We start from the raw sequence: 144,179 nt of genomic DNA on the forward strand, positions 1-144,179 counted from the left end.
CCTGTTACCAAAATCTCACGACAAGGTCATCATGAAAATAAATTGTATCACATCGTTAGTTAAATTTCAAAGTTGTAACAAGTATATTAAACTGAACAGGAGTATGTACTATCTTGCCTGTTAGGTTATGATACATATGACAATTCATAAATCATGCGGAAAAACCATTTAGCCAGGAATACATATTATTTACACATAATCATATAGCATAGTTTAGATGCATACTCTTTGTTGCGTGCCTTCCCTAGCTGCGCCCGAACCGAACAAGAACAAGTCTTTAGGACTCCAAGTGTCGTCCCTCCGTAGATAGTCCACAGCACGTCCGGATCCGCCTTAAGATTGACCAACTAGAATCGCCCTTAAGGTACTAAAGATTTTCGGCACTCTTAGATAAGAAATGTGTCTGAATTTTCTCTCAAAAACTCACTTTGAATACTTGAATAATCTATTAAAATATGTGACCCTAGGCACGTATTTATAGAGTTATGGAAAGGGTTTTGGAATCCTATTAGGATACTAATTTATTTAATTATAACCCTACTAGGACTCTAATTAAATAATCATTATCTAATAGTTTTAGGATTTAATCACACTTTGAATCCTGATTGCTTCAGGATTCCCGCACAAGCAATGCACGAGCACCGTACACCCGCGTAAGCCTTGCGGCCCACGCTAGGCGCACAGCGCTCGGCCCATTGCTGCGCTTTGCGCGCGCGCCCAAGGCCTTGGCTGGGCCTGGCCTTGCGCTGGGCCTGGTCGAGGCTTGGCGTGCGCTGGTGTGCGTTGGCTCGCTGGGCGACGACCTGGCTTCGTGCTGGGCCTTCGTCTAGCGGGCCTCGTCCGATGCTAATTCGTACGATACGCTTCCGATTAAATTCCCGATTCCGGAATTCATTTCCGATACGAACAATATTTAATATTTCCGATTCCGGAATCAATTTCCGTTTCGAACAAATATTTAATATTTCCGTTTCCGGAATTATTTTCCGATTCCGATAATATTTCCGATTCTGACAATATTTCCGTTTCCGGCAATATTTCCGATTCTGGCAATATTTCCATTTTCCGATAATATTTTCCGATACGTACCATGTTTCCGTTTCCGGCAACATCTACGACTTGGATAATATTTATATTTCCGATACGATCCATATTTCCGTTTCCGGCAATATCATCGTTTCCGGAGTATTCATTTCTTGCCTGTGACGATCTCAGCTCCCACTGAAACCAAGATCCGTCGATTCCGAATATCCATAGATGGAGTATCTAATGCCATTAAATACTTGATCCGTTTACGTACTATTTGTGTGACCCTACGGGTTCAGTCAAGAGTAAGCTGTGGATTAATATCATTAATTCCACTTGAACTGAAGCGGCCTCTAGCTAGGCATTCAGCTCACTTGATCTCACTGAATTATTAACTTGTTAATTAATACTGAACCGCATTTATTAGACTTAACATAGAATGCATACTTGGACCAAGGGCATTATTTCCTTCAGTCTCCCACTTGTCCTTAGGGACAAGTGTGCATTTCCTAATTCCTTTGTCGCTCGATGCTTGCTCTTGAACATAAGGTAAGAGTTGTCATCCTTATTATGTCCAGAGGTGTTTCTCGGTTTCAGAGTTCAACTGATCAAATAAACAGATAATCATAGCCTATGATTCATCCGAGCACGGCCATGCATTTCACAGTTTCTAGCTCTCCGAGTGGCCTTGTACAACTTTTAAGCATCTCATCCCGATTTATGGGAGGACAATCCCAATCTTGCGATCTTGAGATTAGACTTCGTTTGATAGGTGATTACCTGAGCGTTGCCTTTATAGCCTCCTTTTACGGTGCGACGGTTGGTCAACGTCAAAGCAACCAGTTCTCAAACAAGTAATCTCAAATCACTCAGGTATTGAGGATTTAGTGTCTAATAATTTTAATGAAATTTACTTATGACAGATTTTCATCTCTTACAGTAAAGTTTCATAGGTCTTGTCCGATACTAGTCTTCCCAAAGTAAGTATCTATGCAAATGATTATGACATTGCCATGTCCACATAGTTCAAGAAACAGAACTACTGGTCATCTTGCATTCTAATCGTCTAACGTTTTCTATGCGTCCAATTTTATAGAAAACTCCGACTAGGGACCATTTGCAACCTTTGACATTCAAGTTCACTTGATAGACATTTCTTAGTCACAGGACTGGTCCTGACAGTCTATCTTGAATATATCGTCAAATTGAAGGGACTCATCATTTAATAAACCACAAATTAAATGGAAAAATGAATTCTTTTCATTTATTGTGAATGATTAACCAATAATGTTTTACAAAGATTTAAACTCTAAAACTTTAAAACATTAAACAGAGACATCAAAGCCATTCTCCAATATGCTTGATTCCCATAGCTGCAGTGTGCGAGTTGTGCTTCGCCTGCGGCAGAGGTTTAGTCAATGGATCTGATATGTTGTCATCAGTTCCAATTTTGCTTATCTCGACTTCTTTTCTTTCAACGAACTCTCGTAGAAGGTGAAATCTACGAAGTACATGCTTGACTCTCTGGTGGTGTCTAGGCTCCTTTGCCTGTGCAATAGCTCCGTTATTGTCACAATACAGGGCTATTGGTCCTTTAATGGAGGGGACTACACCAAGTTCACCTATGAACTTCCTTAGCCATATAGCTTCCTTTGCTGCTTCATGTGCAGCAATGTACTCCGCTTCAGTTGTAGAATCCGCAATGGTGCTTTGCTTAGCACTTTTCCAGCTTACTGCTCCTCCGTTGAGGCAGAAGACAAACCCAGACTGTGATCTGAAATCATCTTTGTCGGTTTGGAAACTTGCGTCCGTATAGCCTTTAACAATTAATTCATCATCTCCACCATAGACCAGGAAGTCATCTTTGTGCCTTTTCAGGTACTTCAGAATGTTCTTGGCAGCAGTCCAATGCGCCTCTCCTGGGTCTGACTGGTATCTGCTCGTAGCACTGAGTGCATACGCAACATCCGGGCGTGTACATATCATAGCATACATTATTGAACCAATCAATGATGCATATGGAATCCCATTCATTCGTCTACGCTCATCAAGTGTTTTTGGGCACTGAGTCTTGCTTAGAGTCATTCCATGAGACATGGGTAGGTAGCCTCGCTTGGAGTCTGCCATCTTGAACCTATCAAGCACCTTATTGATATAAGTGCTTTGACTAAGTCCAATCATCCTTTTAGATCTATCTCTGTAAATCTTGATGCCCAATATGTACTGTGCTTCTCCTAGATCTTTCATCGAAAAACATTTCCCAAGCCCAATCTTGACAGAGTTCAACATAGGAATGTCATTTCCGATAAGTAATATGTCGTCGACATATAATACTAGGAAAGAAATTTTGCTCCCACTGACTTTCTTGTATACACAAGATTCGTCTGCGTTCTTGATGAAACCAAAGTCACTGACTGCTTCATCAAAACGTATATTCCAGCTCCTGGATGCCTGCTTCAATCCGTAGATTGACTTCTTTAGCTTGCATACTTTTTTAGCATTCTTTGGATCCTCAAAACCTTCAGGCTGTGTCATAAACACAGTTTCTGTTAAAACGCCGTTTAAGAAAGCAGTTTTGACATCCATCTGCCATATTTCGTAATCGTAATATGCAGCGATTGCTAACATTATCCGAATAGACTTTAGCATTGCAACTGGTGAAAAGGTTTCATCATAATCCACACCGTGGACTTGCCTGTAACCTTTTGCAACCAATCTAGCTTTGAAAACTTCAAGTTTCCCATCCTTGTCCTTTTTCAGTTTGAAAACCCATTTGCTTCCAATGGCTTGGTAGCCATCTGGCAAATCGACCAAATCCCATACTTGGTTTTCAGACATGGAGTCTAATTCAGATTGCATGGCTTCTTGCCATTGCTTGGAGCTAGGGCTCGTCATAGCTTGTTTGTAAGTCGCAGGTTCATCACTTTCAAGTAATAGAACGTCATAGCTCTCGTTCGTCAAAATACCTAAGTACCTTTCCGGTTGAGATCTATATCTTTGCGATCTACGCGGGGTAACATTTCTAGTTTGACCATGATTCTCACCAGATTCTTCTAAAGATCTCTGAGTTTCATCCTGAATGTCATCTTGAGCATTCTCTAGAGTTTGTTGTTCGACTCGAATTTCTTCGAGGTCTACTTTTCTCCCACTTGTCATTTTGGAAATGTGATCTTTCTCCAAAAAGACACCATCTCGAGCAACAAACACCTTGTTCTCAGATGTATTGTAGAAGTAATACCCCTTTGTTTCCTTTGGATAGCCCACAAGGATACATTTGTCAGATTTTGGATGAAGTTTGTCTGAAATTAATCGTTTGACGTATACTTCACATCCCCAAATCTTAAGAAAAGACACATTTGGAGGCTTTCCAAACCATAATTCGTATGGAGTCTTTTCGACAGCTTTAGACGGAGCTCTATTTATAGTGAGTGCAGCTGTATTTAGTGCATGTCCCCAAAATTCTAATGGAAGTTCGTCCTGACCCATCATTGACCTGACCATGTCTAGCAAGGTTCTGTTCCTCCGTTCTGACACACCGTTCCCTTGTGGTGTTCCAGGAGGAGTCAATTCTAATAGAATTCCACATTCTTTCAGATGGTCATCAAATTCATAGCTCAGATATTCACCGCCTCTATCAGACCGCAGTGCCTTAATCTTCTTGCCTAATTGATTCTCTACTTCACTCTGAAATTCCTTGAATTTGTCAAAGGATTCAGACTTATGCTTCATTAGGTAGACATAACCATACCTACTGAAGTCATCAGTAAAAGTGATAAAGTAGCTGAAACCACCTCTAGCATTTGTACTCATTGGTCCACATACATCTGTATGGATTAAACCCAATAGTTCATTTGCTCTTTCTCCAACTTTAGAGAAAGGTTGCTTTGTCATTTTGCCAAGTAAACATGATTCGCATTTACCATAATCCTCTAAGTCAAATGGTTCTAGAATTCCTTCCTTTTGAAGTCTTTCTAAGCGTTTCAAGTTTATATGGCCTAATCGACAATGCCACAGATAGGTGAGATCTGAATCATCCTTTTTGGCCTTTTTGGTATTTATGTTATATACTTGTTTGTCGTGATCTAATAAATAAAGTCCATTGACTAATCTAGCAGATCCATAAAACATCTCTTTAAAATAAAACGAACAACTATTGTCTTTTATTAAAAAGGAAAATCCCTTAGCATCTAAGCAAGAAACTGAAATGATGTTTTTAGTAAGACTTGGAACATGGAAACATTCTTCCAGTTCCAAAACTAGCCCCGAGGGCAACGACAAATAGTAAGTTCCTACAGCTAATGCAGCAATCCGTTCTCCATTTCCCACTCGTAGGTCGACTTCACCCTTGCTTAACTTTCTAATTCTTTTTAGTCCCTGTGGATTGGAACATAAGTGTGAGCCACAACCTGTATCTAATACCCAAGAAGTTGAATTAGCAAGTATACAGTCTATAACGAAAATACCTGAAGATGGAACGACTGTTCCGTTCTTCTGATCTTCCTTTAGCTTTGGACATTCTCTTTTGTAATGGCCTATTCCATCACAATAAAGACAGCTTGATGTGGACTTGTCCTGCTTTGATTTAGCATTGCCCTTGGACTTTCCACCTTTCTTGAACGGTCTCCTTCTAGCCTTGAGTAAATCTTTGGCTTCACAGTCCAGTATTATTTCAGCCTTTCTGACAAGGTGAACAAATTCTGCAACTGTTTCTTCTCTTGGTTCACTTAGGTATAGTTGCTTGAAGCGACCAAACCCATTGTGTAGTGAATTGAGCAAGATAGAGACTGCCATCCTTTCGCTTATTGGTGTTCCTAGTAGACTTAGGCGATCAAAGTATGAACGCATAAGATCCACATGGAACCTCAGTGGGACGCCTACCCTCTGTTTAGTGCGAAGGAGCTGAACATGTGTTTCTTGGACCTCCATCCTATAACATCTGTTGGGAGAACTAACCTTTATACCAGACATTGATTCAATCAACTCATGGACGTTCAGGTCCCTGTCCTCCGTGCTTCCACGACAGATATCCCTCATATTCTTGATGAGCGTAAAAGGTTCATAGGCTACAAACCTTCTAGCCCAATCATCAGGGATATTGTTCAGCATGAGACTCATAACCTTTTTGAGATCCGCATCCCAGGCGTAAAATCTCTCAGGGGTCATGTCTCTGGCATAGTAGCTTGGCATGGGATGTGATAGTACATACTCAAGTCCATTGAGTTTGACTATTTCAACTAGCTTAGCTTCCCATTCAAGAAAATTTGCCAGGTTCAGCTTGACCATAAGCTCAGAACCCATGATGATGTTTTGATTGTTGTTTGCCATATTAAAAACTACAATTGAAAAGAATAAACAAATAAATAACCATTCACAGTTTCTCTTAATAAACTTAAATCCTAGCATACATGCATAATTCAATGTTTATTAAGCATTTTATTCAAGTTATTTGTTCCGGCAGGTGTGAATAAAATGATTCCAAGATCCTAAAATCATTGAAGAACTAAGCACAGTTTGTCGACTTAATCCTAGAACATCTTAGGTAAGCAAAAGCCTTTTGCTAATAGTCTAGAAACTATTCTTGGTTGATAGGTACGTCTAAGAACTTATTAGGTAAACCTATCGATTTTGCCACGACATAAAAGGACTCCTTACTTATATCGTTGAGTTTCACCAAAACTAACATGTACTCACAATTATTTGTGTACCTTGCCCCTTTAGGACCAATAAGTAACACCTCGCTGAGCGAAAACTATTACTAGATTGATGTAAAGGATATCCAAGCAAGTGTATATTTTGGCATGGCTCCTTTTAACTCAATTTTTAAGTTTGGAACTTAAGGCTCTTACTATGTTGGTTAGATTTTAAGTGAACTAAAATCCTTAATCATGCAACATAATCAAGCCATAATCTTATGCATAATTAAGACATATTTAAAGCAATAAATAACTTAAAGCATGCATAAGATAAAGGTGATCTAGTATGGCCCGACTTCATCTTGAAGCTTTGACTTCAAAGTCCGTCTTGAAAATCTCCGTGGGAGGCACCATTTTCTTCAAATAGGATAAGCTATAATTAAAACTAATTACAACTATTTGATGGTACGCAGACCATATTTGAATTGAAAAACAACTTTGGCACTTTAGACCAATTACATTCAAATTAATGGTACGCAGACCATATTTTCTATCCTATTTGGGCCATACTAGTCACTTCATAACCTGCAAAACAGTACATATACAATATATACCATTCACCCATTCATTATCATGAATGGCCCACATAGCTGGTTAGTAAAACACATTATGCATCACGTAAACATTTGCAGCAATTAATCAAGGGCACCAATAATCTACCAATTATTCAGTCCTTATTAATTCTAATCAAGTTGTTTTAACCTTAAGGATTCGTAGACCTAATCAAGAGTTTATGACTAAAAAGCGCTCCCACTTAAACCAATAAATTTATATGCTTTACTAATTTTAAACATAAAAATGTATTTCTAGTCTAACCGGAAACATACAAATTTAATTAAAATTTAAAGCTCATATGAATTTATAATTGAATCCAAAAAGTTTAATTTAATTTCAGTCGTATTTAAATTAATTCATGATTTTAATTTTAGTAAAATAATTAGAATAAATAAAATTTATTATAATTACAATATTCAAAATTAAAATCCAAGAAAATAATTTAAATTATTAATTTTAAAATTAATTAAAATTACGTAAACTGAAAAATTTCAAATTAAACATTCAAAACGATCTAATCGCAACGCAAACACCCTACGCATCGCACGCCCATGGGCCACACGCACACAGCCATCGCTGGCCATGTGCGCGCAGCCCATGCGCTCGTCGCATAGCTGCTGCATCTTCCATCGCAAGCCATCGCACAAGTGGTGCTCGCTGCGCGCGCGCCAGCGCTCGATGCACGCGAGCCATCGCTCGCTGTGCGCGCTCGCCAGCGCTCGCTGCGCGCACTCCAGCGCTCGATGCACGCGAGCCATCGCTCGCTGTGCGCGAGCCATCGCTCGCTGTGCGCGAGCCATCACTCGCTGTGCGCGAGCAATTGCTCGCTGCGCGCGATCGACGCTGGGCGCAGCGCTCGTGGCACGCGAGCTTGCGCTCGCTGCGCGCGAGGCTGGCGCGCTTGCGCGAGGCAGTGCGCGTTGTGGCGCAGCTCGCTTGCTGCCCACACGCGACTGTCGTGCCTTGCCTTCGCCCATGCCCATTCGTCCATAGCTCGTGGCCCACGACACAAGGCAGGGCTACTGCCTTGTGCTCGTGCACCATGCCCCTGCTCATTGCATTCGTGCCGCACGGGCGACGAGCTCCCTTGCTCGTCGTCGCATGCCCGCACTATACAACACCCCTTAAGGGTAACACGAAGCGTCCATTGCTTTGTGCGTGCAAGTTATATGAACGAATCGCATAAAAAATTTAAAATTTATATTTAAAATTAATGACAAATTAATAAATAATATTAATTTCATAATTTTAGGGCGAAAAATCGAAAATTTATTATTCAATTGATTTCCGATTATTATGGATTCAAGCCTAGGTCATAAAAATTTAAAATTTATCATAAATTTACAATTTTTATGGTGGTTTTTAATCATAGGTTTCTAATTAAATTATAATTAATTATGAAAATCAAATTAATTCTAAATTATTCTAATTTTCAACAAATTAATCATAATTACAAATTAGATTTCATAATTAACAAGGCTAGGCATTCAAACTTGTTAAACATATACAGTAGGTCAATCAAAAATTCAAGATTTATCAACAAGAATCGCAAATATTTAATTTAACATCTTAAATTTACGAAATTTTGCATTCGAAAAACTAAAACCTTCGAAAAGTCATAGTTAGGCTTCGAATTTGAGAATTCTGGGTTCGGCAAAAAATTACTATTTTTGTCAAAATTTTAGAATGCCTTTTACATGCGGAATTGACACAAAAATCACTCCATTTGGATGAGTAACGAAGAAACTGCCGAAAAACTGCGTACGTATAATTAAATAAACGCAATTTGCAATTAATTAACAATTACGAAAATTAATCACCCCTTTTAATTCATGCAAATTTGTAATATTTAACCATGTTCATGCAATTTAGATTATGAAAATAATAAGGGGCTCGTGATACCACTGTTAGGTTATGATACATATGACAATTCATAAATCATGCGGAAAAACCATTTAGCCAGGAATACATATTATTTACACATAATCATATAGCATAGTTTAGATGCATACTCTTTGTTGCGTGCCTTCCCTAGCTGCGCCCGAACCGAACAAGAACAAGTCTTTAGGACTCCACGTGTCGTCCCTCCGTAGATAGTCCACAGCACGTCCGGATCCGCCTTAAGATTGACCAACTAGAATCGCCCTTAAGGTACTAAAGATTTTCGGCACTCTTAGATAAGAAATGTGTCTGAATTTTCTCTCAAAAACTCACTTTGAATACTTGAATAATCTATTAAAATATGTGACCCTAGGCACGTATTTATAGAGTTATGGAAAGGGTTTTGGAATCCTATTAGGATACTAATTTATTTAATTATAACCCTACTAGGACTCTAATTAAATAATCATTATCTAATAGTTTTAGGATTTAATCACACTTCGAATCCTGATTGCTTCAGGATTCCCGCACAAGCAATGCACGAGCACCGTACACCCGCGCAAGCCTTGCGGCCCACGCTAGGCGCACAGCGCTCGGCCCATTGCTGCGCTCCGCGCGCGCGCGCCCAAGGCCTTGGCTGGGCCTGGCCTTGCGCTGGGCCTGGTCGAGGCTTGGCGTGCGCTGGTGTGCGTTGGCTCGCTGGGCGACGACCTGGCTTCGTGCTGGGCCTTCGTCTAGCGGGCCTCGTCCGATGCTAATTCGTACGATACGCTTCCGATTAAATTCCCGATTCCGGAATTCATTTCCGATACGAACAATATTTAATATTTCCGATTTCGGAATCAATTTCCGTTTCGAACAAATATTTAATATTTCCGTTTCCGGAATTATTTTCCGATTCCGATAATATTTCCGATTCTGACAATATTTCCGTTTCCGGCAATATTTCCGATTCTGGCAATATTTCCATTTTCCGATAATATTTTCCGATACGTACCATGTTTCCGTTTCCGGCAACATCTACGACTTGGATAATATTTATATTTCCGATACGATCCATATTTCCGTTTCCGGTAATATCATCGTTTCCGGAGTATTCATTTCTTGCCTGTGACGATCTCAGCTCCCACTGAAACCAAGATCCGTCGATTCCGAATATCCATAGATGGAGTATCTAATGCCATTAAATACTTGATCCGTTTACGTACTATTTGTGTGACCCTACGGGTTCAGTCAAGAGTAAGCTGTGGATTAATATCATTAATTCCACTTGAACTGAAGCGGCCTCTAGCTAGGCATTCAGCTCACTTGATCTCACTGAATTATTAACTTGTTAATTAATACTGAACCGCATTTATTAGACTTAACATAGAATGCATACTTGGACCAAGGGCATTATTTCCTTCATTGCCCCCCCTGTGGCGGCTTTAGGAAGATATCATGACTGAAGTCGGCCACAGATATGATGACGTTCGTTTATATTTGACGCCGTACATGCGTGCCAGTATGATGCAACCTCTAAACGTCTCATGTGTCATCATGGTCATTGATGATGATTATTCGACATTCCGATTTCCTTAGCTTTCTCGGTAGTCTGGTGGCGTCGTGTCATCGGTCATTGCCATCTCGTGGCGTCGGGGCATACCCTCATGATCAAGGTAATCTGTTGTCATTAATATACATACTAACGCGTATATTTGTGGCATGTCGTTAGTAAATGAAAAATAGTTATCACGGATGATATATGAGAAAATTTCAATAGGGTATGTGGTGTTAGTTTATAAAATTTTGACGTCAGTAATAAATGAATTGAGTCACTCATACCATTCGATTGTGTTGATGACCCTCACGATCTGCGATGTACGTGGCAGTGACAATACGTGTATATTATAAATAAAAGATAACTTACTTCGAAAGTATGTTCATACCTTTAGCCCCCATTGATATTCATCTATCAATCAACGATCTGTTGGCGAACTTACGAAGAAATATATTGTTAAAATAAAGATGTTCGATAATTACTTCACCGTACCATGTTTAACGCCAAGAAACTTCTTGTCGTCATAGGGGTATCCAGAATGGTCGCGTCCTGCTGTCGTGACTTGTTGTCGTGGTGTCATGTTGTGTCGTCGTGACCTCATGTCGTGTCGTGACCTCGTGTAACACTATCACAAAATAAATTAAAAAATGTTAGATATTTATTTCTATGTGTCATACTTGACGCCAAAGGATTTCTTATCTTCTTATGTGGCTGATCGCGTCCTGCTGTCGCGACATGTTGTCGTAACAACGCGTTATGATGTGCTGGTGAAGAACTTGGTGACGAGGACATGGGAAAAGGACACGACGTTGGGTTTATGATGTCAAGTGGTTTGATGTTGGTGGGGGGGTGAAAATATGATGACATGGAAAGTGTGATGGCGAAAGGTTAATTTTTTGAGAGGTGATTGTGTTGTAGGCTTGGCAATGTTGATGTGGGAAGTCACTTTGAGGCGTTACGTTTTTTGGGTCCGGTTGTGTGAATAGTCATTTGATGTCGAGCCCCCGATGTTACGTACCTGGCTAACATCTTGTCTACAACCACATTCTCATATGAAAAGTTTACTTTTAACTAAACTTGAAATCATAACAAGTGACATGCATCAACATGGTAATAATAATTCAGATACTTTCGAAAATTAAATCGCATCAAAAATATCGTATAAAATTTAAATCAAATAAAGTATATATACTATATGCTCACGGCCTTCTAACGTTGGTCGCCTGCTTTACTCACGACCTTGCCAAGCGACACGTCAGTACTTGTAGACAAGACAATACCTTGTCACCTGCCTTCTAACGTCGGTCGTCTGATGTACTTATGACCTAGCCAAGCGACACGTCAATACCCTTAGACAAGACAATACTTGGCGACACGACATGATTAAACGACAAGTGGTGACGACGTTAGTACAAAAAGTGAGATAACAACGTATAACATATATTTCAAAGTGCTTTTGTAAATTAAAACAAGCAAAGCATACTATATAAAAAGCAAATCAAGTAAAGTATACTATGTGAAAATTAAATGAGATAGAGTATACTATATGCTCCCTTGCTCCCCTGTGGAGACTTCAGGACAACTACAAATTCTCCTATTTGATACTTGGACTGAAGTTAGCCACAAAATCTAGTATTGCCGACAATTTGTTGTTGAATCTCCATTTGTCGTCTTCGTTTTTGGAGACGTCGTCGACTGATGTGGAGGTGGCGTCGGACGAAACTACGTTGACGTCATGTCATTGGTGGATGACGTCACGTGTTCGCATCTGTTTTAGTGACAACAAGGACTAGAAACAATATTAGTTTAAATTAAAATCACCGGGGTTGAGTTTTATACCATACTTCTTGCGACGTCAAGTGATCAAATCGTCTCGAGATCTTATCAAGGTACGAGACAACTCATATTGTATCTTGTTTGTGGTGACATCTGCATGATGGTCCGTGACGTCTAGAACGAAACCTATTTTCGATTTCATCAAGCGTTAGTGTCGTTGTTGTCACGATATGCATCATCTAGGTTGAATTCGACCACTGAGACGCGTCACTTCTAGCGATGACACCTGCTGATATCGACACCTGATCTGACGACGACATGTACCCTGACGTCATTCCACATTCCATCGACCAACGAGCCTGGCGACGACACCTGACCCGTCGACGACACCTGACCCGTCGACGCCTGACCGTCGACGATGCCTGATCGTCGACGACACCTGACCCGTCGATGACACCTGACCGGTCGACAACACCTGACCCGTCGACGACACCTGACCGTCGACGACACCTGACCGTCGACGACACCTGACCGTCGACGACACTTGACCCGTCGACGACACCTGTCATGTTGACGACATGTGCCCTGACGTAGCTCCATCTCATGGTGGCGACAAAGTATGACAACAATCCATAGCCTGGCGACAACTTTATTGGTGAACCCAAGTGGGTCGGATATTGTGTTTGAGAGGATATTTGTGGATATGTGTTTGAATATAAATCTAACCATCTCCCCACAGACGGCGCCAAACTGTTTATGCCAAATTTCGTATGGACGACCTTTGGTTGGGACATAGACGACTAGATAAAATAAAGTATGCAAATGACAGGAAATAAATGACCGAAAATAAAGAGAGACGAGACAAGAGATGGTGACGCGGAAAACCCGAAAGGGATAAAAACTGCGGGTGGCATTGAGTCCACCAATCCACTATGTTGTCGGCGTAAATAGCCTAGATTAGTACATGTACAATGTGTATAATGTAAATATAGCTAATTGATAAAGCATGAGTAAAAGGGAACACACGAGTGGATTGGGATAGTCGAGGAAGGTGCTTGCGAATGAGTAACTATACGATATTGGGCTTTGCTGTAATGACCCGAAGGTATTGGGAAAAGGATGCATGTGTCTCTGGGATCCCCTCTTCATTATAAGGAAATGGAGTATTTATAGTGAAATATACGTAGGTCTCATGGAGTATAGCAAAGTAATGGTTAAACAATAGTAGTGGGGAGAATGGATATTAGTGGGGTAAGTGGAGGAATGTAGTGGCTAGGTATGGGGAGTATTTAGTAGAGGTTGATAGTTGGGCCCCTTCTTTACCGTAGGTATTGGCCGTCTTTATATAACACTGGGTCTAGCCTTGTTGAGGGAATAATGTTGTTAGCTCCTTGATATCCTCAACTGTTTGCTTAATAATCTCCAATCGATTTGACCTTGCCCTCCAAGTATTCCTCGATTCAGCCACAACGACTCCCTAAATGTAGGAGTTAACCGATACGATCTTATTCACGTTGACCCGTTCAAACGTTGACCTCACGTCGTACAAAACGACCCATAACAGTCTGTATGCCATTTTGTTTATTTTGTGAGGGGGTGCAATTTTATAGGGGAGTGTGTAAAATTATTTAGCGTAAACTAAATTAAATGTGGTTATAAACTAATATATCAATCCTACATATTGTTGTTGTATTTTGTAATTACAATAAAGTTATAACATACAATAAAGTTAATTTTGTTATATGTCATACAATCGTGCATCGCACGGATTTAAATGTAGTCTAATATATAAAATATAGCAATTAATATATATAACAGTTTTATTTTAACTTAGTATTAGCTATTTCACACATTTTCATTTATAAATAAGTTTATTTCCGATAAAATAAATTTAAATTAATTTAGACAAAATAAATCAAATCAAACGAAACGTTAATCAGAAATGATGTGAAACTTTTTAAAATGGACCCACCACATAACTCCGATTTCCTCCCGACAGAAGAAGAAGTTTGAAAAGGAGGGAAAAACTGAAAACCTCCCCGCAGTTTGCGACACAAAACCCAGGAGGTGTCCATTTTCATTCCATAAACCCTAAAAACCAGTAAAAACACACAGTATCCCTCTTTCTTCCTCTTTCAAATTCCCCAATTTCTTGCAGAAAATGCTCTAACATTTTTCTCTCTCCTATTTTTTTTAAAGCCTTTTCAACTTCTCAAGCACAAACTTATCTCCCATGGCGAGGCTTCTTCGCCACGCTTCTTCTTTGCGACGCTCTCTGTTTCAACCGGAGGTCTGTTACTCTCACTCTGACGCTTTTTTTTATTTTTAATTTTGTGTATTTTTTTTGCCTGATTATTCATGCTTATTGTATTTCTTGACAAAGAAGAGTATTTGCAATTTATTTGGGTTTATTTTTTGATTTTAAAAATAAAATAAAATTGACTAGTAGTTTACAGTGCTGCAGAAAATGAGAAAATAAATGCATGTTTATGGGTATTGATAAATACTTAAATGTTGAAGAAAGAAGGAAAATGATTTACTCTCTTTGTCCGCAACTAATTGTCTACCCTTTGTTTCAACTGAAATGATTTTCCATGGAAAACAATTTTCAAGGTAATGGATAAACGGAAAATAGTCTTCCTTTGTTTGTTTTGGAAAGAACATAGAAGTGGAAATAAGATGAGAGAAAAGGAAGTGTAATTGATTAGAATGGAAAATCTTCTTTTTGAAAGTTGGTTTTCCCCAGAGGAAGTTGTTTTCCACATGTGTGGAAATTGTTTTCGTGCCTTAACAAAACAAACAAAGGAAAATGGGAAAATCATTTTCCGGAAAAGGGTTTTCTGTCAAAACAAACGGAGCCTTAATATAACTAAGTTCGGACCGAGGTAGCACCTCAATTTTTGTTAGAAAAGCGAAGATAATTTCAAATTGTATGTGGAAGGTAGATTTTTTTTCTTCTTTTGTTATTGTTTCTGCGCAGTTTGTTGAGTGAGTGGGCATTGTTGGTACTATTTTAAGTTGAATGCTGTGAAGGTTTCTCATTTACTGACTGTTTTACTGCTTGCAGAGTTTCCAGAGAGAGATATTGGGAATCTCTTCTTTTCAGTGTAGAGATTTCTCTTCAAAAGGTGCTAAGTTATTTCAAGTTTTTGTTTATTGAAGTATTGCCTATAGGTGAGATTGTTACAAAGTTGATAGGATGTTTGTTTCTTTATCTATGTTGTGTGGTTGAATTGATTAAAAATGCTGAAAGTGTTGTTGGAGGAGGTTTGATTATATATCGCTGTTTGTTTATTGTGTCATGTTAGATTGGGTGTTGATCATTGTGTTTCTTTATCATGTAAAGCTTGGTTTGAGATGTATTGTTCCTTTTGATTATAAGTAGTGGTGATGCTTTCCGATAAGCATTTTATCCTTTACCATATAAATGAGGCTTTAGTGCATTGTTCACGGTACTAATATCTAAATTTGGCGGGCAACATCCAACTTCCGTTTGCTTTTGAGCCTCCACTTTCTTCCCCGATACACACTACCTGTTATGGGCTTGTGGATTTCCGAGTTCATTTGACTCTTCATACAGGTTAAGGTCTCAAAGGTCTTTTTTGTTTTGTTTGGATAAAGTCAGCTAAAACACCCTACCCTAGTACTTCATTTTGATAAAGACAGCCATAACACCTGGAAACGTTGTCAGCTAGGCTATACAGAACCTTCTTTTTGTTGAAGAGAAGCAGTTTTGATATGCATAAATAATTTAGTAGTGATGATGCTTTTTGGCTTTTCCATTCAATTGCTAAGTGTCAACTTTTATGGGTTTGTTGGTGAAGGTCGGAAGAAATCTAAATCAGAGGCAAGTGACTCTAACGAGGAAGGCTTGTCACAGAAAGAGTTAGCTCTTCAACAAGCCTTAGACCAGATAACGGCTTCATTTGGAAAGGGATCTATAATGTGGCTTGGTCGATCTGTAACACCTAGAAATGTCCCAGTGGTGTCTACTGGCTCATTTTCTCTGGACATAGCATTAGGAATTGGAGGATTTCCTAAGGTACTTCCTATTATGGACTTGTTCCCGTTAGATATTCCTTGTATTTGTAGATGTATATGCGGGAAATGTAAACATCTTATGGTCATGCTAAGATAGTGTAGACATGTTATAGATTTTCATTTAATTTATAGCCTCGTAGGTATTTGGAATAGCTGTATTTATCCTTCTTCATGTCCGTATATTTTGAGGTTGTATTCTGGAAAATTTACCTATAGCAGGTAACATAATAGTGCAAGTCCAGCATATTTCACCTTTCTTTTATGCTGATGATCATGATATTTGTTTTGAATTTTTGTAGGGGCGTGTGGTCGAGGTTTTTGGGCCAGAGGCGTCTGGGAAGACTACCCTAGCGCTACATGTAATTGCTGAAGCACAGAAGCATGGAGGTTATGATACTTAATAGCCTTTCACCTATCTACTTATATTTTGTTATGGAGTAGCTAATTAGCTATAATTTAATTTGCCTATTCTCTATCATAGTCTGATTTATGCCGAGTAGATGGTAAGTTTGTCTAACATGTGTTATTTTATAGATGGTCCTATGGTAGTCCTTCCCTTCAACATTTCTACACACCTCTAATTGTCTGTGTCAATATACTTTTCCATTTTTTGATTGGACAGTACTTTGACTTCTTTTTTGTCATGCCTTCTCATAAGTTCTTCCACCTTTAACTCTTTAAGTATTCTTTCTGCACTTCAAAGCTTATGTGATGATAATATTATGTAGGATATTAGGCCTTAGTTTGAAAACATTTAGATAATTCAGTATCATGATCATCCGTCGTCTCTTACCGTAAGTTATATGCTTTGCATCTTATGGTCGTCATATCCTCCAATTTGTTATTTCTCCATTGTTTATTTGAGAGGAGAGGATGAATAACAACTTCTATGATGAAACCTTTTCTTCGTTCACCACTGTCTGCATAGGTATTTTACTAGTCATTACCATTTTACTTTTTAGGGTTGAGTTTGATTTAACATTTCCTTACTGATGTCTCATCCCATTTTTTTTTCTTTTTTTCTTTTCTATTTGTTGACTTGCATGCTCTCGTTTATTTATGTAGGCTACTGCGCTTTCATTGATGCTGAGCATGCTCTTGATCCATCTCTGGCTGAAGCTATTGGTGTAAATACTCAAAATTTGCTTCTTTCACAGCCAGATTGTGGTGAACAAGCTCTTAGCCTTGTGGATACCCTCATCCGAAGTGGTTCAGTTGATGTTGTGGTGGTTGATAGTGTAAGCAAGGATCCCTTCTCCCTTAAAGTTTTTGTTTCCTCTCTCTCTACTACTTCGCAGTCCTTTAAAAGTGTATTTGTTTGTATATGTAATCATGTATACAGTTACATACACTTGCTTAGTTGCTTTTTCCCTTTGTTTTGGGTTGTGTAGTTTGTTAATGCACTTATATTACCTATTGTTGCTCAGTGTATTTTATTCATTTTAATAAACTATGTTAATGTGGCCTGCACGATGCTCTTTTATCCACGTGGTTTTCGTGTTCAATCATATTTGATTATGTATAGCATGACCTCTACGATCTCTTTATACACTCGGATATTTATTCTTGGCTGCAGGTTGCTGCCCTTGTGCCGAAAGGAGAACTTGATGGTGAAATGGGTGATGCACACGTGGCTATGCAAGCAAGATTAATGAGCCAAGCACTTCGAAAATTAAGCCATTCACTGTCTCAATCAAATTGTATATTGCTATTTTTGAATCAGGTAGATATCTATCTAATATTTTTAGAATTGTTCTATCTAATATTTTTAGAATTGTACTCCTCAGTCCTCTTTATGGTTATGAAAAATATCTTCTATTTGATAGAAACTGTATCCCATTTTAGAATGCCAAGCCCAGTTATGAACTGGAACAGTTATATTCTGTTTTTGAGGATTGTTTATGAACTATTTGAGAAGTCAGTAAAATCACTTGTAAGAGTATTTGCTATCAACAATCTTTTCATGTTGATGTTCTTTCTTAAGCATTTGTATGTTCATTGTTTCTTGGCTCTTTCGCTGTAAATCTTTCTGTACTCTTTGGATGAAAAAAAATGTCAGTCTTAAATTCCTGACAGGATGACATTTTGTTCAGGTGAGAGCAAAGATTTCAACTTTTGGATTTGGCGGTCCTACCGAAGTTACTTGTGGCGGTAATGCTTTGAAGTTCTATGCGTCAGTGCGTTTGAACATCAGGAGAATTGGATTTGTCAAGATAGGAGAAGAGGTATATTCCAGTAGCAACTTATAGAGTATTCCAATATCAATGTTAGCTTTATGGTTTTGTGTGACCATGTATTCTGGTGACTTCCCCAATTGGATCAATGGTTCTGTTATCTCTTATCTGTACCAGTTGACAAGTATCTGATATTTGCATGTTTCTACTGCCTGGGACATAAATTGGGTCATTTTCCAAATTCTTTCAAGTCAAATTCTTTGAAATCTCTGTCATTTTCCGAAAGTTTCATTTGCTATAGCATGGCAGTTACTAAGTTCTTGGCCATGTAAAATCAGTGTAGATATTAAATCTGGCTAGGTATTATTTTCCAACTCTATTATGACCAAGAACAAGTACTCCCTCCGTTCCATAATACTTGTCCTGTATTGGGCGTTCCAAAATACTTGTCCTGTTTCTATTTTTGGACATGCAAACATCCTTCACTTTTCCATAAATTATGATTGTTTTTTCTTACCCATTCTCCACTTTTCCATCCCCACATCCACTTTTATTTGTACTTTATCAATAAACAATCATCTGCTTTATCCCCTTCTCCGTAAAAACACTCACAATCATTGTTTTTCTTACACACTTTTCACGTTTCTTAATATACCCGTGTTTTTCACCAAATGAGACAACTAATATGGAGCGGAGGGAGTATATCACATTAAACATTACTTTATATATCTAAGAAAAAAAATGTGATCTGATGCAGGTTTCCATCTATATCCCTTAACCTTCTGTAATGTTTCGTTTCGCAGACTATCGGGAGTCAAGTCCTTGTGAAGGTCATAAAGAATAAGCATGCACCTCCTTTTAGAACTGCTGAGTTCGAACTCGAATTTGGCAAGGGCATATGCCGGGTCGCAGAGCTCATAACCTTGGGTGTCAAGCACAAACTAATTAAAAAGGCAGGCAGTCATTATAACTTCAATGGCCACAATCTCCACGGGAAAGAAGCACTTAAAAGGTATCTCAATGAGAATGCAAGTGAAAGAGAAGAGCTGGCAACGACGCTTAGGGAAAAGCTACTAAGTTCAACGACGGAGGAGGCTGCAGAGGGAGGAGAGGTTGCAGAACCGTTGGAAGAAACAGTTTTGGCTGATGAAACTGAAGATACAACAGCCGCAGAAGCGTAGGATCCTTTGAGGAAATTCTTTTCAGGTTTGGTTTTTGCATTTAGATCTGTCAAACGGGCCGGGCCGGTTTGGTTGGGTTATAAAAAGTTACTTTCGGGTTCGGGTTTATAAGGCCTGATCAAGACCCATAACACAAAATTTCATACACAAGTTTATATTTAGTCAAATACAGCCATGTCTGTAATGGCGTACTCCGTATTATTCAAATCAAAATCAAATTACACCCAACAATATTAAATTAGTAACGTTTTTATTGTGCTTAAAATTCCTCAAAAACTCATGTATTACTATAAATACAACGATTTTCAATCGGCCAGGTTCAAATGGGTTTGGTCGGGTATTGACCCATTACTTTCTGGGTTGTTCGGGTTCGGATGAAACCGGATTACAGGTGAAAAAATCTTGTTCAAGACCCAATATGTTTGGGTCGGGTTTTAGGCTATGTTGATTTTTGAGGAGTCTAGTTTTGATGTTAGAAAATTCAAGCAGAGCTTCTACTAGTTATTGTGATCAAATATGTGCAGGGGTTAATGTGTGAGTCTTTGAATTTGCAGATGATCTTCTACCTGTCAAGAAAATTCAAGCAGCTTGTACTAGTTGCGATCAAACATGTGCAGGAGTTTGAATATGCAGATGATGATCTTTACATGTGAAGGAATGAATATTAGTGCTCAAAACTGGGATGGGAGAGTAGAGTTTTGGCGGATCTCTGATAAGGAAAGAGATTCTAAGCTACGCCCCAACCACATCATGTATTATAGGAAGAGTAAAGATCGCTGCAGTTTTGAATTGTGTATATTTCACTAGTTTAAGTAAAGCTTGATTTTGCTGGTTTACAAGATCTGTGGAAATCATTCACATTGTGGTCGTAGAAAAGTTCTTTCATGTCTCATGATATTGAAGAACTTTTAGGATGGGAATGATCAATCAATTTGGTGTACTTGTGAATGGCGGATATTTCATGAGATACCCTCGAGGTTTAAGTTTATTCACCAGGTACCCTAGTTGTTTCAGTAATTCACCAGGTACCCCTCAGGTTTCATTTTTTCGCATGAAATACCCTTAGTGACCCTTAATGACTTACGGTGTTAAGTCTCAGTTAGTGTGCTTTTACTATTCTATCCCTCCTTCAACTTCTACCCCCTGACCTTTCTTCTTCCTTCTTCCTTCTTCCTATGTTCTTCCCTCAAAAAACACCCACTCTCTCACTTCCCCACTCTCTCCGCCGCCCTACGGCGTCGATTTATTCCTCAACCACCACCCCCTTTCTCTTTCCTCCGCCACATCTCCTCTTATTCTACGCCGTCAAACATGGCGAATCCTGCCGAAGACGTTGCCAAGTCCATCGCCAATTCGTCAATGGATTCCAATCCTAATCCTGAATCCGAAACTCTCAGCAAGAAGTAAGAGGTTTTGCAAATTAAATTTAGAAAGGAGTACAGAAAATGGAGGAAGATCGGAAAAGCGAAGCATCGACAACCCCATCTTGAATCGTTGAACCCCATTTCTCAAATTCCCAATTCCAAATAATCAAAAACCCCATTCTCAAATTCCCAATTCCATATAATCAAAAACCCATTTCTCAAATTCCCAATAATCAAAAACCCCATTTCTCAAAAAATTCAGGCAATCGAAAAACCCCATCTTGAATCGTTCACTAGTAGAAAAACATCAAGTGCTTGGGGGAAAAAGCCCTCAAGTGCTGGTGATTATGCCCCCATCACTTGGAGGTGAAGCACTTTATAAAATTTCAAGTGCTTGGGGTTGACCCCAAGCACTTGACAAATAAAGGGCTTGGGGTTTATTAAACCCCAAGCACTTGATATGTCAAGTGCTTGGGGTTTACGAAAAACCCCAACCACTTAACATGTCAAGTACTTGGTGTATAAGGAAAACCCCAAGCACTTGTAAAGAAAAAAATAAACAATAACATATAGATAAATGTATGTTTCTTATTAACATATAAACAATAACATACGCTCATAATAAAAATGAGACAAAAATTATATATCAACTCAAAAAGTATTACAATGTGCAATCAACAAAAAGCAATAGTTTAACCACTCTTCTATTCACATATATCAATGTAAAACTAAATTGAGCCGTTGACATTTGAGTTCCATGGAGATAGATCAGGTAGCAACAACTACATCAGATGGACAAGCAGCGGTGCTTGATTCACATGTCGCATTTACGACCTTCACCAATGAGCCCTCACTCGAAGAAACAGGCTCCTCAAACTGTTCAATATTGAAAGCATAACAGACTTCTTATAGATAGAGCAAAGAAAACGAATAAGCATACAAAAGCTTGAATTGATCGGTTACAACGCAATCCCTTAGCATATTACAGAGTGCAACAGAATTCCAACTTTAATGAAATAATTAAAGGAGACCTGTAAATATTCAAGAAAACACAAGAGAGTTACCTCCAAGTGGGTCAGCATGTCAACTGTAACACTTTGTAACACCTTAGCTTCAAAATGTTGATATATTAGCTAAGTAAAACCTTAGCTTCTAGATACCACTTTGTAACACCCCGACAATTCTCTTTTTCTAAAACAACCCTTTTATAAATATAACTATAGAGAATTGTCAAAGTATTATCGCCCGTGTGAAAACGTAACGGCTTATTCAGAATTTTGCAGCGGAAAACATAAAACTAACTTTTAGGTTCATAAATAATCGATTACATATTAAGTCCAAAACCAATTAACGGAAATAAGGAAATACGAATAGTACGACAACTTTCAAATCCAAGTTAACAACCCAAATCACTTAATAAAACAAATATAACTACAAGCTCTCTAATCCCGATCCCAATGATGCATCATCTTCAAACCTGTAGATGGACAACGCTTATTGATCCTTAGAGACTGCTCACCAAAGATGGGTAATCACAGGATCAATAAGGCATAGCCATGATCAACACACACAAACAAAGTACGTAATCAGCAAAGCTGAGTACTACATACTAAAAGCAATAATAATCCTAACATGATACTATCAAACGAACCATCCTAACATGATACTAATGAACATAAATAAGGGCAGACAAACATGATAGTTTGACGACCATACTTGACTAGACTAGGCTAGACTTATAACAATAATATTATTTTAGTTGAAATAGACAATGGACCGAGTTTTCTAGCTAGAGGCTTCACTAAGGAAGACGAGGTACGTGCGCGACTCCGTAACCTCAGTGACCTGCGATATCGAGGAACGTTTGAATAAAAATAGGACACGGTGATCAATCCGGTCCGAATTAAAGGCCATGGGCTACCACCATGAACCCCAACTCATGTTTGTCCGTCACTTTAGACGTGCACAGTCTAAAGCTATTGCTACTCAGTTTCACTTTACATGATTTACAAATTGACACCCTGTTATGACTCAACAATCACATAAGGCATACAATCCACATTTATTTACAACTGTTTTTATCTTGGAATTAAGTAAGTGATCACAAAGGCATCAAACAAGACTCATTCCAATTAACTCCAATCTTTCCTTTAATACTGATCAACCCTGTATATGGGTATAAGGTTTCAACTTACTAAATGAGGTCCTCGCCCTCATAAAGTAGTGAAAAGCTAAAAGGGAACAACAATCCACTGATCTGAATTATATACAAAGTAATCTAGTGTTCCCAATCAAACATGTTTGTATCAATCATCCATACTAACATGCTATAATCCTCAAAATGCAATATAGGTTCAATATGTCTAACCAACAGTATTAAACATGCAATATTCAACCTGACTAAATTCATCAACGATATCAACATAACCAAGTTCATCAACAATTCAACATGGTTTCAGGTATGTACGTACCTTGTGTAAACAAACTGATAGACCACTTTAACACTTTCAAAAGTCGCCTAAAGAGAATTCTCCGCCTAAACAACCAACAAGTAATCCCAATCAATTTCTAATCATTGGCAACCATAATAAAGCATTCTAAATGCATCCTAAACATATTTAGAACTTTCCCCAATATCAAAACTTAAACATTTGCTTTCCTTGCATCATAATTATTGAACTAGTGATTGAAATTCGTTGAAAACTTTTTGCAAACATCGTACTTTAAATTTTCAGCAATATAAATTCATTTAAAAGCTTCACCAAGGTCAATCTACGTTCCTAGTATCTCAAAACAACCAATTCAATAATTCATACTCAACCTATCATGATTAATAATCATAAAAACCTTGAATTTCATACTTTAATCAATCAAAACCAATATTTCAATGTAATTAGATAATCTGAAAATTAATAACTTTATTATAAAATTCATATAATCTTAAATTTATAATTTAAATCACAAAACCCATAACTTTAATTCAAGAAAACATAATTCAAATTAATAAATCATGATTAAGCCCTAACTTAATTTTAATTAATCAAAACTGAAAATTAATTCGTTTTTAATCTCAACCCAAATCTGAAAATCATGTTCAAACCATAAAAATCATAAATTTAATATGAAGAACATAATCTAAATTAACAAACTTTAATTTAAAATAATTAGTTACTTAGGGTTTAAGAAAGTAACCAATTCGAGAAGGAGGAGAGAGAGAGCCGGCGGACAGAGGTGGCTCGCGGCAGGGGCTGGGCACGGCGGCACACGGTGGCGCGACTTGGCGGTGGCTGCGCGAATCAGGTTGCTGCAACATGCGAAGGGTTAAGGGAAGCACGAAAAACAGAGGGGAAGAGAAAGAACGAAAACAGAGGAAAAAAAAAGGAACGACGGAGAAGAGGATGAGAGTTACCGGCGTCGACAAGATTCCGGTGACGTGCAGGAGGGTCCGGCGGTGTGAGCGGCGGCAGCAAGGAGGGGATTGTTGAGGAGGAGCAGTTACGTGAATAGGGGAAAGAGTTCTCTCTTTTTTTTCTTTCCTCTAGTTTCACGTGAATTAGGAAAAAGGGGAAGGGAGTATTGTGTTGGGTTTATTGGTTTGGGCTTTGCCCAATTGGGCTAGGAGTAGGATTTAGGTTGATGAATCCAAAATGGTTGGGATTGTTTTCCAATTTTAATCGAACGTGATTTCAAAATTCGAATTCCGTTTTAGCGTAAAATTCAAAATTAAATTTTGATTTCATAAATCATTAAAATATTCAAAATGTAATAAAATAATTATATTTTAATTAGATATTCATTTCTAAAATCCGCAAATTGTATTTAAATATATTAAATATGCGTAAAAAAATATATAAACAATGTATAGAATTACGGGGGATTACATCTGCATAATGAAGATACGAAGCAATTATTCTGCATAATGAAGATGAGAAACAATTATTATGAAAAGCATGATGTGTGAGCAGGAATAAGTAAAGTTAGGCTTTCACTTTGCTCGCCCACAGCCAGATTGCAGTGCTTTATGGACATTTAGTCTCATATAGCAAGCTGTCAAATCAAATTATCCTAGACATAATGAACATCAGAACCACTAACGTTATAAAACAAACATTGCCTTAGTCTGAAAGAGAAGGGATGACTGACGATAATCCCCAATTAATGACTGCTTCAAACATTCCACTTAATATCATTATCTTATGACTGCTTCAAATAAAACTACAGTATTCACGAATAAGAATGCTACATTTCTTCAATTTTATAATTCGTAGTATGATAATTTTGGAAATAAAAAAACAAACCAAATTATTAATAAATCATACCAATAGTTAGTAACTTCATTACAGATTCTTAAGATCAACTAAACAAGTAACTTCACACTAATTTTCAACAATATCATGTTCTCACATATGAAGAATACACGACCGGCTGATGACAAGAAACTCTATATATGAAGGATTCAAAGTTAAAGAGTTCTCATTGGATTCAAGAAAAAAAATAGTTTGTTGAGCAAATTATATCCCAAAGAACAATATATTGACCCTATTGAGCACATCTCAATTGGTCTGTCACTTAACTTCAAAAGCAAATAAGATATCTGAAGGACAAACCTAATCATACACTTTTTTTCATTTAACAATTGAGACACCTGTATAGTTCTAAGTGAAAGCTATAAATCTTTGGGCAGGCATACAAAAACTTGTTTCAGTCACATTTAATCACTACACATGACCCATGAAGCATAACTCCCCTATTTCAGAATTAATTTAACAAAAAAAAAAATGAATTCTCTCAAACTTGTTAGCATCAACCATCATTTTCTATCACTATGTCATAGTAAAAACATAATTGATCGGGGGGAAAAATAGGTCGTTACTAGTCTCTCCTAATCAAACAAATTACCTAAACTAATCACTAAACACAAGTAAAGTAGTAAGCAAGGGTCGGAATCCACAAGGACTAAGGCGCACTAATCTATGTTAATCGAACAATAAGCTAGGTCGAAACGAGTTGGAAAGTCAACTAACCAACTAAAACTAAGTCAACTAAACTAAGAAATCAAAAGTAAACGAGATTAGGGAATGGGTCAAACAACAACAAATCATGGATTGAACCTAAGAGAATTGAAAACGGGGAAGATTCACAAGCACTACATGATAAGCGTTGAATTCACAAATAGCTCCAACCATCTCCCGACATGCGAGCAATTTCCCTAAGCATCAAGGATGAACTCTCGTTCTACCCTATCATACCCGTGGCGAATCAAAGTCCTAATTCAACTACATAATCAAGTTTAGGTCTTTAATCCCTTTTCAACCCAACTAGACTACTCCAAGCAATCATGGAACACTTAATTGATCAAGTTAAATGCAACATGTATTGGAAATGCCTAAACATGTAATAATTTAATCATGAAAATCCCTAATTTTCAATCACAAACACCCAAACCAATCAATGTTGAGTTTTCACCAAACCCTAATCAATAAACTACTCCATAATCATAAAAATATGAAATTTATAGAATTAACAACTAATAACATGATTCTAAGCAAAACAACAACTAATTTAAAGATTTAATTATAAAACTAAACAAGAAACTAATCTAATCAAAGAAACATATAAAACAATAAATAAGACAATAAATGAAGAGAGAAGAGTAAAGAAAATCTCATTGATCAAATGGTGGAAATCTCCAAATCATCAATTTCCCCATCTTTGATTTTTCAAAATCCAATTTCAACCCATTTAATTTTCTCACTTTTCTCTCCCTAAAACTAAAACCCTAGAAAATGAGACTAATTATGTACATTCCCCCCATAGATCTAAAAAAAATGGTATTTATACCACTTGCTAATTAGATGAATGAAAAAAATGGAAAAGAAAAAAATAGAAAAGGAAAAGAGAGTAAAAAAAAGGATAAAGAAATAAAGAAAGAAGAAAATAAAAAGTGAAAAAAAACAAAAAGGACAAGAACTCCCCCAAATGAATACGGGAGGTTTTAGAAAAGGACAAAAGGAGAAAAGGAAAGAAAAAGAAAAAAAAAAGGGAAAGAAAATAAATCCTAACACTTTAAAACATGTAAACTTGGAGTTACTATTGCAGCAATAGTGTTCTGCCGTTTTTGCCCCCACTCATATGTCTTTATTACTCATTGCCCTTCTGTCCAGCTTATGCCACGTCGCTTCTTCATCCACCGTTGATCTTGTGCCATCTCTCCCTCTTCAGTCTTCACCTCCACTGCTTCCCTTCCTCTTTGTTCTTGTGCGGGTTTCCCAGAACTCCTGATGAGTTGCTCCCTCTTTCTTCACCCTTTCTCTTTCCTCTGTGAATATGCCGGTGCTCTCTCCTCTTAATTTTCTTCGATCTCTCCTCTTCATTTTCTTCCATTTTTTTTTATCTCCACGTACTTTCCAGATTATTCTGTCTTCTACGGATGTGAAGATCAGAAATTGAAGAAAAGAATGTGCTATGGATTGCGATTGCCGGAGTTTTCTCTCCTCCTCCAGCTTGCAATCAACACTCTCACTTCGTCTTCTTCCTCCCTGGTATAATTCTATCTTCTCTGGTTTTGTTACATTAGGGTTCTATTTTCGGTTGTAATTGCTGAATTAGGGTTTTTAATTGAATTGGCAAATTGATTTAGCGTTTTTGTTGCATGAATATGTTAATTTTATGATTAAATCGGATCATTTTGATTTCAATTGATTCAACTTTTGTTCAATTTTCTTCATTTTTGATTTTCAGTTGCCTTTTTTCTATTTTTGATTGTAGCTGTTAATTTATGTGGATGCGTAGGAGATGAACAATCTTGCGATTCCAGAACCAAGGGCTTTTCCATGTATTGCTTTAGGTACTACTCAATTTTTTTTTTTCGATCGTAAAGTTTGTTGTGACAATATTTCGAATTCTAGAATTGGTAATCTAAGAATTTTTTTTGATTATCGTTTTAATTATGATTAATTCAGTTTTTTGTTTTTGTTATTTTGTTTCTTTGAATGTATACTGTCTTGAAGGGAAAGGCCATTGGATGTTACCCATGCTCATGCTTTTGTTCAGGTATTATAGGTTTTGCTATCGTCTCTTTGTTTATGTTTACATCTTTCTGATATGGGGTTTGTTTTTGAGGTCTTGATGGTTTGGGTTTTATTTGACAAATCGTAAAAACCACAAGATATGTCTGGGGTTCTGATCTGCACTTTATAATGATATGCTATGAAAATCTGATCTTTGTATAGTGATATGCTTTGTAATATGGGATCAATAAAGGAGGTTAGGTTATTTTAGAGGAATTTTAGGTGTGGTATGCAAGATATGCGTGTTAGGCGGGGTTGCATATCATTCCAGTAAGAAGGCAATCCAATTCATGGTGTATAGGAAGTTAGGTAATGCTTATTCAACATTCGACGTGTTAGTGCTTACTGCAATATTTAGGGTAAAGACACAAGTAAATAGTTGCTTATCTAAATATCAGTGCAGTAGGGTAAAGACACCAAAATCTTGTCCAGTTGCCATTCCAGTTTCTTATTCTCAGGTTCTCTCTTTTTCGTCTAACACTTACTATTTTTGACCAAAATTTTGCATTATTCTTTGTCAAGGTTTGGTTGAGATTGTAATTTGAATTTGTGACATTTATAATTTATATGAATTGTCAATTAATTATCAGTTTTAAGGTTAATGATTTGTATTAATCTTGGGTCTGAAGGTGATAGATATCAGCTTATGGGAACATTAACTAATGTTGTTTACAAGCTTGCTATTAGCATCATAGAAAAGCGGGTGCAGATTTATGCTTTTAATTTTTGGCCTCTTAATTCAGTTATTTAAATTACTCTATATACAACTTCATGGGGATTGTAGCTTATAAGATGGCATGGATAATATCTTTCTGTTATAAAATGGAAGAAGTCGCTGAAAGATCATCTTTAACCTATCATGTTTGTTCTTTAGTTTGAACCATTATTATTAGTTAAAATGCAGAACCTTTTCACTTTTATCTGGAGTAGTTGCTAACTCCATAATATTCAAAGTGGTTCCTTATTTTGAGTAGTTTCTTAGGCTGTTTGAATATTCTGGAGTTAAAATACAGAACCTTCGCACTTTTGGTAATTTGTTACCTTTCTTATATGGGAAGCATAGTAACTTGATAGTCACTTAGTAATGGCATATGTAACTATTAAATCTTAATTGAGCAGACTCTGCTTTGAACTTGTATAACATTTCGTACTAGCAGTCACATCCTTGTATCTTGCAATACTAAAGATGATACTCCGTATAAAGCAAATAAACTACTCCGTATGACTCAGCCTTTACAAAATACAGAACCAATTCTTCTGATTGAAAAGGAGCCGCTGCTTTGGTCTCTGATTGAATAGGAGCCGCTGCATGGTCCTTAACTGGGCTATTATATTACTTTGTGTTTTAATCGTGTTTGTAGTGTCTTGTTCTTGTGAGTCTTGTGATGTCTAATTTTGATCACTAAGCGGGGAGAAATTTACCCTTTTGTAGAGTCGAGGGGATGAAATTTCTTGTTGGATCAATCTGATAGTTATCAAGAGGTTAAAATGACTGAATGAGCGAGCCTTTAATGAGGGGATGAATGCTAAGGACAAACAGAGAAGCCTGGTTATATGTTCCCTGATTTTGTTTTAATAGGGTATTATTAGGTCTTGATTGAATGTGTTGTGTTGTGGATGTTGGTGTCTATTGTTGCTGTTTTGTAGTGGTAATTCTGTTGTTGTTCTATTTCTCCAGTTTCTGTTTTGTTCTACTGAAATTTGTTATTTAGTGCTGAAGTTCATTTTGGCGGTGGGTTAATCAATTCCTTTTGCCGCTACAAATTTTCTACTGGATTAATTAATGTCTGCATGTGAATGAAGTTAAAGGAGTTAACTTTATTTATTTTGGAGTTTCTGGTAATTAATTAATTGAGGCAGTGTGTGTCATGCACTCATGCTTATCATTTGCCAAAGTATGTTTTGCTTTATTGCAAATTATTTGACGTCGCCTCTGCAGGCTCTGCTGGGAATTTATCATTTGCTTCATCCTCAATATCCGGCCTTGTAGGATATGTCAAGGCTTGGGAATTGCCACTTGTAAATCTGTAATGCTGTTGTATATCAAGCTCCTACTTTTTCTTCAGCAAGCTGTTATTCAGCTTCTGTGTGGCATGACAACAGTAAAGACTGCATTGTGCTAAAGATAATCCGTGTTCTTCCACCTGCTGTTCTCAGCAGTCAAGCAAAAGCCATCTCTCCTACATGTGAACTTGCAATTGCAGAAAGGTAAACAATCTACATAGCTTTCTGCATTCTGGCCTTCTGGGTGTCCCAAAATTTCAGCTGTCTTTCTCTTTATGATTACCCCAAACCTTTTCCCAACCTAAAACGAGAGTCAAAAGAGCCTAAAATTTCCTGAATTGCCCCTTATTGAACTGAATTGTTAATAATAGTTGAAGAAAGAAAGCATCCCTTAAGATTATAAACTTTTGGGATAAAGGGAATAATTTTTGTTTTTTACTACAGTTTGCAGTCTCGACGTCTCCTAAACTGGTTACAATTATGTTTACGGATGTTAATGTTTGTCTTGACTCCCTTTTCTTTTTTGAGTAGGTCCTGGTGTTTTTACCCCATATCGGTGAGCGAGTTTGTTCAAATTGACTTTGACAAGGGAGGCACCACTACTTGCAGGAGATCTGAGGTTTCTAATAAATCCTTCCATTTAACTCAGGTGCATTGGAACCATATCGATGAAAATGGTACTTTTTCACTTTCATGATTGGAGTCAGGAATTCTTGATTGTCTTATCAAGGATTATATTTTTCTGTATGCAGGAGTCTGCCAGGAAGAAGCATGGTTTGATTCAGTGAGCATACTAGAATCTGAATCTGATGATGATTTTATCAGTGTTTTCGGAGGTCAGCAGGATCATCCATAACATTCTTGTTTGTTTAAAGTACACTTTCATATTTGGCATGATTTCCTTTTTACTAATTGTTGCATGATTATTACATACGGGTGGTAGATGGAAAAATACTCAACCTGTCAAACCTGTGGTCAGGTGCACACATGTTACGTCCCCAAGCAGGATTGCTCATTCCCTGTGCAAATGGTGATGAGAAGGCATTACCAGGCTCTTGGTCTGCAATTTCACCCTCCGTTTTTAGGGTCCGGGGGGAGACTTTCTTCAAGTAAGTTCAATCTGTTTATAAGCATCTTCATTTACTCATTACATCAAAAAAATCCCATCTTCTTTTATATTTTACCTTATACAGCAAGTCTTCTATGCAATTAGTTACCTCAAAATCAATAATAAATCCTTCAATGTTCCTGGGTGACAGCGATGGTGAAGGCATAAGTCTGGTGCTGTATTTCAAGCTATCTGACAAAATCGACCAAGAAATTCCATCAGACTTCATAGACAGCATCAAGGTACTTTGTTTCAGTTGTTTTTTGACCTACTTTTTCCTTAAAACACTCACACTTACTGCAGTTTATCCTAAAGAAAAGCGTTTCCTAATACACAGACTGATAGACAATGAATCTGAGAAGCTTAAATCAGTGGTTCCTTACAGAGAATGACTTAAAATCTTGTCGGGGGTGGTAAATCCGGAGGATCTTCAGTTGAGTTCTACTGAAAAGAGACTTCTTAATGCTGACAAGGACAAACCAGTTCTGTCACGCCCTCAGCATGATTTTTTCAAGGTTTGACACCATTATCTCAAATCATTCTTTGGGGTTTATTACTCTTAACAATTCAGGAAGCAATTTGCATAAATATATTAGAATGAGTCTTAGAAACCTTGAATGTGCCACATAAAACATGTAAACGGTTTAAAATGATAAGTTAGGTTCCTTAGCTCAAAGTTGGGCGAGAAAATGCCATTTTATGCAAAATATGACCTATAACGATCAAATAAACCTTAAATGTGAATAAATACATTTGAATATGTCTTAGAAAGTTAACACTAGGCTTATAAAACATGTAATAAGTTTAAAATCATCCCCTAGGTCATTTAGTTAAAAAATGGGAGCGAAAATGCCTTAGTTTAGTTTAAATATGACCTATATCGACCAAATGTGCCTAAAATGTGCATAAATACATTAGAATGAGTCTTAGAAACCTTGAATGTGACACATAAAACATGTAAACGGTTTAAAATGATAAGTTTGGTTCCTTAGCTCAAAGTTGGGCGAGAAAATGCCATTTTAGGTAAAATAGAACCTATAACGATCAAATAAACCTTAAATGTGAATAAATACATTTGAATATATCTTAGAAAGTTAACACTAGGCTTATAAAACATGTAATAAGTTTAAAATCATCCCCTAGGTCATTTAGTTAAAAACTGGGAGCGAAAATGCCTTAGTTTAGTTTAAATATGACCTATATCGACCAAATGAGCCTAAAATGTGCATAAATACATTAGAATGAGTCTTAGAAACCTTGAATGTGACACATAAAACATGTAAACGGTTTAAAATGATAAGTTTGGTTCCTTAGCTCAAAGTTGGGCGAGAAAATGCCATTTTAGGCAAAATAGAACCTATAACGATCAAATAAACCTTTAATGTGAATAAATACATTTGAATATATCTTAGAAAGTTAACACTAGGCTTATAAAACATGTAATAAGTTTAAAATCATCCCCTAGGTCATTTAGTTAAAAACTGGGAGCGAAAATGCCTTAGTTTAGTTTAAATATGACCTATATCGACCAAATGAGCCTAAAATGTGTATAAATACATTAGAATGAGTCTTAGAAACCTTGAATGTGACACATAAAACATGTAAATGGTTTAAAATGATAAGTTTGGTTCCTTAGCTCAAAGTTGGGCGAGAAAATGCCATTTTAGGCAAAATAGAACCTATAACGACCCAATAAGCATTAAATGTGAATAAATACATTTGAATATGTCTTAGAAAGTTAAAACTAGGCTTATAAAATATGTAATAAGTTTAAAATCGGCCCTTAGGTCATTTAGTTAAAAAATGGGAGCGAAAATGCCTTAGTTTAGCTTAAATATGACCTATATCGACCAAATGAGCCTTAAATGTGCATAAGTACATTAGAATGAGTCTTAGAAACCTTGAATGTGCCACAGAAAACATGTAAACAGTTTTAAATGATAAGTTTGGTTCCTTAGCTCAAAGTTGGGCAAGAAAATGCCATTTTAGGCAAAATAGGATCTATAACGACCCAATAAGCATTAAATGTGAATAAGTACATTTGAATGTGTCTTAAAATGTTAAAACTAAGCTTATAAAACATGTAAAAGGTTTCATATGGTGGCTTAGGTTATTTAGTTCAAAGTTGGGAGCGAAAATGCCATTTTTCGCTTGCTTTGATTTTTGTTAAAAATGTCTGTTATATTTGTTCTTGTTGTTTTCTTTGATGATGTAAAATATGTCGGTGCTAAATTAGGATTCTTGATGTGATTTATGGGATGGGTTTATGGTTTATGTTCAATAAATTGGATCAGCATTTCAATTTATGTTGTTTTTAAAATAAATTTTTAGCTGAAGTTGCAATATGCGTTACTTTGTGTTGGATATGAAAAGAAAATGGATCATTTGATGCGCCGCCATTCGAAAATTGACCCAATGGAGAACAAAATTTGATAAATTGGTTATGAAATTAGGGTCTTTTGTTGAAGATATTTAATCTTGTCCATGTAATCTTTGTGAGGAAATTTTGAGGTGCATTTTTCGGATGTACTGTAAAGTTACTAAGCTTAGGCAAAGCCAAGAGCAAAGTATATGATGCTTTCACTTTCAGGTTGTCCAGTTCCAAAAGAAATGTGCCGCAGAATCACGCTACATCAATAGAGGCTAATAGTTGCTTTTAAATTTAGTAAACTGTTAATCAATGATGACATCCTAATGGGCTTTGACTATATTAGGGAATTGACCTTGTTTACTGTGATTCTAAAGTGAATGCGATTTGTTTCATAAAGTTTAAAGTTATGATTTCAGCAACCGTTGAGTGACTTGTTACTTCTTATAATTACAGATGGTGCAAACTCCTCTTCGTGTTGCTGCTGGCTACAATGATGTTGAGATTGTTGAAGTTTTGCTGAAATGGATGGGATTGGAGAAGGTTGAGCCGGAAGCAAGGAATATGGTATGAGCTTGCACTTTGGTGAATTGTGCATAAGGTTGCAGCAAACAGTTGACTTTTTTTTTTGACCCCTAACATTACAGTGCTTTTTTGCAGTCTGGGGAGACTCCATTACACATGGCCGTGAGAAGAATGACTGCAATGAAGTTGTTAAGCTGCTTCTTTCTCATGGTACTTCTGTGGAGGCCAAGGCTAATGTAATTTTCTTTCTTCTCTCTCCACGTCCTTCACAATAATTATTAGAGTATAGATGTTAGTTGAACGTTGAACCTGTCAAAATCTGTTTTCTTAAAGATCTCTTTCTTTTGTCTATATTTCGAATAATTATTACAGAGAGATCTAAAAAATGTCATGTTATTTACACTATTCAAAAATCATAGTTATTGAGAAATACATTTCCGTTTTTCCACCATTGCTTCTCGGCATTACAAAACATCAGTTTACTTTCACATGTATCATTTTAATGAAAAGATCTGAAGTCTTTACTTTTTCCTCCTCTGTAACATTTATTGACCGAGTGATTATGCTTTTGTACTACGATTGAGCTACTCAGCTTCCTTCAACCAACAAATCTTCTTCACCATTGATCAAAAATATTCACATATGGGATTTAAATATATGAATACCTTTAATTTTGAGTAGCTTGAAAATGATCCAAGCAATATAGGCCTTAGTATATCTAATTTTGAGTAGCTTGAAAATGATCCAAGCAGTATAGGCCTTAGTATATCTATAATGCATTTTCTTATTTTGTTTGTAGGATAGTGGTTTCATTGCCACTGCTTGTAGTAGGTTTGTCTTGAGATGAGACTGAATGTTACTAGCAAGTATTATTTGAAATTGATATAGTTTTTAAGAGAGAATCACGCTGCATAATGAACAAATGTGAAAGACTTTGAAATCATTTATTGGCTAGGAGGGTATGGCAGTTTTTTTATCTTGAACTCGCAATATACATCTTACAATTTTTTTTTCCAGTTTCCTACTGCTTGATTAGCCTATGCGCCAAAAGAAATCCAAGGGGAAGACATATAGTCAAGTTTGATATTGTTTGTAATTTATTGAAGAGTGTATGACCATGCAGTTTGCACAACGAGATTGTAAGATTTTAATGGATAATCTTTGTGTTTATCCCACAAGATGCGTTCTTTATATATTTCAGAGAATCTTTTTCAGAAACTGTTTTCAATTTCTGGGTTGTGATTAAGTTTACACTTTATTTTGACATTAGCTGAAATTAATATGGTATGATCGGAAGTTTCCTTATGCTAATACTAATACTATTATATGCAACTTTGATTCCCTGAAACTCGAGAATGCAAGATGGAAGGTATGTAAATTCATCTGTGATCTACCTTTCCACAGGAAAATTTGGTGTAAATTTTGTTCTTTGTGCAGGTTATTTTCACTGATGATTCGAGATATCGACAGCAAGGATAAACATCTAGAAGAAAGTTGTACAGGAAGTTCTGAAGAAAATAGCTGATGGGTGGCGTACCAACTCTAAGGAAGCAACAGGTTTCTGCTTACGGCGTAGTAGCTGAATTGTTGGAGCAATACCCGGTTGATGGAAATTTTACCTTGCTGGGTCCATTGATATCCTAATGGAAGAATTCAAGAACACTCAAGTTATCAAAGTTTGGGACATCTTACCAGCTTCCAAGATTCCTACACTTGCAAGGGAACTTGATGCTTGGTTTGGGATATATACCATGGACTTCATGAATCGTTGCAAACACAAATCTTTCCAAGGGTATGTCTAATATCCCCCCTTTTCAAAAATGCAAATATAAGCCGTCTTTTCTTTTTTGAGAAATATAAGCAATCTTGTTAATGTAATTAGTAGTTCAAGACGGAAAAAGTTTAGGAACTTGTCTTCCTAATGGGTTCTGCTACTTGTGCATACAGGAAATTGATAGTGTCAATGTCATGGCCAGTTCATTCTGTTCTCGGTGTTGATTCTTTGTCAGACAGGATTTCCGCTATGAATATATGGGATGATTGAGAAGAATCCTGGTTTTAGAATTGATTTGGCAATAAGGATGCTTTTGTTTTTGGTAAGTGCGCAGCTTGCAGGATTATGTTGCATTTGTCAAAAGCATATCGACTGATAATTTATTGGTTATGTTTTGTGAATTGTAGGAAGCATACAGAGTGAAATCAATCAGTTCTCAGTTGAGAGGGAGAACGCGTGCAGAGAAAGGTCTTAGGGAACCTGGCAGAGAAAGGCTCCTTCAATGTTCCATTTTACATCCTAATTGGCATCTATTCTACCATATCACCTAAATTCAGTTTTTTGCTTAAGAATATTACTCATTTTGAGTTGATGTATCTAAATCAAGAAGATGATGGCAAAGAAACAAATAGGACATGTAATCTGAAACTGCTCGAAAGACAGACCTTGTCTTTGCAAATTAAAAATGAAAGAGAGTTTTTTCTTAAATTTTTTGTTAAAGTTTAATTTTTGGCGAAAATATATCATTCAATTCTTTGCATTATCATGCTAATGAACTCCTTGTCCTGCTTGAATGATGTTAACGTTAATAAAAAACATATATATACGGAGTACTAGGTTTCCTATTTCCGGAGCAAAGAAAACTAATTGTTCTAGGAGAGTAGGACTCTATATAAGTATAGACTATAAAGTATGTTTTTGGTACATTATCAAGGACATAATACGTACGAAGTTTATGTAAAAGGATAGGAAAAAAAAAATGTAGATATTTTTTAGAGGAAAAATATTTTTGAAGGGAAAATTTACATCAAGAATGATTCATTCTTGGTGTATGTTTTAGTATAAAGTTATAGATATTGGCTAATAAATTAATCACTAATTGTGTTAGATATTGTAACCATATTTTGAATGAAACTAAATCTATTTTTTAAAAACTGAACATTGACCTAAAATCACAATATTTCAAGCACAATTTATATTCAATTGTGACTATGATTAGTAACTAAGTTATATTCTACGCTCGTTAAATTAATTCTTAATCACTCAATTAGGCAACCTAATTATACAACTAATTTTGCAAATCGATTTTAATATCTTGGGCGCGCGGTCCAACAACTAGTTATAATCAAAACCCCAAACAATCAGACCCTGCTCTTCTTTGTCTTCTTCGTTTGTGCCTTCGCTGCGCCCCCAACCCCATCATCATCGATCTTCATAAATCATCGTCCATCACCAGCATCATCAACGATCGTCATCATCTATCATTCATCAATCGCAGCCGTCCAATTTCATTAATTCCGTACAATAATTGAGCGCCCAAAAGTTCGGTCGAACTTTAATGGAGGTTCGGGCGAACCCGAGTTCGGTTTGGGCGAACATATTGAGGTTCGACCGAACCTCATACAAACAGGAACTCTAAATTTTCGGTTCGGTCGAACTTCGTTACGGGTTCGGACGAACCCTATTACTCTGTTTTTGCTCTGCTTTTTGCTCTGTTTTAGGCTGCGATTTTGGGCGTTTTGGTGTGGTTGTTGCGCTTGATGATGTTGCTGCTGGGTGGTGATGTGCCGAGTGTGGAGGAGCGAAGCTTGGTGTTGGTGTTGTTGTGTTGTGAAGCAAGGTGTAGCACAGGAGGTAGTGAAAGAGGAGAGGTGGTGTGGTGGAGGATAAGGGAAATAAGGTGGTGTAGGATAGGAGTGTTGGCTTGTTGTGTTGGCTTGTTGTAGTTTGTTGTTCTTTGAGCCGTTGACTTTCCTTGACCGGTCTTTAAGCTTATATTCCGATTCCCGAACAATATGCACCTACACAAAATAAAAATGGAAAATAGGAGAGAAACAAGAAATAGATAAATAAAATAAATAATAATAAAGTTAAAATTAATAACTAAATAGAGAAAAATAGAAAATAAATAACGAAAACTAAAATAATTATTCTATAAAATTATCGAAACAAAGAAAATAAATAAATTACGAAAATAAGTCCTAAAAATTAATAAAAATCGATAAAAATATTAGTTAAACTATAAAATAAGAAAATAAGAAATAAATGCTAAAAGGGATAATAATAGTCTAAAATATAAGAAAACAACCTAGAAAAGTACCTAAAAACTACACCTAGGAGTGACATAAATGTCACTCATCAATAATTCTAGTAATGAAAATTTGAAATTGAAGTAAATACCAACGGTTTACCAGCAATTCAAACGTGACCAATTATTTTGGACTGATAATAATACAAATGAAGGAGCATATAGATGATCACTGATAAGAACCACCCAACAAATTAAAAAAAGAAGCTCCAGTAAAAGCCAGCAACATCACCATCATATTAGCTCCTTGTAGAATTTTCAAATTTTAACAAATACTACCACAAGTTAAAAATTAAGCACATTTATCAAACATATAAAAAACCATAAAATTATTCACATTGCCATTTAGTACTACTATCAACGTCTTTCTCCAATATTTCTCCACATTTCAATTCTATGATCATCAACCAGTAAAATTCCAATTCAAGTGATTGAAAGCTCGAAACCCAAGTCCATCATCATAGCCCCCTTGCAGTATTTCATGGGGGGTACAAGGCTACAAGGCTACATAGCAGCCCTTAGAGAGACAAGGGCTAACACGAGCGTTGCCTATCCTGTCAATGTGTGTACTATTGTAGTTCTTCTGCATGCATATGCAATGTAACATTATTTATACTCAGATCAGATAAGAGTTGAGCGAATTCTCTAAGATGTAAACTATGTGTTATATAATTAAGCTACTCTTTAATCGCTATGTTTATAAATTGTAGCTACCGTCGTCTACAGATATAATAAGCATCTGATCAATGGTAATTGCCAATAGTGACATCCACTATAATGCTTATGAGGTTGTTTGTAACCAATATCAATTCCCAAATTTAGTAAGTTATATGAAACTGAAATCATGAAATGGATGTCTACAATGTGATGTTAGGTTATGATACATATGACAATTCATAAATCATGCGGAAAAACCATAAAGCCAGGAAAGCATATTATTTACACATAATCATTTAGCATAGAATAGATGCATACATGTTGTAGCGTGCCTTCCCTAGCTGCGCCCGAACCGAACAAGAACAAGTCTTTAGGACTCCAAATGTCGTCCCTCCGTAGATAGTCCACAGTAAGTCCGGATCCGCCTCAAGTTAGACCAACTAGAATCGCCCTTAAGGTGCTTAGGAATTTCGGCTAGTGTTTGCAAGTGTATGGCTGATTTTTATTTCAAAACTTACCCTTTGAATACTTCAATCGTACCCATAAATTGTAACCCTAGGCACCTATTTATAGGAGTATGGAAAAGGAATTGTAATCCTACTAGGATGTGGATTTGCTAGTTAGAACTTTATTAGGACTCTAAATAACAAAGCAAATCTAATAGGATTAGGATTTTAATCTTTGCACAAATCCTAATAGGATTAGGATTTCCCGCAAAAGCATTGCACAAGCCGTGCACCCGCGCAAGCCTTGCGGCCCACGACAGGCGCACAGCCCACGCTGCTGTGCTGCGCGCGCGCGCCCTTGGCTGGGCCTTGAAGGAAATAATGCCCTTGGTCCAAGTATGCATTCTATGTTAAGTCTAATAAATGCGGTTCAGTATTAATTAACAAGTTAATAATTCAGTGAGATCAAGTGAGCTGAATGCCTAGCTAGAGGCCGCTTCAGTTCAAGTGGAATTAATGATATTAATCCACAGCTTACTCTTGACTGAACCCGTAGGGTCACACAAATAGTACGTAAACGGATCAAGTATTTAATGGCATTAAATACTCCATCTATGAAATTTCGGAACCGACGGATCTTGGTTTCAGTGGGAGCTAAGATCGTCACAGGCAAGAAATGAATACTCCGGAAACGATGATATTGCCGGAAACGGAAATATGGATCGTATCGGAAATATGAATATTATCCAAGTCGTAGATGTTGCCGGAAACGGAAACATGGTACGTATCGGAAAATATTATTGGAAATGGAAATATTACCAGAATCGGAAATATTGCCGGAAACGGAAATATTGTCAGAATCGGAAATATTGCCGGAATCGGAAAATAATTCCGGAAACGGAAATATTAAATATTTGTTCGAAACGGAAATTAATTCCGGAATCGGAAATATTAAATATTGTTCGTATCGGAAATAGATTCCGGAAATGGAAATTTAATCGGAAGCGTATCGTACGAATTAGCATCGGACGAGGCTTGCCGGACGAAGGCCCAGCACGAAGCCGGGGCCATCGCCCAGCAAGCATGCGCGCCACAAGCCCAGCCAAGGCAGCGGCCAGGCCTACCGCAAGGCAGGCCCAGCGCGCGCCAAGGGCCACGGCTGCGTGGGCCGTGCTACGCGGGCTGCTGCTCGCACGCGCATGGGCAGCCCTTGTGGCTGCCGTGTGTGTGTGAGTTTGTGCTCATGCGTGATTCCTGAATCTACAAGAGTCAGTGTATGATTAAATTTCTATTCCTAATTGGATAAATTAATTAAATAGAATTCATGTAGGATTCTAATTCCAATTAATTCGCATCCTACTAGGATTACGATTCCTTTTCCATAACTCTATAAATAAAGGCCTAGGGGTCATAATTTATACACAAGTTTCAAAGTATTCAAAAGTGAGTTTTTGAGAGAAAATTAAAACACACATCTTGCTCAAAAGTGCCGAAATTTTCTAGTACCTTAAGGGCGATTCTAGTTGGTCAATCTTAAGGCGGATCCGGACGTGCTGTGGACTATCTACGGAGGGACGACACTTGGAGTCCTAAAAGACTTGTTCTTGTTCGGTTCGGGCGCAGCTAGGGAGGGCACGCAACAAAGAGTATGCATCTAAATTATGCTATATGATTATGTGTAAATAATATGTTGTCCTGGGTTAATGGTTGTTTCCGCATGATCTATGTAGTGTCTTATGTATCATAACCTAACAGTGGTATCACGAGCCCCTTATTATTTTCATAATCTAAATTGCATGAACATGGTTAAATATTACAAATTTGCAAGAATTAAAAGGGGTGATTAATTTTCGTAATTGTTAATTAATTGCAAATTGCGTTTATTTAATTATATGTACGCAGTTTTTCGGCAGTTTCTTCATTACTCATCCAAATTGAGTGATTTTTGTGTCAATTCCGCATGTAAAAGGCATTCTAAAATTTTGACAAAAATAGTATTTTTCTGCCGAACCCAGAATTCTCAAATTCGAAGCCTAACTATGACTTTTCGAAGGTTTTAGTTTTTCGAATGCAAAATTTCGTAAATTTAAGATGTTAAATTAAATATTTGCGATTTTTGTTGATAAATCTTGAATTTTTGATTGACCTACTGCATATGTTTAACAAGTTTGAATGCCTAGTCTTGTTAATTATGCAATCTAATTTGTAATTATGATTAATTTGTTGAAAATTAGAATAATTTAGAATTAATTTGATTTTCATAATTAATTGTAATTTAATTAGAAACCTATGATTAAAAACCACCATAAAAATTGTAAATTTACGATAAATTTTAAATTTTTATGACCTAGACTTGAATCCATAACAATCGGAAATCAATTGGATAATAAATTTTCGATTTTTCGCCCTAAAATTATGAAATTAATAAAATTTATTAATTTGTCATTAATTTTAAATATAAATTTTAAAATTTTATGCGATTCGTTCAAATAACTTGCACGCACGAAGCAATGGACGCTTCGTGTTACCCTTAAGGGGTGTTGTATAATGCGGGCATGCGACGACGAGCAAGGGAGCTCGTCGCCCGTGCGGCACGAATGCAATGAGCAAGGGCGTAGTGCACGAGCACAAGGCAGCAGCCCTGCCTTGTGTCGTGTGCCACGAGCAATGAACGAATGGGCATGGGCGAAGGGCGAGCCAAGGCAGTCGCGTGTGGGCAGCAAGCGAGCTGCGCCACAACGCGCGCTGCCTCGCACAAGTGCGCGCAGCCTCGCGCGCAGCGAGCGCAAGCTCGCGTGCCACGAGCGCTGCGCCCAGCACTGCTCGCGCGCGCAGCGCGCGATGTCGCTCGCCCAGCGAGCGATGTTGCGCCCCAGCGAGCGATGGCTCGCGCGCGCAGCGCGCGATGTCGCTCGCCCAGCGAGCGATGTCGCGCCCCTGCGAGCGATGGCTCGCGCGCTCAGCGAGCGAGCCAGCGCGCCCAGCGAGCGATCTCGCGCGCGCGCACTGCGAGCGATAGCTCGCGTGCGATGGGGCGCTGTGCGGAGGCTTGCGATAGGACAGCAGCAGCTATGCGACGAGCGCATGGGCTGCGCGCACATGGCCAGCAATGGCTGTGTGCGTGCGGCCCATGGGCGTGCAACGCGTAGGGTGTTTGCGTTACGATTAGATCGTTTTGAATGTTTAATTTGAAAATTTCAGTTCACATAATTTTAATTAATTTTAAAATTAATAATTTGAATTAATTTCTTGGATTTTAATTTTGAATATTATAATTATAATAAATGGAATTTATTCTAATTATTTTACTAAAATTAAAATCATGAATTAATTTAAATGCGACTGAAATTAAATTAAATTTTTGGATTCAATTATAAATTTATATGAGCTTTAAATTTTAATTAAATTTGTATGTTTCCGGTTAGACTAGAAATACAATTTTATGTTTAAAATTAGTAAAGCATATGAATTTATTGGTTTGAGTGGGAGCGCTTTTTAGTCATAAACTCTTGATTAGGTCTACAAATCCTTAAGGTTAAAACAACTCGATTAGAATTAATAAGGACTGAATAATTGGTAGATTATTGGTGCCCTTGATTAATTGCTGCAAATGTTTACGTGATGCATAATGTGTTTTACTAACCAGCTATGTGGGCCATTCATGATAATGAATGGGTGAATGGTATATATTGTATATGTACTGTTTTGCAGGTTATGAAGTGACTAGTATGGCCCAAATAGGATAGAAAATATGGTCTGCGTACCATTAATTTGAATGTAATTGGTCTAAAGTACCAAAGTTATTTTTCAATTCAAATATGGTCTGCGAACCATCAAATAGTTGTAATTAGTTATAGCTTATCCTATTTGAAGAAAATGGTGCCTCCCACGGAGATTTTCAAGACGGACTTTGAAGTCAAAGCTTCAAGATGAAGTCGGGCCATACTAGATCACAAATATCTTATGCATGTTTTAAGTTATTTATTGTTTTAAATATGTCTTAAAATGCATGAGATCATAAGCTTGATTATGTTGCATGATTAAGGATTTTAGTTCACTTAAAATCTAACCAACATAGTAAGAGCCTTAAGTTCCAAACTTAAAAATTGAGTTAAAAGGTGCCATGCCAAAATATACACTTGCTTGGATATCCTTTACATCAATCTAGTAATAGTTTTCGCTCAGCGAGGTGTTACTTATTGGTCCTAAAGGGGCAAGGTACACAAATAATTGTGAGTACATGTTAGTTTTGGTGAAACTCAACGATATAAGTAAGGAGTCCTTTTATGTCGTGGCAAATTCGATAGGTTTACCTAATAAGTTCTTAGACGTACCTATCAACCAAGAATAGTTTCTAGACTATTAGCAAAAGGCTTTTGCTTACCTAAGATGTTCTAGGATTAAGTCGACAAACTGTGCTTAGTTCTTCAATGATTTTAGGATCTTGGAATCATTTTATTCACACCTGCCGGAACACATAACTTGAATAAAATGCTTAATAAACATTGAATTATGCATGTATGCTAGAATTTAAGTTTATTAAGAGAAACTGTGAATGGTTATTTATTTGTTTATTCTTTTCAATTGTAGTTTTTTAATATGGCAAACAACAATTCATTCAACATTCGATCAATTCTCGAAAAGGAGAAGTTGAACGGGAAAAACTTCCTTGACTGGCAAAGGAACTTGCAAATAGTTCTTATGCAGGAAGAAAAGGAGTATGTCTTAGATGAGGCGATGCCCGAAGCTCCTGGCGACGGGGTCACTCAGGCTGCCCTCAATCGTTGGATTAATGCCAACAAGGATGTGAAATGTCTAATGCTCGCCACCATGAGTGCGGATCTGCAGAAAACGTTCATCAACTCAGATGCTTTCACAATCATCAGTGAGTTGAAGAACATGTTCCAAGATCTGGCTCGAGTCGAAAGATTCGAGACTCATAGGCAAATTCTTGAGACCAAGCTTAAGAAAGGCGAGCCCGTAAGTCCACATGTTCTCAAAATGATTGGACTCATTGAGAATATGAGTCGGCTGGATCAGCAATTTTCTCAGGAAATGGCTATAGACACCATCCTCCATTCTCTTCATAGCGGGTATGATCAGTTCAAACTGAACTACAGTATGAATAGTCTGGACAAAACGCTCACTGAGCTTCACGGTATGCTGAAGACCGCTGAAAAGACGCTCAAAAGTGATAAGCAGGATGTGCTTATGGTGCGTGGGGGCAAGTTCAAGAAATCTGGAAAGAAGAGGAATGCTAAGAAAGGTGGCAACAAGGCCAGCCCAACTAAGCAAACTGGCGCCAAATCTGCAAAGAGGAAGGTCAGTCAACCCACTTCTGAATCCGAATGCTTCTACTGCAAGAAGAAGGGGCATTGGAAGAGAGATTGCTTGAAGCTAAAGGAAGATCAGAAGAACGGAACAGTCGTTCCATCTTCAGGTATTTTCGTTATAGACTGTATACTTGCTAATTCAACTTCTTGGGTATTAGATACAGGTTGTGGCTCACACTTATGTTCCAATCCACAGGGACTAAGAAGAAGTAGAAAGTTAAGCAAGGGTGAAGTCGACCTACGAGTGGGAAATGGAGCACGGATTGCTGCATTAGCCGTAGGAACTTACTATTTGTCGTTGCCCTCCGGGCTAGTTTTGGAACTGGAAGAATGTTTCCATGTTCCAAGTCTTACTAAAAACATCATTTCAGTTTCTTGCTTAGATGCTAAGGGATTTTCCTTTATAATAAAAGACAATAGTTGTTCGTTTTATTTTAAAGAGATGTTTTATGGATCTGCTAGATTAGTCAATGGACTTTATTTATTAGATCACGACAAACAAGTATATAACATAAATACCAAAAAGGCCAAAAAGGATGATTCAGATCTCACCTATCTGTGGCATTGTCGATTAGGCCATATAAACTTGAAACGCTTAGAAAGACTTCAAAGGGAAGGAATTCTAGAACCATTTGACTTAGAGGATTATGGTAAATGCGAATCATGTTTACTTGGCAAAATGACAAAGCAACCTTTCTCTAAAGTCGGAGAAAGAGCAAATGAACTATTGGGTTTAATCCATACAGATGTATGTGGACCAATGAGTACAAATGCTAGAGGTGGTTTCAGCTACTTTATCACTTTCACTGATGACTTCAGTAGGTATGGTTATGTCTACCTAATGAAGCATAAGTCTGAATCCTTTGACAAATTCAAGGAATTTCAGAGTGAAGTAGAGAATCAATTAGGGAAGAAGATTAAGGCACTGCGGTCTGATAGAGGCGGTGAATATCTGAGCTATGAATTTGATGACCATCTGAAAGAATGTGGAATTCTATCAGAATTGACTCCTCCTGGAACACCACAATGGAACGGTGTGTCAGAACGGAGGAACAGAACCTTGCTAGACATGGTCAGGTCAATGATGGGTCAGGCCGAACTTCCATTAGAATTTTGGGGGCATGCACTAAATACAGCTGCACTCACTATAAATAGAGCTCCGTCTAAAGCTGTCGAAAAGACTCCATACGAATTATGGTTTGGAAAACCTCCAAATGTGTCTTTTCTTAAGATTTGGGGATGTGAAGTATACGTCAAACGATTAATTTCAGACAAACTTCATCCAAAATCTGACAAATGTATCCTTGTGGGCTATCCAAAGGAAACAAAGGGGTATTACTTCTACAATACATCTGAGAACAAAGTGTTTGTTGCTCGAGATGGTGTCTTTTTGGAGAAGGATCACATTTCCAAAATGACAAGTGGGAGAAAAGTAGACCTCGAAGAAATTCGAGTCGAACAACAAACTCTAGAGAATGCTCAAGATGACATTCAGGATGAAACTCAGAGATCTTTAGAAGAATCTGGTGAGAATCATGGTCAATCTAGAAATGTTACCCCGCGTAGATCGCAAAGATATAGATCTCAACCGGAAAGGTACTTAGGTATTTTGACGAACGAGAGCTATGACGTTCTATTACTTGAAAGTGATGAACCTGCGACTTACAAGCAAGCTATGACGAGCCCTAGCTCCAAGCAGTGGCAAGAAGCCATGCAATCTGAATTAGACTCCATGTCTGAAAACCAAGTATGGGATTTGGTCGATTTGCCAGATGGCTACCAAGCCATTGGAAGCAAATGGGTTTTCAAACTGAAAAAGGACAAGGATGGGAAACTTGAAGTTTTCAAAGCTAGATTGGTTGCAAAAGGTTACAGGCAAGTCCACGGTGTGGATTACGATGAAACCTTTTCACCAGTTGCAATGCTAAAGTCTATTCGAATAATGTTAGCAATCGCTGCATATTACGATTACGAAATATGGCAGATGGATGTCAAAACTGCTTTCTTAAACGGCGTTTTAACAGAAACTGTGTTTATGACACAGCCTGAAGGTTTTGAGGATCCAAAGAATGCTAAAAAGGTATGCAAGCTAAAGAAGTCAATCTACGGATTGAAGCAGGCATCCAGGAGCTGGAATATACGTTTTGATGAAGCAGTCAGTGACTTTGGTTTCATCAAGAACGCGGACGAATCTTGTGTATACAAGAAGGTCAGTGGGAGCAAAATTGCTTTTCTAGTATTATATGTCGACGACATATTGCTTATCGGAAATGACATTCCTATGTTGAACTCTGTCAAGATTTGGCTTGGGAAATGTTTTTCGATGAAGGATCTAGGAGAAGCACAGTACATATTGGGCATCAAGATTTACAGAGATAGATCTAAAAAGATGATTGGACTTAGTCAAAGCACTTATATCAATAAGGTGCTTGATAGGTTCAAGATGGCGGACTCCAAGCGAGGCTACCTACCCATGTCTCATGGAATGACTCTAAGCAAGACTCAGTGCCCAAAAACACTTGATGAGCATAGACGAATGAATGGGATTCCATATGCATCATTGATTGGTTCAATAATGTATGCTATGATATGTACACGCCCGGATGTTGCGTACGCACTCAGTGCTACGAGCAGATACCAGTCAGACCCAGGAGAGGCGCATTGGACTGCTGCCAAGAACATTCTGAAGTACCTGAAAAGGCACAAAGATGACTTCCTGGTCTATGGTGGAGATGATGAATTAATTGTTAAAGGCTATACGGACGCAAGTTTCCAAACCGACAAAGATGATTTCAGATCACAGTCTGGGTTTGTCTTCTGCCTCAACGGAGGAGCAGTAAGCTGGAAAAGTGCTAAGCAAAGCACCATTGCGGATTCTACAACTGAAGCGGAGTACATTGCTGCACATGAAGCAGCAAAGGAAGCTATATGGCTAAGGAAGTTCATAGGAGAACTTGGTGTAGTCCCCTCCATTAAAGGACCAATAGCCCTGTATTGTGATAATAACGGAGCTATTGCACAGGCAAAAGAGCCTAGACACCACCAGAAAGTCAAGCATGTACTTCGTAGATTTCACCTTCTACGAGAGTTCGTTGAAAGAAAAGAAGTCGAGATAAGCAAAATTGGAACTGATGACAACATATCAGATCCATTAACTAAACCTCTGCCGCAAGCGAAGCACAACTCGCACACTGCAGCTATGGGAATCAAGCATATTGGAGAATGGCTTTGATGTCTCTGTTTAATGTTTTAAAGTTTTAGAGTTTAAATCTTTGTAAAACATTATTGGTTAATCATTCACAATAAATGAAAGAAATTCATTTTTCCATTTAATTTGTGGTTTATTAAATGATGAGTCCCTTCAATTTGACGATATATTCAAGATAGACTGTCAGGACCAGTCCTGTGACTAAGAAATGTCTATCAAGTGAACTTGAATGTCAAAGGTTGAAAATGGTCCCTAATTGGAGTTTTCTATAAAATTGGACGCATAGAAAACGTTAGACGATTAGAGTGCAAGATGACTAGTAGTTCTGTTTCTTGAACTATGTGGACATGGCAATGTCATAATCATTTGCATAGATACTTACTTTGGGAAGACTAGTATCGGACAAGACCTATGAAACTTTACTGTAAGAGATGAAAGTCTGTCATAAGTAAATTTCATTAAATTATTAGACACTAAATCCTCAATACCTGAGTGATTTGAGATTACTTGTTTGAGAACTGGTTGCTTTGACGTTGACCAACCGTCGCACCGTAAAAGGAGGCTATAAAGGCAACGCTCAGGTAATCACCTATCAAACGAAGTCTAATCTCAAGATCGCAAGATTGGGATTGTCCTCCCATAAATCGGGATGAGATGCTTAAAAGTTGTACAAGGCCACTCGGAGAGCTAGAAACTGTGAAATGCATGGCCGTGCTCGGATGAATCATAGGCTATGATTATCTGTTTATTTGATCAGTTGAACTCTGAAACCGAGGAACACCTCTGGACATAATAAGGATGACAACTCTTACCTTATGTTCAAGAGCAAGCATCGAGCGACAAAGGAATTAGGAAATGCACACTTGTCCCTAAGGACAAGTGGGAGACTGAAGGAAATAATGCCCTTGGTCCAAGTATGCATTCTATGTTAAGTCTAATAAATGCGGTTCAGTATTAATTAACAAGTTAATAATTCAGTGAGATCAAGTGAGCTGAATGCCTAGCTAGAGGCCGCTTCAGTTCAAGTGGAATTAATGATATTAATCCACAGCTTACTCTTGACTGAACCCGTAGGGTCACACAAATAGTACGTAAACGGATCAAGTATTTAATGGCATTAAATACTCCATCTATGAAATTTCGGAACCGACGGATCTTGGTTTCAGTGGGAGCTAAGATCGTCACAGGCAAGAAATGAATACTCCGGAAACGATGATATTGCCGGAAACGGAAATATGGATCGTATCGGAAATATGAATATTATCCAAGTCGTAGATGTTGCCGGAAACGGAAACATGGTACGTATCGGAAAATATTATTGGAAATGGAAATATTACCAGAATCGGAAATATTGCCGGAAACGGAAATATTGTCAGAATCGGAAATATTGCCGGAACTTGCCTGTAACCTTTTGCAACCAATCTAGCTTTGAAAACTTCAAGTTTCCCATCCTTGTCCTTTTTCAGTTTGAAAACCCATTTGCTTCCAATGGCTTGGTAGCCATCCGGCAAATCGACCAAATCCCATACTTGGTTTTCAGACATGGAGTCTAATTCAGATTGCATGGCTTCTTGCCATTGCTTGGAGCTAGGGCTCGTCATAGCTTGTTTGTAAGTCGCAGGTTCATCACTTTCAAGTAATAGAACGTCATAGCTCTCGTTCGTCAAAATACCTAAGTACCTTTCCGGTTGAGATCTATATCTTTGCGATCTACGCGGGGTAACATTTCTAGATTGACCATGATTCTCACCAGATACTTCTAAAGATCTTTGAGTTTCATCCTGAATGTCATCTTGAGCATCCTCTAGAGTTTGTTGTTCGACTCGAATTTCTTCGAGGTCTACTTTTCTCCCACTTGTCATTTTGGAAATGTGATCTTTCTCCAAAAAGACACCATCTCGAGCAACAAACACCTTGTTCTCAGATGTATTGTAGAAGTAATACCCCTTTGTTTCCTTTGGATAACCCACAAGGATACATTTGTCAGATTTCGGATGAAGTTTGTCTGAAATTAATCGTTTGACGTATACTTCACATCCCCAAATCTTAAGAAAAGACACATTTGGAGGCTTTCCAAACCATAACTCATGTGGAGTCTTTTCGACAGCTTTAGACGGAGCTCTATTTATATTGAGTGCAGCTGTATTTAGTGCATGTCCCCAAAATTCTAATGGAAGTTCGGCTTGACCCATCATTGACCTGACCATGTCTAGCAAGGGTCTGTTCCTCCGTTCCGACACACCGTTCCATTGTGGTGTTCCAGGAGGAGTCAATTCTGATAGAATTCCACATTCTTTCAGATGGTCATCAAATTCATAGCTCAGATATTCACCGCCTCTATCAGACCGCAGTGCCTTAATCTTCTTGCCTAATTGATTCTCTACTTCACTCTGAAATTCCTTGAATTTGTCAAAGGATTCAGACTTATGCTTCATTAGGTAGACATAACCATATCTACTGAAGTCATCAGTGAAAGTGATAAAGTAGCTGAAACCACCTCTAGCATTTGTACTCATTGGTCCACATACATCTGTATGGATTAAACCCAATAGTTCAGTTGCTCTTTCTCCAACTTTAGAGATAGGTTGCTTTGTCATTTTGCCAAGTAAACATGATTCGCATTTACCATAATCCTCTAAGTCAAATGGTTCTAGAATTCCTTCCTTTTGAAGTCTTTCTAAGCGTTTCAAGTTTATATGGCCTAATCGACAATGCCACAGATAGGTGAGATCTGAATCATCCTTTTTGGCCTTTTTGATATTTATGTTATAAACTTGTTTGTCGTGATCTAATAAATAAAGTCCATTGACTAATCTAGAAGATCCATAAAACATCTCTTTAAAATAAAACGAACAACTATTGTCTTTTATTAAAAAGGAAAATCCCTTAGCATCTAAGCAAGAAACTGAAATGATGTTTTTAGTAAGACTTCGAACATGGAAACATTCTTCCAGTTCCAAAACTAGCCCGGAGGGCAACGACAAATAATAAGTTCCTACAGCTAATGCAGCAATCCGTGCTCCATTTCCCACTCGTAGGTCGACTTCACCCTTGCTTAACTTTCTACTTCTTCTTAGTCCCTGTGGATTGGAACATAAGTGTGAGCCACAACCTGTATCTAATACCCAAGAAGTTGAATTAGCAAGTATACAGTCTATAACGAAAATACCTGAAGATGGAACGATTGTTCCGTTCTTCTGATCTTCCTTTAGCTTCAAGCAATCTCTCTTCCAATGCCCATTCTTCTTGCAGTAGAAGCATTCGGATTCAGAAGTGGGTTGACTGACCTTCCTCTTTTCAGACTTGGCGCCAGTTTGCTTAGCTGGGCTGGCCTTGTTGCCACCTTTCTTAGCATTCCTCTTCTTTCCAGATTTCTTGAACTTGCCCCCACGCACCATAAGCACATCTTGCTTATCACTTTTGAGCGTCTTTTCAGCGGTTTTCAGTATACCGTGAAGCTCAGTGAGAGTTTTGTCCAGACTATTCATACTGTAGTTCAGTTTAAACTGATCATACCCGTTATGAAGAGAATGGAGGATGGTGTCTACAGCCATTTCCTGAGAGAATTGCTGATCCAGCCGACTCATATTCTCTATGAGTCCAATCATTTTGAGAACATGTGGACTTACGGGCTCGCCTTTCTTAAGCTTGGTCTCAAGAATTTGCCTATGAGTCTCGAATCTTTCGACTCGAGCCAGATCTTGGAACATGTTCTTCAACTCACTGATGATTGTGAAAGCATCTGAGTTGATGAACGTTTTCTGCAGATCTGCACTCATGGTGGCGAGCATTAGACATTTCACATCCTTGTTGGCATCAATCCAACGATTGAGGGCTGCCTGAGTGACCCCGTCGCCTGCGGCTTCGGGCATCGCCTCTTCCAGGACATACTCCTTTTCTTCCTGCATAAGAACTATTTGCAAGTTCCTTTGCCAGTCAAGGAAGTTTTTCCCGTTCAACTTCTCCTTTTCGAGAATTGACCGAATGTTGAATGAATTATTGTTTGCCATAGTTAAAACTACAATTGAAAAGAATAAACAAATAAATAACCATTCACAGTTTCTCTTAATAAACTTAAATTCTAGCATACATGCATAATTTAATGTTCATTAAGCATTTTATTCAAGTTATGTGTTCCGGCAGGTGTGAATAAAATGATTCCAAGATCCTAAAATCATTGAAGAATTAAGCACAGTTTGTCGACTTAATCCTAAAACATCTTAGGTAAGCAAAAGCCTTGCTAATAGTCTAGAAACTATTCTTGGTTGATAGGTACGTCTAAGAACTTATTAGGTAAACCTATCGATTTTTGCCACGACATAAAAGGACTCCTTACTTATATCGTTGAGTTTCACCAAAACTAACATGTACTCACAATTATTTGTGTACCTTGCCCCTTTAGGACCAATAAGTAACACCTCGCTGAGCGAAAACTATTACTCGATTGATGTAAAGGATATCCAAGCAAGTGTATATTTTGGCATGGCACCTTTTAACTCAATTTTTAAGTTTGGAACTTAAGGCTTTTACTATGTTGGTTAGATTTTAAGTGAACTAAAATCCTTAATCATGCAACATAATCAAGCTTTGATCTCATGCATATTTAAGACATATTTAAAAGCAATAAATAACTTAAAACATGCATAAGATAAATGTGATCTAGTATGGCCCGACTTCATCTTGAAGCTTCAACTTCAAAGTCCGTCTTGAAAATCTCCATGGGAGGCACCATTTTCTTCAAATAGGATAAGCTATAATTAAAACTAATTACAACTATTTGATGGTACGCAGACCATATTTGAATTGAAAAACAATTTTGGTACTTTAGACCAATTACATTCAAATTAATGGTACGCAGACCATATTTTCTATCCTATTTGGGCCATACTAGTCACTTCATAACCTGCAAAACAGTACATATACAATATATACCATTCACCCATTCATTATCATGAATGGCCCACATAGCTGGTTAGTAAAACACATTATGCATCACATAAACATTTGCAGCAATTAATCAAGGGCACCAATAATCTATCAATTATTCAGTCCTTATTAATTCTAATCAAGTTGTTTTAACCTTAAGCATTTGTAGACCTAATCAAGAGTTTATGACTAAAAGGGCTCCCACTTAAACCAATAAATTCATATGCTTTACTAATTTTAAACATAAAAATGTATTTCTAGTCTAAACGGAAACATACAAATTTAATTAAAATTTAAAGCTCATATAAATTTATAATTGAATCCGCTTATTTAATTTATTTTTCAGTCGTATTTAAATTAATTCATGATTTTAATTTTAGTAAAATAATTAGAATAAATAAAATTTATTATAATTATAATATTCAAAATTAAAATCCAAGAAAACAATTTAAATTATTAATTTTAAAATTAATTAAAATTACGAAAACTGAAAATTTCAAATTAAAATTTTAAAACGATCTAATCGTAACACAACAACCCCACGCAACGCATAGCCATGGCCACACGCACACAGCCATCGCTGGCCATGTGCGCGCAGCCCATGCACTGTGTCGCATCGCTGCTGCATTCCATCGCAAGGCGCGCGCCAGCGCTCGTCGCAACAAGCACGCTGCTCACCATCGCTGGGCGCAGCGCTCGTCGCACGCGCACGCTGCTCACCATCGCTGGGCGCAGCGCTCGTCGCACGCTTGCGCGAGGCAGTGCGCGCTGTGGCGCAACTCGCTTGCTGCCCACACGCGACTGCTCGTGCCTTGCTCTCGCCCTTGCCCATGCGCCCATCGCACACAGCCCACGACACAAGGCAGGTCTGCTGCCTTGTGCTCGTGCACCATGCCCTTGCTCGCTGCATTCGTACCGCATGGGCGACGAGCTCCCTTGCTCGTCGTCGCATGCCCGCACTATACAACACCCCTTAAGGGTAACACGTAGCGTCCATTGCTTTGTGCGTGCAAGTTATATGAGCGAATCGCATAAAAATTAAAAATTTTATTTTCAAAATTAATGACAAATTAATAAATCATATTAATTTCATAATTTTAGGGCGAAAAATCGAAAATTTATTAATTATTGATTTTCGATTAACATGGATTCAAGTCTAGGTCATAAAAATTTAAAATTTAACATAAATTTACATTTTTTATGGTGGTTTTTAATCATAGGTATCTAATTAAATTATAACTAATTATGAAAATCAAATTAATTCTACATTATTCCAATTTTCAACAAATTAATCATAATTACGAATTAGATTGCATAATTAACAAGGCTATGCATTCAAACTTGTTAAACATATACAGTAGGTCAATCAAAAATTCAAGATTTATCAACAAGAATCGCAAATATTTAATTTAACATCTTAAATTTACGAAATTTTGCGTTCGAAAAACTAAAACCTCCGAAAAGTCATAGTTAGGCTTCGAATTTGAGAATTCTGGGTTCGGCCGAAAAATAATTTTTTTGTCAAAATTTTAGAATGTCTATTACATGCGGATTTGACACAAAAATCACTCGATTTGGATGAGTAACGAAGAAACTGCCGAAAAACTGCGTACGTATAATTAAATAAACGCAATTTGCAATTAATTAACAATTACGAAAATTAATCACCCCTTTTAATTCTTGCAAATTTGTATTATTTAACCATGTTTATGCAATTTAGATTATGAAAATAATAAGAGGCTCTGATACCACTGTTAGGTTATGATACATATGACAATTCATAAATCATGCGGAAAAACCATAAAGCCAGGAAAGCATATTATTTACACATAATCATTTAGCATAGAATAGATGCATACATGTTGTAGCGTGCCTTCCCTAGCTGCGCCCGAACCGAACAAGAACAAGTCTTTAGGACTCCAAATGTCGTCCCTCCGTAGATAGTCCACAGTACGTCCGGATCCGCCTCAAGTTAGACCAACTAGAATCGCCCTTAAGGTGCTTAGGAATTTCGGCTAGTGTTTGCAAGTGTATGGCTGATTTTTATTTCAAAACTTACCCTTTGAATACTTCAATCGTACCCATAAATTGTAACCCTAGGCACCTATTTATAGGAGTATGGAAAAAGAATTGTAATCCAACTAGGATGTGGATTTGCTAGTTAGAACTTTATTAGGACTCTAAATAACAAAGCAAATCTAATAGGATTAGGATTTTAATCTTTGCACAAATCCTAATAGGATTAGGATTTCCCGCACAAGCATTGCACAAGCCGTGCACCCGCGCAAGCCTTGCGGCCCACGACAGGCGCACAGCCCACGCTGCTGTGCTGCGCGCGCGCCCTTGGCTGGGCCTGGCCTTGCGCTGGGCCTGGTCGAGGCGTGCGTTGGTGCGTGCGGCTCGCTGGGCGATGGCCTGGCTTCGTGCTGGGCCTTCGTCTAGCGGGCCTCGTCCGATGCTAATTCGTACGATACGCTTCCGATTAATTTCCCGATTCCGGAATTCATTTCCGATACGAACAATATTTAATATTTCCGATTCCGGAATTAATTTCCGTTTCGAACAAATATTTAATATTTCCGTTTCCGGAATTATTTTCCGATTCCGATAATATTTCCGATTCTGACAATATTTCCGTTTCCGGCAATATTTCCGATTCCGGCAATATTTCCATTTCCGATAATATTTTCCGATACGTACCATGTTTCCGTTTCCGGCAACATCTACGACTTGGATAATATTTATATTTCCGATACGATCCATATTTCCGTTTCCGGCAATATCATCGTTTCCGGAGTATTCATTTCTTGCTTGTGACGATCTCAGCTCCCACTGAAACCAAGATCCGTCGATTCCGAATATCCATAGATAGAGTATTTAATGCCATTAAATACTTGATCCGTTTACGTACTATTTGTGTGACCATACGGGTTCAGTCAAGAGTAAGCTGTGGATTAATATCATTAATTCCACTTGAACTGAAGCGGCCTCTAGCTAGGCATTCAGTTCACTTGATCTCACTGAATTATTAACTTGTTAATTAATACTGAACCGCATTTATTAGACTTAACATAGAATGCATACTTGGACCAAGGGCATTATTTCCTTCATGTGATTCACTGAAGAAATTAATTAATTCAAGGATGTGATGCAATTTAGTATTTACTCCATATTAATGAAATATTCATCCTTAGACAAGTAATTAAAATAGATTACTAACTTCAGAAAACCTCGAAAAAGTAGAAAAAGAACCAAGGTTGTTGAGTTTTTTCATCTTCTTTTTAAGTATTATTCTACCTATTAAACTCTGTTACACTGCATTCCTCTGCTAAATTCACTCTTCCTATCTTTTTTTTTATCGGTAAAGAAAATAATATTGCAAAGACCCCCCAAAAATAGGAGGGAAAACCAACAAAAAAAACAACCTTAGGAACTATGGAAGGAAAAGCCAACAAGGAAGGCATCCCCAACTGCCAAGCCCTGAAGCTAGGAAAAACAATACATCAGACCACCAGAAAAAAAAAAAAAAAAAAATAAAAAAAAAAAAAAAAAAATTAAGAGTTACAGCTTCAAACAAGAGATTGCAACCAGTTACTATCACAGACGCTAATCTTCTTTGGTAGGACAAATTTCACTCTTAGGTAGACTTCCTTCTTAATGGATTCAATAACCTTGGTAGGGAGCTTCACTTTATAATCCCAAATTGCAGCATTCCTGCACAACCAAGTGTGATAAACAAATGCACTCAAAGCACAGTAGAAGACTTTCTTCCTAAAGCATGAGGCTTTGGATTTTTTCATCCAGTTGCTGCATCTTTCCACATCCTTTGCCTTACATCTTATTCCTAACCATTCAGTAAGCCCATTCCAAACCAGCTGCCCAAAAGAGGAATTAAAGAATATATGTGAAACATTTTCAGGCTCTCTATCACACCATGGGCACTCTATCTTATCACAAACCCCAATCTTCATCAATCTATGTCGTACTCTCTTCCTATGTTTTTGATTCAATACTCTCTCTCTCTTTCATGCTTGCCTCTAGATCCAACAACATTTCATAAAATAGATCACCAATACACTGATTCGAATTAATTAGACATAAACAATTAGCACACAAAAATTCTCCAATTCAAAATGGTGAATAATATAAATTTGAATTGCAGAAAAATTACATAATCTGTAGAATACCTAGAATACGAGAAAAGAACGTGTGTGAACTTACCTCTTAGAGGTGTCCACCGGGAGGCAGGCCGGCGATGGTGGCGGCGCGCACGATTTTTTGTCCAGGAGAGGAGAGGAAGAGATTGCGGTGGAGATTTCCTCAGCGAGCAAGCTTCTGGAGAGGAGAGAAGATGGCACGCAGGAGAGGAGAGGAGAGGAGAGGAGAGATATGGCAGCAATGACGGTGTTGAGTTTAGCGAGGGTGGTGGTGGGGAAGAAGCAGGGGGGAAGCGCAGGGAGATTGGAAGAAGCCGAAAATGTTGCCAAAGGAATTAACCTAAGTGAACTATTAAAAAAAAAAGAGGAAAAGTTAACTATTGAAACAGGTTTAAGTGCTTGGGGTGAATAGTAAAACCCAAGCACTTGTCATTTTGCAATCAAGTGCTTCGGTGAATAAGAAAACCCAAGCACTTGTAAAGTGTTTTTATAAAAAAAAAATTAGGTGCCATCAAGTGCTTGGGTTTTATAGAAAACCCAAGCACTTGGCTCAAAGCACTTGAGGTTTTTTCTACTAGTGGTTGAACAATCAGCCAATCCACTCCCACAAGCATAATCTAATCCACTCTCTGATGCACCACTATTAGCAATACACCAACTTCCCCCGCCGTACCCGGCCCATCTGTCGGCGGGTTCGACACCGGCACATTACCCGAGTTAGCAGGATTAGTGATGGGCGGAGCTTGGGTGGTTGTGGAGGGGAGTGTGGTGGTTGTTGGTGGTTTTGTGGGAATCGGGTCGTTTATTGGGATGGTGGGATTTGAAGCTGGAACAGTAATAATTGTGGGTGTGGGTGTGGGTGTATAAGGTGGGAAATTTGTTGGGTTTGTTATGGTATTATCATCCAATCTTCTGACAATTTTTTGTAGTTTTCTCTGTGTTTATGATTCAATCCCACCTACAAACAAAATGAAAAAGTAAGCATTTTTAGTAAAATTTGAAGGTTGAAACAGTGAATTAAGTTGCTAAATGTAGAAATAACAATTTACTTTACCATATTCAGGGGATTGTTTATTTTTTTAAGGGCATATGGTGAAAATATCAGAAACTATAGGGGTATCTGGTGAAATAAAGTTTTTCAAATAAAGTTTCTAACGGGAATTTAACGGCATGGTTAAGTCATGCGAGAAAATGAAACCTGAGGGGTACATGGTGAATTACTGAAACAACGAGGGTACCTGGTGAATAAACTTAAACCTCGGGGGTATCTCATGAAAAATCCGTGTGAATTGTGAGTGATGGCAATTGCAATATAAATTGACATGATTCTATGGGCTGGCATATAAAAGTATAAATGGAGTAATATTGGCACATTGAGGTCCATGTTTGATAGGATAGATATACTCTTTTTGATGTTCTATTTTTTTTTCATTTTTAAAATTTTTTTTAATAAAGGGAAACTACACAAAAGTTGGGATTCTCTTCGGACTGTAGCCTAACTTATCTAAAAAATATAAAGTAAGAAAAATTACTGGCTATATAAGGATCAATATTTTGGTGTGTCGTAATATGGTGACTTACAACGGCGACACAACTGTCGCGCGGTAAGCTTTTCGATATATGTGACGGGAAGAAATTTCATCAAATTGATTCAACACATGCTTGACGTCATCCTGTGAACGGTTCATTTGACTCTTGTCCCGTGTCAGAAGGTTTAGTGATGAAATTATAACCCACTTGTCAACAATGCACTATGAAGTTGAAGAGCGACCTTCGACTGACTGAAAAGTTCATTAGAAGAAAAAATTGTTAAATATAGTAATTTCTATAAATAGAAAGCTTTCTAGAATAGGATGGACACTATTTAATCGCATTCGCATCCCGATACGTCTTTAATACGCACATCGTTAGTAAGATTGAATTTAATTGTCCGTGCAAACAAACCTGCATGCGCTACAATGTTCTAGTGCTTGCCTTCAGGGCCTAGGATAGCATAGCTTGAATGATAACATCTCCCGAACTCATAGTTCTTGAGCACAACACATCACTACAAGAAAACGGGAAATTACCGACCGCTTTAAACAGTCTGTAAATTGAAGAAATCAGTAGGTAAAGTAATTACCGACGGCCCAGCCGTCGAAGATATTCCGTTGGTATACCCTTCGTCGGTAATTGGTCTTTACCTACAGCCTAGCCGTCGGTGAAATTTACCTACCTATTTTTATTTTTTACAGACTGCTTTTGGGTAGGCGATTACCAACGGCTGTTTAGTAGGTGATTACCTACGGCTAACCAATAGGTGATCACCAATGGCTAAGCAATAGGTGATTACCAACGGCTAAGCCGTAGTAAATCACCGACTGCTTTGTCCATAGGTGATTACCTATGGTAATATTCATAGGTAATTACCTACAGTGATATCCATAGGTAGTTTAGCTACGGTTAAATCTATAGGTAATTATCGACGGCTAAATCCATAGGTACTGATGAAATTCACATTTTGAAAATGCGTACGTAATTTACGTACTGATGAAATTCACATTTTGAAAAATAAATCTCCTAATAAATATTATCGTTCTTATGGAATGTACCTGCTGGAAGTGACTTCCCACAGGCTTAAAAACTAAGTTACAGAGTACATCAAAATGCCATATCAAATTAATATTCCCTTATTTTTTGGTGAGTAAATTTCATTAACCAAAAAAAGAAGTTAAGTTACAAAATAAGAGAGGCATCCCTCCCTGTACAACTCATATCCCAGCACCACAACAAATCAATATGTTGATCAGAAGAAGAGACCAGAAGCAAAGCTCTTCGCAATAGCATGATCAGTAGAACATAAGCAAAAATATATGCAGTAGCATGGTCAGCACAACAGCAACAAGCAGCATCAATAAACCATTAGTCTAGGCTCCCATACAGACATTTTTCTCAAAATACAAAACACCTAGGGTAAGTAGATTAAGGGGATAACTAACAGTCTAGCAATATGAGTTCTTTGCAAAATACTCCATACAAAATAAGTTACTACTAAAGTTAGTAACAATTACCTACTTACATATGGTCTAACCAGCACACGGTCCTAGAGTTCCTCCACCAGACGGGTCTCGTGGGTCATGGGGTTGAGAGAAAGGGAACGAACCTCCACATTGAGAAAACATCTGAGAATAATCTTGCATTGCCTTGCGCATCTCAACAAGGTATTCATTGAACTTTCTCGATTCCTCTTGTCTCACTTTTTCCACCTCAAAGCGTTCTTTCTCCCACTCACTTCTCTGCCTCTCTAATTCTACTCGTTGCTCTACCAGTAGTTGTTGAAATTGCTCCATCCGTGTTGAAAGTTGTGAAAGAAGTGAAGGTGTGTAGACACTAGAAGACTTGTCAGCACGACTTGATGGTTTTTTGTAGAATATATCACCACCAGTACCCAAACCAGGAATTAATCCCTTCTTCCTCCCGCCAACAACATCAAAGTACACCTCATTGGGATTCTTGTTGATTCCTTTCTCCTTATATTCAGCCATCTTCTTATCATAAGCACCCTACAATATTTTAATGACTCATACTTAGAAAAATATCTCCATAAACTGTTTGCTATCAGCCTATGCTAGAAAATTGTCCTTTTTTGATTTGTCACAACAAAGTTCTTTGCAAATTTATCATAAAATGGATAAAGGCCCACACTTACCATGAGATCTTTTGATTTGTCACAACAAAGTTCTTTGCCCTTACCCGCCATTTCCTTTGAGTGCGTCTTCAAGTACAAATCAGCAGCTATTGGTAAGATTCCGCCATTTTGTGCAGCCTGAACATTGAAAAAATATATGTTATATAAGTATCGTTTTATTATAATAAGAAAAGGAGCATAAGTATTTAGTTACTAAACTTACCATTCGTTTTGCATATTCATTTGTAGAAACTGACCCTTGGCAATGTCCAGGTACCACTTTGTTAGTCTCCGAGCCTCCTCTTTTGTTCTTCTTTGCTTGTGCTGATTTCTTCTTGAATTTAGGATCTTCTTTAACGAATTTCAGCATCTTCCCGTGCACATCTTCAGACATCCAGTTAGGTCTAATGGGATTCTTCACTACCGTCACCCAATGATGCAAGTCCCTGAGTCTTTTACCTCCTTTTCTATTAAAACCCTTTCTTACTTTTTTGTCCAACTCTGGCTTCCATGTAAACTTACTCTACAACAAACAAACATATAAGAAGAAAATCAGCCACCAACAAACATATAAGTATTAGGTACGCCACCAACTAACTTGGTGATCAATCGTATAAGAAGAAAATCAGAAGCAATAACCTGACTTAGGTAGCTACACTAATACACTATTTAATTAGCTATACTACTAGTCTACTACTAACCAGCGGGCATATAAAGAATAGTACCTAATGGTAATAGAATATATACATTAACAGAACAACAGAACCTGAATAGATAAATTATAAACCTTAAACATATTGAACCACCGATCTTTCGCTGCTTGGCTTGTTTGCGTCCAATTTCTCCACGGGAAATTGAAGTACTGTTGAAATGCATCTGTGATTGCTCGGGTTACCTTGCCATCATCAAACCTTGTGCAGAAATAAAAGGCAGATGATCAGTCACAATAACAGTAATGCATAATACTGATTGTTATGTAACTCAATCCTAAATTTTTAACAAATAAAAAATCTAGCAACAATTAAGGTAATTACCAAAGTGAAGCGGGGTCCAACTCATTGCTTATAGAGCTCTTTTCACCTACATCTTGTGTCGTTACAACATCCCATTCAGTTTCTGGAGATGACGGTGCCTGGGTCTCGTCATCGTCATCCAAATTTTCTGTAGAATGATGTGTTAGGGGTGGTTGAATGGGTGTACGACCACCTCCTCGACCACTTCCTAGACCGCTTCCTCGACCACTAGAAAATGACATCTCTGCCAAGATTAAACCATAAAAGAATTGAATCAAGATAATAAAATGATCTTTGAAACTAGGATATTGTAAGTATATAATTAGGCTTTTAAAACAGAAAATATTACAAAATGAAAATGGTACTTAAATTATGCAATACATATTACAAAATTAGTCAAAGTTAGATTGCAAAGTTCTAATTAATATCATCACTACATCATACAAAGTTCAATGCTTTATTCAATTAGATAGAATAATAATCGTCATTCTCATCATCATCATCATCTTCTTCTTCTTCTTCTTCTTCTTCTTCTTCTTCTTCTTCTTCCTCTTCCTCTTCCTCTTCCTCCTCCTCATGCATGTACTAAATGTTAACCCAATTCAATTAAATATGCTCACGAGTGCTTAGAATACGCTCGTCAGCTTGTTATCAAATGATACGTTCTTACATAGTCAAAGTTAGCCTTATTTATTTATTCGAATCATGCACACTACATGGTTGTATAGGCCTTGGAATAAGCTTTACAAGGACTTATCATAAGCCCAAATCCGATTTAAAATGAAAGATTTATAAGACTTTAATTGGACTTTGCCAAACGACCGACCTACACTCTTTGGGCCATAACTCGATATGTACTAACCTTATTGATGCCAAAAGGGAAAACTACTGGGAATAACGTAGAACTATATGATACGAAGTATAATATAGAAGTCTAGATGATTTATAAAACATACGAAAAGTAGAATTCTAGTTTGTGTTATACTCCAGAAAATATAGGTGTATACCCACGAATCACCCAACACAATACGTCAATACTCCCTCCGTATTTATTTAAGAGATACACTTGCCTTTTCCGGCCGTATTTGTTTAAGAGATAAACTTGCCATATTTAGTAACTTGTCAACCCCACCATCTAATTAAATAATACTTCCTCCGTCTTTTAATACTCGCAACGTTTGTTAGTTTCACGCATTCCAATACACAACTTTGATCATTTATATCTTAAATTCTCTTTATGCAAAAATTATAAAAAGTTGATATTTTGAAAATACACATTGAGAAGAATCTAACAAGATCCCACATGACTATGTTTTATCTTATATAAAAAACACTACGGATAGTCAAAGTAGATTATATGAATAGTGTCAAAAGTCCAAACGTTGCGAGTATTAAAAGACGGAGGAAGTACATCTAATTTACCCTATCACCCATCATCATATTAAACAAATAATTTTTGAAACCCATCTCACCTCCCACTCCCACAAATGACATGGTCCCCACTTATTTACTTATTAAAATATCTACCCAACCCCACTTGCTTTATTATTTTATTTCATCATTTCTCTTTCTTAATACCCGTGCCCAACCAAGTGTATCTTTTAAATAAATACGGAGGGAGTACAATTGTATACTTCCCCCTTCAATAATATTTGAGCTCCGCCCAATCAATCTCCACAATTGACAAATAAAATATATCAAGGGGTATTTTCGTAAGTAAATTGTCAAAATATAAAATCTTACATATTTAAATAAACAATCTCTTTCTATATTAAAATTGTTTTCTTCTAATTTTACTTTTTTAAATATCAAATATACCGTATATTGCGACTTTTAGATTGTAAAGAGATATATTTTTTCATTATAATTACGAGAATGCCACTTGATATGTTAAATTGTTTTGAAATTCCCATACAGTATTATTTTAGCAAAAACCGACATAGGTATTCAACGAGCAAAAGGTCTTGCGCGCACAAGGTGTACAATAAATCTAATATATATATATAAAGGAGGCATATTTGCTGAAATATTAGAGCGTCACCTAGGATTAATAATGGTTTCGGCCAATGAAAAATAAGATTTCTAATTTATTTTTGAATTAAAAAAATCGATTGCCACGTAGATAATTAATTAAGTGCCACGTGTATATTCTAATTAATTAATTACTAATATATACAACTCCATCCAAAATCAAACACTCTAAAAATTAAAAAATAATTCTAAAGTAAAATTCATCCAAAATCAAACACTAATTTAAAATAAAATAAATAAAATTCAATTTAAAATCAAATAGTAATCCAATATTATAGCGCCACGTAGGAAATCTAATGGTTTCGGCCAATGAAAAATAAGATTTCAAAATTAATTTTGAATTAAAATAGTCGAGTACCACATAGATAAATAATTAAGTGTCACGTAGATATTTTCATTAATTATTTATTAATATTACGCATATACAATTTCATCCAAAAACAAACACTCTCATAATTAATAAAAATAAATCTAAAATAAAATTCAATGCAAAATCAAAAACTAATCTAATCTAATATATAAAATTGGTATATAGGAGTTATATTTAAACAACAATTTAGTAGAATTTGTGCATCGCACGGGCTAAAATCTAGTTTATTATACACCAAGATAACTTTAACCCTTTTTTTTTTGTAACTTTAACCTAGTTTTGATTAACTTTTATATTAGTAAAAAAAAATTGATAGATAAATATTTTAAAGGGCTAAATGATTAATTTTATATATTATTAGTTATTAAGTTTTACTAAAATGAAAATTTTTATCACTAAAATTAAAATAGATAACTTTTACGTTTAACTTTTAAGATCTTAAGATAATTTTAATCCGGTATACAATATTTATTGTACACCCATTATAAATAAGAATTTGTGTTCAACGAGTTACAAAACCTTAAAAAAAAAAGTTACAAAACCTTAAAAAATTGACAAGGGTTTTCAATTTTCACTTTCGAAATCCCACCAACAAAGTGCGAGACCGTCGATGAAAATCGATTCTTGAAGCAGCAACAATGGCGGCAGTTGAGGAAAGCAAAGGCGACGGACTGAAGAAATTGGAATATCTCTCCCTCGTTTCAAAGGTATGCTCCGAACTTGAAACTCATGTCGGAGTCGGCGACAAAGTTCTCGCCGAATTCATCACTGACCTCGGCCATAAGTGCGAGACAGTCGATGAATTCGATGCCGATTTGAAGAAAAACGGTGCTGAAATGCCTGATTACTTTGTTAAAACTTTGTTGACAATTATTCATGCTATTTTACCCCCGAAACCTAAAAACGAGGGTGGTGATGGGAATAATGGTTCCAATTTTGCCGGGTTGTCGATTGCTGATGGGAAAGCTAGGGTTAAGGAGTTGGAGAGAGAGATTGCGGCGGAGGCAGAGGAACGGCGGAGGAAGGAGGAGAAAAACGGGGGCGATGAGGGTGGTCCGAGTCGGGATCGCCGCGGTAAGGATAGAGACAGGGATAGGGGTAGGGATAGGGATAGAGAGGGCGGCAGGGATAGGCATAGGGATAGAGAGGGTGGGAGGGATGGGGATAGGCATAGGGATAGAGAGGGTGGTAGGGATGGGGATAGGGATAGAGAGGGAGATGCAGGTAGAAGAGGAAGGTATGATAACTCTGATAGGTATAGAGAAAGAGATGATGATCGGTATGATGACCGAAGAGTGAAGGAAGATCGTGTGGTGGAGGATCGACGAAGGAGGGATAGGTATGAAGATGGTGATGATGTTGAGGAGGAGGTTAGAAGGGGAGGTGATAATTACCAGAAGAGGAATGAGAAGCAGCAGCAATCTGATGAAATTGAGTTGTTGACTAGGGTTTACAAGGGAAAAGTTTCGAAAGTTATGTCGATGGGTTGTTTTGTTCAATTACAAGATTTTAGGGGAAAGGAAGGGTTGGTTCATGTTTCTGAGATTGCAAATAGGCGAATTGCGGATCCTAAAGATGTTGTGAAGAGGGGTCAAGATGTTTATGTGAAGGTGATATCAGTATCGGGGCAGAAGTTGAGTTTCTCAATGAAGGATGTGGATCAAGATAGTGGAAAGGATTTGCTCCCATTGAAGAAGAAGAAAAGTTCACAGGATGATACTACTTTAAGGGTAAATCCGAGTAGTGGTGGTATTGGAACAACCACTAGGATTGGTTTTTCGGGGATTCCAATAGTGGAGGAGACTGTGTCTAGTTCTTCACGTCGCCCATTGAAGCGTATGAGTTCGCCAGAAAAGTGGGAGACGAAGCAGCTGATTGCGTCAGGGGTTCTTAGTGTGAAGGAGTTTCCCAGCTTTGATGATGAAGGTGATGGGATGCTTTATCAAGAAGAAGGTGCAGAGGAAGAGCTTGAGGTAGAATTAAATGAAGATGAACCTGCTTTTCTACAGGGGCAGACACGATACTCTGCTGACATGTCACCTGTTAAGATCTTTAAGAATCCAGAGGGCTCCTTGAGTCGTGCAGCCGCTCTCCAGTCTGCTCTTATAAAGGAAAGAAGAGAAGTTCGAGAGCAACAACAGAGGACAATGCTTGATTCGATTCCAAAGGATCTTAATCGTCCTTGGGAAGATCCAATGCCGGAGACTGGGGAGAGACATCTTGCACAGGAATTGAGAGGTGTTGGCTTATCAGCATATGACATGCCAGAATGGAAGAAGGAAGCTATTGGTAAGACTGTTGGATTTGGTCAGAAATCTAAGCTGTCAATCCAGGAGCAAAGGAAGAGTTTGCCCATCTACAAATTAAAGAAGGAGCTGATTCAGGCTGTGCATGATAATCAGGTTCTGGTTGTGATTGGTGAGACTGGATCTGGAAAAACAACCCAAGTAACTCAGTATCTTGCAGAGGCAGGTTACACCACTAAAGGAAAAATTGGGTGTACCCAGCCTCGTAGAGTGGCTGCAATGTCTGTGGCCAAGAGGGTTGCTGAGGAATTCGGTTGTCGATTAGGGGAGGAAGTTGGATATGCTATCCGTTTTGAAGATTGTACTGGTCCTGATACTGTGATTAAATATATGACAGATGGTATGCTTCTTAGGGAGATTCTGATTGATGAGAATCTTAGTCAATATTCAGTTGTCATGCTTGATGAAGCACACGAGAGAACAATACATACAGATGTCCTTTTTGGGTTGCTGAAACAGCTCATTAATCGGAGGCCCGATCTTCGTTTGATTGTCACTTCTGCTACACTGGATGCGGAGAAATTTTCGGGGTATTTCTTTAACTGTAATATCTTCACGATTCCTGGCAGAACCTTTCCTGTGGAGATATTGTATACCAAGCAACCTGAGACTGATTACTTAGATGCTGCTTTAATCACGGTGCTACAGATTCACTTGACAGAACCGGAAGGTGATGTTCTCCTTTTCTTGACTGGACAGGAGGAAATTGATTTCGCGTGCCAGTGTCTCTTTGATAGAATGAAAGCCCTTGGCAAAAATGTTCCTGAACTGATAATTCTCCCAGTTTACAGTGCCCTTCCTAGTGAAATGCAATCTAGGATCTTTGACCCTGCTCCTCCTGGAAAGAGAAAAGTAGTTGTGGCTACGAATATTGCTGAAGCTTCTTTGACCATTGATGGTATATTTTATGTGATTGACCCTGGATTTGCAAAGCAAAATGTGTATAATCCAAAACAAGGGCTTGATTCTCTAATTATAACCCCAATTTCACAAGCATCAGCCAAGCAGCGAGCAGGTCGTGCTGGGCGTACTGGGCCTGGAAAATGCTACCGTCTTTATACAGAGAGCGCATATCGGAATGAAATGTCTCCCACCTCAATTCCGGAGATTCAGAGAATTAATCTTGGGATGACTACATTGACTATGAAAGCTATGGGAATTAATGATCTGCTGTGCTTTGATTTTATGGATCCACCTTCTCCGCAAGCTCTGATTTCTGCCATGGAGCAACTGTATAGTCTGGGAGCTTTGGATGAGGAGGGCCTTCTGACCAAATTGGGTAGGAAGATGGCAGAGTTCCCCATGGAACCACCATTGTCTAAGATGCTTTTGGCCAGTGTGGACCTTGGGTGCAGTGATGAGATTTTGACTATAATTGCAATGATTACAACTGGCAATGTATTCTACAGACCTAGGGAGAAACAAGCACAGGCAGATCAGAAGAGGGCTAAGTTTTTCCAGCCCGAGGGTGATCATTTGACGCTGCTTGCTGTCTATGAGGCCTGGAAAGCTAAAAACTTTTCTGGACCATGGTGCTTTGAAAATTTTATCCAGTCTCGTTCTTTGCGGAGGGCACAAGACGTCAGGAAACAACTTCTCAGTATTATGGACAAGTATGTCATCCTAACTTATATTTTTATATTCACTTCATTCATACTCATACAGTCATACAGTCATACAGTCACACAATTTTTTATGACATTTTCATTCGTAAAATGTATAGCAGTATCAGATGAACGGGTAGGGAAAAAACGAAAAAGTAGAAAGGAGTATATGTTCAGTTAATATTTCCATTAGATAATGTAGGTAGTATATGTTGAATTGTAGTATGCATTAATCGTTGCATCTGTTTGGTTAAATTTAAGTTTGCCATCCCATAGCTGTACTCACAGCATTGATGAGTAATTACAAATTCAGATTTTAGGGGGTCATATATCTGTTTCACCTGCAAATTCTAAAACTGACTTACTTGCTGCTACAAGGTTCGAAATTTACAAATTGAAAAACTAGACTACCTTTAGGTGTCAAAACCTTTCTCTTGTAACCAAGCTCTTTTACTTGTGGCACTGTAACTCTGTGAGTCAAGTGGTATTTGACATTGCATGATATGAAGATACATTGCTTCATAGTAGCTCGACTGCTCGAGGGCATGCGTTTTTTGACCTTCTCCTTCCTTTTATACAAATCATGGTGACACCTCCTTGGTGTCTTTTTAGTGAATCTCTTTTTACTTGTTGAAAAAATAAATAAAAAATCAAGCATCTTTGATAAATAACTGGGCCCACTATGTTTGCACTGAAAACATTGTAGGTCTTTCTTGTCTCAGACTCTCAGTATGCCTTCACATGAGAGCGCCCTAGATAATGACAATGCCTTCTACATTTTCAGGAAAACCCTTAAAGTATACGGAGTATTTTTGATTTTGAGATGCTTGAGCGTTCTTAATTGACCCACCAATCCATCATGCTCTGAAAAGTCTGAATTTCTTAAAAAGAATCATATAGTTTTTTCGTCATCTCTACTAAATCATTATACATCATCAACAAACATATTGTGTGAAAGAAAAAATCTTTCATGCTTTGGATGATGGAATTAAGAATATTTTTCGTCACGTGGAGGGTTCGTGCCCTTTGTGGGGGATTATCTTAGAATGGAATGGCATAGTTCTTGACCTAGTATCTTCTTTTCCCATATTGAATTTAATGTTATAATTTATTCGCAGTCAGTAATTAAAAAAACTGAAAATACAATTTATAATTAGTTCAGAGAATGTAATGTGAATTTGGAAAAATTGAATTTGTTTCAATTACAGCCTGTAAAGGTTCCATACTTTCGGATCAAATTTTTCTGTTGTGATTTTTAAATATTCAGTTTAATTAATTGTTTTTAACTGTGGTTTCTCTCTCTCTTTTGGATTAGTTATCGTGTCTTTATTTTTTTTTAAATTTTATGATTCTTGTGTTGGTAGTTCAGATTTTTGGATTTGGTGCCTACTGATAAAATTCAATACTTTTATGTCCAATAACTTGTACTATAACACTCTGAATTCCTCTTTTCAGGTATAAATTGGATGTTGTGAGTGCTGGGAAGAACTTCACCAAAATAAGGAAAGCAATAGCTGCTGGATTTTTCTTTCATGCAGCCAGGAAAGATCCGCAAGAAGGTTATAGAACCCTGGTTGAAAATCAGCCTGTTTACATCCACCCTAGCAGTGCATTATTTCAGAGACAACCAGATTGGGTGATTTACCATGAATTGGTTATGACCACAAAAGAGTATATGAGAGAGGTGACTGTTGTAGATCCAAAGTGGCTTGTTGAATTGGCTCCTAGATTCTTCAAAGTGTCAGATCCCACAAAAATGAGCAAGCGGAAGCGGCAAGAACGTATTGAGCCACTTTATGACAGATATCATGAGCCTAACTCTTGGCGTTTGAGCAAAAGACGTGCTTAATTTTCTCTTCGGTTTTCATTACAGGTCTCCTCAACATCCCCTTTGAATGTATGTTTTAATGTTTCCTCATGTAACTACGACATCTACTTTACTTTTTTTTTCCCCGTAGATGCATATTCCTCTTTGTAAAAGTATGGAGTTTCCATTTCCTCTATTGAAATTTGAAATCAGAAGTTTTTATCTCTTGATATTGCTATCAATCTATTTCATGTCTTGTCTTCTAATATTTCCTGCTTTGCTTTGGTATTTATCTCTCTTCTATTTTTTTTTCTTTTTCTGTTAATCCCTTCTGAGATTACTTGGGTGCATTGCATGGTTATAGCGCCTCGATGGTCTTTTTTCTTCTTGATTGTACAATAATGTGATTTGGGGTGCGTTCTATTCACCTATTTTCACTTATGTTTCCTAACCTTATCTTATTTGAACTTAACTGAACTTATTAGAATTTATCAAAACTTATTTTAGTTGTACACTTGTAGATTATACTTGGGTACCCCTTATTTTTCTTGAACTTATCTTATATGAACTTTTTTTTTCATGAAACAAGTGGAAGTAAGGTGGACAAAACAAAACCTTACTTGGAAATATTTCATATATGCAGCTCTTACGTGAATTAATAACTTGTCAATGCAGAATCTTATATTTTGTTTTGAAGAGATCTGTTTTCTTACCCTAGCGGATGACAGGCCTGGAGGTATATGTTGGTATCATTTTGAAATGTCTGCTAAATGCTATGCTAATGCATATCCTTTTTTTTGGCTGTTGGAGTTTTCTCGAGCTTTCGGTGTCTTATCTTTGTGAGCATTTCATTGTTGTGCAATTCGGCATATGAAAGGAATACAGTGGCTGCTGGTTAAGAGGTAAGAAACTTGCAAGTGTTGTGGTCTTTTCCTAAATTTATGGCAAAAAAGGATTTGTGGGAGTGTGTTTCCAGTGCGACTGATATTTCATAATCCGGAGCCTCCTGGAAATTTGTTGTGCTTCTTTCTGGGAAAATGGAGCTCTGGAAACTTTATTCTTCTTTGCAGGAGCACGAAGATCACTTGTTTGACATATGATCACATGGTCATTGTCACTGAGATTCTTTTATGTATAGTTATTAAAAGCAGGGAGATGAAGAAAACAAATAATTTTTCAAACTATGTCAATAGGAATTGTGCATTGCCTATTCTTATCAGATTGTTATGCAGGCAAAGAGTTCTCCAGCTTCTCCCAAGTTGTATGCTTATCTTATGTGTATCTGTATGGTGCAGGGAAATTGTGATTAACATCATCCACATTCTAGCTTGATTTTCAAGAAGTGCGAAAGATCATTTTGCATCTTAGGATTTCCTTTCAAATGTTAATCAACATTGCTCTCTATAAACAGAAAAAAAATACTTGTCCTGTGCCTCTGCAGAACTTAATCAGAAAAATTCTGACTGTTAGGAGTATCAAATTTTCCTAGTGCCAATTTAGGATTTTTACTAACTTGAATTACACGAGATAGGTTGTTAATTCATGCAGCCCAAAGGGCTTTGGTTTTGTTTAGTAGTTTTGAATTTGGGATTAACTGTTGTGCTGCTTGAAAGTATTCGCTGAAATAGCGAGGTATTGTTTTGTTCACGATTCTTGAAGTTTGTTCACAGAAGATAGGTACTGATTCAACAAGGTCACGAATTTGGAGTTGGTGTGAAGCAGGAAAATGCTGATTTCTTGTAGTATTATATTTTCTCTTGAAAGACATTGCAATATGAGGTATGAGTGTATGACTCTACATTTGGTGTGAATGCCATGCTAAAACCTCTTATTCTATCTTTTTTATACTTCGTATTCTAGTATATATATTTTTCTCCTTTTATGACCTCATGTTTATCATAAAATTACATTGCATTCATCTTCTTGTCCTGATTGGGGCTGAACTTGGTAGGGAGAACCCGTGTTCGATCCCCCGCAACAACAATTGGGAGGGGACTGGAACCTAACCACCCAGAACTCGCCCCGAATCCGGATTAACCCTAAGGGTGAACCGGGTGCTAACACCAAAAAAAAAAAAATCTTCTTGTCCTGATGGCATACCATTCCACATATCCACGGGTAGATAGCATTTATCTTTCTCTGTTTCTATCTTTTGTTTATCATAAGATTACACTGCATTCATCTTCTTAGCTTGATGGCATACCATTGAATAAGTCCACAAGTAGATAATTGTCTAAACATTTTAATGCGTCATGGATGACCACCTTTTTCCTTATTTTGTTACGCCATTCCTTAATATTTCCTTTGGCAATTTATTACGTGGCTACCTAATGGTTTCTCAAACACAGTCTTGGTCGTGGATAATAATATTATCATATCAGAAAATCAAAAAGTAATTGCAAAAGAGGAAGGACCAGATTAATAATGAAAGAAAAATGTGCTTTTTTTATCGTTTATGACCTGGAGTTTCATTTCTTTCATATTTTTGTGGGTGAGCGTGCATGTGAAATTATTCACCAGTCTATATATCATTTTGTTTAGTGTTAGCAATGATGAAGAAATCAGGTCTATATCAAAATATTTAGATGGTACATGGAAAACTGTTAAGACTGTTCTGTTAATGATACTTATATGTACTTAGTGTGAGATAGGATTATAGGAAGCTGTGTAAAGTTTTAGGCATGTCATTTGAAATCATATAGTATAGGGTCTATCACTTACTTGAATAGGTGTATCAGCTCTTTCTTTAATGTGTAGATGGGCGAAGTCCCCTTTCCTTCTCCTTTCTGTGAGCTCCACAGGGAGGGAAGGGGGGAAGGGGGAGGCCGGAAGGGGGTAGTTTAATAGTGTTTAATCTTTCCTTTGTGTGAGATTCGCCTAGGAAGGGGAGGGGATGATGTAATAGTTTTTATTCAATCGATGCTCTTATATTCGTTGAGAATTTTCAGGAATTCATATCTTTATTACCAAATTGATAGATACTTATATGTCAGATGAAATGCTTTGGGGTTTTTGAAGAGTCCTACTGCCTAAAAAGTTCTTAAGCAACTTTGGGTTTGTGCGTTCTTCCTTTTGTGCCATGGTTCTGTGTCTTACCTTCATGGGCTGCTTAACCCATTTCCCTTGTCTAAAAGTTCGATGCACACCAAGTGCAATTTATCCTATATGAAAATTATATCAAGTACAACGTTGTTGGAGAAACCAGAAACCATTTTTTTGAGAAATGAGAATTTCGCTGTTGGAGAGATCCAAGGTTTGGAACACTAAACTAGGAATCTAGGATGCTTCAAGCATTTCTGAGGTTCATAACCTAAGAAAGATGTAATAGGGAGTTTATTGTTAGGAGTAGATGTTACGGGCCTGGGGTTCAGAAATGGATTACTAGTCTTGCACGAGCCTTTAAGGAACAGACTCAGTCTAAGGCTACTGAAATTGTAATAAGATAAGGAAAATCAATTACATTTTGGGAATGTAAGACATCAACCAGAACATGCAGTGGTAAGGTAATTGGAGGATTTGGGATTATGAAGAATGGAATAAGAGGATCTTTATTGATGACCATTGCATATATCTTGGTTTGTTGAAGCTGACCCCCATCTTATTGGCAGTAAAGCCTTGACATTGTTGTTGTTTCTGTTGTTGGTTATCCATAAATCTCCTAATATGGAAAAACTTCATTCTTCAAAGCTTATCTAGTTCTCAGTCCTAATACAGCTCACTGCTAACAAATACTAAACCAAAATTTGAGCTTGGACTGTTTGAACTTCTCTTAGATTAGATGAGAAAATGTTGATTGGTCTCTCATTCCTTCACAAACCAAAGTGAGTATGGTTCATTGGGTTGACTTTGCTGTGCTAAAGGGTGTGTTCCCTTTGTGCAGGATCACTATTCACCTTGTTCAAAACAACAATGAACTCCACATTATTGGTTTGAACACTCAAATAATGAGTAGGAATTAAGACATTGTTTCCTCGTACATGGGAGATTCAGAATCCCAATGGAATTATGGTTTTGAGATTCCAAAAGTCCTGATTCTTGCCTTTCTCGTTGTGTTGTCTACAGATATCAACATGTGTATTGAGTATGACACTGTAATGAGACCATTTTACTTGGAATGTGTAGGAAATGTCTATCTAGTGTATATCAGGCTGCTTTCCAATTAAGGTTTCAATCACCATACCATTTTTAGCTTATTTCAGGTATATGGCGTCACTTGATAATCATGAGTATCTATTAGAAAAGTTTCTGCTAATAGGATGTCTTTGTAGTTTTGATGGCATTGAAATCCTAGTATTTATTTTGTATGTGTTGGGAACAGTTTACCGCTATGCGATAAGATCAGTATCTATAATCTTGCTCCCTTTGATCTTTGTTTTTTTGACAAAGGCTTTATATCTTCTCCATTAATTCTGAGCCTGAATATTGTTTATTTGCTAAATATTTTTGTTAAAAAGCTGTTTTCCTCTTAGCTTGCCAATAGGGTTTTCGTTTTAATCATGTATTCAAATGGTTGAAGTCTTAATTTTCTCTGAAATTGTTTCTTCAAGCAGAACAAGTTCTTGCGGAGATATATTGCTACTGCTAGGCTGCTATGCAGGATTCTTCCTATCCAGGACTCATTTGGTTGAGAAAAAAAGACAACAGCAGATATTCAACAGAGGTAATTCGGTGGAGGGTAACTGGTATGATTTGATAACTAAAGTGACGTATGGGGCGCAGGTTCACTGTCATTTGAAGTTTCTGCACACCTTCAACATTGAAGATCTTTGAAATTAGAGGAGGTTAGTGAAATAGTACACCCAACAAATTCTTGTTTCTTAGTAGTTTCTTTGATGCATTGTTTTTGGACAACTTTGAGTGTGACAGAAACTTCCCCCATCCCGCCTCTTGGAAGGATGGGGAGGATAAAGATTAAGAAGGAAGAATATTTGAGGATTGGAAAAGCATGTCACCTTTGAAATTGTAGCCAGTTTGTGAAATAGCAGAAAAGAATTTAAGCAGGGTCCCATAATTGAGCTGGAAAGGGGTGATATTAGTGTTAATAGTTTCTTGTGGTCTGTTTTTCCTTACAGTGTTATACTGTGGGGCTGAATTAATCATCATTAACTTCACCTTTCTGAAGCCTGTGGATGTGTGGAGTCTATTTTATCTGCCGAACTCAATTTGATTACTATTAACTATGAATGCTTTGTTCTCTTTATCTTATTCTTATTGCTAGAAAAATCAGACCAGATTAGACCCAGACCAGAAAAAGCACTCACAAAAAACATTCAGACTAGATCATAACAAAGAAAAATCAGATCAGATCACATCAGGTGAAGAGAACAAGGCCTAATTACTACCTTGTTGCTAGAAAAAACACTCACAAAAAACATTCAGACCAAACCAGACCACAAATTAGAAAAATCAGATCAGATTAGGTGAAGAGAACAAGGCCTAATTAATACTATTAGGGGACATAATGAAATATACTTTAGTCATTGATGAAATTCTAAATCCTGCTGCCTGTGAATGTGGGCAGAATCGTGGAGTTTGTTGATGTTGAATGGTACCCCAGTGAAGAAAATTCTGTGAACATTAGATCCCAAGAAAAGTATTTTTCTTTTACTTTTTGTTGTATTATCCAAATTAGCTACTAACCATCATTGACAATTTTTTTGGCAGGATGAAAGTTCAATGGAAATACTTGTCGCCTTTTATTATTGCATGCTTCTTTGTGGAAGACATCTTTTGCTGTTTTATTTGGTAAGACTGCTTAACCTGTAGTGTGAAACTAAAAAGCTCAGACTCACGTCTGATTTCTCTAGTTTTTATGGTCTAGTTTGATCTGAATGTTTTCTACGAGTGTTTTTTTGCTTTTTCTGGTCTGATCTGATTTGATCTAGTCTGATTTTTCTGGTTTGATCTAATAAGCAATAAGAATAAGGTAATAAAGAGAATAAAGTCTCACTATCCGACTATAGATTTGAAGTTTGTGATGTTAGATTAGACATGTTTGTTGTAGCATTTCGAAACCAATGTTATTTTTGTTGAGGGCAATCGTTGTACTACGTAGAAGTTTTGTATAGATTATTACAACAAATAATTAGGAAAACTTGTGCACTTTGGTTGGAATTTTAGCTATAGATTGGGTGAGAGATGGAAAGGTTGAAATCTGATTGATAAATGATGATCCAGGTATCTTTGGTTTAAGTTACAATGAAAGGGACTCTAATGTTTGCCAATTTTGAAGTATTCCGATACTTCTATTTCTGTTTTAACTGCTTACGGATGCAACCTAGTCAAATCAGGAATACAGAGTTGGTAAGTTTTTGACAAGTATTCGACTATTCGGTTGAGAAGGTGTCAAATCTAATGTTTATTTTTATGAGGCAAAAAAGTTTTTGACTATATTAGTGAGTTAGTACATTTTGCTACCGTTTCAGCAAAAAGTCTTGTACAGTTGCACGCACTAGATGTGTAGGTGTACAATAAATTTATTGTATATGGTAGTAACATGAACTCAATTTTTTGTACAATTAGGGTTGTTCATCGGTCCAAATCCGAATCGACCCAGACCGGACTGAAGACCGAAATTTGATAATCAAGATCCGAAGACCGACCGATTATGCTTGGACCGGACCGGAAAAATCGGTCCAAAACCCGGATCGGACCGGATCGGTTTGGACCGGTGTAGCCCTATTTCTATATGTTTTTTATTTTTTCTAAAAGTATGGTAAAAAGAAAAAATATATATAAAAAACCAATGCTAAAGCCTTTTTTGGAAGCTAAAATAATATATATCACAACATAGTAATATTTACAACAGAGAATTAAAATTTTAAATAGTTTATATGATATTTTAGATTTTTAGTAAGGAAAATTGGTCCAGTCCAAAATCGGGTTTTGAACGGACCGGACCAAAGATCGAAAATTGATATTTCCTGAATCGGAGACTGAATTGATTGCCTTCGGTCCGGTCCGGCCGGTCCGGTTTGGGTCGGTCCGGTCCATTTTTTCGGTGCGGACCAACTTTTGCACATCCATTTTGTCCTCAATTAGCTAGCCTTTTAGGGGCGTTTGGTTTGGGGACTTCATCAAAGGGAAAGGGAATCAACTAGTATGATTCCCTTTGTTGTTGTTTGTTAAGCATGTTTTGTCATTCCCTTTACCCTTCTTTCTGATTCACTTACCCCATAAATCCTCTACATTGTAGCCCCACGCCCAGGTATTTCAACTCCCATTCCTCCCTCACCACCCAAAGTCGTTGACCACCATTGACCAACATTATAACACAACCACCACCATTTGAACCATCTTCACTGTCGACCCACCCACCTACCTTCTCCCTCGCCGCACCGCTGCTTATCCCTCCACCTCGCACCCACCTGATACCACCCCTCACCACCACGCAACCACCCCTCACCACCACACAACCACCCTTGTCACACTAGATGTCGCCCGAAACTCCACCCCAACCACCAACCGCCACACATCGCCCACCAAAAAAACTCCACCCACCGTCCAAATACCCGAAACCATGAAATATTACCTTTCTATTTTAATCGTGGCTTTAAATCGTCAAATTCGACTGTCGAATGTGGTCGAATTTGACCATTAAAACCTCAAATTAGTAGAGAGAAATAAAGGGAAAGGCGGTGCCGCGGTGGTGAAGAAGGGAAGGCGGCACGATGGTGAAGAAGGGGAAGGCGGCGCGAAGGTGAAGAAGGGGAAGGTCGTGCCGCGTGGGTGAATATGGGGAAGGAGGCGGCGCTGCGAGGGTGAAGATGGGAAAGGCGGCGAGAGAAGAAGGCGACGAGAGAAGAAGGCGACTGTCTCATGTAGTGGAGCAGAAAGAAAGAGATGTAATAAGGAGTTTAGAATGAAAATAACCCAAACAACTTTTTATATCAAAGGGATTTATTCCCATTCTCTTTCTTTTACCTTCTTGATTCCATTTCCTTTACCCCCATGTGAACCAAATGACCCCTTGATTTGCTTTTCAGTTAAGGTTAACGGTGGCCTTAATTAGAAAAATTCAAATAGAGAACTTCTAAGCTTTTTCTCCGTACTTATTAATGTTGTTGTGACCCGGCCGATGTTTCTACACTCAAGATACCTATCAAATCAAATACTACCTCTGTTCCTAAATGCTCTTCTCATTTTACTTTATCACTTTTGCTAATGCGCGTTTTCGTTAATATCTGTAATTGACGTGTTATTAAAAATTATAAAATGTTCATATTGTTAAAGTGCTCATTTAGACAAATCAAACAAGATCTTTTTTTTTCCCCTTATATTAATAATAATTTAAAAGAATATTTCCTTTGTAAATAGTTTTAAGATTTCAAATGAGAATAACAATAAGGATCGGAGGGAGTACTTCGTATCAATTTACCCGAATAGTATACTACTCACTCAACTTCAACCAAATTTCTTTTTTTTTCTTTTTCTTCTAACAGCTAGATAAACATAGGAGTATTGCATGACATCACTCATAGCCAATTGAGTCCGGATCCTCTAGAGTTTTAATAAAACTCAACAAAATAGAGTTGTATCTAAACCATACATTTTAAAATCATAGCTCGTATTAATGAGAAGGATAAATCGGGAGTTGGATATTGATGAGAAAAAATAAGGGAGATTTTGGAAAGAAAATATATGAGCCATTTCATTCAATGGTTGATACGTGTAGAGTTATTTTAGAAATTTAGAGGATGCAAAACCTAGCGAATTATGATTTGAACTAAATTCATGCCAGTAAAATTAAATGTAAACTACTCGTTCATTACCTCTAAAATCCGAATATTGTCAAATATGTCTGTTTCTTCCCCAAAAGTGGAAGTTGTTGGAATGGTTAACAAGTACTCTATATATCCGTCTCCTTTTGTTTGTCCATAGTTAAAATTCATTTTATTAAGAATTATAAATGTGCACATAGGTTAGTAAAGTTGTCCTACGAGAAAAGAAATATAGATAGAACATGTGGGAATTTCAAGGTATGTAGCAATCTTAAAGAGTCAGTCCAAAAAGGAAAAGATAATTCGTGTAAGATCGCCTTATCGAAAAGACCGCTTTGGTTTCTTAACTAATAGGTCCCATTGCTTAACTAATTAGTTCAATTGCTTAACTTATTGGTTTTAATACTTAACTAATTGATTCCATTGCTTGACTAATTGATTTCATTACTCAACTTAGAAGACACTAAGATCGCTTTATATAAAAATCTGTAAAAGGAAATTGGGCAAACAAAGAGTAACGAGGGAGTAGTAAACTACTCATTTACCCTTTGGGAGTAAGATGTTGAAGTTCCACGTTAGCAATGAGTTGGTGGATGACTTGTAACAACCGTAGAAGGAAAACGCTTTGGGAGGTTGTGTCACTTAATTGTGTGGACATAATAATTAAATCTGAAAAGTAACGAGGTTTGAACAATCTTTCTTTCAAGTTTGAATTGACTCGATTTCTTTGGTGGATTTTCCCGCCCCCAAAACCCAATTGCCAGTCTATTTGGGCAACACTCATATTTCAATCGGATGGGCCCTTTAATTAGTTAATTGAAGTATATAATATTTACGTTGAATCTTGTTAGATTTGGTAGAATAGAAAACACGAAATGAGTTCACTACTTACATGCTGGAAGAGAATTCATAGTAAAATCAAGCGATTTTCGGTAAAAAACGTTAAATGATGTCAAAATTCCGGACAACCTAGCCTTCTATCTCTTCTCTCTTAGCTTTTAGGGTTTATCAAAATTAGGGTTTTTAAGGGTCACTATAGCCAAATGTTTTGGAAATTTGGTTATTTTCAACTCGTTCTCTCTAATTTTGTTTTGTTTTTTTTGTATAAAACTACATATTTTCACTGTAGTAGGTACCCCTGTGGTGGGATTGATTCTAGCTAAGTTTTGTGTGTATAGTTTAGTTCAAATTGTTTCTTTGGTAAAGATTTGTGCGGGATTGAAGATGAGGTCATCTTTCGACTACAATCAGACGAATTAGGCGGAAATCATATTTGTCACGGCTACAACGAATCTATAGACCCCCTCGTAAAAGAAGGCTATAAATCACAACGATATAAAAGAGGGTGTACAATTTTTTTGATATACAACGATCGTAGCTATGGTGAAAGAAAGTTTTTATTTGATTCGATTGTTATGTATTTATTTGGATTCAAATCTTTATGTAAATGTTGTATGAATTTTTATGAATTAATTAATTTGATTAAAAAAAAAAGTCAAAATTCCGGAAATATGCCAATCTTTTCAAAAATTCCAATTGGACTGTCCACGTCACCAACACTTTACAACTTATTTTTCCGTGGTTTTTTTTTTAGATAAAACAACCATTCCAGTTGGCGATTTCATAGAGAAACAAACCTCCAACTGAAATGGCGGTTTGGTAGTCTGGTCGAAAAATAAAGAAAACCCAATAAATCATCAATGAAAGAGAAAAATCTGATCAGAGACAAAATTTAATTAAAAATTTATTAGCGAATCAGTGGATCCAAGTTGATATTGCAGCAACCATGACAACAACATCTATAGATGGCCAATGAGGCGGGTAGGGTGGGTTATGGGTAGACCTGTCAAAAATCGACCCGACCCGAAAATCGACCCGAACCCGACCCGAAAATACTGGGTCCTGAACAAGATTTTGTGACTCGTAACCCGATTTTATCCGAACCCGAGCAACCCGAAAAGTAATGGGTCAAAACCCGACCGAACCCGTTTTGGACCCGACCGATTGAAAATCATTGTATTTATACTAAAAAATGAGATTATGAGAAAATTTAAGCATAATAAGCACGTTGTTTTTACTGTTGTTGTGTGTAATATAATTTTATTTATACTTATACGTCATTTTATAGTTGAATTTGACTAAATATAAACTTGTGTAGGAAAATTTGTTAATTTCTGCTAATACTTTCTATATTTATCACCTAAATTAATGAAAATATAATGCGCGTTTTAAAATCTCTCAACCCGTTGGGTCGACCCGAACCCGAAAGTTCTGGGTCTTGAACAAACATTTGTAAACCCGAACCCAAAAATGACCGACCCGATTCAACCCGAACCCGAAAATAATTTTTTACAACCCGACCCGACCGACCCGTTTGACAGGTCTAGTTATGGGTGTGTTTGATGGGTCGGAAGTAGGGATAGTTGACACACGTTCCGCAGATGAAGTCAGGGTAAGTAGGGTAATGGGCTCCTAATACAAGATTGTTACATCCCCTAAAAAAATAAAAAATTGTTACATGTTAAATTACAATGAATATCTGGTGCATTCAAACGTATTCATGATACATGTGTGTGCTTATGGTGACTTGTATATCGTATAAAATCTTCTGTCCGATAATTTGTATTGAACGGGTACACAAACTTTGATGTATGTAGCAATCAATCAAATGCACAAGTGATTCTCAATAATGTCAAGAAACCAAATCAGCAAGAAGTCTTCGGATTGATTCAGTGAAAGAAGATTCATCCCATTTGTTTCCCTACAAAAAACAAGTAATCTTGTTAACTATTAGTAAATTTGCAAATCCATGCAACTAATTCAAGTATTGAAAACATCACATGACATGCATGAATTAGAGGACAAAAACTATAGTTTCCGGTCATAATCAGGTGCGTGGCAATGTAAATAGGGGCCCTGTGCGATTTCATATAATTGGGGCCCTTTTTTTATTGACCGTAATACTTGATATATATAATGTTTCAAATTACAATACATACATAAATTAAACATTATATACTCCGTAACCAACATATTCACTAAAAAAGATAACCTTCTTTCATGTTCTGACACAAACTCATCTACGAAAACTTTCAACTTCATTTTCTTTTAAAATGTCATTGTCAATTGATATCAGAGCGAACCCATTTAGCCTTTACGACATAGTTCAAATAAAATAAAATTTCTCAAATTACTAGAATAACAATTCAAATATTCTCAAATAGAATATAATGAACAAAATAAATTTAAACTTCGTATATTTTAGATTAAACATTGAGTTTGTTGATTTAGAGTTTTGAATTTGAGAAATTAAACATTTAATGTTGAGAGAACTATGGAAGCATATATATGGCATTGAAATGAGGCAAAATAGATGTTGGAAGAGGAGAGATAGAAACGTTCTAAATTTGGCTAGGTGTAATTAATACCCTTGCCCCTTGTGTACAACACATTAGTTCTTTACCATCACTCTGTCAACCATTCTATGAGACTAAGATAAACTTAAATCGCATTTATCCAATTTTTGGGGGCCCTTTTTTTGGGGGGCCCTGTGCCGTCGCCCCGGTCGCACCGCCCCAGCGCCGGCCCTGGTCATAATTGGTGTCAAGATTGAAGCCATACAAGACTTTTGTAGTAATTTTTTTAAAAAATCGAGAAATGAGAAATGAGTAACAAATTGGGTAAGTGACGTTTATAGTAATTCTTTGTCAAACCTAATGAAATTAACTAAAAAAATATGGAAAATTTTGGGTACAAATATTTTATGAAATTATACTGTTTAATTATTACAAGTTAGCTGTTTCTCTTCACCTTATTCTTATTGCTTATTTGATTAGATCAGAAAAATCAGACCAGACTAAATCAAAAAAACCAAAAAATTAATACTCATAAAAAATAATCAGACCATAACATAAAATGGAAAAATTAGATCAGCGAAAAGAACAAGGCCTTCGTGGGAAAAAATCATGTTTGGTTCCTTTAAAGAAACATGTCAAGGGAGAGAAAGAGTGAAAGAGATAGACTATTATAACACCATTTCTCAACCCCATGACTTACAAAGTGTATGATGCACGAATTGTATATAATTTAAAACGATATCAACTAGTTTTACCGAACATCTTGCATAATATACATTGATTAACGATTCCGCACGAACGAAGTGACATTTTATGAACATGCATTATAAGAATTTGTATCTTTAATGACAACCTAATTACGACGGGTCAAAAATCCCGTCACAAAAACCTTTTGCGACGGGGCTAATAACCAAACAAAGACGGGAACAACCGTCGCAAATGTCTTTTACGACGGGTTAACGACGGGATTTTACCTTAACGACGGGTTAACGACGGGATTTTACCTTAACGACGGATTAACGACGGGATTCTACCTTAACGACGGCCTCCTTTTATGACGAGTTCACGACAGAAAATCCCGTCATTAATCAACGATTATTCGCCTTTAGCGACGGAATTTCCCGTCGTTAATGGTACAATTTCTTGTAGTGATAAAGGTGAACTTAATCCAAAAAAATTCCTTCAATTCAGTCTAGGCAATTAGACCTCCTCCGCCCCCTCTGAAGACTAAGTCAAGTAAAAATGATTTGTTCAATTCAACCACATAGTTTAATAAACACACATTAATTAAGATATTAATTAATGTTTAGTATGCAAATCAAAGAACACACCTTCAACTAACACCTTGCCACAAGTATATTATAAGTGTGTTCAAATTGTTGAAAGCTGTTATTCCGGACTTCTAAATGCACTTTATTGTGTACATATTATATTGCCAACTTGACACTTCGATCAACAACATTTGTAATTTTTAAGGTATATCACTCGATAATTCAGACTGTAATTAATCAACTCTGTAATCGAATTGGGTTTCTAACACTCAAAAATGTCGTTACGTTTCTACTACTTAACACTCAAAAATCGGGATCTTATCCTAAAAGAATTTGTATCTTTAACGATAATCTAATTACAACGGGTCAAAAATCCTGTCGTAAAAGCCTTTTACGACGGGGCTAACAATCAAGCAAAGACGGGAACAACCGTCGCAAATGTCTTTTATGACGGGTTAACAATGAGATTTTTCATTAACGACGACCCCCTTTTATGACGGGTTCGCGATCAAAAATCCCGTTATTAATCAACGATTATTGACCTTTAGCGATGAGATTTTTCCCGTCGTTAATAGTACAATTTTTTGTAGGTTAAGTTGGAACAACTCCCTTACTGACTAATACAAACACTTGTTGATTAGACTTTTGTATTCATATAATGTACGGAGTACATAACAATGGAACGAACTCCTTTAACAATTACTTCCGTAGTACTATGTAGATTATAATGTAGTGTTAGCTAGAGCAACGTTACTGGAGTATAAGTGTAAGATTTCCACATCTTTTTATTAATTTTTAATTTCTCCGATTTTTATCAAGACCATTTTAGATTTACCAAAAAGTTTCACTTCACCCCCTCATACTCATTTAAGACTTGTGAAAAGAATAAAAAAAAACAATAATTGAGATAGAGTTTGCTGCTTAATCGTCTGAAATAGAGTCTTGATATTCCAAGACTTTTGCTCAGACTTTATCATACTCACTCACTTAATACTCAATGAGAATTTTACTCATATATTGAGTATTAAGTGAGTGAGTATGAGAATTTTATTCATTGAGTATTAAGTGAGTATGAGGTACTATCTTAATACTCAATGAGAATTTACTCATACTTTTACTTAGACTAGCGCTAATCTTGCTCTTAGTATATTGCTTTTTCTGTCCCTAAATAATTTTTATTTTCTTCACTTTGTCGGATCTTGATTTACATTATTAATAAAGTTGCAACACAAAGAAATTTAACCCACTACATCAACTTGCAACAAGTTCTCACATAGGTATTTGATAAAGTACATCAATTATACAATAAGGGTCAAAACACCCCTTTAAAAGGGTGTTCATATTACTTATATTGCACGAAGTATTATAGAGGCATCTATTCTAGACTTCTAGAAACATTCAAACCATATACTACAAAAAAAGTGCAATTTGTATTATACTGCCAACTTGATACATAAATTAAACACTAAATATATATATGTTCCATTATAATAATAATAAAGTGCATGCATGCAAACAAAAACAAAACCTTAGGTTAATATAAACGTCAATTATGAGTACGTACGTACCTCAATTTTCAGTCTAAATGTGACCCAATTTGTAGGAACTTGACCTTGATGAGTTTGAGCTTCCATTGATATAATACTTGCTTCTTTAACTTGCTTAAGAAATTCTAATATTCTTATAACCAAATCTGGGACTTGAGTTTCTGTCCTCAATATTATTTGTAAGTCTAACATTCTTGCTCCTGATGTTGTTGTTGATTCTGATGAGTCCGCCGGTGTAACCTTGACCGATAATCTTTCGTTGTTCGTTGAGACGTCGTCTACACCACCACTTGTAGTTGTTGTTACTCGCCGCCTCGTCGCGAGTTGTGCCTCCATGAGTTGGTGGTTCCTTTTGTTAAGCTCTGAGAGTTGATCTTTTAAAGAGCTTAAATACTCCTTTGTTGTTCTTAACACTGATGCTTTGTCTTTCTGCAGTTCAGATTTTTGACATTACTTACTGTTGTAGAGAATCTTTTAAATTCTATCCAATGTATAAGAAAAAAACATATTCACGCGGGATTTTGTTTGATTCATCTCGATGATTACTTTGAAAATATCAAAAAGATTATAATTTTTTTTTAATATTGTATAATTAGAGATAAAAATTATATAAAATGTGTATTAACAAACGTAAAAAATAAAAAATAAAAAACTGCAACATCATTATGAAACGGAGGATAAGATTTTAATTTATAGTATATTGAACTCTTAATGAATAATGCTCTTAATTAATTTAACAAGCTTAAATTTATGATAATCTTGATTCATTAATAGTCCATATGTTTCAATATTGTTAAACATCTAGACTTAACCTATGCACCAAAACATGCATGGAATTTAGGATGCATATATTTAATTGACCTGGTTTTCACTTATCTGAACTTATTTTAGTGGTAAATAGAACACGGGTAGCCCTTAATAACCGAAAGATGAATGGTTGCGAGTTTTCGAGTGAAAATTAGTGAAGAAGAACTATGAAGAAGAACTAAAATAAGAAGAAAAATGTGCATGCCTAGCTAGCTTGTTACTCCCCCCGTATTTTTTTTGCCATTAGAAAAACCACCACTATCTCTCGATCACATGCTATCATGCACTATCATGGTCTCCGTTGTTGTTTTACTTGATAAGTATATAAATTAACAACTTTTCAGACTACTTACACCATTTAATAATAATTTTGTACGGGTATCTTAAAACTATGTGTCTATGCAAGTGATGCATTTAAAAAGAAAAACCGAAAAGGAGTAGTATGTTGCAACACATACCTTGGTGCCTTGAGGGAGCAAGGATCTTAAAGCTTGGAAGCTCTCATTGATTTTCTCTCTCCTTTTCCTCTCAGATATCATATGGTGCAACTGATTGCTACTAGGGCGGCTTGGCCCTTGCAAAGAAAGCTCTTGTATCCTCCTAAAATTGATCTCTCTATAGAAAGCAAGGGCACGTTTCAACAACGTCTGCCTTCTGAAATCAAACCTCTTTAACTGACTCGAACTCGAACTCGTCCCTGAACCTGAACCTGAACCTGAACCTGAACCTGAACCTGAAGGATGAAAACTTCCAAAGGCGCTCGCCTTTCGCCTTACTTGATAACCATAAGGACAAGAACTTGTCTCGCCACCAGTTGAAGATGTAGAAGGAGATGACAGGATTGCCAGATACGCCTTCGTTAAGGCAGCGTCAGTGGTTTCTATAGTAGGGAAAGGAACGTTTTGGAGCAAAGGGTGATGATGAAGATGTGTGACACCAATAGATGCAGTAGTAGTAGCAGGGCTCGACTGTGTTTCCCTAATAGCAACATTAGTAGTTGTTGCTGTCATGGTAACAACAACAGGGATCGACTGTGTTTCCCTAATAGCAGCATTAGTAGTTGCTGCTGTCATTGTAACAGCAGTAGGGATCGACTGTGTTTCCCTAATAGCAGCAGGATGTTCAGGTTGTTGAAGATGGAAGGTGGAAGAGCCGCCTCCAGTGAAGTTGTAAAAGAGTGAGGTGTACTCAGGACTATCCATGGACTGCGATGAAGAAGGTGATGGCTTGCAATTGCTTTGTTGATCGATCGTTGGTCTCGGAAAATCCATTGATGGAAATAGGTTTTGCATCTTCTTCTCCAAGTTCTTCAACAACAAAATTCAACATGTTAATTAGCTAAAAGTCATACACATAAATATCACATATACATATGCATGTAATTAAGAATAGTAAGATTGTAAAGTAGCCTAGTTTTACAAAAAAACAAGTATTTTTTATACAACAAGTTTTTCAACCAGAATCATTTAGGAATTAACTGCAGGGTGACTTTGCACTATCAGAAATTGTACTATTAACGATGAGAAATTCCGTCGCTAAAGGCCAATAATTGTTGATTAACGACGAGATTTTCCGTCGCGAACCCGTTATAAAAGGGGCCCGTCGTTAACCCGTCATAAAAGACATTTGCGACGGTTGATCCCGTCTTTGTTGGGTTGTTATCCCCGTCGTTATTAGGTTGTCATAAAAGACCTAAATTCTTGTAGTGTTCGCTTTGTTCTTTTCACCTTATTCTTATTGTTTATTAAACTAGAACAGACCAGAAAAATCAAAAAGCATTCACATAAAATAATCAGATCTAAAATTAGACCAAATCAAGTGAAGAGAACAAGTCCTGATACTCAGTTACTACCACCTGTGTATTTTTTAAAATTTTATTTTTATTTTTTATGTGTACTTACTACACCTGGTTATCGGGCGGGGCGGGTCAGGGTCGGTGCGGGTCAAAAGAGGGTCGGGTATTGAAAGGGTCATTTTTAGCGGGTCGATAATGGACCGGTCAAAAGCGGGTCGCGGGTCAATAGCGGGTCATTAGTGGGCGGGTCAATAAACGAGCAATGAAAAATGAAAAACAAAAGAGCCATGTGCAAGTACAAGTAAATACGAAGCTATACACGTAATTTTTTGTATCATTACTATTTTAATTTTCAAAATAATTGTAGTATAAGTTTGACCCTATAATGACCCTGTCCAATAAAAGCCTTGTCCAATAAGAGCCCTGCCCAATAAAAGCCCTATTAACTTGACCCTATCCCTATATCCATTGGACTACCCTGTCCAATAACCAGGTCTAGTACTTACTTGTTGTATACTGGACATGCCGAGTTCAATCTCACCTTGCTCGCAACCTATGAATACCGCAGTCTGCATGCATTAAATCAAAGTTCTTCCATAAGCTCGATCAGTACCAAAAAAAAAAAGAAAAAAGAAAAAAACACAAATTGAGGTTCATATTGTTCATCAGAAAATAATGCTAGCTGTGATTATCCCATTTAATTCCTGCAACAACGAACCTTAATCTTTGCTTCCTGCAATATGTATAAAACATTAAGGAAATCAGTTACTCCGTACTAACTAACACTATTTAATTAAACTATAAAGGGAGACCTGAAACCTATCGTACACAGACCCTCTGTCTTGACCACTAGACCAAAACATCATTGATATTTAAATTTTATTTATTACATTACACGGTTTGGTGTTAATAGAACTCTATGATCATTACCTGGTAGAAGTGACGCTGTGATTCGATTGTCGCGAGCCGTTGAAGATCTAGCTCCTGCAGCTCTAAATAGGGGTTTGTGTCTCTGAATGCAAGTCCTGGGACTAGACTGCATAAAAATTATAAGAAGTTGATATTCTGAAAATATATATACTTAAACCAATATGACAAGATCTTACGTGATAACGTTTATACTTTGAACACATATTACAAGACATAAAGAACTTTCAGGAATAGAGTATAACATTTTGAACTGTATTGGATGAAAAGAAGCAATGAGCATACTCATTTGCAACAGACTACATAAAAATCATAAAAGGTTGATATTTTGAAAGTAGATAACGAGATCAATCTAACAAGATCATACATAATAACGTTTATACTTTGGACATGTATATATTCCACGAAGTAAAGATCGAACTTTCAGAAACGGAGTTAGTATACGTTCTTGAACTGTATTGGATGAAAAAGAAGCAATGAACATACTCATTCCCAACAGGAAAAACAGATAGTTTGTACTCGTCGAAGAGTCGTCGAGGAATCGATACTCCTCTAGTCGAAGAACTCGCCTCTTCTAGGAAGTGTCCTTCTTCACAGTACAAAAAACTGTCCATCCAAATTAACAACAGATCAGACAATATACAAAAACTGATGTCGAAAACTACAAAATAAAGGGTGCGTTCTATTCAACTGATTTCACTTATTTTTCTGGAAATTATCTGAATTTATTAGAACTTGTCAATAGTTATGTTAATTATAAAGTATAGTTGATAAACCCTTCATTTTTCTAAACTTATCTTAAATGAATTTATCTGAACTTTTCAAAACTTATCTTTCTTGAAATAAGTGGAAATAAAGTGAATAGAACAGAAACTTATGCAAGAATATATATACGTTACTTACTTGAGATCAGGTGAGTAGGACCAAAGGCACACGTAAGAGGCAGCAAAGGAGTGCATTATACTATGGAGATAGCTAACTCGGTCACCATTACCGAGTCGGAATACCGAGTCCATCCGAGTGAGAACAACGTACAACGTTTTTGCATAATTGTGTGATGTATATATATGCAGGAAAACTTAATTTCAGCAGGTCGTACGTTGTTATAAACAACTATTTATGGAAAGAATTGAAGAATACTCTTTCTTACCTGTACTACTTAATAAAGGGGCCGGGCCGGGCCGGGCAGTGTGGGTTTATGTTTGGTAATGAAAATTCTATGGAAAGAGATGATATGTTTTGAAAAGTATACTAGCTCGCGATCTTCTGTAAACATAAATTTCTAGTGTGAATAAATAAATGATTGGCGAAAAATATACACAATATTTTCACAATGGGAAATATAAAGGGATTAATTATTAATAATCACTAGTACTATTGTATTTTAGGTAAAAATGATTTCCCAACAAATGAAAACACATTGAAAACTTTTCAAAATTATGTGAAAAGGAATACTTTGAAAGTTCTTGATCAAAAGAACTTCAATATGAAATTGTTTTTGTTTTGTTTTGAGATTAATGAAATAAAAGGGGAGTAGGATTAATTAGTTGGAAAGATGGATGAGAGAGAAAAATATATAGAGGGAGAGCAGCCATAGAAAGGAGTAGTAGAAAAGTCAAAGTGGTCAAAGTCTTTGTTTAGAGAGGAATTTTGAAATGGGTCAAGGTAGGAAGGCATAGTTGCACTATTTTTGTCTACTTAAATTCACCTTTTTTTTTTTTTCTTTTTTAAAGAATTTTCTTTTTCATTTGTTTAATTGATTAATGGTATCGTGTCATAGTTCCTACCTAGGGTGTTTACAAATTCGGACCGGATCGAATACCAAAATTTCGATAATTCAAGATATGTAGATCGATCCGGTTATGCTTGGACCCGACTTCGACGGGATCAGAAAAATGAATCCAAATCCCGGACCGGACCAAGCGAAAGCTCTTGCTAACATGGTTGTTAGAAGCTTACATGACCTAAAAAAGATTTCAGTAGCGCCTTTACTAAAACCCGGACCAAACCGGTTTAAGGGCCTTTTTGTGAAAGCTAAAATAAAATATCTCACAATATAGAAGTAATATTTACAACATAAGAGAAAATTAATTACTTTTAAAATAGTTTATATTACTTTTTAAAGGAAAAATCGGCCTGGCCCAAGACCTGGTTTTGAAGGGTTTTTAGTTTTTACCTGACCGGCTGACCGAACCAAAAACCGAAAAATAATGTTTCTCGACCCGAAAACCAGACCTATTGTCTCTGGTCCGATCCATTTTTCCGGTTCGTACCGGTTTTTACACCCCCTATTCATACCTTAGCTTTTGATAAAGTGTGAACAAAAGTTTAAGTAGATCATAATCTCTAATATATTAGAGATATTAAACATAGTTAATTAGTGTACATGAAGCCAAGGGAGTAGCTATAGATCACCTTTTCATGTCCTTCCTCAATCGACTATTCTATGGACTTCTTCAATCTTTTCTATTTTTAAATCTATGATGGATTAATTAGGACCTTTTCAACATTGGTGAAATGGTGCAAAACCTTTACAAACACTCATCCCTCTCTCTAATTTTCTCCCTTTCTCATGCATCTCGAATCGATCTCAAATCAACAAAATTACCAGTTTTAATTAAGATTATTATCAATGTAAATCAGATTCAAAAAAAGCGAGTCAGTGTTAAGAATTTTCAAAACGTTTAATTAAACGGGTTAACGTACATGACAAATTTAATTAAACGGGTCGGATTACTATTGAAATTTTCCATCCCCGTTAATTTATATTCAAAACGAATACGAACACGTCCCAACACGACAAGTTTGTAACCATGTAACTTGGGTACGTATTCTATAAGGGGTGGGAAACTCGAGGGTGACTTATTTTGGTATACGTCCCAGTATAAATACATATGATACCTCTATTAATGTTAGTGATATTTATAAATATCATACCATATATTATTTTAAGGAATAATTAAAATTCCTATACTTTATACTTCACGTTGGAATTATAACTTAGAAAAGATCTTTACCCTGTAGTACCGGATAGAGTGACCCGACCTGACACGAGTACAAATCAAATTTGAAAGGTTAAATCGCCCAATCGGGAGAATATAGTCATTGTTAGCTATTTTAGTGTGCCCGATCGAGCATGCCCGCCCGATTTATTCACATTAGCACGCGGGACATCTCATCGAAAGTGGTCCCATAGCTAGTCATTAAAAGTTTCCAAAATATTTAATTAAATAGGTTAACACGATAAATTTAATTAAAAACAAGCCAAGTTACTACTAAGAATTCCAATCCCATTTATGTTCAACACGAATACGAACACGAAACACCTCCCGATACGCCAAGTTTGTGAACCATATCATACAACTCGGGGTACGTAGATAAACCTTCTAGCTTTAGGAGTATCCTCGTGTGTATTAGTTTATTCAATAGTTTCCTAATTATTATTATGGTTTTACAAATTCTTATTTACAATGGGTGTACAATAAATATTGTACGCCTGAGTAAAAGTTAACCCAAAATGCTTAAAAGTTAAGCATATATATGTAAAAGTTATCTATTTTTAAGTGATAAATTTTTTCATTTTAGTAAAACTTATTTCTTCAACATCACTAATAATGTATAAAATTAATAATTTAACCCTTTAAAATATTTATATATCTATCAATTTTTTTTTACTAATATAAAAGTTAATCAAAATTAAGTTAAAGTTACAAAAAAATAGTTAAAGTTATCTTGGTGTACAATAAATTTATTGTACTCCTTGTGGACCTTTTGTTACGGTTTTACTTTTACTTATTGTATTTGTATAAGGAAAACATTAGACTTACTCCTTTTACAAAATCCTTTTCCCCGTATCATATGATTCATCGAAAATGAAAAAGGTCGCAACATGCGACCCTTAAACTATATCATAATGATGACATGTAGGTTTATGTGTCATGAATTAAATTGGAAACTAAAATATTTAACTTATATAACCTACTAGTATTGAAGCCCGTGCGATGCACGGATTTGTCAATTTTCGTACATTTTTTGTCTTATTATATCATCGTAGATAAATAGGTGTTTTATAAATTTATACCTATAATAGAAAGTTAAAATAGGTCCCTTTTCAAGTTGAAGTATAAATATATTCTTAATTTAAAATATTTATGCGTACTCATAAAAAAACCGAGTTATGAAGTGGTTAGTTCAATAATGGTAAAACCCGAGTTAGTTATTCATGTAATCTCAACAAAATCGTTACATATACTTGTATAAGTATAGACTCCTCTTTTCTTATTTTTTTGCCCCATATTCTATTTATTTTATTCATTACAACTAAAATACATTTTCTCCCTCCATCTATTTGTGTCTCTTGCTGGGTTTTCTTTCTAAATGTTTGTTCCTTCCACATTTTTTTTCTTTCGATCATCATTGATGGATATTGCAGAATCTTGCTGATTAATTAGCTCGATTTTTTTTCCCGTTTTCATCATATTCAATCCCTAATTTCTCTTGTTTGGATCCTAATTTTCTCTAAATGTTTGTAATTTCTTCCCTACGGAGTATTTGTTTAGGGTTGGTTCCTAATTTTCTCTGAATGTTTGCAATACGTCTCATCAATTGGTGTCGCCTCCATTTGCTTTTTAGTAGGTATTGACCTATAATTTAGTGTAAAGATTGCATCTTGGCTAGTGAATATCAAGAATGTGTTTGTTTTGTCCTTGGTAGGCTTGGGAGGAACAAACCGGCCATTTTAATTAATCTCTCCCATTTACTATTTACATCAACTTTTTTTTATATTTATTTTTTACAATTATTGCCTATATAAACTATATTAATCCCTACGACTCTCGTTCAGTTTTCTCCAAACAATTTTATCAAATATCTTATTCTTAATTTTATAAAAACTTGATTGGAAAAAGATCGCAACAATTTGACATCATATATATTGTTTGATCTATTAGGCGAGTGTTTTCCACTTAATTAGGGGATAATTTTATCTTTTTCTTTTATTATCTTTTACTATCAAAAGTTTAATGTAAATAAAACTCTATTACATATTTGAAAATTATCTAAAAATATAAATCAATTTTATATAATGCGTATGTTATCATGGTTTTAAAATAATTAATGTATACTTGACGTAAAATTATCCGAAAACATGTATTATTTGAAATTTAATTTAAGTATTGGTTACCTGAAAATTTCAAGGACTTCCGTTTGTGAAAGATAATTTAAATCAGGTGGTTGATTGGATCATCCGAAAAATTTCAAGGTTTCACTTTGTTAAGTTTATTTTAAACCAAGTCCCTTAAAGGATTTGGAAGATTAGTGTTTCATTTTCCATCCGAGTTTTAGTCTTCCAACGTTTTTTTTTCCTTTTATCAATCTCATTGAGTATTTTTTTTTTTTTTTTTTTTCCGTACTAACATTGAGTATTTATCTTAATTATGACTCAATATTAATTATTATTGTACGATTTTAATTTAAAAAAAATCATATCTTATACTTCGATATTCGACCTATCACCCAAATAATTAAAAACAGGGAAAAAAATGTATCCGGCCCTATGGTGCATTGGTGCGTAACTCTGTATCCATATAGTTATCTACTTCGAAATGATATCCGTTTAAGCAAAGATCGAGTGAAGATTGAGACATTGGAAGAAAAATACATATTTGATTCAATCTATCTACAAAACATGATAACTACATGTTCCAGGTTGTATTACTCGAGGGGCGATTTTGAGGTTGTAGTGGTTCCAAAGATTACTAACTTGCCCAGTAAAGAGATGGTGTCATGGTGTCTTGTAGTACCATTCGATCAAGGACTCGTGCCGTTGTAACTTGATATGCGAGCGCCTTGACTTATGTGATGCTGATTTCTTTCAATGTGTCCGATCCTTGTGGATGGCGAAGGAAACATTTTGCTGAATGGACGTCCCGACTTTTCTTTCAAGCATCTGTATGCATACACGATGACTCTTATCCAAGATTAAGGTGGAGTCGTGTTTCCTCTGTCATACAAGCTTATTTGCTTCTTTGGCATGCATGTTAGATCATGTTCCATTGATTTTATATGTTTCTTTGACATGCTAGTAAAAACAACATGGCCTGTAATCAAGGGCCAGGAAATGCATTCCCTTATCTGCCTATACAATATCTGTACTAATATATTAAAAGGCGTTTTGAAGAACCTATACGTGTCACATAGACCTCTCCTTATTACGTCACGTCACCACTAATTAGCATCATGACATTTCATTACAACCAAAAAACATCTAACAAGGATTGAACACAAGACCTCTTTATTAAAAGTTACACTTCTTACCATCTTAACCAACTACAACTTATGTAATATCTTTCTATATAAGCAAATATATTCTTTTTACAATAAACAATACATTGAATAAAAGTGAATGCAAAAAAGGGAATGATTATTTAATTTATAAATGTACAGTTATTACTTTGAAGAAAATGATCCGACTTTGTTTAGATTTTTGGATGTGGGGTTTTAGATTGGGAGGTTATTGATCGGCCACTAATCTTATGTCACCACCATAATTTGATGATGACACCATATCTACGTGCACATAATTAAAAAAAAAAAAGACCCGAATAAAAGTCAAAACCCTGGACAACGCCCGGACTACACACTAGGTTAACTAACTAAAACATGATCTAACATGCATGCCAAAGAAGCAAATAAGCTTGTATGACAGAGGAAACACGACTCCACCTTAATCTTGGATAAGAGTCATCGTGTATGCATCGTACGCATGCGAATCCTTTGGCCGAATAATTGGCCGATTTGACTGTGCGCAAACCACCACCTTCGCCCAACCACATCATCTTGGTGAGGGTGCTACGTATTGAAAAGGAACTTAAATGTTATATGTATATATATAAAAAAGGTAGAACAAAAATTGGATAAATTTTGTTGGAATCTATTTTTATTGTATAGTCTACCAATTTAATCTTAGCAAGACTCTAATATTATTTATTTATTTTTTAATAAATTTAAAATATTAGTTAATTATATATGATGACAAGGAAATCCTACGTGGTCGCTTTAAAAGCTCTCCAAAAAACTCCCCTTTATATATATATATATATATATATATATATATATATATATATATATATATATATTAGATTATACATGTTTTAAAAAAGGTAGGAAAATCTTAATATTCTAATTTGTTTCCTTCTTTATATCGACTACCTTATTTACATATTTTCATAGTAAAAACATTGCATTAATAGTAAAAATATTCCGATGACGCATAGCCTATATGGGGCCTATATGTACCAATTAAACTCCGACACGTATATATTGCATTCATAATAAAAACATTATGATGATGCATAATCCACGTGGCGTCTATGTATACCAATTAAATTCCGACACGTAAGATTTTAGTTGTCACAACGTATGACCTTTATCTTCCCCATAAATCATATCCTACTCAAAATTGGAATAGGAATTGGAATACGAATCGAACACCCAAATATTTTCTATCTTCCCCATAAATCATATCCTACTCAAAATTGGAATAGGAATTGGAATACGAATCGAACACCCAAATATTTTCTACTATATATATAAACCCAAAACCCTCCCTCTAATTAATTAATCTCATAAAAATCGTTGATAACACAACTCAATACAATAGTTGAAAACTTTAATTAAATTACAAAATATGAGAACAAATACTAATAATAATGTTACACTCGACATTGTAATTCCATGTATCCATCATCCTACTCTACCATCTCCATCATCCTCTAAGAAAGTTCTCGAAGTTCATTTAATGTTGGAAAAATACCAAGACTTAGTTTATTACTATACAAACGGTAAACGGTTAGTGAGTACCCGAAATACACATTCGGATCCTCAGTTTTTCAACCCGTTTTGCCATGACTGCAACTACCATGTTTTTAAAGCGGTACAATGTTATAACATGTCTTCTAATGAAGCGTATCAGACGTTGAAGAAGCTAAGGAACAAATTAAGGGATGAAGCGATTGTCACGTGCTTATCACGTGATGATAGTAGTATGAAATTCGAGATTTATGAGTGTAAGGTTGTTTGTTTTAATCTTGATGAACAAGTTTGTGATGAAGAGGAGTTTAGGGCTTGGGTTAGTGATGGAAATCGAGTTTTGGAGCAGGATGTACCAATTATTCAAGGGTTGGAAAGGGTAGATAATAATGTTGATGATGATGATAATTGTGGTATTTGTCTACAAAATTTGAAAACCCTAGACATCGAGGAGGATCAAGATCAAGATCTCAGTGGTGGTGGCGGTGGTGGTGGTGGTGGTGGAGGTGGGGGTGGTGGTGGTTGTGCTTGTGGTTGTGATTGTGCTTGTGTTGATGTTATACCAAAGTCGGGTTTGGCAATGTTGCCTTGTAAGCATGTCTTTCACGAGCCTTGTGTGATTCGATGGCTACTTAAAAATCATATTTGTCCTTTGTGCCGCTATGAGTTGCCGCATCCGCATCCGCTCTTGTTAGATTATGATAGTTTCAATCGTCCTGGTTGATCAATATTGTTAGGATCCTATTACGTATGTCGTTATTTACATTTATGGTTTCATATATAAACCCATGATTTATCCAACTTATGATCAAGGTTGTCAAGTTATTTTATTCAAGGAAAATCGTTCCATATTTTACATATTTGAACATATTTTACATGTTTTAACTTAATTTTTACTCCGACATACAATATTTATTGTACAACTATCTTTAAAGGCAAATTTGCTAAAATTATAACCCAAATTTTGCAAGAAACAACATTTTTAAAAAAATTATGCGAAGAAAGACCTAACTTAAAACAAAAATTACGAGAAACAACCAAAACCTATTTTCAGGCGGTGACTCACAAAATTAGGGCATTGACATGCACATGCATGGCACATATTCTTCATTTTGCCTATTAACACCCAAGTTCCCTCCATATTCCCGTATATAAGCAACTTAAAACCTAAAAAAAAATAATGCAAATTAACCTTTGAACTTCTCTCCATCTTTTGGGATTGACCAACAATTTTAGGTGGACCAATTTTATTTAAGAGTTTAACTCAAGTTATTTTATTTAGGGAATACGTTCATGAGTATTATTCTCTTTAATTTAAAATTATACGAAGTACATTAAGTAATTTATATAAGAACTTAACCATGGGACTTATAAGTGCAACATATGACTATTTTTTTATTAGTTATGTTCTACACTAATTTAGTTATTCTTTTTTAAAAATAAAAAAGTTAAGAATGACTCCATTAAAAAAAGATGACACCAAGTTTGTTTTGACCGATAAGTACGTGTTCATGTAAGATGGTCTTACAAGAAAATCGTATCCATCTTTAGGCTCCTTTTAGTACACCTTATTTCTCCTGATCTAACTTTTTTTTAAAATCTGATTTAAGTCATAAGGTACTGAAATAAGGTGAGTTAATTAAATAGAGCCTTGATAAAAGTTTGACCCTGCTCTTTTAAACTTTGATCCAGTTCAGTATAATTCAGCGTAATAAAGCTCAGATGAACAGATCCTTTGTGTTCTTTATATTCTCGTTCACGTTCAACACGAGTACGAATATATCCGATACGACAAGTTTTTGAACCACACAACTCGGGTAGCTAAACCGCGTACCTTTTAGCTTTAGGAGTATCCGAGTGTGTATTAATTAGTTTATTCAATAGTTTCTAATTTATTATGGTTTTACTTCTACTTATTGCATAAAGGAAAGCATTATGAGATTTATTTCTTTTGCAAAACAAAACGTCTTGCGTGCATAAGGTATACAGTAAATTTATTTTACACCAAGATAACATTTAACCAGTTTTTTGTAACTTTAACATAATCTCAATTAACTTTTATATTATTTTAAAAAAAGTTGATAGATAAACCTTTTAAAAGGTTAAATGATTAATTTTATACATTATTAGTGATTGTGAAGAAATAAATTTTACTAAAATGAAAAATTTTATAGCTAAAAAATAGATATCTTTTACATATATAAGCTTAACTTTTAAGCATTTTGAGTTAACTTTTAGTCCGGTGTACAATATTATTGTACACCCCTTGTAAATAAGAATTTGTGATTAGTTTATTCAATAGTTTCTAATTTATTATGGTTTTACTTTTACTTATTGCATAAGGAAAGCATTATAAGATTTAATCCTTAGCTTTTGCAAAATCCTTTTCCCCGTACCATATGATTCATATCCTACTCAAATTGGAATAGGAATAGGAATCACACACCCAAATATTTTCTATATAAAACCCAAAACCATGAATCTAATTAATCCCATTAAAATCATTAACAATAAACTTAATAGTTGACATTAATTAAATACTATACAATCATGAAAATAGATATTAATAATGTTCCACTCGACCTTGTAATTCCTTGTGTCCATCATCTTACTCTACCATCTTCTTCTTCATCATCTAAGAAAGTTCTCGAAGTTCGATTAATACTCGACGTTTACCAAGACTTAGTTTATTATCATACAAACGGTAAACGGTTAGTGAGTAGACGAAATTCACAATCGGATCATCTCATTTTCAACCCGTTTTGCCATGACTGCAACGACGACGTTTTTATAGCAGCGTGCTATAACAACAACAACAACATGACTGTTGAAGAGGTGAACCAGAAGTTGGAACATCTAAAGAACAAGGTTCGAGATGAAGCGATTGTCACGTGTTTATCACGTGATGAAGATAGTGAGAAATTCAAGGTTTATGAGTATAAGGTTGTTTGTTTTGATCTTGATGAACGAGTTTGTGATGAGGAGGAGTTTAGGGCTTGGGTTAGTGATGGAAATCGAGGTTTTAAGGAGGAGGATGTACCAATTATTCAAGGGTTGGAAAGGGTTAATAATAATGTTGATGATGATGATGATGATTGTGGTATTTGTCTACAAAATTTGAAAACCCTAGACATCCAAGATCAAGATCAAGATCTCGATGGTGGTGGTGGAGGTGGTGGTGGTGGAGGTGCTTGTGGTTGTGCTTGTGCTGATGTTATACCAAAGCCGAGTTTGGCAATGTTGCCATGTATGCATGTGTTTCACGAGCCTTGTGTGATTCGATGGCTTCTTAAATATCATACTTGCCCTTTGTGCCGCTATAAGTTGCCGTGCCCGCACGCGCTCATGTCAGATTGATAGTTTTAATCGTCCAGATTTTACATGGTGCAGTTAGGGTTGTGTTAGTTTATTTAGGAATCTAATGTTAGGAAGTAGGAACCTATGTCGTTATGGTTTCATATATAAACTCATGATTTATTCAACTTAATTTTGGCCAAGTTATTTTATTCAAGGAATGACGTTCATTAATTAGTATTATCCCTTTCGATTTAAAGTTATACATTTAGGCTATGTTCTGTTCCCCTTATTTTGACTTGTTTCAGACAAAATAAGTCCAGATAATATAAGTTCAAGTTCAGATAATATAAATTTAGTCAAAATAATCCAATAAAACGGTGTCTTATATAATACGTAATTTATATAAGAACAAGCTAGCTCTGGTGGATTTGTTTTCTGTTTTTTCTAGCTTTTATTTCTATGTTTTGTTTTCTCTCTTTTTATTTTCTAGTTTGTTATAGCTTTTGTTTGCTCGGGACTTTGGTCCCCTCTCACCCTGTAGTATTTCTTTGTTCGACGCGTAAGTGTAACTCTTTGTATCATACTTACTAATTTACGTAAAAACTTAACTATTCGACTTATAAGTGCAACAACTTGTGTAGTAATGTACCTATCTTTTTTTTAACCATTTATGTACTATACTATTTTAGCTAGTACTAAACTATTCTTTTTTTAAAATAAAAAAAAGTCAAGAATTACTCCGTAATAAAAAGACGACGTCAAGCTTGGTTTGACCGACAAGCGTTCCTGTAAGATGGTCTTGCAAGAAAATTGTATCCACTTCTAGGCCACATTTAATTAGTGCACCTTATTTCTCCACGTCTAACTTATCTTTTTGATTTGATCTGATCTAAAATTAGTAATAAGATCATAAAATAAGGTAAGTTAAACAAGGGTTTAACAAGCGTTTGAGCCTGTTCTTTTAAACCTTAATTTTAATTCAGTTTAATTTAGCCAAATAAAACTCAGAAAAAAAGGTTTTTGTGTTGTGCGATGCACAGTTTATATTAAATTGTTAAGTTAAAATAAAACTCTAATGTATACCAACCGCTAATATCTACGTGGCACGATGACACCTAATTAATTATCTACGTGATACTCGATTTTTTTAATTCTAAAATAAATTAAAAATCTTAGCAACAGCACTGATCTTCTGCTACGCAACCGTATCATTACCATCTACCTTTACTGATGTTAATCCAATCAGAATTGCGTTCTGTTCAACTTATTTGACCTGAACTTATCTGAACTTACCTGAACTTATCTGATCTGAACTTATCTGAACTTATTGGAACTTATTGGAACTTATCTGAACTTATTGAAACTTATTGGAACTTCTTGAAACTTATACTAATAAAATTACTAATAATATTAACAATAAATAATAAATAATAAATAATAAATAATAAATAATAAATAATAATAATAAATAATAATAATAAATAATAAATAATAAATAATAAATATAAAATAATAAATAATAAAAAATAAAAAATAAAATAATAAATAATAAATAATGAATAATGAATAATGAATAATGAATAATAAATAATAAATAATAAATAGTAAATAATAAATAATAAATAATAAATAATAAATAATAAATAACAAATAATAAATAATAAATAATAAATAATAAATAATAAATAATAAATAATAAATAATAAATAATAAATAATAAATAATAAATAATAAATAATAAATAATAAATAATAAATAATAAATAATAAATAATAAATAATAAATAATAAATAATAAATAATAAATAATAAATAATAAATAATAAATAATAAATAATAAATACTCCCTCCGTTCCATAATGTTCCTCACTTTTTCATTATGCACGGTCTCCAATGCACTACTTTGACCATAGATAGTTTTAATTTTGCATGAGTAAAAATTATACAAAAATGATATTTAGAAAATTTATATTGAAATGAATCCAATGATATCCCACAAGTTAATATTTTTACTCTTAATTATACTATTAATTACAGCCAAAGTTTTTTAAACTTTGACCATATGAATAGTAAACATGAGGAACATTATGGAACAGAGGGAGTAATAAATAATAAATAATAAATAAAATAAATAAAAAATAAAAAATAAAAAATAAAAAATAATAAATAGTAAATTAATAAATAATAAATAATAAAATTATAAATCATAAATAATACATAATAAATAATAAATAATGAGTTAATTAATGTAAAGTAAAAGGAAAAAATGTTTTTTTACTACCATATAATGAGTTGATTAATGTAAAATAAAAGGAAAAATTATTTTTTACCACCTAAATAAGTTGATAAATTATTTTTTACCACCTAAAAAAATAAAATGTGTTTTTTACTACCTAAAAATAAATAAAAATTATCTTTTACCACTTCTTAACCACAAAATGGACGAAAATATTATGTTAATTAATGGGAAGTAAGGGCAAATGATAGCTTACATACATGAAAATCTTGGGGGAAAAGAAAGAAATAAAAAATATAGTTGTTGAAATAGTTCCGCATAACGTTTTCGTCTCCGATTAAAAGGTGGTAAAAAATAATTTTCTCTTTTTTTTTTAATATTTTTTATACTTATTGTTAGAACATGGAGAGTGGCACAATCTTTAGTTTTTTTTTTTAACACACAAACGAAGATATTTTATATTACAATAACGGTCGTAAGCCTAGAATACAAAAGGGGCAATAGTACCAAACATTTGCCTATAATATTAGCTACTCCAATTACAAGCCCACTTATACTCTATATTTATACCAAAAGGGACCCAATCTCCTTCGAACCAATTCAGCTCACTAAAAAGATGTAACCATCCACAAAAGAAGATTGGGAACATAGTCTTTAGTTAGTTTAGAGAATAGGTAGTAACTCCCTCTGTTTCTAAATGTTTTTTCCATTTAATTTTGGCACATTTGACAATGCGCGTTTTACATCGTTAATATCTCAATTAAGTGTGATTAAAAATTATAAAATTTTCATATTGTCAAAATACTCCGCGAGACGAATTAAACAAGACCCCACATATTTTTTCTTATATATTGTTAGTAATTCAAGAGATTCTCTTCCATTATGAATAGTGTCAAGATTCCAAATGGGAAAAACATTAAGGAACGAAGGGAGTACTCTGTAGTAAATAGAGACCATACACTGAGTTGTTTAATGTAAAATAAAATTGGTGATGTTTTTTTTATATTTTATATTTGTATTCTTAGAATAGTTTGAGTGTGGCACATGGTCTTTAGTTTTTTTTAACGCACAAATGAAGATATTACATTACGTTAAAGGCCGTAGCCTAGCCTAATCTTTTTTTTTATTCTTTTTTTTTTTAGTTATGTTTTCTAATAATTTCATCCTCTTTTCATAATTTTTTATGCATTCAAAAGATCAATTATCGAAGCAATCTATCCGTTTGGAGATTCGATTTCAGATACGGGCAACATTATACGTGAAGATCCCAGCTCTCTCTTTGAGGAAGTCTTAATCTATACTGGGTATATCATTGAAATGGTATACTAATATTCTGCATTTTTATTTAGTACCAAATCACATAGTTTGGTACAAGAAAAGTACTTGTATTTTCTCACGCGATACCAAACAACATAGTTTGGTAACGTGGTTTCATTTTTGTTTGGTTCCAAACAACATAGTTTGGTACTCACAAATCAAAGATAAATGTTATTTTTCGTGGGACAGACTTAAATTATTACTTGAACTTACCATTTAACCCTTAATATACCGACTGAAGTTACTATTTTGCCCTTAATATACCATTTTAATGGTATACCCAGTATAGATCCAGAAAACCCCTCTCTCTTTGGAAGTTCACCGTATGGGGAAACTTATTTCCACAAGCCAACCGGTCGTTGTTCCGTTGGACTTCTTATGATTGACTATTTTAGTAAGAATTTGCCTTTCTAGCTATATATTGATCGAATCAATTATCATTATTATTTATTATTTTTGATTGATTTGGTTGTACACTTGTACCTAGAGATGGCTAACGAGACGAGTTGAGTGGATCACAGGTCGATACGGTGGGTCGTGAGTCAGGGATAGTTGACACACGCCCCCCTTAGTTAAAGTCAAAGTGGGGCGGGTCATGTGTGGGTTGGTAGGTAGTGGGCCGAGGACAGTTAACACATGACCCGACCACCTAAGTGAAAGTTAGGATGGGTCGGGTCACGGGTTGTGTTGGAAAGATGGACACAATATGTGATGGGTCGTACGTTGTGGGTTGTGCATGTCGGGTGGGCCCGATGGGTTTGGTGGGTTACAACATATTTTGGGGGCTGATGTGACTTTGATGGGTTAGATGGGCCATGTCGATTTGGTGGGCTTAGACAAGTTTTAGAAGCTGATGTAAGTCAAGTGAGTCTGGTGGGCTCGGACAATTATTTAAGTGTTAAAAGACTACAAATTTTATGTGAACTCAAATTAATTATTTTTTATGTTATTGACATACTCACATAAATGTAGTTAATAAATTTATATGATACAAAATAGTTTAAATTAAGATGGCGGGTTGAAAAAACAAAAAGAGCCCCAAGTTTTCTCTCGGTGCATGTTAGCTTAACGTGCACCGTAGCCATGGCAAGGAATTCTGGCTCGAAATCTCAAAGCAGCAAGCATGGAAATGGCAAAGGCAAACCTCGAGGTCCATCATCAGATTCACAAGCTTTGAAAACACGCAGTATTGAGGAGGTTATGGGGGTAGAGGCACTGGATTTTGGGCTCGAAAATGAAATTTTCACGCCAAAATCAGGTTTGCTGCATCTTCAAACTCGATCAGAAGTGAGGCATTCTTTTAATGAGTTTATGGAGGTGATTCATGGCTCAGCAAATCAGATGAAACAAGGTACTGCTCGATCTAATATGGAAGTGGGTACGATTTCAATTCCTATATTGCAGCAATTTGATGAAGTTGCTGCTACTGATAATGCACCTATATATTTTTGATAATAATGTTGAAATACCTATGAAATTGAATCCAGAACAGATTGTTTCTGATAATGTTGATGTTAGTGAATTTCATAGTGATGAGAGTAACCCTGTTGAAATTGGTTTTGATGATATTCAAGAGGAGATTGAATTTTGGAGTTCTGCTGTGGTGTGTTACATTGTGGGGGGTAATCCTCCTATCAATGTCATGGAGGGATTCATTCGAAGGATTTGGAAACAGTTGAATGTTGATAAGGTTGTCATGGTGAGAAAGGGGGTTTTTCTGGTGAGATTTCTTACTATGGACTCGAAAGATAAGGTGTTGAGAGGACACTATTTTTTTGATAGTAAGCCCCTTATTCTGAAACCTTGGAACTCTGATATGAATATGGATACACCAGAACTTCAATCTGTGCCAATTTGGGTGCAATTGAAGCTAAACTTCAAGTATTGGGGGGAAAAGGCTTTGTTTAAGATTGTAGCACAGTTAGGCAAGCCACTAAGGAGGGATCAGGCCACAATCAGTAGAGATAAACTTCAGTTTGCTAGAGTCATGGTGGATGTACCATTGTCTCAAGAGTTGCCTGATTTTATTTCTTTCAGAGATGAGAATGGCATTATGGCGAGAGTTGCCATTTTTTATGAATGGAGGCCAACAATTTGCACTAAATGCAAGATGTTTGGTCACCTACAGACTGAATGCAGACAAGGTCAGAAAAAGATCTGGATTAGGAAAGCTCAACCATCTGTTTCAATCCCAGTTCAATCAACTGAGCAGGGTGATCATGTGGTTAGTCCTATTGTGGATCAAGAAGGTTTTCAAAGATCTTTGAGACCAATTAGAGTGAGAGTTGGTCTGGAAACTCCAGTTAGAACTTCTAATACTTTTCAGATATTGGAGGCCTCTTTACTTGATAAGGAGGAACTGGTAGGAGAACAATATAAAGGGGATGAACAAAGGATAGTGATGCCTGGAGGAGGGAACTCTTCCAACTCTAATGGATAGAGTTTTAGCTTGGAATGTCAGGGGCCTAAACTCCATTCAAAACAGAATGAGGTGAATCACTTTATTCAGAAGTATGCAGTGGGTTTGGTGGGGCTCCTGGAACATAAGGTAAAGCTCTCTAATCTAGGGAAGCTTTATCAGAAAGTTTTTGTAAATTGGTGCTTTACTAGCAACTCTAGCTATCACTCTGGTGGTAGGATAGTTGTAGCCTGGAAGGCTGGTTGCTTCACAGTTAACATTGTTGCTGCATCCAGTCAGTTTGTTCATTGCCATGTTACTCCTATAAGTGGTAGGAAACCCTTTTATTGCACCTTTGTTTATGCTTTTAATGATGCTGGTATGAGACAAGATCTATGGCGGGATTTGTTGTTGCTTAACACTCAAGAACCCTGGATTGTGTGTGGGGATTTCAACTGTGTTATGGCATTAGATGAGAGAATTGGAGCTCCTGTCAGACATAGAGATATTGTGGATGTGAGCAACTGTATGCATGCTTGTGGTATGGAGGACATCAAGTGTGTGGGTAATCTTTTCACCTGGAACAACAAGCAACAAGGTAACAACAGAGTTTTTTCAAAAATTGATAGATTTATGGCTAATCAAGCTTGGCAAACTTGCTTTCCTGTTGCTGAGGTATGTTTTATGCCAGAAGGACTTTTTGATCACTCTCCTGGTCTTCTTTCTGTGTTTCCCAGAGATGATGGAGGGAAGAAACCATTTAAGTATTTTACTACGTGGAAGTCCTCAAATGTGTTTTCTGACATTGTCTAGCAGGCTTGGAATACTCAGTTTATTGGCACTAAAATGTTCATTTTGATTAATAAACTGAAAAGAGTTAAACTGGCTCTTAAAGAGTTGAATAAAGTAGGTTTTACAGATATTCAAGCAGCAGATTTGAGAGCTTATCAGACTATGGTGAGTGCACAAACTGCAATGCATAATAATCCTTCTAATCAAAGTTTTGCAGATGCAGAGTTGATTGCAATTCAGGAGTATAAGGAGAAACATAATGCTTATTTGGCTTTCCTCAGTCAGAAAGCAAAATTGTCTTGGCTTAAAGATGGAGATGAGAATACTTCTCTTTTTCATCAGAGTATCAAGACTAGAAAAGTTCAGAACCAAGTGTATAGCATTTATGATATGCAAGGAGAATGGAAAGATACAGCTGATGGGGTGTCCAAAGATTTTTTGGATTATTATAAAATGCTCCTAGGTAGTACTTCTGATAACAGAACACCAGTTAACAAGGAGGTGGTGCAGCAGGGGCCAGTCTGTTTAGATCATCATAAAGCTATACTCAATGCTCCTTATACAACAGATGAAGTTAAGAAGGCTCTTTTCTCTATTCCAGGTATTAAAGCTCCTGGTCCAGATGGTTTTGGCTCTTATTTTTACAAAGATGCTTGGCATATTGTTGGGGATGAAGTCATTGCAGCCATTCTTGATATGTTATAGCAAGGAAGAATCTTGAAGGAGGTGAACCACACTGTGATTACTCTTATCCCCAAGACTAAATGTCCAAAGGATGTGAGTGAGTTCAGGCCAATTTCTTGCTGCAACACCATTTATAAGTGCATAACAAAAGTTTTGTGTGGGAGATTAAGACAAGTTCTTCCTGATCTCATCATGGAAAATCAAGGAGGTTTTGTTCATGGGAGATACATAGTTCATAATATTATGGTTGTGCAAGATTTAGTCAGGCATTATGGGAGGAAAGGGGTTAAGCCTAGCTGCCTTATGAAGATTGATCTTCAAAAAGCCTATGATACTGTTGATTGGCAGTTCTTACAGGAGATGCTGATTCTTTTGGACTTCCCAAAGCAGTTTGTTGATATGGTTATGCAATGTGTTACTACTCCCATGTTTTCTTTGATGCTGAATGGTTCTATGCATGGGTTTTTTAAATCCAAGAGAGGTTTGAGGCAAGGAGACCCTATCTCTCCTCTGTTATTTGTCATTTGCATGGAATATTTGTCTAGAATTCTGAATAGAGTGAGCTCTATGCATCAGTTCCAGTTTCATCCAAGGTGTAAGGGGATTGGTCTTACTCACTTATGTTTTGCTGATGATCTGATTATCTGTAGCAAGGGAGATTATCAGTCTATTTACTTGTTGCTTCAAGCTTTCAAGTTGTTTTCTGATACTTCTGGCTTAAAGGAAAATCAACAAAAGTCTTCTATCTACTGTCATGGCATGCATGAATCTGAAATTCAGAGGGTAGTAGATGTTTCTGGTTTTTCTAGAAGTATGTTGCCATTCAAATATTTGGGGGTCCCTATATGTTCTAAGAAGATCTCTGTGGCTCAGTGTGCTCATTTTGTGGATAAGATGATCACTAGGATAAAAATTTGGAGTTCTAGGAATTTATCCTATACAACAAGAATGCAGCTTGTTAATTCAGTTTTACTGAGTTTGCACATGTATTGGGCACAAATTTATGTGCTTCCAAAAGGTGTTCTTCAAGATATAGTGAAGATCTGCAGAGCCTTCCTATGGAGTGGCCATGCTTTCAGTCATAAATAAAGCAACATAGCTTGGGATAAAGTCTGTAGTGACAAGCACACTGGGGGGTTGGGGTTTAGAGATGTTCAGAAGTGGAATATTGCCTTTATGGGGAAATATGTTTGGGCTTTAGTCAAGAAGCAGGATAATGTGTGGATTAGGTGGATTAATTCAGTCTGCTTAAAGGATGGAGATTGGTGGGAGTATCAACCTGGTTCTACTGCTAGCTGGTACTGGAAGCAAGTGTGCAATACAAAGGAGCAGCTCAAACAGTTCTTTACTTGTGCAGATTTTGAGAACATGCCTCATTATTCAGTGAAACAAGTGTATGAGAAACTCCTAGGGGACAAGCCAAGGGTGCATTGGGACAAAATGGTTTGGAATAGGCTGAATGTTCCAAAACATAGATTCATTTGCTGGTTGGCTGTTCAATAAAAGCTCCAGACTACAGACAAACTAGCAAAGATAGGCATTAGTCAATCTGCTAGTTGCTTGATTTGTGGCTTGGATGATGAGACTCATCAGCATCTCTTTTTTCAGTGCCAGTATAGTAAGAAAATTATTATAGCAGTACATCAGTGGATAGGTTTCTCTATTCATGGCAATTTGGTTCAGTTAGTCAGGAAAGCTGGACAAAGTAAAGCTTCAAAGTTCAGGAAGCAGGTGTATTTTGCAGCTGTTGGTGCTGCTGTCTATCTGATCTGGAGGTGTAGAAACACAAGTTTTTGGGATAACTCCATTCCCACTGTCAGTCAGAGTACGAAGGATTTGAAGCAAATGGTCAAGAGCAGAATTCAGGTTGTTCTGCCAAAGCATGTAAGCAAGAGAGATAGTGAATGGTTCACAAATTTGTAATAGCCTTTAGGCATTCTGGTTGTGTTTTAGAGCTTGTATAGCTTTGTGTTTGCTGATTTCAAGGGCATAGAGTCCAACCTAGTTGGTTTGTATGTCTTGGAATTGGCTTAAGGTGTAATTGTTTGATCCAATTAATATATTTCTCTCTTGCTTAGCAAAAAAAAAAAGATGGCGGGTTGGGTGGGTTGAGTTCATGTGTCAAGTGGGTTGGGTTCGTGGGTCGATTGTGCTGTGGTGGGTTGTGTCGGATCCAGCGAGGCGGATCAAAATGGGTTGTACTTGTGTTGGGAAAACTTAACCCACGACACATCAAAAAAACAGGTTGGGTGGTTTGTGTCATGGGTCATATATAAAAGTAGATCTGATCCATGAGATCCACTACGGGCGGTGGATCGAAATGGGTTGTACTTGTGTTGGAAAAACTTGACCGACGACACATAAAAAAACCAGGTTTGGTGGTTAAGTGGTTTGTGTCATGGGTCATAAGTAGATCCCACCCATAAGATCCACTGCTGGCTGTATCAAGGCGCGGTGGACCAGACCCGACCCACTGGCCATCTATAGTTGCACCATACTCCACGATTTCTCAATACTCACTACTATTGGTTCTTATTAATTAATTGTTGCAGCCAAGTTCTTGAAGCTGCCATTTCTTGAACCGTATCTTAACAAAGATGGGGACTTTAGTCATGGTGCTAACTTTGCTGTTGCTGGAGCGACTGCAATGAAACGTTCCACATTAGCTAAGGATGATATTAAAGACTGCCCAACAAAGAGTTCCTTGTTAGTGCAGTTTGATTGGTTCGAGTCCCATCTTCATTCCATATGCTCTACTGTATCAGGTCAATAATCCAGTCTGCCGCTTTGTTTGCTTCTCCCATTCTCTGTAAATATGATGTACTCCCCCGTGTGGTAAATTCTAGCCAGTAATCATTTTCTTTAGAAGGTAAGATGAAGTGTCATATTAGGACGAACCCCGCACAGGTCAACCCACCCCGTGTTAGTGGGCTAGACACTTTAGTGAGAGGAATGATAAGGCAAACCTATCTCAAAGAGTCCCAAGTAGGATTGAACTAGGAACCTTTTGGTTACAAGGTGCAATCTTTTCCACTAGGGCTCCGTTCTATTCGACTTATTTTGACTGAAATTATATTATCTGAATTTATCTGACTTTAACTGAACTTATTTGAACTTATCTGAATTAAACTGAACTTATGAACTTATTTTATCTGAAAAAAACTTATTTTTGTGTGAAAATGTATGATTAAAACTTATTTTTTGCAGAACTTATATTATTTGAACTTAACTGAACTTATCTGAAATTATTTTGTCTGAAATAAGTCCAAATAAGTCGAACAGAACAAAATCTAGGTCAACACCTTACTTGATGTATTGTGGTAATCATATACTATGTATTTAGGATTTGCGATAGTCATACGCCTATACAACCATAAACACTTAGACTTTGATTGACAACACTAACTGAAATTTAGTTGAAACTGATAAGACAATTGCAACTGATGAGGTAATGAAACCGATAAGGTAGTTGTTTACAAAGTATGCTTTCTTAGTGAGTACTCAATATTTCACACTTAATTAGAATCCTAAACAAGTAAAAATGCACTTGTTAGTGTTAACTGTTAAGCATGGGCTTGCAATGGGTCAACCCATCACGAACCTATCTCCTAAAGCAGGTCATGTTCGGGTTGAAATTTTGGTTCACAAACTGGTCCAACCCAGGTACTCAATAGTCCAACCCATTCAAATAGTCATATTTATAAACAAACAAAAAATAACAAACATCTAAACTTGCTTCTCAACACTTAAATCACCCACCCCTTTTAAGTTCCTTACCTTGCAAATAGACCTGATCAGCTATCGCCCGACTCACTGGAGCGACCTAGCCCAGTTGTTGTGGGTAAATCTACCCGGCCTACGTGGCCCAACCCGTGAGTGCCACGTGGCCTTACTCAAACATGTCAGCAAGCCACTTGCCCCCCCTTCGACTGTTCAATGGGTTATATATTAGAGAATTTGCCCACTTATTCTTTTGGCCCATGGCCCAAAAGAGAAATATCTTGATAGGGACACTTGTCCTTATCTCATTAATTAGCCAATCAAAACTTTCCTATTTAGGGTTAATCCCAAATAGGACAAGTAGTATAGAATAATCCCAAATCATTTCCTAGTCCCTGCTCGTCCTGACCCCGAACCGTCTAGAAAGGCACCGACAGCTCGACAAGATCACCCCGGGAGACAGAACTTTTAGATACAGGGTCAATTCCCTTTATGGATGACGTCCATTGGCTTCACTTTCTCGACGGCCAGCAAGAACGACCATGAGTCAAGTGGACAGTGGACGGCGTAGGCCATCTCAAGCAAGGGGGCAAGATCCCATCTGTCATATTCAGCAATTGGTGGCAGGTTTGATACTAGATTACACTACTCCCTTCTGCGCTGATATTATGAATGCTCCTAAGGAGCCCAAGGTCAAGCCACCGGCAATAAATGCTTATGACGGCACCTCAGATCCTGATGTGCACCTTCTTGCATACCGTCATCTGTAGACACCTACTTTTGTCCCCATTCCCGAAAGGGAAGGTTCGATGATGAAAGCATAAATCTCCACTTGACAACGCATCTCCTATAAAATAAACGAATCTCAATTCCCCTTTTCATTTCACCCGAAACCTGATATTTATAGAAAACTGCTATTTATGGAAACCTGCTAAAAATAGTAACTGCCGTAAAAGGTAGCTTCTAAAAGTGGCAAATCATAAAGGATAGAAACCTGTCAGAATTAGGTGTTTCATTCCAACATAAATCCTAAATGAGATAGAAAACTGCGAGAATCCTATTCCTAATATGATTCGGAAATAAGAGTGACGTATTAATTAAAATCCTAACGAGCCTAGAGTTCGTAACGGGCCCAGACGCATCCCGTCACAAGATTAATACGCACTAAAAGACTCGATTAAGTCTCAAACACTACGGATTTTAGGAATCCGGATCTGACTAAGAAAACAGCCCAGACCCTATTTTCAACGCCTGGCTCTGGGCGCCGAAATCTTCGGCGCCCAGGCCTGGGCGCTGAAAATACCTGGGTACGTGTTTTTTCCTAATTCTTTGTGGATTAGAACTCTGCAATTCTATCTTTCCACGAACTCTTTCCTATAAATATAGCCCCAAATTCGACGTGAAAGGAATACACAACACACAATTATATTCTGAGTATTGACTCCAACCCTTAGCCAAAGCCTCACGCTGCGAAATTGTTCACGCGTTCTGTCGCAATCGATCCATAAATCGAACAGAACGTATCCTGTCCCATAATTGAGATTCGTTAAATAAAAAGGAGAAATAGCAAAGTCAAAGTGGTTAGTTTTCTGAGAACCGTGACGCACCTCTCAAGGGTGCGTCGCAATGTGTCCCTTCTCGATGATTTAATTGCTTTCCTCGCCCTTTTTATGAACTGTTAAACTAACTAAATCTGATTGTTCTATCACGCCTAACAAAAATAATATTTTTGGGAAATTGGATTATCATGCTAAGTCCCTTAATGCAATCTAAATCAGATAATCGCGATCGATCTAGTATTATATGTTGCATATTGCTAAAATCAACTCAGATTAGTTTAATAGTCAACGCATGTCCCTTCAATTATTTATGCTGAGCTAGTAAGGATATCCTGCCTCTGGAGTTATCGACGAGCGAAGTACTCCTCTCGGTAGTTACAGTCCCCCGAACCCTCAATCTCTACCTTGCGGGTGTAAGTTGAGAGATCCCCACACCAGGGATCACAAGGGAACCTACGGCCGTCGTGGTCAAACATAATTGCACTCCCTTTATGTCACGATAACCGGGTTTTGTCAGTTTTTCTCATTGTTGTTAAAAACTGAATGGCGACTCCTATATTACTAGTCAATTGGGTGTAAACTCACAGGAAATCCAATTACACTTGATTGAATAAAAAGAATCGTCACACCCACGAGGGACGAGGTCACGCATTAGCCTCGTGCTTTTTCGACCCCCTCACAGTGGCGACTCCGCTGGGGATAGTGAAGGAAATACTCGTGCTTGTAGGTAATCAAAATAGCCGAAGGGTGAAACGATCCTACCCCGCGTTTATTTCCCCATCAAGTTGGGACGACCTGAAAATCAGCATATTAATGTGAACGGGCAGAACCGCATAACGAATCTCGGCTCCCTCGGGAGTTGGGACTAAGGATACCTTTTTCTGCCAATAGGGGGGTGCATACGCCGCGCATGTTGCCCACTCGGTACTTGTGCAGGTAGTACACCTATCCCGAACCCAATCGCTCGCTCATTAGGTCCCTCTCGCCTGCATGCCCCCTTGGCTTGCACTTGCGGGTTGGCCTCTTGGGCGAAATTCGTCTGTTGAAGACACTACCTCGACTAAGGCATGTGTTGGATCTTCGATAGAAGCGGTACCAAGCCAGGCGCAAATAAACTACCCATAGAAGCCTATCATAAACTACGTGGCATATTTAATTTTCAAATCCATGTTTGTAATGTAGTTATGTGTAGCGAAATATGTGATTGTGTGTAACAAACTATCCTAGAAAACCAACGACCTTAAAAATTGCCCAAACATTCATAGACTAATTTGCCAAAGAGTTATACCGAAACACGTGTTCCGCAAACCCGAATGATCGCCACAAAAATAAGCGACGCTCGGGATGGCCTGTAACGAATCCCACAAACGCTGCTACGCGTAAAGGACATTATTAGGCAAGCACGCAAATCGAAGTCGCATAAACAGAAGACAGAAAACGAGAACCAGCCAGGGACGCATTTTCAACGCCCCTGGCTGGGCGCCAGAATTTCTCACGCCCCTCGCTGGGCGCTGAAGTTGCTGCTTGGCCTTCTGGTCAGGCGCAGCAGCCTCGGTGCCCGCGCGAAAGGAAAATACGTAGCGCAAAAAATGTTCATAAAAAGAATTGCTACGAGGGCGTAAGAAAAGCACTCGATTTCAAAAGCGACTCGTGAAAAAATTAATAACTCTTTGTGTCGTTGTTAGGCCTCCTACGACGGCAATGCTCGACACTAAAAAGTCGACCATGCAAATAATTATGAATGTCACACGGGCAGAGATTTTCGAAAATATAAAGAGTTCAAAGTGCACACGTAGCAGTCCAAATATACTAGTCCGACTTAAGGGTAGTCATAGAATGTCTAGAAAACCGACTCACGAAACAAACTAATGTGTCTCCTACTCCACAACAATAATGCAGGGCCCCTGAGTACTTGCCCGTGATAGCCATCAAGGAACGCGATGGAAGAAGCATATCCCGAACATCTATACCTAGAGGTCGCACAAACCCAAGAGATGCATGCTCTGGGACACGACCCTTTACGTTCTCAAAGGCCACTCGCCCCAAAGAATCATGCTATGCCAAAAACGCTCCCCAACTCACATGCTTTCGGGCTATCGTTTGGGTTAGAAAAGAAAAGAGCGAAGAAAGAAACAAAAATTATGGCATTAGCTCTCCAAGATGAAGTGTTTGATCCTACTAAATTGATCGCTCCATCACCCTCAAAAGATGACCAAATCCAACGAGGGTGGCGCAAGACTTTCAAATGGACTAATGCTCGTGGGATGAAGTTCAAGATATCTGCGGGAGAGGGTCCGATGTATGAAGAATTAGAGTCTGAATCCGAGTCTGACTCCGAGTCCGAACCTAGCAAAATTGTAACCCCTCCCAAAAATAGTTTAGACCCGGAAATCTCTACTCCGGGAGATCTTTTTGATGTAATGCTTCATGACTTTAATAAGATAAACAAAACTTTTGAGTATGTGCCGCTTAAAAATCCGAGTAATAATGCAGAATGTCTCGCCACTAATGAGCACGAAAAAGAGCCAGAAGAGGAATATACCGAACTAATAAAAGCTATAAGTGAACAAGAACTCAAAACTCCTATAATTGAGGACACAGAATCGGTAAATATTGGAACAAAAGAAAATCCTAAAATTATTAAAATTGGCCTCACCTTAACTCCCACTGAAAAGGCCGATCTAATCTCTACTTTGCGGGAATTCGAGGGTGTCTTTGCTTGGTCCTACAAAGACATGCCAGGAATAGATCGAGAAATCGCTGAGCATAAAATTCCGCTAGATCCCAAAATGACGCCAGTAAAACAAAAGCTACGGCGGCTCAAACCAGAGATAGCCTTGAAAATAAAAGAAGTCACTAAACAATTAGATGCCGGCTTTATAAAAGTCTCCAACTACCCAGAATGGGTGGCCAATGAAGGAAATAATGCCCTTGGTCCAAGTATGCATTCTATGTTAAGTCTAATAAATGCGGTTCAGTATTAATTAACAAGTTAATAATTCAGTGAGATCAAGTGAGCTGAATGCCTAGCTAGAGGCCGCTTCAGTTCAAGTGGAATTGATGATATTAATCCACAGCTTACTCTTGACTGAACCCGTAGGGTCACACAAATAGTACGTAAACGGATCAAGTATTTAATGGCATTAAATACTCCATCTATGAATATTCGGAACCGACGGATCTTGGTTTCAGTGGGAGCTAAGATCGTCACAGGCAAGAAATGAATACTCCGGAAACGATGATATTGCCGGAAACGGAAATATGGATCGTATCGGAAATATGAATATTATCCAAGTCGTAGATGTTGCCGGAAACGGAAACATGGTACGTATCGGAAAATATTATTGGAAATGGAAATATTACCAGAATCGGAAATATTGCCGGAAACGGAAATATTACCAGAATCGGAAATATTGCCGGAAACGGAAATATTGTCAGAATCGGAAATATTGCCGGAATCGGAAAATAATTCCGGAAACGGAAATATTAAATATTTGTTCGAAACGGAAATTAATTCCGGAATCGGAAATATTAAATATTGTTCGTATCGGAAATAGATTCCGGAAATGGAAATTTAATCGGAAGCGTATCGTACGAATTAGCATCGGACGAGGCCTGCCGGACGAAGGCCCAGCACGAAGCCAGGCCATCGCCCAGCAAGCACGCACGCCACAAGCCCAGCGCGCGCCAAGGCCACGGATGCGTGGGCCTTGCTGCGTGGGCTGCAGCTCGCACGCATGGGCAGTCCTTGTGGCTGCCGTGTGTGTGTGAGTTTGTGCTCATGCGTGATTCCTGAATCTGCAAGAGTCAGTGTATGATTAAATGTCTATTCCTAATTGGATAAATTAATTAAATAGAATTCATGTAGGATTCTAATTCCAATTAATTCGCATCCTACTAGGATTACGATTCCTTTTCCATAACTCTATAAATAAAGGCCTAGGGGTCATAATTTATATATAAGTTTCAAAGTATTCAAAAGTGAGTTTTTTTTTGAGAGAAAATTAAAACACATCTTGCTCATAAAAGTGCCGAATTTTCTAGTACCTTAAGGGCGATTCTAGTTGGTCAATCTTAAGGCGGATCCGGACGTGCTGTGGACTATCTACGGAGGGACGACACTTGGAGTCCTAAAAGACTTGTTCTTGTTCGGTTCGGGCGCAGCTAGGGAAGGCACGCAACAAAGAGTATGCATCTAATTATGCTATATGATTATGTGTAAATAATATGTTTCCTGGGTTAATGGTTGTTTCCGCATGATCTATGTAAATGTCATATGTATCATAACCTAACAGTGGTATCACGAGCCCCTTATTATTTTCATAATCTAAATTGCATGAACATGGTTAAATATTACAAATTTGCAAGAATTAAAAGGGGTGATTAATTTTCGTAATTGTTAATTAATTGCAAATTGCGTTTATTTAATTATATGTACGCAGTTTTTCGGCAGTTTCTTCATTACTCATCCGAATTGAGTGATTTTTGTGTCAATTCCGCATGTAAAAGGCATTCTAAAATTTTGACAAAAATAGTATTTTTCTGCCGAACCCAGAATTCTCAAATTCGAAGCCTAACTATGACTTTTCGAAGGTTTTAGTTTTTCGAATGCAAAATTTTGTAAATTTAAGATGTTAAATTAAATATTTGCGATTCCTGTTGATAAATCTTGAATTTTTGATTGACCTACAGCATATGTTTAACAAGTTTGAATGCCTAGTCTTGTTAATTATGCGATCTAATTTGTAATTATGATTAATTTGTTGAAAATTAGAATAATTTAGAATTAATTTGATTTTCATAATTAATTGTAATTTAATTAGAAACCTATGATTAAAAACCACCATAAAAATTGTAAATTTACGATAAATTTTAAATTTTTATGACCTAGACTTGAATCCATATCAATCGGAAATCAATTGGATAATAAATTTCCGATTTTTCGCCCTAAAATTATGAAATTAATATTATTTATTAATTTGTCATTAATTTTAAATATAAATTTTAAATTTTATGCGATTCGTTCAAATAACTTGCACGCACGAAGCAATGGACGCTTCGTGTTACCCTTAAGGGGTGTTGTATAATGCGGGCATGCGACGACGAGCAAGGGAGCTCGTCGCCCGTGCGGCACGAATGCAATGAGCAAGGGCGTAGTGCACGAGCACAAGGCAGCAGCCCTGCCTTGTGTCGTGTGCCACGAGCAATGAACGTATGGGCATGGGCGAGGGGCGAGCCAAGGCAGTCGCGTGTGGGCAGCAAGCGAGCTGCGCCACAACGCGCGCTGCCTCGCACAAGTGCGCGCAGCCTCGCGCGCAGCGAGCGCAAGCTCGCGTGCCACGAGCGCTGCGCACAGCATCACTCGCGCGCACAGCGCGCGATGTCGCCCGCCCAGCGAGCGATGTCGCGCACCAGCGAGCGATGGCTCGCGCGCGCGCAGCGAGCAATCTCGCGCGCCAGCGAGCGATCTCGCGCCCCAGCGAGCGATGGCTCGCGCGCGCAGCGAGCGAGCTTGCGCGCCCAGCGAGCGATCTCGCGCGCCCAGCGAGCGATCTCGCGCGCCAGCGAGCGATCTCGCGCGCCAGCGAGCGATGTCGCGCGCGCGCGCTGCGAGCGATAGCTCGCGTGCGATGGGCGCTATGCGGAGGCTTGCGTTGGGACAGCAGCAGCTATGCTACGAGCGCATGGGCTGCGCGCACATGGCCAGCAATGGCTGTGTGCGTACGGCCCATGGGCGTGCAACGCGTAGGGTGTTTGCGTTACGATTAGATCGTTTTGAATGTTTAATTTGAAAATTTCAGTTCACGTAATTTTAATTAATTTTAAAATTAATAATTTGAATTAATTTCTTGGATTTTAATTTTGAATATTATAATTATAATAAATGGAATTTATTCTAATTATTTTACTAAAATTAAAATCATGAATTAATTTAAATGCGACTGAAATTAAATTAAATTTTTGGATTCAATTATAAATTTATATGAGCTTTAAATTTTAATTAAATTTGTATGTTTCCGGTTAGACTAGAAATACAATTTTATGTTTAAAATTAGTAAAGCATATGAATTTATTGGTTTGAGTGGGAGCGCTTTTTAGTCATAAACTCTTGATTAGGTCTACAAATCCTTAAGGTTAAAACAACTCGATTAGAATTAATAAGGACTGAATAATTGGTAGATTATTGGTGACCTTGATTAATTGCTGCAAATGTTTACGTGATGCATAATGTGTTTTACTAACCAGCTATGTGGGCCATTCATGATAATGAATGGGTGAATGGTATATATTGTATATGTACTGTTTTGCAGGTTATGAAGTGACTAGTATGGCCCAAATAGGATAGAAAATATGGTCTGCGTACCATTAATTTGAATGTAATTGGTCTAAAGTACCAAAGTTGTTTTTCAATTCAAATATGGTCTGCGTACCATCAAATAGTTGTAATTAGTTATAACTTATCCTATTTGAAGAAAATGGTGCCTCCCACGGAGATTTTCAAGACGGACTTTGAAGTCAAAGCTTCAAGATGAAGTCGGGCCATACTAGATCACAAATATCTTATGCATGTTTTAAGTTATTTATTGCTTTAAATATGTCTTAAAATGCATGAGATCAAAAGCTTGATTATGTTGCATGATTAAGGATTTTAGTTCACTTAAAATCTAACCAACATAGTAAGAGCCTTAAGTTCCAAACTTAAAAATTGAGTTAAAAGGTGCCATGCCAAAATATACACTTGCTTGGATATCCTTTACATCAATCTAGTAATAGTTTTCGCTCAGCGAGGTGTTACTTATTGGTCCTAAAGGGGCAAGGTACACAAATAATTGTGAGTACATGTTAGTTTTGGTGAAACTCAACGATATAAGTAAGGAGTCCTTTTATGTCGTGGCAAATTCGATAGGTTTACCTAATAAGTTCTTAGACGTACCTATCAACCAAGAATAGTTTCTAGACTATTAGCAAAAGGCTTTTGCTTACCTAAGATGTTCTAGGATTAAGTCGACAAACTGTGCTTAGTTCTTCAATGATTTTAGGATCTTGGAATCATTTTATTCACACCTGCCGGAACACATAACTTGAATAAAATGCTTAATAAACATTGAATTATGCATGTATGCTAGAATTTAAGTTTATTAAGAGAAACTGTGAATGGTTATTTATTTGTTTATTCTTTTCAATTGTAGTTTTTAATATGGCAAACAACAATTCATTCAACATTCGATCAATTCTCGAAAAGGAGAAGTTGAACGGGAAAAACTTCCTTGACTGGCAAAGGAACTTGCAAATAGTTCTTATGCAGGAAGAAAAGGAGTATGTCCTAGATGAGGCGATGCCCGAAGCTCCAGGCGACGGGATCACTCAGGCAGCCCTCAATCGTTGGATTGATGCCAACAAGGATGTGAAATGTCTAATGCTCGCCACCATGAGTGCGGATCTGCAGAAAACGTTCATCAACTCAGATGCTTTCACAATCATCAGTGAGTTGAAGAACATGTTCCAAGATCTGGCTCGAGTCGAAAGATTCGAGACTCATAGGCAAATTCTTGAGACCAAGCTTAAGAAAGGCGAGCCCGTAAGTCCACATGTTCTCAAAATGATTGGACTCATTGAGAATATGAGTCGGCTGGATCAGCAATTTTCTCAGGAAATGGCTATAGACACCATCCTCCATTCTCTTCATAGCGGGTATGATCAGTTCAAACTGAACTACAGTATGAATAGTCTGGACAAAACGCTCACTGAGCTTCACGGTATGCTGAAGACCGCTGAAAAGACGCTCAAAAGTGATAAGCAGGATGTGCTTATGGTGCGTGGGGGCAAGTTCAAGAAATCTGGAAAGAAGAGGAATGCTAAGAAAGGTGGCAACAAGGCCCGCCCAACTAAGCAAACTGGCGCCAAATCTGCAAAGAGGAAGGTCAGTCAACCCACTTCTGAATCCGAATGCTTCTACTGCAAGAAGAAGGGGCATTGGAAGAGAGATTGCTTGAAGCTAAAGGAAGATCAGAAGAACGGAACAGTCGTTCCATCTTCAGGTATTTTCGTTATAGACTGTATACTTGCTAATTCAACTTCTTGGGTATTAGATACTGGTTGTGGCTCACACTTATGTTCCAATCCACAGGGACTAAGAAGAAGTAGAAAGTTAAGCAAGGGTGAAGTCGACCTACGAGTGGGAAATGGAGCACGGATTGCTGCATTAGCTGTAGGAACTTACTATTTGTCGTTGCCCTCCGGGCTAGTTTTGGAACTGGAAGAATGTTTCCATGTTCCAAGTCTTACTAAAAACATCATTTCAGTTTCTTGCTTAGATGCTAAGGGATTTTCCTTTATAATAAAAGACAATAGTTGTTCGTTTTATTTTAAAGAGATGTTTTATGGATCTGCTAGATTAGTCAATGGACTTTATTTATTAGATCACGACAAACAAGTATATAACATAAATACCAAAAAGGCCAAAAAGGATGATTCAGATCTCACCTATCTGTGGCATTGTCGATTAGGCCATATAAACTTGAAACGCTTAGAAAGACTTCAAAGAGAAGGAATTCTAGAACCATTTGACTTAGAGGATTATGGTAAATGCGAATCATGTTTACTTGGCAAAATGACAAAGCAACCTTTCTCCAAAGTTGGAGAAAGAGCAAATGAACTATTGGGTTTAATCCATACAGATGTATGTGGACCAATGAGTACAAATGCTAGAGGTGGTTTCAGCTACTTTATCACTTTCACTGATGACTTCAGTAGGTATGGTTATGTCTACCTAATGAAGCATAAGTCTGAATCCTTTGACAAATTCAAGGAATTTCAGAGTGAAGTAGAGAATCAATTAGGAAAGAAGATTAAGGCACTGCGGTCTGATAGAGGCGGTGAATATCTGAGCTATGAATTTGATGACCATCTGAAAGAATGTGGAATTCTATCAGAATTGACTCCTCCTGGAACACCACAATGGAACGGTGTGTCAGAACGGAGGAACAGAACCTTGCTAGACATGGTCAGGTCAATGATGGGTCAGGCCGAACTTCCATTAGAATTTTGGGGACATGCACTAAATACAGCTGCACTCACTATAAATAGAGCTCCGTCTAAAGCTGTCGAAAAGACTCCATACGAATTATGGTTTGGAAAGCCTCCAAATGTGTCTTTTCTTAAGATTTGGGGATGTGAAGTATACGTCAAACGATTAATTTCAGACAAACTTCATCCAAAATCTGACAAATGTATCCTTGTGGGCTATCCAAAGGAAACAAAGGGGTATTACTTCTACAATACATCTGAGAACAAAGTGTTTGTTGCTCGAGATGGTGTCTTTTTGGAGAAGGATCACATTTCCACCTCGAAGAAATTCGAGTCGAACAACAAACTCTAGAGAATGCTCAAGATGACATTCAGGATGAAACTCAGAGATCTTTAGAAGAATCTGGTGAGAATCATGGTCAATCTAGAAATGTTACCCCGCGTAGATCGCAAAGATATAGATCTCAACCGGAAAGGTACTTAGGTATTTTGACGAACGAGAGCTATGACGTTCTATTACTTGAAAGTGATGAACCTGCGACTTACAAGCAAGCTATGACGAGCCCTAGCTCCAAGCAATGGCAAGAAGCCATGCAATCTGAATTAGACTCCATGTCTGAAAACCAAGTATGGGATTTGGTCGATTTGCCAGATGGCTACCAAGCCATTGGAAGCAAATGGGTTTTCAAACTGAAAAAGGACAAGGATGGGAAACTTGAAGTTTTCAAAGCTAGATTGGTTGCAAAAGGTTACAGGCAAGTCCACGGTGTGGATTACGATGAAACCTTTTCACCAGTTGCAATGCTAAAGTCTATTCGAATAATGTTAGCAATCGCTGCATATTACGATTACGAAATATGGCAGATGGATGTCAAAACTGCTTTCTTAAACGGCGTTTTAACAGAAACTGTGTTTATGACACAGCCTGAAGGTTTTGAGGATCCAAAGAATGCTAAAAAGGTATGCAAGCTAAAGAAGTCAATCTACGGATTGAAGCAGGCATCCAGGAGCTGGAATATACGTTTTGATGAAGCAGTCAGTGACTTTGGTTTCATCAAGAACGCGGACGAATCTTGTGTATACAAGAAGGTCAGTGGGAGCAAAATTGCTTTCCTAGTATTATATGTCGACGACATATTGCTTATCGGAAATGACATTCCTATGTTGAACTCTGTCAAGATTTGGCTTGGGAAATGTTTTTCGATGAAGGATCTAGGAGAAGCACAGTACATATTGGGCATCAAGATTTACAGAGATAGATCTAAAAAGATGATTGGACTTAGTCAAAGCACTTATATCAATAAGGTGCTTGATAGGTTCAAGATGGCGGACTCCAAGCGAGGCTACCTACCCATGTCTCATGGAATGACTCTAAGCAAGACTCAGTGCCCAAAAACACTTGATGAGCATAGACGAATGAATGGGATTCCATATGCATCATTGATTGGTTCAATAATGTATGCTATGATATGTACACGCCCGGATGTTGCGTACGCACTCAGTGCTACAAGCAGATACCAGTCAGACCCAGGAGAGGCGCATTGGACTGCTGCCAAGAACATTCTGAAGTCACAAAGATGACTTCCTGGTCTATGGTGGAGATGATGAATTAATTGTTAAAGGCTATACGGACGCAAGTTTCCAAACCGACAAAGATGATTTCAGATCACAGTCTGGGTTTGTCTTCTGCCTCAACGGAGGAGCAGTAAGCTGGAAAAGTGCTAAGCAAAGCACCATTGCGGATTCTACAACTGAAGCGGAGTACATTGCTGCACATGAAGCAGCAAAGGAAGCTATATGGCTAAGGAAGTTCATAGGAGAACTTGGTGTAGTCCCCTCCATTAAAGGACCAATAGCCCTGTATTGTGATAATAACGGAGCTATTGCACAGGCAAAAGAGCCTAGACACCACCAGAGAGTCAAGCATGTACTTCGTAGATTTCACCTTCTACGAGAGTTCGTTGAAAGAAAAGAAGTCGAGATAAGCAAAATTGGAACTGATGACAACATATCAGATCCATTAACTAAACCTCTGCCGCAAGCGAAGCACAACTCGCACACTGCAGCTATGGGAATCAAGCATATTGGAGAATGGCTTTGATGTCTCTGTTTAATGTTTTAAAGTTTTAGAGTTTAAATCTTTGTAAAACATTATTGGTTAATCATTCACAATAAATGAAAGGAATTCATTTTTCCATTTAATTTGTGGTTTATTAAATGATGAGTCCCTTCAACTTGACGATATATTCAAGATAGACTGTCAGGACCAGTCCTGTGACTAAGAAATGTCTATCAAGTGAACTTGAATGTCAAAGGTTGAAAATGGTCCCTAATCGGAGTTTGCTATAAAATTGGACGCATAGAAAACGTTAGACGATTAGAATGCAAGATGACTAGTAGTTCTGTTTCTTGAACTATGTGGACATGGCAATGTCATAATCATTTGCATAGATACTTACTTTGGGAAGACTAGTATCGGACAAGACCTATGAAACTTTACTGTAAGAGATGAAAGTCTGTCATAAGTAAATTTCATTAAATTATTAGACACTAAATCCTCAATACCTGAGTGATTTGAGATTACTTGTTTGAGAACTGGTTGCTTTGACGTTGACCAACCGTCGCACCGTAAAAGGAGGCTATAAAGGCAACGCTCAGGTAATCACCTATCAAACGAAGTCTAATCTCAAGATCGCAAGATTGGGATTGTCCTCCCATAAATCGGGATGAGATGCTTAAAAGTTGTACAAGGCCACTCGGAGAGCTAGAAACTGTCAAATGCATGGCCGTGCTCGGATGAATCATAGGCTATGATTATCTGTTTATTTGATCAGTTGAACTCTGAAACCGAGGAACACCTCTGGACATAATAAGGATGACAACTCTTACCTTATGTTCAAGAGCAAGCATCGAGCGACAAAGGAATTAGGAAATGCACACTTGTCCCTAAGGACAAGTGGGAGACTGAAGGAAATAATGCCCTTGGTCCAAGTATGCATTCTATGTTAAGTCTAATAAATGCGGTTCAGTATTAATTAACAAGTTAATAATTCAGTGAGATCAAGTGAGCTGAATGCCTAGCTAGAGGCCGCTTCAGTTCAAGTGGAATTGATGATATTAATCCACAGCTTACTCTTGACTGAACCCGTAGGGTCACACAAATAGTACGTAAACGGATCAAGTATTTAATGGCATTAAATACTCCATCTATGAATATTCGGAACCGACGGATCTTGGTTTCAGTGGGAGCTAAGATCGTCACAGGCAAGAAATGAATACTCCGGAAACGATGATATTGCCGGAAACGGAAATATGGATCGTATCGGAAATATGAATATTATCCAAGTCGTAGATGTTGCCGGAAACGGAAACATGGTACGTATCGGAAAATATTATTGGAAATGGAAATATTACCAGAATCGGAAATATTGCCGGAAACGGAAATATTACCAGAATCGGAAATATTGCCGGAAACGGAAATATTGTCAGAATCGGAAATATTGCCGGAATCGGAAAATAATTCCGGAAACGGAAATATTAAATATTTGTTCGAAACGGAAATTAATTCCGGAATCGGAAATATTAAATATTGTTCGTATCGGAAATAGATTCCGGAAATGGAAATTTAATCGGAAGCGTATCGTACGAATTAGCATCGGACGAGGCCTGCCGGACGAAGGCCCAGCACGAAGCCAGGCCATCGCCCAGCAAGCACGCACGCCACAAGCCCAGCGCGCGCCAAGGCCACGGATGCGTGGGCCTTGCTGCGTGGGCTGCAGCTCGCACGCATGGGCAGTCCTTGTGGCTGCCGTGTGTGTGTGAGTTTGTGCTCATGCGTGATTCCTGAATCTGCAAGAGTCAGTGTATGATTAAATGTCTATTCCTAATTGGATAAATTAATTAAATAGAATTCATGTAGGATTCTAATTCCAATTAATTCGCATCCTACTAGGATTACGATTCCTTTTCCATAACTCTATAAATAAAGGCCTAGGGGTCATAATTTATATATAAGTTTCAAAGTATTCAAAAGTGAGTTTTTTTTTGAGAGAAAATTAAAACACATCTTGCTCATAAAAGTGCCGAATTTTCTAGTACCTTAAGGGCGATTCTAGTTGGTCAATCTTAAGGCGGATCCGGACGTGCTGTGGACTATCTACGGAGGGACGACACTTGGAGTCCTAAAAGACTTGTTCTTGTTCGGTTCGGGCGCAGCTAGGGAAGGCACGCAACAAAGAGTATGCATCTAATTATGCTATATGATTATGTGTAAATAATATGTTTCCTGGGTTAATGGTTGTTTCCGCATGATCTATGTAAATGTCATATGTATCATAACCTAACAGCCAATATTGTCCCCGTAGCTAAAAAAGATGGACGAGTGCGAATGTGTGTAGAATTTCGAGACCTCAACAAAGCCAGTCCTAAAGATGACTTCCCTCTACCTCACATTGACATACTAGTAGACAACACCGCAGAGCACGCGCTCCTCTCCTTTATGGACGGGTACGCCGGATATAATCAAATACTCATGGCAGAAGAAGACATGGAAAAAACAACTTTCATTACCCCTTGGGGTACATATTGTTACACTGTAATGCCTTTTGGTTTGAAAAACGCGGGGGCCACCTATCAAAGAACAGCCACCACGTTACTCCATGACATGATACACAAAGAAATCGAGGTCTATGTGGACGACATGATCGTCAAATCTAATGACCGGCACGGTCACCTCCCGGCACTTAAAAAGTTCTTCACCTGAATCTTGAAATATAACATGAGACTAAATCCACAAAAATGTGCGTTCGGGGTAACCTCGGGAAAATTGCTAGGATATGTTGTTAGTACGCGAGGAATCGAGATTGACCCATCTAAGATCAAAGCCATTACCGAAATGCCCCCACCAAAAACTGAAAAACAGATAAGGGGCTTCCTAGGAAAGCTGCAATACATTAGTAGGTTCATTTCCAAGCTTACTATGACTTGTGAGCCAATATTCAAAAAATTAAGAAAAGAAGAAAAGGTCGAATGGGATGAACAATGCCAAACTGCCTTCGATAAAATCAAAGAATACCTAAGCAAACCACCCGTCCTCTCCCCGCCTTTGCCTGGAATACCTTTACGCCTATACCTAACCGTCACGGATAATGCAGCGGGAGCTATGCTCTCACAGTGTGTACATGGATCCGAGCGAGCCATTTACTACTTGAGCAAGAAGTTCATACAGTACGAGACGAGATACACAGAACTTGAGAAAACCTGCCTCGCCCTCGTCTGGGCATCCAAAAAACTCAGACATTACCTATTGGCCCACACTGTTCATATAGTGTCACAACTAGACCCCTTAAAATACATGTTCGAAAAGCCCGCCCTAAATGGTCGCCTGTCCAGGTGGCTAGTCATGCTCTCAGAATTCGACCTAAAATTCATGCCAGAAAAAACAATCAAAGGAAGAGCGGTAGCCGAATTCCTGGCCGAGCATGCCACGAATGAGGAAACCACGGAAGTCTACCTCCTCCCCGACGAGGAACTTCTGATGATACGAGACGACTATTGGACACTATACTTCGATGGCGCGTCCAACCAGAAAGGATGCGGCGTCGGAGTTCTCCTAGTCAGTCCCGAAGGGGCCCATATACAAATTTCCGTCAAACTTGACTTCGAGGCCACAAACAACGCCGCCGAATACGAGGCCTGCATAGTTGGGCTAGAGGCCGCAGTTAGCCTCGGGGTCAAACATCTACAAGTCTTCGGGGATTCTTCCCTAATAATCAACCATATATCCAAAAGATGGAAGGTCCGAAGCACTAGTCTCTCAAAATATCAAGCTCACTTAGACCAAATAGTCGAGGAATTTGAAAAAATCGAGTATACGTACTTGCCAAGAGACAACAACCAATTCGCGGATCCACTAGCGAAGCTAGCTTCAATGCTCAACATCCCGAACGAATGGGACGGAATGACCCTTCGGGTCGACCGAAGGAAAGAGCCGGCTTATTGCTGTGCCATAAAATCCGAACCTGAAAACACCGAAGAAGAACCATGGTACACGGACATCCTTCGTTACAAAACAAGTGGGGAATTCCCCCCAAACACCTCCCCGCGAGCACAAAAGGCCCTACGCCTCCTCGCTTCACAATATAGCATAATTCTGGGAGAACTGTACAAATACACGCCGAATAAAATCAAGTTACTTTGTGTCCACCAAAACCAAGCCCAAAGACTAATGGAAGAATACCATAACGGCGTGTGCGGACCCCATATGAACGGAAAAATGCTATCCCGAAAAATATCCCGCTCAGGGTACTATTGGACCACTATGGAAACCGATTGCCATCACTTTGTAAAAACTTGCCCAAAATGCCAAATCTTCAGTAACCTTAACCATTTGCCTCCCTCAGAACTGTACACCTTCTCTTCTCCATGGCCCTTTTCCACCTGGGGTATAGATATAATCGGCAAGGTAACACCAACAGGCGTAGGGGGACACGAGTACGTTTTAGTCGCAATTGATTACTTCACTAAATGGGTAGAGGCAGTCTCCTATGCAAAATTAACGGCCAAACATGTCGCCCGATTCCTAGAAAAGAACATATTCTGTCGATACGAGGTTCCACATGAAATCATAAGTGACCAAGGTTCCCACTTTAGGGCCGAAGTCCAAGACCTGCTCGAAAAATATCATGTCAAACACCATAAATCCTCTCCCTACAGGCCGCAAATGAACGGCGCGGTAGAGGCGGCCAACAAAAATATTAAAGTCATAATCGAAAAAATGGCCGAAAATTATAAGGATTGGCCCAACAAATTACACTTCGCATTATGGGGCTATCGAACCTCAATCCGCACCTCCATTGGGGTAACACCCTACTCCTTGGTATACGGAATGGAAGCAGTTCAACCGATCGAGTTGGAAATTCCCTCCCTCCGGATCGTCCTAGAAAGCAAGCTACCCGAAACTGATTGGGTTCAAGCTAGGTACGACGAGCTCGTCCTTTTAGACGAACGGAGGTTGAGAGCTTTACATCACGTGCAAGTGTATCAAAAGCGCATCGCAAGGCAATTCAACAAAAGAGTCAAACCTCGAAATATCAAAGAAGGTGATTTTGTATTAAAAGAAGTCCGCGCACCTACTACGGACCCTCGAGGAAAATTCCGGCCTAACTGGACAGGACCATATTTTGTAAAGACCATCCTACCTGGCGGAGCAGTCCAACTAGCTGACATAGATGGAGCGGAATTCGCTAACCTCACGAACTTAGACCAATTGAAAAAGTACCATATTTAATAAAATCCAGTCCGGAGTTAAGGCATCTAATAAAACACGTTAAGACTCATAAGCAAGCATTCTCTACATTACTCTAAGCAAACGGCATAAAACTCGATAAAATAGGAAAAGCGAAGGACAAACTTCAACGTCCAGGACTGGGCGCTGTTATCTTTTACGCCCAGGTCTGGGCGCCGATATTTCTTTCGCCCTTGAACGGGCGTCATTCTCCCTTGCCACCTATCCTCCCGATTCTGCAAGTGTTCGTACTCCTTGTTCGAACCATCAAAAGAACCACGAACACTTGGGGGGGAAGCAGACGTGTAATGAACCCTTTCAATTTTTTTTTTCAAATCCTAGAACTACGCGCGACCTGATTCTGACAAGATACGTAGGCAATCCTTATCAAGGATTCGGTCCAATAAAAATTAAAATATAATAAAGTTATGCAACGCATCAAGAAGAAAATATATTGCAAAGGGCACCATACCCTAACCCATGCACGGGCAAGACCAAATAGAATGAAAAACAAAGCCACAAGAATTTTCAGGAACAAGCCCAACAAAGGAGTATGGCACGAGTCGGCAAAAAACAAAAAAATAGTGAACATGCATATGTAATACCCCAAGTAGTCGGTTAGTCTAAAAATGTGTGTGCACTCTTGTATGAACTCATTATTTTTACGGAATTCTTTCTCTTTTCAAAATTTGTCGTTGGTTTAGAAAGCTAATATTACTATAATATGTCAAAGCAAAGCCCACGGAAGGCTCAAAACATTCTTGCACCAAAAAATCGCAAAAAATATATATACATGTGGAATACAAGAATGAATATGTACAAAACAGGAGGTAAGCCTAAGACTCGTCATCGGCTCCATGTCTCCAAGCCTCGCCGGTCCATCCACTCCACTCCCCGTGGTATGAGGGCCCCCAGCCAGAGTCACCCCAAAAATGAGGTTGTGACTGCAACTCGGGGCTAGGCTCTCGGGCCACCGACACGGAACGTCGCCTACGCTCCGGCTCGGACCTCTCCCCGGAAGAACTCACCCCCGCGTCACAACGGCGATGCCGTAGGGGCGAGTGCCGTGCTCTCTCTCTCTCACGACCGTGTCCCCCGCCCGAGGGACCCGCGTCGTCGGCCCCGGCGCGTCCATCACCCGTCTACAAGAAAAGACAAAAAGAGAGTGAGTAACAGAAAGCCAAAACAAAAGGTACAGATCAAAAGAAAAAAGAGGGCACATTACCCGAGTAGAGTGGGGGCTCCTGCAAGAAAGTGCAGATCGGGCTCGAACCAACGCGGACTTCAACCGGTTGATCACCCCCACCATCGCATTGGCCGTACGGGCCGGAACCTGAAACAGGAATGTGAGTAACAAAAAAGAAAAAAAAATATAAGAAGAGTGCACAAATAAAAGGTGCATAACGCCTGTACTCCCTCAGGGAGCGGAGCAAGGAAAACCCGGTCTTCCGGGAAAGTCACCACAATCTCGAATCCACTATCTTCGGTATACGAGATCCGAGCATCGGGAAGCACCCATCCCCCCAACGAAGGGTCAGGACACTCCTGCACAGAACACAGTAGACATAAACACATGGGCACGAGCATGAAAACACTAAAATCAATACAAAGAGAGGAGGCAACTTACAGCGCCAGGCTCCGGGAGACGAAGAGAATCCTGGATAAACTGGTAATAGCTAGCTCCCTCTATCACCAACTCCTTCGCCGACACGCCAGTCCTCGAGTGGACCCTCCACGACTCGCCTATCGAGCGAGTAGACAGCATGGTCGCAGGCGGAGGCCTAGGCACCGAAAAAGCCCCGACCGTCTGCATACGTACCCGCTCTCCCAGGTACCAGACAGGGTCTCGGCGGCCAACGAACAAGACCCGCATCTGGCTAAGGGCATAATTATCCCTGACCGAAGCATGAGTACCCCTAAAAGAGAGCCATGGGGTCCAAACCACCTGTTTTGTACAAACACGGTCAGATCTCGCACATAGAAAATAAAGAGAGTGACGAAATACGAGATAGAGGATAAGATTCTGTACATGCTCAGGGTTCCCGTCCCGGATAAGATCCCACACGGTATCGGGCGGTGGACGCATTGTCAGCTTCTTCTTCCAACCCCAACGGCGACCGACAGGGAACTCCAAAGGCCTCTGCCCCTTTCGGGGAGCCAGCTTGAAGGAAATAATGCCCTTGGTCCAAGTATGCATTCAATGTTAAGTCTAATAAATGCGGCTCAGTATTAATTAACAAGTTAATAATTCAGTGAGATCAAGTGAGCTGAATGCCTAGCTAGAGGCCGCTTCAGTTCAAGTGGAATTAATGATATTAATCCACAGCTTATTCTTGACTGAACCCGTAGGGTCACACAAATAGTACGTAAACGGATCAAGTATTTAATGGCATTAAATACTCCATCTATGGATATTCGGAATCGACGGATCTTGGTTTCAGTGGGAGCTGAGATCGTCACAGGCAAGAAATGAATACTCCGGAAACGATGATATTGCCGGAAACGGAAATATGGATCGTATCGGAAATATAAATATTATCCAAGTCGTAGATGTTGCCAGAAACGGAAACATGGCACGTATCGGGAAATATTATCGGAAATAGAAATATTGCCGGAATCGGAAATATTGCCGGAAACGGAAATATTGTCTGAATCGGAAATATTATCGGAATCGGAAAATAGTTCCGGAAACGGAAATATTAAATATTTGTTCGAAACGGAAATTAATTCCGGAATCGGAAATGTTAAACATTGTTCGTATCGGAAATGAATTCCGGAATCGGAAAATTAATCGGAAGCGCGTCGTACGAATTAGCATCGGACGAGCTTGCTAGACGAAGGCCCAGCACGAAGCCAGGCCCACGTCCAGCAAGGGAAACGCGCGCCACAACACGCCAGCCCAAGGCTGCGCCAGGCCCACCGCAAGGCAGGCCCAGCGCGCGCCCAAGGCTGCGGCAGTCGTGGGCTGCGTTGCTCGGGCTGTGCGCGCGCGCGCATGGGGCCCCTCGTGGGCTGCTGTGCGTGCGTGTGTGTTTGTGTTCACATACGAAACCTAAAACATACAGGATTCGTTTAATGATTAAATTCCTAATCCTATTTTGATAAATTAATTAAATAAGAGTTTCATTAGGATTCTAATTTAATTAATTCGTATCCTAATAGGATTCCAATTCTCTTTCCATACCCCTATAAATATGTGGCCTGGGTTCACAATTTATAATAAGTTTTCAAGTATTCAAAGTGAGTTTTTGAGAGAAAAATTCAGTCACATACCTTGCCTAAAAGTGCCGAAATTTTTAGTACCTTAAGGGCGATTCTAGTTGGTCAATCTTAAGGCGGATCCGGACGTGCTGTGGACTATCTACGGAGGGACGACACTTGGAGTCCTAAAGACTTGTTCTTGTTCGGTTCGGGCGCAGCTAGGGAAGGCACGCAACAAAGAGTATGCATCTAAACTATGCTATATGATTATGTGTAAATAATATGTATTCCTGGCTAAATGGTTTTTCCGCATGATTTATGAATTGTCATATGTATCATAACCTAACAGTGGTATCAGAGCCTCTTATTATTTTCATAATCTAAATTTCATGAACATGGTTAAATATTACAAATTTGCAAGAATTAAAAGGGGTGATTAATTTTCGTAATTGTTAATTAATTGCAAATTGCGTTTATTTAATTATACGTACGCAGTTTTTCGGCAGTTTCTTCGTTACTCATCCAAATCGAGTGATTTTTGTGTGAATTCCGCATGTAAAAGGCATTCTAAAATTCGAAGCCTAACTATGACTTTTCGAAGGTTTTAGTTTTTCGAATGCAAAATTTCGTAAATTTAAGATGTTAAATTAAATATTTGCGATTCTTGTTGATAAATCTTGAATTTTTGATTGACCTATTGTATATGTTTAACAAGTTTGAATGCCTAGCCTTGTTAATTATGCAATCTAATTTGTAATTATGATTAATTTGTTGAAAATTAGAATAATTTAGAATTAATTTGATTTTCATAATTAATTATAATTTAATTAGATACCTATGATTAAAAACCACCATAAAATTGTAAATTTATGATAAATTTTTAATTTTTATGACCTAGACTTGAATCCATGTTAATCGGAAATCAATTGAATAATGAATTTTAGATTTTTCGCCCTAAAATTATGAAATTAATAAATTTATTAATTTGTCATTAATTTTAAATATAAATTTTTTAAATTTTATGCAATTCGTTCATATAACTTGCACGCACAAAGCAATGGACGCTACGTGTTACCCTTAAGGGGTGTTGTATAGTGCGGGCATGTGACGACGAGCAAGGGAGCTGGTCGCCCATGCGGCACGAATGCAATGAGCAAGGGCATGGTGCACGAGCACAAGGCAGCAGCCCTGCCTTGTGTCGTGGGCTATGAGCTATGGACGAATGGGCATGGGCGAAGGCAAGGCACGGCAGTCGCGTGTGGGCAGCAAGCGAGCTGCGCCACAACGCGCACTGCCTCGCGCAAGCGCGCGTAGCCTCGCGCGCAGCAAGCGCAAGCTCGCGTGCCACGAGTGCTGCGCCCAGCGTCGATGCCGCGCGCAGCGATCGCTGGCTCGCACCAAGCGAGCGCTAGCGAGCGCGCACAGCATGCGCTGGCGAGTGCACGAAGCGAGCGCTGGCTCGCGTGCATCGAGCGCTGGCGCGCGCGCAGCGAGCACATGCTCGCGTGCATCGAGCGCTGGCGCGCGCGCAGCGAGCACCAGCTCGCGCGATGGCTTGCGAAGGGTAAAAGCAGCAGCTATGCGACGCAGCGCATGGGCTGCGCGCACATGGCCAGCGATGGCTGTGTGCGTGTGGCCCATGGGCGTGCGATGCGTAAGGTTGTTGCGTTACGATTAGATCGTTTTGAAATTTTAATTTGAAATTTTAAGTTTACGTAATTTTAATTAATTTTAAAATTAATAATTTAAATTATTTTCTTGGATTTTAATTTTGAATATTATAATTATAATAAATTTTATTTATTCTAATTATTTTACTAAAATTTAAATCATGAATTAATTTAAATACGACTGAAATTAAATTAAATTTTTGGATTCAATTATAAATTTATATGAGCTTTAAATTTTAATTAAATTTGTATGTTTCCGGTTAGACTAGAAATACATTTTTAGGTTTAAAATTAGTAAAGCATATGAATTTATTGGTTTAAGTGGGAGCGCTTTTAGTCATAAACTCTTGATTAGGTCTACAAATCCTTAAGGTTAAAACAACTTGATTAGAATTAATAAGGACTGAATAATTGGTAGATTATTGGTGCCCTTGATTAATTGCTGCAAATGTTTACGTGATGCATAATGTGTTTTACTAACCAGCTATGTGGGCCATTCATGATAATGAATGGGTGAATGGTATATATTGTATATGTACTGATTTGCTGAAGTGACTAGTATGGCCCAAATAGGATAGAAAATATGGTCTGCGTACCATTAATTTGAATGTAATTGGTCTAAAGTACCAAAGTCGTTTTTCAATTCAAATATGGTCTGCGTACCATCAAATAGTTGTAATTAGTTTTAATTATAGCTTATCCTATTTGAAGAAAATGGTGCCTCCCACGGAGATTTTCGAGACGGACTTTGAAGTTAAAGCTTCAAGATGAAGTCGGGCCATACTAGATCACATTTATCTTATGCATGCTTTAAGTTATTTATTGCTTTAAATATGTCTTAATTATGCATGAGATTGTGGCTTGATTATGTTGCATGATTAAGGATTTTAGTTCACTTAAAATCTAACCAACATAGTAAGAGCCTTAAGTTCCAAACTTAAAAATTGAGTTATAAGGTGCCATGCCAAAATATACACTTGCTTGGATATCCTTTACATCAATCTAGTAATAGTTTTCGCTCAGCGAGGTGTTACTTATTGGTCCTAAAGGGGCAAGGTACACAAATAATTGTGAGTACATGTTAGTTTTGGTGAAACTCAACGATATAAGTAAGGAGTCCTTTAACGTCGTGGCAAAATCGATAGGTTTACCTAATAAGTTCTTAGACGTACCTATCAACCAAGAATAGTTTCTAGACTATTAGCAAAAGGCTTTTGCTTACCTAAGATGTTTTAGGATTAAGTCGACAAACTGTGCTTAGTTCTTCAATGATTTTAGGATCTTGGAATCATTTTATTCACACCTGCCGGAACACATAACTTGAATAAAATGCTTAATAAACATTGAATTATGCATGTATGCTAGAATTTAAGTTTATTAAGAGAAACTGTGAATGGTTATTTATTTGTTTATTCTTTTCAATTGTAGTTTTAAATATGGCAAACAACAATCAAAACATCATCATAGGTTCTGAGCTTATGGTCAAGCTGAACCTGGAAAATTTTCTTGAATGGGAAGCTAAGCTAGTTGAAATAGTCAAACTCAATGGACTTGAGTATGTACTGTCACATCCCATGCCAAGCTACTATGCCAGAGACATGACCCCTGAGAGATTTTACGCCTGGGATGCGGATCTCAAAAAGGTTATGAGTCTCATGCTGAACAATATCCCTGATGATTGGGCTAGAAGGTTTGTAGCCTATGAACCTTTTACGCTCATTAAGAATCCGAGGGATATCTGTCGTGGAAGCACGGAGGACAGGGACCTGAACGTCCATGAGTTGATTGAATCAATGTCTGGTCTAAAGGTTAGTTCTCCCAACAGGTGTTATAGGATGGAGGTCCAAGAAACACATGTTCAGCTCCTTCGCACTAAACAGAGGGTAGGCGTCCCACTGAGGTTCCATGTGGATCTTATGCGTTCATACTTTGATCGCCTAAGCCTACTAGGAACACCAATAAGCGAAAGGATGGCAGTCTCTATCTTGCTCAATTCACTACACAGTGGGTTTGGTCGCTTCAAGCAACTATACCTAAGTGAACCAAGAGAAGAAACAGTTGCAGAATTTGTTCACCTTGTCAGAAAGGCTGAAATAATACTGGACTGTGAAGCCAAAGATTTACTCAAGGCTAGAAGGAGACCGTTCAAGAAAGGTGGAAAGTCCAAGGGCAATGCTAAATTAAAGCAGGACAAGTCCACATCAAATTGTCTTTATTGTGATGGAATAGGCCATTACAAAAGAGAATGTCCAAAGCTAAAGGAAGATCAGAAGAACGGAACAATCGTTCCATCTTCAGGTATTTTCGTTATAGACTGTATACTTGCTAATTCAACTTCTTGGGTATTAGATACTGGTTGTGGCTCACACTTATGTTCCAATCCACAGGGACTAAGAAGAAGTAGAAAGTTAAGCAAGGGTGAAGTCGACCTACGAGTGGGAAATGGAGCACGGATTGCTGCATTAGCTGTAGGAACTTACTATTTGTCGTTGCCCTCCGGGCTAGTTTTGGAACTGGAGGAATGTTTCCATGTTCCAAGTCTTACTAAAAACATCATTTCAGTTTCTTGCTTAGATGCTAAGGGATTTTCCTTTTTAATAAAAGACAATAGTTGTTCGTTTTATTTTAAAGAGATGTTTTATGGATCTGCTAGATTAGTCAATGGACTTTATTTATTAGATCACGACAAACAAGTATATAACATAAATACCAAAAAGGCCAAAAAGGATGATTCAGATCTCACCTATCTGTGGCATTGTCGATTAGGCCATATAAACTTGAAACGCTTAGAAAGACTTCAAAAGGAAGGAATTCTAGAACCATTTGACTTAGAGGATTATGGTAAATGCGAATCATGTTTACTTGGAAAAATGACAAAGCAACCTTTCTCTAAAGTTGGAGAAAGAGCAAATGAACTATTGGGTTTAATCCATACAGATGTATGTGGACCAATGAGTACAAATGCTAGAGGTGGTTTCAGCTACTTTATCACTTTCACTGATGACTTCAGTAGGTATGGTTATGTCTACCTAATGAAGCATAAGTCTGAATCCTTTGACAAATTCAAGGAATTTCAGAGTGAAGTAGAGAATCAATTAGGCAAGAAGATTAAGGCACTGCGGTCTGATAGAGGCGGTGAATATCTGAGCTATGAATTTGATGACCATCTGAAAGAATGTGGAATTTGATGACCACAATGGAACGGTGTGTCGGAACGGAGGAACAGAACCTTGCTAGACATGGTCAGGTCAATGATGGGTCAGGCCAAACTTCCATTAGAATTTTGGGGACATGCACTAAATACAGCTGCACTCACTATAAATAGAGCTCCGTCTAAAGCTGTCGAAAAGACTCCATACGAATTATGGTTTGGAAAGCCTCCAAATGTGTCTTTTCTTAAGATTTGGGGATGTGAAGTATACGTCAAACGATTAATTTCAGACAAACTTCATCCAAAATCTGACAAATGAATCCTTGTGGGCTATCCAAAGGAAACAAAGGGGTATTATTTCTACAATACATCTGAGAACAAAGTGTTTGTTGCTCGAGATGGTGTCTTTTTGGAGAAAGATCACATTTCCAAAATGACAAGTGGGAGAAAAGTAGACCTCGAAGAAATTCGAGTCGAACAACAAACTCTAGAGAATGCTCAAGATGACATTCAGGATGAAACTCAGAGATCTTTAGAAGAATCTGGTGAGAATCATGGTCAAACTAGAAATGTTACCCCGCGTAGATCGCAAAGATATAGATCTCAACCGGAAAGGTACTTAGGTATTTTGACGAACGAGAGCTATGACGTTCTATTACTTGAAAGTGATGAACCTGCGACTTACAAACAAGCTATGACGAGCCCTAGCTCCAAGCAATGGCAAGAAGCCATGCAATCTGAATTAGACTCCATGTCTGAAAACCAAGTATGGGATTTGGTCGATTTGCCAGATGGCTACCAAGCCATTGGAAGCAAATGGGTTTTCAAACTGAAAAAGGACAAGGATGGGAAACTTGAAGTTTTCAAAGCTAGATTGGTTGCAAAAGGTTACAGGCAAGTCCACGGTGTGGATTACGATGAAACCTTTTCACCAGTTGCAATGCTAAAGTCTATTCGGATAATGTTAGCAATCGCTGCATATTACGATTACGAAATATGGCAGATGGATGTCAAAACTGCTTTCTTAAACGGCGTTTTAACAGAAACCGTGTTTATGACACAGCCTGAAGGTTTTGTGGATCCAAAGAATGCTAAAAAGGTATGCAAGCTAAAGAAGTCAATCTACGGATTGAAGCAGGCATCCAGGAGCTGGAATATACGTTTTGATGAAGCAGTCAGTGACTTTGGTTTCATCAAGAACGCAGACGAATCTTGTGTATACAAGAAGGTCAGTGGGAGCAAAATTGCTTTCCTAGTATTATATGTCGACGAAATATTACTTATCGGAAATGACATTCCTATGTTGAACTCTGTCAAGATTTGGCTTGGGAAATGTTTTTCGATGAAAGATCTAGGAGAAGCACAGTACATATTGGGCATCAAGATTTACAGAGATAGATCTAAAAAGATGATTGGACTTAGTCAAAGCACTTATATCAATAAGGTGCTTGATAGGTTCAAGATGGCGGACTCCAAGCGAGGCTACCTACCCATGTCTCATGGAATGACTCTAAGCAAGACTCAGTGCCCAAAAACACTTGATGAGCGTAGACGAATGAATGGGATTCCATATGCATCATTGATTGGTTCAATAATGTATGCTATGATATGTACACGCCCGGATGTTGCGTACGCACTCAGTGCTACGAGCAGATACCAGTCAGACCCAGGAGAGGCGCAACGGAGGAGCAGTAAGCTGGAAAAGTGCTAAGCAAAGCACCATTGCGGATTCTACAACTGAAGCGGAGTACATTGCTGCACATGAAGCAGCAAAGGAAGCTATATGGCTAAGGAAGTTCATAGGTGAACTTGGTGTAGTCCCCTCCATTAAAGGACCAATAGCCCTGTATTGTGATAATAACGGAGCTATTGCACAGGCAAAGGAGCCTAGACACCACCAGAGAGTCAAGCTTGTACTTTGTAGATTTCACCTTCTACGAGAGTTCGTTGAAAGAAAAGAAGTCGAGATGAGCAAAATTGGAACTGATGACAACATATCAGATCCATTGACTAAACCTCTGCCGCAGGCGAAGCACAACTCGCACACTGCAGCTATGGGAATCAAGCATATTGGAGAATGGCTTTGATGTCTCTGTTTAATGTTTTAAAGTTTTAGAGTTTAAATCTTTGTAAAACATTATTGGTTAATCATTCACAATAAATGAAAAGAATTCATTTTTCCATTTAATTTGTGGTTTATTAAATGATGAGTCCCTTCAATTTGACGATATATTCAAGATAGACTGTCAGGACCAGTCCTGTGACTAAGAAATGTCTATCAAGTGAACTTGAATGTCAAAGGTTGAAAATGGTCCCTAGTCGGAGTTTTCTATAAAATTGGACGCATAGAAAACGTTAGACGATTAGAATGCAAGATGACTAGTAGTTCTGTTTCTTGGACTATGTGGACATGGCAATGTCATAATCATTTGCATAGATACTTACTTTGGGAAGACTAGTATCGGACAAGACCTATGAAACTTTACTGTAAGAGATGAAAATCTGTCATAAGTAAATTTCATTAAAATTATTAGACACTAAATCCTCAATACCTGGGTGATTTGAGATTACTTGTTTGAGAACTGGTTGCTTTGACGTTGACCAACCGTCGCACCGTAAAAGGAGGCTATAAAGGCAACGCTCAGGTATTCACCTATCAAACGAAGTCTAATCTCAAGATCGCAAGATTGGGATTGTCCTTCCATAAATCGGGATGAGATGCTTAAAAGTTGTACAAGGCCACTCGGAGAGCTAGAAACTGTGAAATGCATGGCCGTGCTCGGATGAATCATAGGCTATGATTATCTGTTTATTTGATCAGTTGAACTCTGAAACCGAGGAACACCTCTGGACATAATAAGGATGACAACTCTTACCTTATGTTCAAGAGCAAGCATCGAGCGACAAAGGAATTAGGAAATGCACACTTGTCCCTAAGGACAAGTGGGAGACTGAAGGAAATAATGCCCTTGGTCCAAGTATGCATTCAATGTTAAGTCTAATAAATGCGGTTCAGTATTAATTAACAAGTTAATAATTCAGTGAGATCAAGTGAGCTGAATGCCTAGCTAGAGGCCGCTTCAGTTCAAGTGGAATTAATGATATTAATCCACAGCTTACTCTTGACTGAACCCGTAGGGTCACACAAATAGTACGTAAACGGATCAAGTATTTAATGGCATTAAATACTCCATCTATGGATATTCGGAATCGACGGATCTTGGTTTCAGTGGGAGCTGAGATCGTCACAGGCAAGAAATGAATACTCCGGAAACGATGATATTGTCGGAAACGGAAATATGGATCGTATCGGAAATATAAATATTATCCAAGTCGTAGATGTTGCCGGAAACGGAAACATGGTACGTATCGGGAAATATTATCGGAAATAGAAATATTGCCGGAATCGGAAATATTGCCGGAAACGGAAATATTGTCTGAATCGGAAATATTATCGGAATCGGAAAATAGTTCCGGAAACGGAAATATTAAATATTTGTTCGAAACGGAAATTAATTCCGGAATCGGAAATGTTAAATATTGTTCGTATCGGAAATGAATTCCGGAATCGGAAAATTAATCGGAAGCGCGTCGTACGAATTAGCATCGGACGAGCTTGCTAGACGAAAGCCCAACACGAAGCCAGGCCCACGTCCAGCAAGGGAAACGCGTGCCACAACACGCCAGCCCAAGGCTGCGCCAGGCCCACCGCAAGGCAGGCCCAGCGCGCGCCCAAGGCTGCGGCAGTCGTGGGCTGCGTTGCTCGGGCTATGCGCGCGCGCGCATGGGGCCCCTCGTGGGCTGCTGTGCGTGCGTGTGTGTTTGTGTTCACATACGAAACCTAAAACATACAGGATTCGTTTAATGATTAAATTCCTAATCCTATTTTGATAAATTAATTAAATAAGAGTTTCATTAGGATTCTAATTTAATTAATTCGTATCCTAATAGGATTCCAATTCTCTTTCCATACCCCTATAAATATGTGGCCTGGGTTCACAATTTATAATAAGTTTTCAAGTATTCAAAGTGAGTTTTTGAGAGAAAAATTCAGTCACATACCTTGCCTAAAAGTGCCGAAATTTTTAGTACCTTAAGGGCGATTCTAGTTGGTCAATCTTAAGGCGGATCCGGACGTGCTGTGGACTATCTACGGAGGGACGACACTTGGAGTCCTAAAGACTTGTTCTTGTTCGGTTCGGGCGCAGCTAGGGAAGGCACGCAACAAAGAGTATGCATCTAAACTATGCTATATGAATATGTGTAAATAATATGTATTCCTGGCTAAATGGTTTTTCCGCATGATTTATGAATTGTCATATGTATCATAACCTAACACAGCCAAGGTAAGTGCTTAAAGGCCCACAGCTGCAAAGAGAAAGGACAATAAAACATCAAAAAAAAGAGGTCCGGTAAAAGCGAGAAAACAAAAGAAAGTCTAGGCACATACCTCGATCAAACGCGGCACTCCCGCTAATGTAATCACAAAGTGACGTCTACTCGGGTCCGAGTCGTGCACCGCCAATCTCATCTGGCCGACGAGCGTCGCATAGTCCAAATCGCCCCAGCGATAGTCACCCAGTGTAGACACGTCCTCCACCAGGCCTATCCACCTCGGGTCAAAGGTGTCAGTCGGACCCGATAGAAAAGTGGAAGTAATAAAATGGAGGTAGAACAGCCGAGCCTGTCTCAAAGGCGACTCCTCTACCCCATGCTCTAAGGCCCACATCAGGTCAGCGAAAGGTATCCCACGGGGCTGGTACGAAGGTAATCTCCTACCCATCCACGAGCCCAGGAGCCTGGTACCCTCAGCAACAGTCGGCAATGGGCCATCCGACCTCAGACGAACGGGGTTCCCTGTAAAGGTCAAGCCCGTCAAAGCCGTGTAGTCCTCAGGAGTGATCGTCATCTCGCCCCAAGGAAAATGGAAGGTGTTGGTGGTATCCCACCACCACCTCATGAACGACCGCAGAAAGGACAGGGAGATGTTAAGCCGCAGTATCTCCCAGAAGGTCTCGACCACCGGAAACAGTGAGCTCGCCCTCACCAAGGTCTGGGCGTCCGAGCTCAGGAAGCTAAAAACGGTCTCACTCGTCGCTGCGCCATAGCCGCGAACCGTAGTCTCCCTCCTCGCATGAAGGCGGGAAGTCACGTGGTGCTCTAGGTCGTAGTGCAGATCACGACCGTCGTAGAGCTCAGGGCCCACCCATAGGGGACCCGCGCCAGTAGACTGACGCGTCATGCCACGCTCCTCGTGGCCACCAGGAGGAGGTGACGACTCGTCAGGCATGCTGATCAATAATACAATAAGGCATTATACCTTTAACAAAACTGGCACTCACACCAATCACTAAGGGAGTGCATTCCGCTCATAAAATGGAGTCATACAATTTTTGTTCCCTAAACATGATACTAAGTTCATATCGAGCAAAAAATTCCTTAAGTGAAATTTTTTTAATTAACTCCAACAAAATGAAAATTCTTCCATAATTTGTCATTCATGAATTATGAGGAACGCAAGCAATATACCAAGAACACCTACATTGTAAGAAAATACTAGAGTCGTAGGTATACTTGGGGGCTAGCATGAAAATGCCCAAATTCAACAAGAATCAACATACTTGCGAAAATTAACATGCACAAACTAATTAACATGTTATGAGGGACATTTCCAACTACCTAATTGAAGGAAAGGGGCACAAAATCAAAAACCCCCAAATCAATTTCATGCATAAAAATACTTGACAAAAATATTGAAATTGACAAAAAAGCTCAAAATTACTGAAGATTACTTACATTGGGAAGATTAGGAAGTGATTTGGAGTAGAATTCGTAAAGAAAAGTGAAGAAACGAGCAAGAAATCAGTTGAAAGAGATGAGGAGCTTGAGCGAAAATGGTGGAAATGGGAAAGGAAGGAGACGGTCCGCGAATTTAAAGACCCGTCTCCCCTTCGCATTTTCAACGCCCAGCTCTGGGCGTTAGAAATTCTCGCGCCCAGAGCTGGGCGCTGAAAATGCTTCGCAGACAGCGAATATTCGCTGTCGGGCACGCGTACTCCCCTATTTTGTGTAAATTATCTGTTATCTTGATATTTCTTTCCCAAGAATGGTATTTTGCGATATCGTTAAAAATATACACAATGTGGACCCACTCATAGGACACACCTGATCAGGAAATATTACGACCCACCAACAGGTTGTAATCACAAAATCCCTTCTACATAGGCAAAATAAGAAATTCAAAATGGGCTCGCCCACCCTCCGCGGGCGGGGTCTGCGTCACTAGCTGCGCAGGTCCTCAGTTTTCGAAAAAATAAAGTCTTCAAATTTAAAAAAGGCTCGCCATCTTCAGCCGGCGGGGTCTACGTCGCAAACCACGTAGGTCCTTATTTTCAAAAACACAAAACAAATTTCAAAATAGATTCGTCCACTTCTATCGGACGGGGTGTCCACCCTTAGCGGACACGTTCGCCATCTTTAGCCGGCGGGGTCTACGTCACAAGCCGCGTAGGTCCTTATTTTCAAAATTCAAAAACAGATTCGTCCACTTCTATCGGACGGGGTGTCCACCCTTAGCGGACAGGCTCGCCATCTTTAGCCGGCGGGGTCTGCGTCACTAACCGCGCAGGTCCTTAGTCGCTGCAGCGATAACTTTTTCTGGTTTTCCCTTTTCCAAAAATTAAAAGGATTGGTTTTCCGTTTTTTCCAAAAAAAGAGCGATGTGCTGGATTTTCCTTCGTTTTACGTCCCATAAAAACAAGGGGGTTTTCTAGTTTAGCTAGCCCTGAAAATGAGAATCTTTAAAAACATTTTTACCTCGTGGTTGGGCTTGGCCAGGCCCAATTACACTTTATAGCTTTGATTTCAAAAATATCTGTAGCTACTCCCAATGACAAAATGAGGGAGTTTCTACGCACCTTTAGATCCTTCCAATGACAAAGTGAGGAAGTTTCTATACTGCCAGTTGACAAATCCCAATGACACGTGAGGGGTATGTCGACATTTCAAGTGATGACCCTTAAGTCAAATGTTATCACTCGGGGGCTCGTGAGACCCTCGCATAACAGGTCACATACACCATGGCTTGTGTGACGCACTCCGTCTAATACTTTGACCATCGTCTTATTCCAAGACTCAGTCAAAGTGGGGGCTAACTGTAGACACCTACTTTTGTCCCCATTCCCGAAAGGGAAGGTTCGATGATGAAAGCATAAATCTCCACTTGACAACGCATCTCCTATAAAATAAACGAATCTCAATTCCCCTTTTCATTTCACCCGAAACCTGATATTTATAGAAACCTTCTATTTATGGAAACCTGCTAAAAATAGTAACTGCCGTAAAAGGTAGCTTCTAAAAGTGGCAAATCATAAAGGATAGAAACCTGTCAGAATTAGGTGTTGCATTCCAACATAAATCCTAAATGAGATAGAAAACTGCGAGAATCCTATTCCTAATATGATTCGGAAATAAGAGTGACGTATTAATTAAAATCCTAACGAGCCTAGAGTTCGTAACGGGCCCAGACGCATCCCGTCACAAGATTAATACGCACTAAAAGACTCGATTAAGTCTCAAACACTACGGATTTCAGGAATCCGGATCTGACTAAGAAAACAGCCCAGACCCTATTTTCAACGCCTGGCTCTGGGCGCCGAAATCTTCTGCGCCCAGGCCTGGGCGCTGAAAATACCTGGG

The 144,179-nt window shown here is 37.7% G+C and overlaps 7 protein-coding genes and 1 long non-coding RNA gene across 10 annotated transcripts; 5 read left to right on the forward strand and 3 right to left on the reverse strand.

Annotated features, from left to right (window-relative positions):
- The first annotated feature begins 14,463 nt into the window (after positions 1-14,463).
- On the forward strand, positions 14,464-20,855 carry LOC110779539 (DNA repair protein recA homolog 3, mitochondrial). 2 transcript variants are annotated; one of them, XM_021984032.2, is made up of 10 exons: positions 14,464-14,572; positions 14,671-14,761; positions 15,539-15,599; positions 16,296-16,513; positions 16,812-16,899; positions 17,578-17,750; positions 18,089-18,235; positions 18,606-18,737; positions 19,490-19,892; positions 20,422-20,855. In XM_021984032.2, the coding sequence occupies exons 2-9, from the start codon at positions 14,705-14,707 to the stop codon at positions 19,865-19,867; spliced, it is 1,254 nt and encodes a 417-aa protein (XP_021839724.1). In that variant the 5' UTR covers positions 14,464-14,572; positions 14,671-14,704; the 3' UTR covers positions 19,868-19,892; positions 20,422-20,855. The 2 variants fall into 2 exon arrangements, with proteins under 2 accessions (XP_021839724.1, XP_021839726.1); XM_021984034.2 differs by lacking the exon at positions 14,464-14,572 and having other exon boundaries at positions 14,579-14,761; positions 15,539-15,645.
- Positions 20,856-21,850: 995 nt separating this feature from the next.
- Positions 21,851-24,807, reverse strand: LOC110779537 (uncharacterized). The gene is made up of 5 exons (XR_002531156.2): positions 24,641-24,807; positions 24,424-24,535; positions 23,703-23,767; positions 22,296-22,742; positions 21,851-22,107 (listed from the first exon to the last, which is right to left on the reverse strand). It is a non-coding gene; the product is annotated as an uncharacterized lncRNA (long non-coding RNA).
- A 2,747-nt stretch (positions 24,808-27,554) lies between these two features.
- LOC130467738 (uncharacterized) lies at positions 27,555-35,898 on the forward strand. The gene is made up of 11 exons (XM_056836446.1): positions 27,555-27,773; positions 28,000-28,078; positions 28,242-28,284; positions 30,241-30,509; positions 30,837-30,982; positions 31,058-31,141; positions 31,249-31,414; positions 31,565-31,655; positions 34,238-34,348; positions 34,442-34,542; positions 35,744-35,898. Exons 7-11 carry the CDS (start codon positions 31,293-31,295, stop codon positions 35,829-35,831), a joined length of 513 nt encoding a protein of 170 aa, XP_056692424.1. The 5' UTR covers positions 27,555-27,773; positions 28,000-28,078; positions 28,242-28,284; positions 30,241-30,509; positions 30,837-30,982; positions 31,058-31,141; positions 31,249-31,292; the 3' UTR covers positions 35,832-35,898.
- A 24,282-nt stretch (positions 35,899-60,180) lies between these two features.
- LOC110805217 (uncharacterized) lies at positions 60,181-62,037 on the reverse strand. The gene is made up of 5 exons (XM_022010819.2): positions 61,817-62,037; positions 61,549-61,693; positions 61,006-61,305; positions 60,804-60,920; positions 60,181-60,657 (listed from the first exon to the last, which is right to left on the reverse strand). The coding sequence occupies exons 1-5, from the start codon at positions 62,035-62,037 to the stop codon at positions 60,181-60,183; spliced, it is 1,260 nt and encodes a 419-aa protein (XP_021866511.2).
- A 2,680-nt stretch (positions 62,038-64,717) lies between these two features.
- LOC110805228 (probable pre-mRNA-splicing factor ATP-dependent RNA helicase DEAH5) lies at positions 64,718-70,143 on the forward strand. Its single transcript, XM_022010834.2, has 2 exons — positions 64,718-68,115; positions 69,562-70,143. Exons 1-2 carry the CDS (start codon positions 64,835-64,837, stop codon positions 69,953-69,955), a joined length of 3,675 nt encoding a protein of 1,224 aa, XP_021866526.1. The 5' UTR covers positions 64,718-64,834; the 3' UTR covers positions 69,956-70,143.
- Positions 70,144-80,896: 10,753 nt separating this feature from the next.
- Positions 80,897-89,854, reverse strand: LOC110805221 (putative transcription factor bHLH041). 2 transcript variants are annotated; one of them, XM_056836447.1, is made up of 8 exons: positions 89,240-89,260; positions 88,823-88,942; positions 88,340-88,440; positions 88,128-88,142; positions 87,916-87,978; positions 86,073-86,921; positions 84,829-85,236; positions 80,897-81,394 (listed from the first exon to the last, which is right to left on the reverse strand). In XM_056836447.1, the coding sequence occupies exons 2-8, from the start codon at positions 88,824-88,826 to the stop codon at positions 81,326-81,328; spliced, it is 1,509 nt and encodes a 502-aa protein (XP_056692425.1). In that variant the 5' UTR covers positions 88,827-88,942; positions 89,240-89,260; the 3' UTR covers positions 80,897-81,325. The 2 variants fall into 2 exon arrangements, with proteins under 2 accessions (XP_056692425.1, XP_021866520.1); XM_022010828.2 differs by having other exon boundaries at positions 80,899-81,394; positions 88,340-88,445; positions 89,240-89,854.
- Positions 89,855-104,465: 14,611 nt separating this feature from the next.
- On the forward strand, positions 104,466-106,205 carry LOC110805222 (uncharacterized). Its single transcript, XM_056835634.1, has 2 exons — positions 104,466-105,356; positions 105,456-106,205. Exons 1-2 carry the CDS (start codon positions 104,466-104,468, stop codon positions 106,203-106,205), a joined length of 1,641 nt encoding a protein of 546 aa, XP_056691612.1.
- Positions 106,206-106,238: 33 nt separating this feature from the next.
- On the forward strand, positions 106,239-106,889 carry LOC110805223 (uncharacterized). The gene has a single exon (XM_022010830.1). The coding sequence runs from the start codon at positions 106,239-106,241 to the stop codon at positions 106,887-106,889; it is 651 nt and encodes a 216-aa protein (XP_021866522.1).
- The last annotated feature ends 37,290 nt before the right edge of the window (positions 106,890-144,179 follow it).

Source organism: Spinacia oleracea, chromosome 2, assembly GCF_020520425.1.
Source record: "Spinacia oleracea cultivar Varoflay chromosome 2, BTI_SOV_V1, whole genome shotgun sequence".
NCBI lineage: Eukaryota > Viridiplantae > Streptophyta > Magnoliopsida > Caryophyllales > Amaranthaceae > Spinacia > Spinacia oleracea.

Coding starts and splice junctions, on each gene's coding strand:
- LOC110805221 (XM_022010828.2), bottom strand. CDS start 89,352: ATGGACTCGGTATTCCGACTCGGTAATGGTGACCGAGTTAGCTATCTC. Junction 85,237..86,072: donor TGCTCCCTCAAGGCACCAAG/GTATGTGTTGCA, acceptor TCTGAACTGCAG/AAAGACAAAGCATCAGTGTT. Junction 81,395..84,828: donor CATTTAGACTGAAAATTGAG/GTACGTACGTAC, acceptor TGTTTTTTGTAG/GGAAACAAATGGGATGAATC.
- LOC110779539 (XM_021984032.2), top strand. CDS start 14,705: ATGGCGAGGCTTCTTCGCCACGCTTCTTCTTTGCGACGCTCTCTGTTT. Junction 16,514..16,811: donor GAATTGGAGGATTTCCTAAG/GTACTTCCTATT, acceptor GAATTTTTGTAG/GGGCGTGTGGTCGAGGTTTT. Junction 17,751..18,088: donor ATGTTGTGGTGGTTGATAGT/GTAAGCAAGGAT, acceptor TCTTGGCTGCAG/GTTGCTGCCCTTGTGCCGAA.
- LOC110805217 (XM_022010819.2), bottom strand. CDS start 62,037: ATGTCATTTTCTAGTGGTCGAGGAAGCGGTCTAGGAAGTGGTCGAGGA. Junction 61,694..61,816: donor TTGGACCCCGCTTCACTTTG/GTAATTACCTTA, acceptor TTTCTGCACAAG/GTTTGATGATGGCAAGGTAA. Junction 61,306..61,548: donor TTTATAATTTATCTATTCAG/GTTCTGTTGTTC, acceptor TGTTTGTTGTAG/AGTAAGTTTACATGGAAGCC.
- LOC110805228 (XM_022010834.2), top strand. CDS start 64,835: ATGGCGGCAGTTGAGGAAAGCAAAGGCGACGGACTGAAGAAATTGGAA. Junction 68,116..69,561: donor CTTCTCAGTATTATGGACAA/GTATGTCATCCT, acceptor TCCTCTTTTCAG/GTATAAATTGGATGTTGTGA.
- LOC110805222 (XM_056835634.1), top strand. CDS start 104,466: ATGAAATTGAATCCAGAACAGATTGTTTCTGATAATGTTGATGTTAGT. Junction 105,357..105,455: donor TACTTGATAAGGAGGAACTG/GTAGGAGAACAA, acceptor TTGGAATGTCAG/GGGCCTAAACTCCATTCAAA.
- LOC130467738 (XM_056836446.1), top strand. CDS start 31,293: ATGTTACGTCCCCAAGCAGGATTGCTCATTCCCTGTGCAAATGGTGAT. Junction 31,656..34,237: donor ACTTCATAGACAGCATCAAG/GTACTTTGTTTC, acceptor TTATAATTACAG/ATGGTGCAAACTCCTCTTCG. Junction 34,543..35,743: donor CTGTGGAGGCCAAGGCTAAT/GTAATTTTCTTT, acceptor TTCTTTGTGCAG/GTTATTTTCACTGATGATTC.
- LOC110805223 (XM_022010830.1), top strand. CDS start 106,239: ATGTTCATTTTGATTAATAAACTGAAAAGAGTTAAACTGGCTCTTAAA.